The sequence below is a fragment of the Medicago sativa genome, chromosome 1 (assembly GCF_051527215.1).
Source record: "Medicago sativa cultivar Bolivia chromosome 1, Bolivia_mono, whole genome shotgun sequence".
NCBI classification, from domain to species: Eukaryota; Viridiplantae; Streptophyta; class Magnoliopsida; order Fabales; family Fabaceae; genus Medicago; species Medicago sativa.
Genome location: NC_140749.1, coordinates 87,716,271 through 87,836,637, shown reverse-complemented (window position 1 = coordinate 87,836,637; position 120,367 = coordinate 87,716,271). Strand labels below are relative to the sequence as shown.

At 33.9% G+C, this 120,367-nt stretch overlaps 12 protein-coding genes, 2 long non-coding RNA genes and 2 pseudogenes across 29 annotated transcripts; 6 read left to right on the top strand and 10 right to left on the bottom strand.

The window, feature by feature from the left end:
- The first annotated feature begins 7,638 nt into the window (after positions 1 to 7,638).
- On the top strand, positions 7,639 to 17,516 carry LOC146958727 (Sec23/Sec24 protein transport family protein). 5 transcript variants are annotated; one of them, XR_015024714.1, is made up of 5 exons: positions 7,639 to 8,421; positions 9,110 to 10,781; positions 11,889 to 11,974; positions 12,102 to 12,181; positions 13,056 to 13,251. XR_015024714.1 is itself a non-coding variant. In XM_085740265.1 (2 exons), the coding sequence occupies exons 1-2, from the start codon at positions 7,846 to 7,848 to the stop codon at positions 10,769 to 10,771; spliced, it is 2,238 nt and encodes a 745-aa protein (XP_085596391.1). In that variant the 5' UTR covers positions 7,639 to 7,845; the 3' UTR covers positions 10,772 to 11,036. The 5 variants fall into 5 exon arrangements, 1 of the variants encoding a protein (XP_085596391.1); XR_015024712.1 differs by having other exon boundaries at positions 11,859 to 11,974; positions 12,102 to 17,516; XR_015024713.1 differs by lacking the exon at positions 13,056 to 13,251 and having other exon boundaries at positions 11,892 to 11,974; positions 12,102 to 12,492.
- LOC146958728 (cysteine-rich receptor-like protein kinase 8) lies at positions 12,905 to 17,279 on the bottom strand. 2 transcript variants are annotated; one of them, XM_085740264.1, is made up of 8 exons: positions 16,088 to 17,279; positions 15,630 to 15,975; positions 14,843 to 14,983; positions 14,635 to 14,756; positions 14,347 to 14,557; positions 13,922 to 14,156; positions 13,356 to 13,509; positions 12,905 to 13,265 (listed from the first exon to the last, which is right to left on the bottom strand). In XM_085740264.1, the coding sequence occupies exons 1-8, from the start codon at positions 16,151 to 16,153 to the stop codon at positions 12,942 to 12,944; spliced, it is 1,599 nt and encodes a 532-aa protein (XP_085596390.1). In that variant the 5' UTR covers positions 16,154 to 17,279; the 3' UTR covers positions 12,905 to 12,941. The 2 variants fall into 2 exon arrangements, with proteins under 2 accessions (XP_085596390.1, XP_085596389.1); XM_085740263.1 differs by having other exon boundaries at positions 15,630 to 17,279.
- A 4,913-nt stretch (positions 17,517 to 22,429) lies between the features above and the next one.
- On the bottom strand, positions 22,430 to 23,762 carry LOC146958726 (cysteine-rich receptor-like protein kinase 14). 2 transcript variants are annotated; one of them, XM_085740258.1, is made up of 4 exons: positions 23,552 to 23,762; positions 23,180 to 23,414; positions 22,933 to 23,086; positions 22,430 to 22,842 (listed from the first exon to the last, which is right to left on the bottom strand). In XM_085740258.1, exons 2-4 carry the CDS (start codon positions 23,266 to 23,268, stop codon positions 22,513 to 22,515), a joined length of 573 nt encoding a protein of 190 aa, XP_085596384.1. In that variant the 5' UTR covers positions 23,269 to 23,414; positions 23,552 to 23,762; the 3' UTR covers positions 22,430 to 22,512. The 2 variants fall into 2 exon arrangements, with proteins under 2 accessions (XP_085596384.1, XP_085596385.1); XM_085740259.1 differs by having other exon boundaries at positions 22,933 to 23,414; positions 23,552 to 23,686.
- Positions 23,516 to 27,144, bottom strand: LOC146958725 (cysteine-rich receptor-like protein kinase 7). Of its 3 annotated transcripts, XM_085740261.1 has the most exons (4): positions 25,286 to 27,144; positions 24,076 to 24,216; positions 23,840 to 23,961; positions 23,516 to 23,762 (listed from the first exon to the last, which is right to left on the bottom strand). In XM_085740261.1, the coding sequence occupies exons 1-3, from the start codon at positions 26,841 to 26,843 to the stop codon at positions 23,879 to 23,881; spliced, it is 1,782 nt and encodes a 593-aa protein (XP_085596387.1). In that variant the 5' UTR covers positions 26,844 to 27,144; the 3' UTR covers positions 23,516 to 23,762; positions 23,840 to 23,878. The 3 variants fall into 3 exon arrangements, with proteins under 3 accessions (XP_085596387.1, XP_085596386.1, XP_085596388.1); XM_085740260.1 differs by having other exon boundaries at positions 23,516 to 23,961; XM_085740262.1 differs by lacking the exons at positions 23,516 to 23,762; positions 23,840 to 23,961 and having other exon boundaries at positions 24,159 to 24,290.
- A 9,103-nt stretch (positions 27,145 to 36,247) lies between these two features.
- Positions 36,248 to 39,987, bottom strand: LOC146958723 (cysteine-rich receptor-like protein kinase 25). 2 transcript variants are annotated; one of them, XM_085740250.1, is made up of 7 exons: positions 38,811 to 39,987; positions 38,172 to 38,312; positions 37,960 to 38,081; positions 37,668 to 37,878; positions 37,320 to 37,557; positions 37,058 to 37,208; positions 36,248 to 36,977 (listed from the first exon to the last, which is right to left on the bottom strand). In XM_085740250.1, the coding sequence occupies exons 1-7, from the start codon at positions 39,634 to 39,636 to the stop codon at positions 36,663 to 36,665; spliced, it is 2,004 nt and encodes a 667-aa protein (XP_085596376.1). In that variant the 5' UTR covers positions 39,637 to 39,987; the 3' UTR covers positions 36,248 to 36,662. The 2 variants fall into 2 exon arrangements, with proteins under 2 accessions (XP_085596376.1, XP_085596377.1); XM_085740251.1 differs by having other exon boundaries at positions 37,960 to 38,111; positions 38,166 to 38,312; positions 38,811 to 39,668.
- LOC146958724 (uncharacterized) lies at positions 37,972 to 38,406 on the top strand. Its single transcript, XR_015024710.1, has 2 exons — positions 37,972 to 38,104; positions 38,221 to 38,406. It is a non-coding gene; the product is annotated as an uncharacterized LOC146958724 (long non-coding RNA).
- Positions 39,988 to 47,244: 7,257 nt separating the features above from the next.
- On the top strand, positions 47,245 to 50,683 carry LOC146958721 (uncharacterized). 2 transcript variants are annotated; one of them, XR_015024709.1, is made up of 4 exons: positions 47,245 to 47,383; positions 48,423 to 48,514; positions 49,212 to 49,278; positions 49,580 to 50,683. It is a non-coding gene; the product is annotated as an uncharacterized LOC146958721 (long non-coding RNA). The 2 variants fall into 2 exon arrangements; XR_015024708.1 differs by having other exon boundaries at positions 48,423 to 49,278.
- LOC146958722 (cysteine-rich receptor-like protein kinase 25) lies at positions 47,420 to 50,491 on the bottom strand. Its single transcript, XM_085740252.1, has 7 exons — positions 49,633 to 50,491; positions 49,163 to 49,303; positions 48,958 to 49,079; positions 48,666 to 48,876; positions 48,301 to 48,538; positions 48,035 to 48,185; positions 47,420 to 47,953 (listed from the first exon to the last, which is right to left on the bottom strand). Exons 1-7 carry the CDS (start codon positions 50,453 to 50,455, stop codon positions 47,639 to 47,641), a joined length of 2,001 nt encoding a protein of 666 aa, XP_085596378.1. The 5' UTR covers positions 50,456 to 50,491; the 3' UTR covers positions 47,420 to 47,638.
- Positions 50,684 to 52,541: 1,858 nt separating the features above from the next.
- Positions 52,542 to 53,670, bottom strand: LOC146958720 (putative cysteine-rich receptor-like protein kinase 9; annotated as a pseudogene).
- Positions 53,671 to 56,115: 2,445 nt separating this feature from the next.
- LOC146958719 (cysteine-rich receptor-like protein kinase 25) lies at positions 56,116 to 59,756 on the bottom strand. Of its 2 annotated transcripts, XM_085740257.1 has the most exons (7): positions 58,715 to 59,756; positions 58,190 to 58,333; positions 57,981 to 58,102; positions 57,536 to 57,746; positions 57,167 to 57,407; positions 56,880 to 57,030; positions 56,116 to 56,627 (listed from the first exon to the last, which is right to left on the bottom strand). In XM_085740257.1, the coding sequence occupies exons 1-7, from the start codon at positions 59,574 to 59,576 to the stop codon at positions 56,316 to 56,318; spliced, it is 2,043 nt and encodes a 680-aa protein (XP_085596383.1). In that variant the 5' UTR covers positions 59,577 to 59,756; the 3' UTR covers positions 56,116 to 56,315. The 2 variants fall into 2 exon arrangements, with proteins under 2 accessions (XP_085596383.1, XP_085596382.1); XM_085740256.1 differs by having other exon boundaries at positions 57,981 to 58,333.
- A 2,315-nt stretch (positions 59,757 to 62,071) lies between these two features.
- Positions 62,072 to 63,135, bottom strand: LOC146958718 (NDR1/HIN1-like protein 1). Its single transcript, XM_085740254.1, has one exon. The coding sequence runs from the start codon at positions 63,034 to 63,036 to the stop codon at positions 62,341 to 62,343; it is 696 nt and encodes a 231-aa protein (XP_085596380.1). The 5' UTR covers positions 63,037 to 63,135; the 3' UTR covers positions 62,072 to 62,340.
- A 2,279-nt stretch (positions 63,136 to 65,414) lies between these two features.
- Positions 65,415 to 68,287, top strand: LOC146958717 (uncharacterized). The gene is made up of 9 exons (XM_085752493.1): positions 65,415 to 65,639; positions 65,746 to 66,010; positions 66,130 to 66,226; positions 66,323 to 66,450; positions 66,542 to 66,626; positions 67,432 to 67,498; positions 67,650 to 67,826; positions 67,932 to 68,003; positions 68,090 to 68,287. The coding sequence occupies exons 1-9, from the start codon at positions 65,487 to 65,489 to the stop codon at positions 68,285 to 68,287; spliced, it is 1,242 nt and encodes a 413-aa protein (XP_085608619.1). The 5' UTR covers positions 65,415 to 65,486.
- Positions 68,288 to 71,318: 3,031 nt separating this feature from the next.
- LOC146958716 (putative histone-arginine methyltransferase CARM1) lies at positions 71,319 to 75,307 on the top strand. The gene is made up of 6 exons (XM_085740255.1): positions 71,319 to 71,602; positions 73,201 to 73,278; positions 73,691 to 73,794; positions 73,901 to 74,073; positions 74,810 to 74,990; positions 75,074 to 75,307. Exons 2-6 carry the CDS (start codon positions 73,246 to 73,248, stop codon positions 75,135 to 75,137), a joined length of 555 nt encoding a protein of 184 aa, XP_085596381.1. The 5' UTR covers positions 71,319 to 71,602; positions 73,201 to 73,245; the 3' UTR covers positions 75,138 to 75,307.
- Positions 75,308 to 78,206: 2,899 nt separating this feature from the next.
- LOC146958715 (protein FAR-RED IMPAIRED RESPONSE 1 pseudogene) lies at positions 78,207 to 79,997 on the bottom strand (annotated as a pseudogene). Its single transcript, XR_015024706.1, has 2 exons — positions 79,744 to 79,997; positions 78,207 to 79,309 (listed from the first exon to the last, which is right to left on the bottom strand). The product of XR_015024706.1 is annotated as a protein FAR-RED IMPAIRED RESPONSE 1 pseudogene (transcript).
- Positions 79,998 to 87,992: 7,995 nt separating this feature from the next.
- On the top strand, positions 87,993 to 92,278 carry LOC146958714 (uncharacterized). Of its 4 annotated transcripts, none has more exons than XM_085740249.1 (6): positions 87,993 to 88,149; positions 88,261 to 88,399; positions 88,505 to 88,696; positions 90,201 to 90,306; positions 91,376 to 91,583; positions 91,769 to 92,278. In XM_085740249.1, exons 2-6 carry the CDS (start codon positions 88,364 to 88,366, stop codon positions 91,854 to 91,856), a joined length of 630 nt encoding a protein of 209 aa, XP_085596375.1. In that variant the 5' UTR covers positions 87,993 to 88,149; positions 88,261 to 88,363; the 3' UTR covers positions 91,857 to 92,278. The 4 variants fall into 4 exon arrangements, with proteins under 4 accessions (XP_085596375.1, XP_085596373.1, XP_085596374.1 ...); XM_085740247.1 differs by having other exon boundaries at positions 91,364 to 91,583; XM_085740248.1 differs by having other exon boundaries at positions 90,195 to 90,306.
- Positions 92,279 to 105,665: 13,387 nt separating this feature from the next.
- Positions 105,666 to 108,673, bottom strand: LOC146958713 (pyruvate, phosphate dikinase regulatory protein 1, chloroplastic-like). Its single transcript, XM_085740238.1, has 3 exons — positions 108,209 to 108,673; positions 106,047 to 106,680; positions 105,666 to 105,910 (listed from the first exon to the last, which is right to left on the bottom strand). Exons 1-3 carry the CDS (start codon positions 108,620 to 108,622, stop codon positions 105,807 to 105,809), a joined length of 1,152 nt encoding a protein of 383 aa, XP_085596364.1. The 5' UTR covers positions 108,623 to 108,673; the 3' UTR covers positions 105,666 to 105,806.
- Between the last annotated feature and the right edge of the window lie 11,694 nt (positions 108,674 to 120,367).

Here is a 120,367-nt window from a genome sequence, read left to right as displayed (position 1 = left end):
GATTCAAGAGTGTAACTAAGATCCAATTACTACTGTGATGATTTTTTTTTTGAAGGAAATTACTACTGTGATGATATTCCCCTAAAAAGAAGTAAGAAAATTCTTGTTGACACATTAGAGAAGGCTGTGACACACATGTAAAATACGCTTTTGCCCCCTCGGCAGTTAACTGCCGAGGAATTTAAAATCCGGCTGCAGTTAACTGCCGAGGATTTCCTCGGTAGTTAACTGCCGAGGATCTTCTGCTACAAGTCTGGCAGAAGCTCTCTCATCTCCATTATTCATCACATCTTCAAATTTTTTTTCTCAAATCTCTCTCACAAATCTCTCTAAAAAACCCAACCAAATCCAACCAAATTTATTCAACAAAATCACAAGTAAGTAATTATAATGCTATTAACTTAAATTTTAGTTGTTATAAATGTTTTTATTTTTTAGTTTTTGAGTATATTTATTTTATTTTAGTTTTTGAGTAGATTTACATAGTATAATTCATTTTTAGAGTAAAATGTTTGTATGATGTTTGTATGATGTTTATGTTATAGTTTAAAGTTTATTGGTTATATTTTAATTTGGTGTTTTAAATTAATTTTTTATTTTAGTTTTTAATTAGATTTACATGTTATAAATCATTTTTAGATTAGATGTTAGTTGATTAATTTTGTTAAAATGTTTGCATGATGATTATGTTATAATTTAAAAATTTTAGGGTTATTTTTTAATTTGGTGTTTTAGACAATTACATTTTAATTTGGTGTTTTAGATTAGATGTTTGCATGTTTGCTATATTTTACGTTAATTTTTTTTTTTAGACAATTACATTTTAGGGTTATTTTTATGATTTTTAGAGTCTATGTATAATTTGCACATTAAGTGTTTGATGAAATGTTTGAATGAGTTTTTCATTGATTATTTTAAATTTCTATGTGCGTAGATTTGAAACAATGGCCGGATGGATCGACGTTCATGCAACATTCAACGGAGGAGAACCTCAAAGGTTGAAGGTTCGGTGCCTTGATGTAACATTAAGAGATCTCAAGGATCAACTGAATGAATTCAACCAAGGAGTCAACCCAAGAGACACAAGAAGGGTGCAAAATGTTCGGTATAAACGTCCAAAGCTCGACGAGGGGAGCATATCATTCACTTGGGTGGAGTTAAAGAACGACGAAAACGTGACGAGTATGTTTTGGGAGCACACCAAGTTCCAGTGGATCGATATGCGGGTGACGTTGCTGAGATCTGAAGGTGAGAAAAACACAAGAAGGGGGGTTGAATTGTGTTTTGAAAAATTCTTCGTTTCTCCTAAAAACTGAACACACTGATCAGAAGCTAAGTGAGACAGCTTCTGAAGTGATGATCAGAATCTAAATGCAGCGGAATAAAACAGAGAGAGAGAAGAAGAACGACACAAAGCAATTATACTGGTTCCTTCCACAATCCGGAAGTAGTCCAGTCCCCCTTGCACTTCCAAGGAGATTTCACTAAGAGTAATATCTGATTACAATTGCTCAAGCACACAAGCAAGAGACTTCCTTTGCTCAAGCACACAAGCTAGAGACTTCCTTTGCTCAAGAACACAATCAAGAGACTTCCTGCTCAAGCACAACTGCAAGAGACTTCCTAACTAAACAAAATTACACAGAAAATTGTTTAAGGTTGAACACTTGATATACAATCAGAGGTGCTCACAATATAAATCAGATACAGACTCAATGGACTTAAGAATTTCTAAGATATGACTTTGAAACACAGAAATTCTAAGTGAATGCAGAACAATTTCAGCAGAGGTTTGGCACTTGTAAAAAATGTTGTGAGTCTTTCGTTCAGCGTTCTTGCATTACCAAAACTCTAAGTCTTCACTCCTTTATATAGAGGTGTGAAAGAGACGTTGTGAAATTGCCAGCACACCAAAGAGTCGTTGTTGAAGCTTGATCTTTCACCAATGATCTTTTGCCTGATTTGGTTGTTGTCCTATGAAGAACCAATTTGAAATCCATTCCTTATCCAAAGGAACATATATGCAGGCGAGACCGTATTCTGGAGCTGTTTTCTTGTCTTGTAGCGTGGACACAAAACAGAGTAGTGGAGAACGTGGTTGTACAATTCGTACAAAGTACAATGTCAACGCTTTCGTCCAAATTGCAAGCACATGCCTTCAGACACCTTTGAAATGACCGTTGCAATGTTCCACTGATTTTCTGCTGTGTTTTCGAAACCAATAGACAGCTTTTGCAATGTAGATTCTTCAATCTTTGAATGTTCTGCAAATCCAGTTGATCTTCAGCTTCTGGTGAAATGACTTCTGATGAGGCAGCTTCTGATGATGCAGCTTCTGATAATGTGGCTTCTGGACCTCTTGTCTTCAGGAGCACTATTCTTCAGGAGCAGCTTTACTTCAGGAGCGCTATTTCTTCAGGAGCAGCTTGACTTCAGGAGCGCTTTTACTTTCAGGAGCGTATTGCCTTCAGAATCATCTAAGCTTCATTTTCTTATGCTCTTTATTTGCTCATTCAGAACCAATCAATGATGTAACTTTTTTAACTGTGGTCCTGTACACTTGAACAAATATTAGCTAGTCCAATTTACAATTTTTAATACCTTGTTATCATCAAAACTTTTTAAGGTTCATTGTTAAACACATTTTGTTCCAACAAGATCAACTGAAGATATCATCAACAACTTGATTCCGCTAGAAGATCGTCATTAGTTAGGGTAAGGTGCATTCAAACTACAACAATTGTCTTACCTCTGAAATGGGGTGATTCAAACTTGCCAAACGGCTAGGACTCAAGCATTTCGCCTCGCGTTCATGTTTTTCCTTTGAAAAGGTTAAATTCTTGTTAGACTGATTTAGATGATGGTATTAAGTGTCAAGGAATGGACCTCATTTCGTTGGCACTTGAATACCATCATCTAAATCAAATATGACAAAAGTTTATTCTTTTCAAAGGAAAGCATGAACGCGAGGCGAAATGCTTGAGTCCTGTTGTTTGGCAAGTTTGAATTTACCCCATTTCAGAGGTAAGACAGTTGTTGTAGTTGGAATGCACATTCCAACTGCAACAATTGTCTTACACTGGATGGGGCAATTCAAACTTGTTAATCGGCAGGTCTCCAACATTCGATGGGCATCTCGAACGATGGTATTCAAGTGTCAAGGAATGGACCTCATTTCGTTGGCACTTGAATACCATCGTTCGAGATGACCATCGAATGTTGGAGTCCTGCTGCTTAGCAAGTTTGAATTTGCCCCATTCAGTGGTAAGATAATTGTTGCAGTTGGAAGGTACATTCAGGAATGTAATGTAATTGTTTTTTTTTAAATACGTCGTTTATGTAATGTAACGAAACATGTATCGCAATATTTATTCGAACGAATTCATGCTATTGTAATATTTATGTAATGTAACGAAACCTGTATCGCAATATTTTAAATAACATAAAATAATTTTTTTAAAATTTCTAATAATTTTCTACCACAATTCTATTCTAAACAAAATAAAACAAAAAAAAATAAAAAAAAAAACAAACTCGGCAGTTAAGTGCCGAGGAAAACCTCGGCAGTTTAGTACCGAGGAAAACCTCGGCAGTTTACTACCGCCGGTTTCATCATTTCCTCGGCAGTTAACTGCCGAGTCGTCCTGAACCCAGAATTTGCAGAACCTGTTGTAGGCAGAACCTGTTTACAATGTGTTTTTACACATTGTAAACACATTGTTTCGATGCCAAACCATAAAGCTAGTCAAATAAAATTACAAACATAATTGAAATTGAATATATAATACGGAAACGAGCAAGTGTCATAAAAAAATGTCATCGAAACAACGTAAGAAAAAATGTACTGGAAGTACTAACAAAACGGCCAAATGTCATGAAAATACACCAAGTCCTAAAAATAAATCCTAAAAATAAATCCTAAAAATAAGTCCTGAAAATACATGTTGTCCTACTGCTGGTCCTGGTCATGCTGGTGCTGCTGGTGCCTCCTCCTCGGTCTCTGGGCTCTCCTCCTGGTAATGATCGGCGCGATCTGCTGCCTAACATCCTGCAAGGCCGCATACAGCTCCTGAGGGGTCATGCTCGTCACCTCCTGACCCAAAAACTGATCAGCATGGGCAACAACGCCGCTAACCATGTCATAGGTGTCAGGGGAGCTTCTCGCCTCGTACCGCTCCCACTGCTCTGCAACGATCTACTCCTCGTTTGGAGGCCTCGGAACATCTCCCAGGAGAAGTGGCAAAATCTGAGGGTGAGACACAACCGTGTACCATCGTACATAGCCCTCTGCCATACGCCATGGTTGCTCTCCTGCCTGCTCACCCCAATCAGCCGCCTTAAGCGTGCGAGGGCGGAAGTCGATGAAGGCCTGCACAATCTCAGCCGGTGTCAGCTCTGCAACATCCGTCGGAGGTCTAGGGACCGACTGGACGTATCCGTACTGCCTCAATACCCTCTCTGGGAGGTGACGGTACACCCTAATATCGTCGCACATGATCCAGCCAGAATACCAGAATACCTCCTCGAAAGGCTGGTACTCCCTGTGCCCTTCGTATGGCCTCCAGCATACGTCATCAAAAGTAATCCGATCAAGTGCCATCCGATACGTGGCTCCCTCTCCATGACCCTTCTGAAGAGTCCACCTCGCCGCAACCGGTAAATTTTCAATGTAGTCCGGGTTTGGATCAACAGTGTAAAACTTAGGGAAGTGCGACAAAAACCATGCCTGCACAAACCATACAAATCACAGTTATAAATAAATTAAAGTTAACTAAAAAAATAAAATTTCAATTTAACAAAATAATAATAGTAATAATAGTTAAGAAACAAAATAAATATAACAAAATATAACAAAATAGATATAACAAAATATAACAAAATAATAATAGTTAACAAACAAAATAAAATTTAAATTTAATTTTTCTTACAGTGAGCAGTGTCACGCTTCCCCCAAGCTGTCTGTCTCCGGGCAAGCAGGCATGAGCTAACTCATCATAAAGGTATGCAAGTGCCATCCCTCCCCACGAATAAGCACGCATCCCCGCGTAGCCGTCCGCCATAGTCGTCAAATAAATCAACTGGATGCGCTTGTTGCTTCTATCCCCAAACAACAGGCATCCAACCAAGTATAGAAGGTAGCACTTCACACAATAAGTCCTAACCCTCTCCAGCTCCTCCAGCTCCTCTGGATCCTCTGTATCCGCCAACAAGTTAGCTCTACCAAGGTGCGTCGTATAGAAATCCCTCAGCTTTGGATAACTAATGTATCCACCATACTCTGTATTGCAGATTTTCTCTGCCTCCTTCCTCGACGCACCCAAGTGAGTCATCAGTAGTGCCTCTCCCTCATGTCTCAGCATCTTCTTCCGGTGGCCCAACATCCGCCCTTCAATCGGGACATGCATAAGACATGCGACATCATCCAAAGTCACAGTCATCTCCCCCATAGGCATGTGAAAAGTGCTGGTCTCGGGATGCCACCTCTCGCATAGAGTCATCAGCAAAGCGTGAGGCACAGTGGCGTAGCCCAAGTAGACCAAGTCATGTAAGCCACTCGCCCTAAGCGGATCCCAAAACCATCTCTGATTGGGGTTTGGACGTCCGAGACTCAAAATCTTGGGGCCATGATTAATTGGCTTTACAACACGCTTCTTACGGCACTGAAAAAATAGAAAAATAAACATAGTTTAAACAATGTAAACATTTAAAACTTAATAAATGCTAAAATAAAAATAAAGAAAACATATAAAGAAAATCACATATTAATAAAAGTTGATATAATAATTAAAAAAAACATAGTAAGAAAACATATAAAAAAAACATATTAATAAAACATATAAATAAAACATATTAATAATAATTAAACAAACACACACATAATTAAACATATTAAACATATAAAATGGAGAAAACATATTAAGAAAACATATAAAGAAAACATATTAAGAAAACATATTAAATCAAGAAAGAAAAAATAAAGAAAATAATTAAACAAACACACACATAATTAAACATATTAAACATATAAAATGGAGAAAACATATAAAGAAAACATTTTAAGAAAACATATTAAATCAAGAAAGAAAAAATAAAGAAAATAATTAAACAAACACACACATAATTAAACATAAAGAAAGAACATTTAAAAAAACAATACTTACGTCATCTTTATTATACCAAAGCGGCAATGCCACATGATTGACATAAGAGTGAAACAAAGATATGTCCTGCGGTCCTCCAGGAAAGGGAGCGTCCGTAGGCAACACCTCCGGGGCAGCCGCCATAGCAATGTCATCCTCGTCTGGCTCCCCTGGCATATGCGGCTGCTCTGGCATATGCTGCTCGTCGTACCCACCATCAGTCACATCATGGTGATCCTGATAGTTCAGGTACTCCACCTCCTGGGTCGGGTCAACCACCTGCGACTGTTCAGGATGCACCTGAGAAGCCTCAGATGCCTGAGAAGTCCCTGAACCATCCGCCCTCCGACCTCTTCCCCTCTTTGGGATGTGCCCCCTTTGCCTCTCCCTCCGGTGGCTTTGAGTCATCGCACGCCTACCACCAATCATCTTAGATGGATCAATGGGCTCCTGATCGGCCATATCTACACGTCATAAAATCAGTCATACAATCATCATTATGTCCATCATTCATAACCTAAACTAAAATCATCATTACAATCATCATTATGTCCATCATCCATAACCTAAAATCATTCATACACTAAAAAATCAATATACACTTAATATTCATTTCCATAACCTAATATCATTCATATAAACCTAACTAAACCTAAAACCATTCAATATAACCATCATTTCAATATAATCATTATTATCATCATTTCAACATCATTCACATTTCCATAAACATAAACATAACTAAACCTAAAACCATCCAATATAATCATCATTTCAATATAATTTGTGTGCAACATTTCCATCATAACCTAAACATCATTCAATATAATTCTCATAACATAAACTAACTAAATAATCAATAAAATTGTCATTGAGGCATTTTATCAAACACTATGTGTGCAAAGTATAAAACATATTCAAATTGTGTTCATTTGCCACCATTCAAAGCCACATTGTCATTTAAACAGCATAGACAACAACTACATTCGTTTATCAATTCAAAAACTACACATGCAATCATTAAATTGTCAATTTTAAAATCAACCATAACCACATGCAAACTACTCTAATTTTTTTTAAAAATAAACCTAAACAAACTAACATTAACATTGCAATGATTAAGGGTACTTACTTGTGATAATGTGGTGATGATTGGCTTTCAATTCGTGAAAATGTGCTTTGGAGTGAATTTGGATGTGTTTGAAGCAAAAGAATGCAACTGGAACTACTTCTGTTTCGATCTGTTTATGTTCAGAAAACTTCGGCAGTTAACTACCGAGGAATTCCTCGGCAGTTAACTGCAGCCGGATTTTTAATTCCTCGGCAGTTAACTGCCGAGGGGGCAAAAACGTATTTTACATGTGTGTCCCAGCCTTCTCTAATGTGTCAACAACAATTTTCAAGAAGTAATTTGATGAGATGAAAACAAAAAAAATTATAATGACAAAACAGTAATAAACACACCCACAAAACCCAATTAACAGCAACCACCTCAGCCAACGGAAAAGGAAAAGGTTTAAAGCATTGCCGCCGTCGGAGGCTTGCCGTCTAAAGTTATCATCACCATCAGCCACCGCCGAACAACAGCACACTTCTGTTTCCTCCTCTACTCACACCGCCGTCGAGCCACCACCGTCTCGTCCATCACCTGTCCCTCGCCGGTTTCAAGAAACGGATCTCGATTTTCAATCAATTCATCATCACAATGGATTTCGTTGAATTGGAGGCAGTAGAAGGCCTCCGTTGGTCATGGAATTCATGGCCATCAACAACCAAATCAGACCTAACAATCCCTCTAACCATCATGTGCACACCACTCTCTCAACGCGGCACTGACCTACCTCTTCTCCCTTACGATCCTCTCCTCTGCACTCGATGCGGCGCCGTTTTAAACCCTTACGCTCGTCTCGATTATCAATCACGTATCTGGCACTGTCCCTTTTGTTCTCAACGTAACCCTTTCCCTCGCTCCATCGCCGACGCTAATCTTCCCGCTGAACTCTTTCCTACTTACACCACTGTTGAATACTCTTCTTCTTCTTCTTCTTCTTCTTCACTTTTTCATCCTCCTGCTTTTGTTTTTGTAATCGATGTTTCAACTTCTCAAGATGAGCTTTGTTCACTTAAGAATGAGATTTTACTTCTTCTTCATCATTTGCCTGATACTGCTCTTGTTGCTTTGATTACGTTTGATTCCATGGTTTATCTTCATGATATTCAGTTTTCTCACTGTTCCAGGATTGTTCTTTTGCACGGTGAACACCAATTTTCTTCCGATCAGGTACCTCCAATTAATCACCTTTTCATTCATACACTGTTATATTGTATATGATTATGATTATGATTATGCTTTCTCTCTAATTCAGTATTAATCAGTACTTTTATTAGATTCATGCTTAGACAGTTAGTTAGTTAAGTAAGCTGAATTAATGCAAGATGTTCTCTAGGTTTACATTATTACACTTGAGTGCACTGCAGCTTAGTTTTCTTTTTAACTACATTGCTTTCTTTCTAATTTAGTAATACTCAATCAGTACTCTGGTTATTAGCTTCACACTTAGACATTGTTTGGATAAACAACTTCATTAAGCGCTTATCATATTTTTATATGAGCTATAAGCTATTTCTATAACAAAAGATAAAATGAAGTCCGATTATTTTATTTGAGCCATAAGTTGTTTTCATAAGCTATCCTGGAGTGCTTACGGCAACAAGCTGAAAACAACTTATGGAGTCATAATCTGTCTCTATAAGCTCTCCCTACGTCCTTAGACAGGTAGTTAGTTAGGTGGTTGCTAAATTAATGCAAGATATTTGCTAATTTTACATTAAATTTGAGGACACTCCAGCTTAGTTACTTAGTTGAGAAATTGCTTATTAATGCAATCTGTTGATAGTTTTTACATTATACTTGAGTGCACTACACTGCTTTCTGCTGATCATTTGTTTTTTTTTTTTTTGTCTCTCAGATACGGCAGTTCCTAAACATTAGCCGTCCACACCAGCTGCATACTGGACAAACACAGCCTGTTCCAAAACAGGGATTTCTGGTTCCAATTTCAGAATGTGAGTTTAGTATCACAGCTGCAATTGAAGATATTCATTCTACGTATAACTTCAGGTCTGGAAGCCGTCCCCCGAGGTCCACTGGAGCTGCAATTTCAGCTGCCATTGGTCTTTTAGAGTGTTGTTTTGTAAATGCTGGCTCTAGAATCATGGTATTCACTTCTGGGCCTGCTACTCTTGGACCTGGACTCGTTGTGGACTCTGATTTTCAGCAATCCATGAGAACCCACAATGACATTTTCAATGGGCAGGCGAGACATCATTCTAAATGTTGCAGTTTCTATAGGCAGATTGCGAAGAGGCTGTCTGATGCGTCTGTAGTTCTTGATCTGTTTGCTTGCTCCCTTGACCAAGTTGGAGTTGCTGAGCTTCGAGAACCCATTGAGCGCTCGGGTGGATTTGTGGTTCTTGCCGAATCATTTGAATCCGATCAATTTAGGAAATGTATAAGACACTTGTTTAAACATGATGATGATGAGGGATTTTTGAAGATGAATTTTGATGCAACCATTGAAATAGTGACTACTAATGATGTCAAAATTTCTGGAGCTCTTGGACCTTGCATGTCTCTTAGAAAAAAGAACGCTTCAGTGAGTGAGACCGAGGTTGGACAAGGTGGTACCTGCGTGTGGAAGTTGAATACACTCACCGACCGAACTTGCATTGCTTTTTTCTTCCAAGTTAGTGATAAACAGACCATTCAGCCCAGCTCTGCATTTATGGTTCAGTTTATAACACAGTACAGGCAGGGGAACATGGGTCTCAGAAAAAGAGTCACCACTGCTGCACGACGATGGGTTGCAAACCATTCCACAGATATTGCCGCTGGGTTTGATCAAGAAGCAGCAGCTTCGGTTATGGCAAGACTTGCCATTCTCCGAGCAGAGACGTGTCATGCCCGTGATGTTGTTAGATGGCTTGATGACACACTTATCCGTTTTACCTCTAAGTTTGGGGACTATGTGCCAGAAGATCCTTCTTCCTTCCGTTTATCTTCAAATTTTTCCCTTTATCCCCAATTTATGTTCCACCTAAGGAGATCCCAATTTATTGATGTCTCTAACACTACTCCTGATGAAACTGCGTATTTCCGGCTTATGCTGAACCGCGAAGGAGTAGTTGGATCCCTTATAATGATTCAACCTACACTTTTCCAATATTCGTTTGATGGGCCACCCATTCCTGTACTTCTAGATATTCGTTCCATTTGCCCCGATTCTATCTTGCTCTTTGATTCGTTCTTCCTTGTGGTGATCCATTATGGGTCCAAGATTGCTCAGTGGAAGAAGCTTGGTTATGATAAGGACCCAAACCATGAGAATTTTAGAAAGCTGTTGGAAGCTCCAGAACTGGATGCAGAACAGTTGGTGGCTGAACGGGTTCCAGTGCCAAAGGTTATAAGATGTGACCAGCATAGTAGTCAGGCTAGGTTTCTTCTTGCCAAGTTGAATCCATCTGTTACGCAAAATTCAACATACACAGATGGTTCGGATATCATCTTTACGGATGACTTGAGCTTGCAAGTTTTTCTAGATCAATTGCAGATACTGGCAGTGCAAGGCTGATAAGAAATTTGTAAGTAGATTTTAAGGAAGAGGTTACATGATTTCGGCGGATTGTGTTTACTTGTTTTTTACTAGCTATAAAATAGCTGGTTTCTAATGTGTGGTTAGAATATGACTTTGTCCATTAGACTAGTTTTGAAGATGTAGCATCCTGCATAAAGGTTACTATTGTTCAGCTGACTAGAAACTGTATCATCACTTACTTTCTTGTCTATACTGTAAATATCACTTAGTGTTGTCAAATGAAAGATGAGTTTATTTTCTATTTCATTGCTTTTATGTTTTGCGGTAGTATAATATGAGTTTTTTACCGATTTAGGAGTCAAGTGATTGTAGTTTCAATTTATACTTGATATTTCGTTTTTATGATATTTAATGTTCCTATCCTTTTATCGATCTTAATTGTATTTTGATAGGAACATTTTGATAAAACTACTTATTACATGGTTCCTTAGAAACCACAACAAAGAGGTATGAAGTCTAGGAGTGGTGAAGAAAGGTTTTTTAGAAACTACTTATTTCGGATGCATTGGAAGTATAGGAATGACAGTTTCAAACAACAATGTGGTTGAACTTTCATAAATTTTTGAAGAAATAAAATATCCCATCTTGTTTGTTCTACCCAATTAATTGTTTAAGTAGGTGATTTTGGCTTGGGAAGGGACTTCTCGGTGTTTTGAGAAACTGTGCTGGTAATTTTTAGGTGCTGTTTGGTTTTTTTTTTAGTGGGGCGTGGCTGTTTTTTCTGGTGTGTTGCTGGTGCTGCTAGCATTTTGTTTCCAGGGACAGAGGCTCTTCTGTTTTGCCCTCTGTCGCTGCTGGTTTGTAGTGTATTTTCCGGTCTATTTGTTGCTTTTTGGTGTTTGGCTGGTTCATCCTGTGGGTGTATAATTGTATCCTAATTTTACACTCTCTTGTATGACTTGTACATGAAGTGATTGATTATTATTATATTTGGCTGTTTCAAAAAAAAAATAAAAAAAAAGAGGTATGAAGTCTTCTAATTTTGGTTTTTTTATGAGCTTTTTTTTCAGTTTTGGAACATTTTTCCTTTATTTCAAAGGTAAGAACTAACATGACGTTTTAGGGTTGATGCATTATGCTGAATGTGTTGCAGCAGGACAAATGATAGAAATGGTTTTTTGATTGTGTGGCAGCATGTACTGAAGCAACAAATGCAGCAAATTTGCAGGTTTTATTTAGGTTAGTCATTTTCTAATAACTAACAGTAAAGATGTTTGGAATTTTGCAGTTGATGTGACATTTGTGTTGTTTACCTTTTTTCTATGTCCATCATACACTTAATACCTGTTTGTTTTTGATAAAACAGACAAAGAATGAATGAGCCACTGTTGTGGATTGCCAAAGTCAGGATGTCATTTAGTTCCGCAACATTAACCATGCTCACGGGTAAAGTGTAGTGATCTAATTATGATATTCTTGTATATTATATTTATTTTTCATTGCTTATCTGTGTTATGATTTTGTTTAATACTTTTATCTTTTTAATTCTTAATCTATATAGTTTTCAAGGTAAATAATGAGAATTATGTTATTGTGATGAAAATGAATTTTCTATCAGGCCACTACTTAGGCAATAGTTTATAGAGTATAGTCATGACCATAAAGTCAATTGTAATTTTGTGTTGGCGCACTACTAGTACCATGTAATGATGATGACTCCAGTAGCCAAATAGATATTGTTGCTTTCTAGCCTACAATCACAAGTCGTTATATAGTTAGCATATTCATACCTACATATATGTGTATATATGGTTAGCTTGGTTAAACTAGTTTGATCTTATTTTCTAAGTTTCATCAAGGCTTACACTTATTAGATTGCTCAATCTTGTAACTTTTCTTCTACCATTATTGGTTAACATCAGGAGCTCCAAACAACTCAAATAGTTATTAATTTACTTGCCATTCTAATATGGTTTATTTTATTATCCTCATATATTATTAGTGGGTATTTTTCTTTCCTAATTCATTATGAATTCCCTCTAATGATAATCGTTGCAGCCTTAGCAGGCTAGCCGTTATTCATTGGTGTACTCAGGCAAGACCCTGTATATAAAAAACTACTAATTTTGTACCATACTCATTTTTTGTCGAAAGAAAAAAAACTACTAATTAAAAACAAAAGTATATATAATGAAAATGAATTAACCTACTGCCGAGGATAAAATTCACTTATAGACACCTCGTTGACAGAAAATGATACAAAATTATTCACAGAACTTGATTCCTGTGCTGCAATATCTTGATTTGTTCTATCGTGTAGGAAAAATGCTGGTTCTTGTGGGGATGACATTTCTGGTGAATGACTATTAAGATATGAAACAACCGTTGCCATTGTAGGTCTTACATTTGGATTTTCTTGAACACATAACAAACCAATCTGTATGCACTTAATAACTTCAATACGAGAATAATTTTCAATTTTTGGATCCAATATGATTAATGGAGTTTCATTCTTCCATTGTCTCCATACCTGTGAAGTTTATCATATTAGTTAGTCAAATCATCAAGCCTCGCTCAATTTGAATAAACTTCAATTGACTAACTAGGTTATCATACTCACATAACTTGTGAGGCCTTCGGTAACATGATGTGATTCATAAGGATTTATATTTCTTTTTCCAGTAATAATCTCTAAAACAATGACACCAAAACTAAAAACATCCGACTTCTCTGAAAAGTGTCCAAGCATTGCATATTCTGGGGACATGTAACCCCTGTGATAAAAAAAAATACAAATTAGAAAGAAAAACAAAATACAAATTAGAAAGAAAAAAGCACCTCATATTAGAATGGAAATATGTTTTTCAACCCTATAAATATATCAACTTTCATTTTTGGTCTCTAAAAATATCAAAGATTAAACAGTTAATTTATTGAGTTAATAATATTTTAAGGTATCAACAATGTCATGTCATAAATAAAAAGTCACTTGACAGTGACGCTTGCCACGTCGTACAAATGAGATTATAGTTGAAAAACGATGACAAAAATTAGTAACAAATAATATTCGAGGGAAAAAAATTTGATGAAAATTTTTATAGGGTAAAAACAAGAGTTTTTATATTTATAGAAACGAAAAACGTATTTAACCTAAAAAAGTGATGCAAGTAATAATTGAAAACTTACCATGTTCCCGCAATTTTGTTGGTATGTCCACGATCTTGATCTATTTGAACAATTCTAGCCATGCCAAAATCTGATATTTTAGGATTCATATTTTCATCTAGTAGAACATTACTAGGTTTGAGATCCCGATGTATAACTTTGAGACGAGAATATTCATGCAAATAAAGAATTCCTAAAGCCGTTCCTCCTATAATTTTGTAACGTTGATCCCAGCTTAAATTTTGCTGTCTAGTATCTGCACATTTTTTTAATGAATGAGAAACTAACAGAGATATGGTTTGTATTCAACCACTTGAATTAATTTAAGATATATAATGCATCAAGTTAAAAGCATATGCATAACTTCTGAATTTTTTGAACAAGGCATAACTTCTGAATTACTTTGATAATTAACTAATAAAAAAGGTTGAGTTGAAATGTCAAACCAAATAAAAGGTAATCAAGGCTCCCATTTGGCACATATTCATAAATAAGAATCTTCTCTTGCTCTTCTAGGCAAAATCCTATTAATGCCACAAGATTTCTTTGTTGTAACTTGGCTATCAATAAAATTTCATTCTTGAACTCGACTATGCCTTGCTTTGAATTTGATGAAAGCCTCTTAACAGCTATGTGTCGTCCATCAGAAAGAATGCCCTTAGAAAACATAAACCATTATTTTTACAGAGAACTTTATCATCATATAATAAAAAAAAACTGTCATGTTCTCTCACCTTATAAACTTCTCCAAATCCACCTTCGCCAATCTTGTTTTCATCTGAAAAGTTGTTCGTTGCTGTTTTAATTACGGCCGTTTCGAATTGCAAACCCTCCAAAGTGGTACTTTCATAACCAACTAGACAAATATGTTTCAATTGTTCAATCAGTTAGCATGTATGGATTAATTGACTTTTTCCTAAGTGTTTCAATCACAATACGTACAGTTGTTTTTTAGAATTAAGGTCTTATAACTGCTCTTTCTTGCTCTTTTCCTTAGCAAATAGCAGGAAAAAGTTAGAAGCAATGTTGAAACGATGATCGGGACAACAACTATCACGGTTCGCGACCTTCTTTCTTCATTGTCTGCACAAATTATCAACATATGTTTCTCACATACAAATTAATAAATTTAATCCGTAACAAGCATAAAAAAGCCTTACTACAAGAGGTGAATAGATAAATTAAGATGTCAAGTATCTGCCTTACACATTGTGTTGCAAGCATGCATACAATGTTGCTTTAATTGCTTCACGATTCAATAGTTCAACCATAATTGTTTAAGGCAGTCATTTAAAATAAAGAGTAATGAAACAATAAATAATAATAACAAAGTATTACATATTACTCTTTATAACATCATTAAATTTTTTTTTTTTTTTGTGTGTTAACCTTTTGATTCTTCCTAAAAAATGGTCTTGATTAATCTAAAGTTTGGTCGAGTGGTAAGTAAAATATAAGCAAAAATTGTTTCACCGATAATTGAACTCAGGTACTACCCAAACTATTAAATTCAATTTTAGATGAAGTTCATTAACCACTTGATTTTTTTTTTTAAATGGTTACCATTGAATTTTTATTTGGCAAAAAACTACTCCCTCTGTTTATAAGCATCCTTTTGCACTCACAAAAGGAGTGTTTGTGAGTGCTTATAAAAAGGGACACATAGTATTTTGGAAGAGTAATGGATGAATTGAGTCATGCAAGTAGTATTGATTGAATGAAACTTCACCTTTAGTTGTTGGAGGAGGGCTACCTTGCCCAAACGCCTCCGGTTCATCACCATTGCTGTAGAATTGGGACAATCCAAACAACATATAGCAGCTAGGATATAGACTTTTTCCTTCTGGACTTGCCAACCTACTCCAAGGAATTTCGTTTTGGAAAATGTTTTTCAGGCAGGTACTGCAATCTCCATCAGACAAATCTGGCGTACATTGAACAAGAGTGTAAAGGGTTTGATGATCATTCAATTTTACCGATTTTGTTTCATAATTTTTAATAGTACTCTCCTCTGTATGGATATACTCCCCTTCATATAAAGTAGCTGCTAGTTTCCAATTGGTGAAGCTTTGAAGCTGGTTCAGGTTAGAAGCATTAGCCATATTGAATTGGTGAAATTTTGGAGCACTTGTATCAATACCTGAAAGGAGAGAATGATGGGAATAGCGGAGTAAGCATTTATCGTACCAAATTATAGCCTCTTTGGAAGTAGGACACTCTGAGGATATTCTTTTGGTTGCATCTTGGACACATAATTGACAGATGGTAGGGGATAGGGAGATATCACCACGACACATGAAGAGGCCATTAACTGTGTCGACAGTTGTCTTGAAGAAACCGGTTCGGATGGCATTGGAAGACAGTGAAGAGAAGAGTGTTCTCAGATTTGATAGAAAAACATTGTTCATGGTTTCATTGCTTGAACAACTGTTTGAAAGAAAAGCAGGATGTTCTGAGTATTTTGAATTAATTTTATTTGAAGCTGGAACGAGATCTTGTGGTGTTGAAGCATTACTGGGGCGATAGAAAGGGTACACATCATATCTGATGTAACAATTGTCAGTTTCAGAGTTCCCTACCACTGCTTCGTTACTTTTACTGTCCCGAAGAACATCTGTTATGGTAACATTCAGACATTTCCTGCAATCTTGTGGTGACAGGTCTGGTGTGCACTGAGCTTGAAAATAAAGGGTTTGAAATTCAGATATGGTTGCTTCCTTTGTGGCATACTTTTTAACGCCAATTGAAAATTTGGCTGCCTCATCTGCCACACCATTCAGGGTTTTGAAAACTAAACGCTCGAATACTGCCTGGTTGGATACATTAACAGAGGACCATGCGCTCGAACCTGAACTAAAGTGAGTAGGGGAGAAGAAAGATTTGCTGGAATATCGGACCATGCACTCGTCGTACCTAATCGCCACTTCTTTGGACAAGAAACAATCAATGTTAGTGTCCGAGGATAAATTGTAACGGGTCAAGTTTGAGACGCACTGACTACAGAGATGAGCAGGAACATCACCCTTGCACATAAACTGACCATAGACTGTGTTGGAGGAGTTGTTTTTGTCTGTCACTATGGTGTTGTAGAATTCTTTGTTGGCAGTAGCGTTAGAAGATAAATCTGAAAGGAGGGTCCTGAGATTCAACTCGAAGGTGCTATTTAGAGTGGTTTTGTTGATGGTTGAGCAAGACATCGAAGGAGGAGAAGGAATATCATCGTCCTTTGCATCAGTAGTTACAAAATTGATGAAACAAACAAGGATAAAGAGAAAGACGGAATGGAAAGAGGCCATGGAGTGTTTTTTAGTCTTTAACGGCGCTACCATGATGGATGGATGGATGTAGTAATGCTAGTGCTGCTATAAGTTTTGATGTTATCTATTTATCGCAATGGTTTCCATAGTTGTAGTTCGGTCTAAAAGTGTAGGGCACGGCAGCACAAGTCAATGAATCCAAACGTCAATGAAAGTTAGTACATTTTGATAGTAAGTCTCAAAGAAATTAAGGAAACAAGACCTACTTTTCAGTTAATAATATAGATTGTTAAATGTTGAAATTGTCAAACATGGATATTAAAGGATAATTTAAGATTGTATTTGATTAAAAAAAAAGAGCAAGATTGTACCACTGAGAAGAGTTGAGATGCTCTTCCTTTCTTAAAATAAATGGAGGTAATATAGTTTTTGGTGTAAGAATGTTTAATTAATGTCTTTAATTTTAAAAACATATACATTTTTATCATTTATTTAATTCAAAACTATAGTAGTAGACAACTCTGTTATTTATTATATTCCAACATCCGTGAACCAACTCAAATGTGTTTACTTTTCTTTTATACTTTTCTATAAACAACTCTTATATCCTACTATGAGAAATGCTAGCGTCACTCATTTTAACACACTCCTATAACACTCTCCAATTATAATTAGCCACATCATCCATTATTTTTATTTAGTTACCTGTTAACCGGCTGTACAAGTTTAGGAAGTGCAATTTTTATATATTTTTTTTTTAAGAATTCATGTGCAATAATCTAACAAAAACTGCACAAAAACTGCAGTATCTTTGGATCTGTAACACCGTCTCTCTCTATAATCTCTTTCCGATTTTCTAGCACATTGTTATCTTCCATTGTCTCTATCCAAAACACTTGTGGATCTCAACTCTTCCATCTCTATCGTAATCAAAAAATGGAATCCATATTCCAAAAATGGGTTTCAATCATCTCCATCTCAAGCTATATAATTTTTCACGAGATTGAAGAGATGGTGATGGGAGGTTGAAATGCAGACAGGAAAATGAAAAGGTTGAAATGCAGACAGGAAAATGAAAAGTTATTTATTGGTTAGTTAAATTCCAAAATTAAAAATAAATATAATAAAAGGTTGAAACGGTAGCAAGTCATGGAGTTAAAATAAATGGATGATGTGGAGGATTATTATTGGAGTGTGTTAGAAGGTGTGTTAGAGGGTGTGACCCTAGCATTTCTCATCCTACTACATACTCCATATTCTACTGTTTTGTTTTGTTGGATATATAGTACCAAATATATCCAATTATTTAAGACCGCATCATTATATATATATATATATATATATATATATATATATATATATATATATATATATATATATAGAGCATATCACATGAGAATCATAATCTTATGTGAGAATGATGAGAATGCATATCAACCATTAGATTAAAATAGATGGTCTAGATTAAAAGTTTTATTTTAAATGACATATGTGCCTTTCCACATCTCATCCAATCTCTTGAAGTGTTCACCTCCTTTCTCGATGAGTTTCTAATCTCTGATTCTTCTCCAATCTACGGGATGCTCCTTCAATTATCTGACTTACAAAAAACATGATTGAAGTGGTTTCAAATATTAAATTCTCCATCAGACTCCATAGCTAATTGATCCACCATGTAGTTTCTCTATATTCTATAATTTCAAGTCACGGTTCTCTTCTCTCAAATTGCAATCAACACTTTTTTTTTTTTGAATGAAATCAACAAAATTGCTACGTGATTAAGGAAATCAACAAAGATGCCCCTTTTATTTTTTATTTCTTCAACGTTGATGGTGTGAAAGAAATTAAGTTTTTAAATTAATTAAACTCATTGAAATCGCCTTCAACAATAATGGTGTGAAAGAAATTAGCGGTGGCTAGGTGATTGTATTTAACTTAAAGATATTTTCCTTAAAGATTATGGCAAGTGATTTTGAGTTTGTTATGTGAGAATTGTAAGAATAAATTGTAGCCATTAGATTAGAAAGGAATGGCTGAGATTAAAAGTTGAGTTAAATGAGTTGTTGTACCCAATTCCAAATTATCATTCTCTTTCGCGTGTTCTTCTCTCCCCTCAAATTCTTCCCCAAATCACACATCTTCTCTGATTACAACACAAATCAATTCATTCCTCAATTCAACACAACCCAGAAATTGAATTACAACATAAATTTGTTTTCTCAATTATTTATGTGTTTTTTTGTTGGAAAATAACAAATTAATAAATCTGGAAAAAAGCAGCGATAACGGAGGAGGAAAATAAGTGGGGGAGGGAAAAGCGGTGACGTCCTCCTTGGTGGTTCTATTTCACTCCTTTTGCTTAATTTACTTACTGAATTCAAAATTTGCAAAACACTAATGAAAAATCTCAATTCATGAAATTGATTTTAATCCAACACAATGAAAGAGAGGGATATGGTTGATTTCAATTAACTAGAGAAAAGGGGTATAGCTGATTTCAATGAGAGAGAATGAGATGGAATTGGGAGAAGAACCAACACGGTGAGAGAGAAGAGAATTGAAATTGGGGGGGAAGACAAAGAGATGAAAGAACACGTGACCTTTTCTAATTTGGTGCTCTAATCTAAACAATACATTTTAATCTAATGGTTCAGATTCATTCTTACCATTCTCACATAACAAACTCATTCTCACTTGATATGCCCTATATATATATATATATATATATATATATATATATATATATATATATATATATAATGTATCATATGAGAATGATATATTTATATGAGAATAATGAGAATGAATATTAACCTTCAGATTAAAAGGTATGGCTGAGATTAGATTATCATTTAAGTGAGTCATGTGACATTATCATGTGCCATTCTCATTCCAATTCAACTTTCTTCTCTCTCTTAAAACTCTGATGTATGTGCGGCAGTTTCTCTCCCCCAAAGACCATCTCTCTCCGGCGACCACCAACTTCCGGCGATCACCTACCGCCGACGGTCATCTCTCTATCCGCTGCCGACGTTCACTGCTCATCTTCACCAAATCACTCGCATGACACTTTAAATTTCCGCTGTGTATTCGCTTTTTAATCTTGATCTATGAATTATTGTGAAGTTATTAAAACTTGAAGATCCTTTTAAATTTCCGCTGTGTATTCGCTTTTTAATCTTGAAGTTATAAAATGGCGGTGGAAACAAGTGGAGAGAGAGAAAGGAATTCAGACGGTGAAGGGAAAGAAAGTTTAATGGAAATAAATGAGAAAGGAATATTGATTGAGTGTGGAAAGGCACATGTGTTAATTAAAGTAGAACTTTTAATCTGGACCATTTATTTTTGATCTAAAGGTGCACATGTTTTTTTTCTGAATCAACAAATATTATTAAACGCCATCCCCGCAAGACGCAAGGTATGGACGAAAGAAGTTACAAATGATGCCGCATATAGACGGTGCACCATAACCACCTAAAAACACCCTTGTAGATAAACCCACCAAAACACATCACCACCTAATTCAGACTCCAAAAAAACAAGCAATGTAAACACGGTATCCACCACCGCTCATCGTCACTACTCACCCACAAAGATCACCCTCAAAATAAAACTCCAAGACCCCAACACCCAAGTTGAGTCACCTTACGAAGAGCACCTAACCGAAGGATCATGCCGCTATCACAAACCTCGCGACCCCCGAACCACCGAAAGAGCACAACACAAAGCCCCAAAAACCAACTTTAGTCAAGAACTGACTCCCGATCTCGAATCAAAAGTGATCGGCCCACCAGACTATAGAACCAAATTAGTAGGGCACCCCTCGCCCCCGGTACACCAGAGAAAAACCAAAACAAGTCAAACAAAGATTGCAGCTAGACCACGACTCCCGATCTCGAAGCCAAATGAACCGGCCCACCGAAAACCAGCACACAATAAGTAAGAAAAAGTCATGGCAGGCGAAGTTTAAACAACAAACAAATCAAAAGGAAAATGCTCAACATAGCATGACACGAACCCTCCAAATATCGAAAACACCTAAACCACCCAAAAAGCACAAACAAAAGTTAGTGACGACGAACATGGACCCGTGTAAATGTTGCTTCTAAATGAAATCACCCCAACAAGCACACCTTCACCACAATTGAATAACCTCCACAACCCTGCATCACCACCACTTAGCAACACCAAACCCTCGTTAAAGATACCACCACTTAGCAACACCAAACCCTCGTTAAAGCTCCCGTTCACAAAGTGTTTCAACACCAAATCTACGACCACCAATCCAAACCACACCAAGACAACCCCCACGTACACCCACACAAACCGAATCAACACCACATCAACCGAATCACCACCACCCATCATACCGACCACCATCACAAAACAACACCATCAAGCCTCCTCACCTAGAAACAAGCGGCAACATAAACACAACTGTACTGGAATATAATACCCAACAACAAACCCGGGCAGCGACGCCGGTCTGAAGTGGGAACACTACCCAACCCAGATCTTCAAAATGTTGTCGCTGGTAAAAAGGCAGTTCAGAATGATGAGCAAAGAGCAAGCGGCTACTGATGTATGATTGTATTACAATCACATCAGCGTGTTCATTCTCCAATGACCCCAAATCACCACCAAATATTGGGAAGTTTTTAGATTGTTCCCAAATGGATCTGGTGTAAAACCCCAAAACACCACTGTGCACATGTATTCTCATCATTCTCATATAAACATGTCATTCTCATTGTATACAATGAGAATGACATGTTTCTAACATATGGGCGTCCCAATACGAACATCTGTATGTGAAAATAAGAAACTCTGCAGAATTAGGTGTTATTTATTTCTAAATGAGTAGATTCTTTCCTATATACTATGCATCTGGTTTCATATTGTATTTTTGTGGCTATTGCATTTTGATATGGTGTTCATTGATTTTCATTGTCATTATCTTGATATGAAAATGATTAATCTGTATTAGTTTTTCCGGTAATTACCTCTACGACCATTACTTGGAAACTAAAAACATCAGACTTTTCAGAAAATTTTCGTGCATTGTATATTTTAGAGACACATAACAAGTTAACAACTATACAAAAATTACAGATTAGCTAAAACACACCAAGATTCTCTATTGGGGAGAGGGTAGAGAATTCAATTGGCGCTTGTCATGTGGCCTTCCGTTAGACATGTGTCACCACTATAGTTAAAAATTGATGAGTGATATTGGTAACAAAGCATGTTGGGAACAAAAGTTTGAAGGCAATTTTTGCAGGAACTAAAATAAAAAGTTGATATATTCATATTACATTAAAAAAAAACTAACATATTTGATGAAAATGAATTAACCTACCGTCTAGGATAAAATTCACTTATAGACATATCGTTGACAGAAAATGATATAAAATTATTAGCAGAACTTGATTCCATTTGTGCTGTTGCTTCTGGATTCATCCTATCGTGTATGAAAAATGCCGGTTCTTGTGGAGATGACAGTTCTGGTGAATGATTATTAAGATATGAAACAACTGATGCCATTGTAGGTCTAACATTTGGGTTTTCTTGAACACATAACAAACCAATTTGTATGCACTTAATAACTTCAGTATGAGAATAATTTTCTTGCATTTTTGGATCCAATATGATCAATGGAGTTTCATTCTTCCATTGTCTCCATGCCTGTGCAATTTATAAAATTAAATAGTCAAATCATCAGGTTTCTCTCAATTTGAATAATTTTCATTTTCCCAGCTTGGTTAACATACTCACATAAGTTATGAGGCCTTCGATAACATGATGTGATTCATAATGATTTAAATTTCTTTTTCCAGTAATAATCTCTAAAACAATGACACCAAAACTAAAAACATCCGACTTCTCCGAAAATTGTCCAAGCCTTACATACTCCGGGGACATGTAACCCCTATTGTAAAAAATAATAATTGAAATTAGCAACAGAACACCATATGCATTTAATAATGAAAGAAAAAAAATGTAGATAAGAATTAAAACATGCCATGTTCCTGCAATTTTGTTGGTATGTCCACGATCTTGATCTATTTGAACAATTCTAGCCAAGCCAAAATCTGATATTTTAGGATTCATATTTTCATCTAATAGAACATTACTAGGTTTGAGATCACGGTGTATAACTTTGAGGCGAGAATATTCATGCAAATAAAGAATTCCTAGAGCAGTCCCTCTTATAATTTTGTAACGTTCAGCCCAGCTTAACTTCTGTTCTTGAGTATCTACACATTTTTTGAATGAATGAGAAAACTAAAAGGAACATATTTTGTAATATAATGCATAGAGTTGAAATCATGCATAATTTATGAATTACTTTGAATAATTAACTTATAAAAGAGGTTGAGTTGGATAGTCAAACCAAATAAATAGGAATCAAGACTCCCGTTTGGTACATATTCATAGATAAGAATTTTCTCTTGCTCTTCTAGGCAAAAACCTATTAATGCCACAAGATTTCTTTGCTGTAACCTGGCTATCAATAAAATTTCATTCTTGAACTCGACTATGCCTTGGTTGGAATTTGAGGAAAGCCTCTTAACAGCTATGTGCCGTCCATCAGAAAGAATGCCCTTAGAAAACAAATCATCATTTATACAGAGAACTTTATAATCAAATAAAATAAATTAACTTTTTCATGTTTTCTCACCTTGTAAACTTCTCCAAATCCACCTTCACCAATCTTGTTTTAATGTGAAAAGTTGTTTGTTGCTATTTTAATTATGGCCATTTCAAATTGCAAACCCTCCAAAGTGGTACTTTCATGACCAACTAGACAAACATGTTTGAATTATTAAAACAATTAGCAAATCTTCATGGAATTACAAATTCATTTACATATGGATTAATTGACTTTTTTCGAGCTGTAACAATCACAATACATACAATTTTCTTTTAGAATTAAAGCCTTATAACTGTTCTTTCTTGCTCTTTTCGTTAGCAAATAGTAGGAAAAAGTTACGAGCAATGTTGAAAGGATGACCGGAACAACAACTATCACCATTCTTGGCCTTCTTTTTTCTTCCTCTGCACAAATGATCAACACGTGCTTCTTACATTAATAAAAATTGGCAATCCATGACAACCGTAAAAATGCCATACTACAAGAAGAAAATACATAAATTAAGATGTCAAGTAGTTGCCTTACATTGTGTTTGGAACATTCATACACCAATAATAAACAAAGTTGCTTTAATTGGTTCACGATTCTATAGTTCAAGCATAGCTGGTTATTTTTGAAAGATAAAGAGTAATGAAATAATAAATAATCAAGTACTACATATGAGTATTATAACTTATCATTATAATTAATTTTTTTGTATTAACCTTTCAATTCTTTCGAGAAAATGGTCTTGATTTATCAAAGTTCAGTTGAAAGGTACGTAAAGCATGGCCAAGATTGTTTCACCCAAGAATTGAACTCGGGTAGTCTTAGAAATCGTGGTTGGGCCTAACACAACCCCACAAAACCGGCTTGTGAGGTGAGGATTGCCCCCACTTATAAACAAATTGTCAGGCCAACTCCTAACCGATGTGGGACTCTTAACACACCCCCTCACGCTTTGTTTCACCCAAGAATTGAACTCGGGTAGTCTTAGAAATCGTGGTTGGGCCTAACACAACCCCACAAAACCGGCTTGTGAGGTGAGGATTGCCCCCACTTATAAACAAATTGTCAGGCCAACTCCTAACCGATGTGGGACTCTTAACACACCCCCTCACGCTCAGGATTAGACATCTGAAGCGTGAACATAAATGACGGGTGGCCCGATAACGTAAACCTGATAACAGGTGGCCCAAAGAAATCGTGAAGAGGCTCTGATACCATCTTAGAAATCGTGGTTGGGCCTAACACAACCCCACAAAACCGGCTTGTGAGGTGAGGATTGCCCCCACTTATAAACAAATTGTCAGGCCAACTCCTAACCGATGTGGGACTCTTAACAGGTAGTACATTTGATTTTCGATGAAGTTCATAAACCACTTAAATTTTATCACTTAGTTATCATTGAATTTTCATTTGGCTAAAAGATGTTTTGGGAGAGGGATAGATGAATTGAGTCATGCAAGTTATATTAATTGAATGAAACTTCACCGTTAGCTGTTGGAGGAGGATTAACTTGCTCTAACGCCTCTGGTTCATCATTATTGTTGTAGAATTGGGACAATCCAAACATCATATAGCAGCTGGGATATAGAATTTTTCCCTCTGGACTTGCTAAACAACTCCAAGGAATTTCGTTTTGGAAAATGTTTTTCAGGCAGGTGCTGCAGTCTCCATCAGACAAATCTGGTGTGCATTGAACAAGCGTGTAAAGGGTTTGATGATCATTCAATTTTACCGATCTTGTTTCATAATTCTTGATAGTACTCTCCCCTGTCTGGATATACTCCACTTCATGTAAAGTATCTGCTAGTTTCCAAGTGGAAAAGCTTTGCAGCAGGTTCGGGTTAAATGTATTTGCCATATAGAATTGGTGAAATTTTGGACCACTTGTATCGATATCTGAAAGGATAGAATGAAAGGAATAGCGGAGTAAGCATTTATCATACCAAATTATAGCCTCTTTAGAGATAGGGCACTCCGAAGATATTCTTTTGGTTGCATCTTGGACACATTGCTGACAGAGGGTAGGGGAGAGTGAGATGTCACCGCGGCACATGTAGAGGCCATTGACCGTGTCAACAGTCGTCTTAAAGAAACTGGTTCTGATGGCATTTGAAGACAAAGAAGAAAAGAGTGTTCTGAGATTTGATAGAAAATCACTGTTTATGGTTTTATTGCTTACAGTTGAACAGTTGTGGGAAAGATAAGCAGGATGATGTGAGTATTTTGAATCAAGTGTATTGGAAGCTGGAACAAGTTCTGATGGTGTGGGAGCATTACTAGGGCGATAGAAAGGGTACACATCATATCTGATGTAACAGTTTGAAGTTTCAGAGTTCCCTACAATCATTGGCATGTTACAGTCCTGAAACTTTGTTATGGTAAAATTAAGACACTTTCTGCAATCTTGCGGTGACAGGTCTGGTGTGCATTGAGCTTGAAAATAAAGGGTTTGAAAGCCAGATACGATTGCTTCTTTTGTGGCATACTTCTTGACGCCAATCGAAAAATTGGCTGCCTCATCTGCCACGCTGTTTAAGGTTTCGAAAACTAAATGCTCGAATATTTCCTGGCTGAACATGTTGACAGACCAGCAAGAGCTAGAAGGTGAACTTAAGTCAGCAGTGGAGAAGAAAGAGTTGTTGGAATATCGTACCATGCAATCCTCCTTCCAAATCACAGCCTCTTTGGACAAGGAACAATCAGAGTATGAGTCTGAGGATAAGGTGTAACGGGTTGCGTTTGTGACACATTGACTACAAAGTTGAGCAGGGACATCACCCTTGCACATAAACAGACCATAGACTGTATCAGAAGAGTGGTGTTTGCCTGCTACTGTGGTGTTGTAGAATTCTTTGTTGGCAGTAGCATTGGAAGATAAATATGAGAGGAGGGTCCTGAGATTCAATTGGAAGTCGCTATTTGGAGCAGTTTTGTTTATGTTTGAGCAAGACATGGAAATAATATCATCATTCTTTGCTTTAGTTGTTCCAAAATTGATGAAGCAAACAAGGATAAAGAGAAAGACGGTTTGGAAAGTGGTCATGGAGTGTTTGTTAGTCTTTGATGGCACTACTATGATGGATGTATCAATGCTAGTGTGTGCTATAAGTTTCTTATGTTCTCTATCATGTTTTCGTTATTTATTTGAATTTGAAGTGAAAATTCCCAGTTGTAATTCGGTCCAACAGTGTAGGGCATAGCAGGACAAGTCAATGAATCCACATGTCAATGAATAATGCTAGTACATTTTAATATTAATTCTCAAAGAAAAGCAGGAAACAAGAACTGCTTTTCAATTAATAATATAGATTGTTCAACGTTGAAATTGTCAAACATAGATATTAAAAGATAAGGCTTAAATATGGTATTGGTCCCTGCAAAATAGGCCAGTTTTGGTTTTAGTCCCTGCAAATTTTTTTTATAGTTTTTGGTCCCTGCAAAAATAGGCCAGTTTTGGTTTTAGTCCCTGCAAAATTTTTGTTTTTGGAAATAGTCCCTGACCCCAATTATGTAATAAAAAAATTAAAAAAAATATTAAAAAATTCTGGAAAAATGAAAAATTAATAAAAAATTGAAAAAAATATTAAAAAATTCTTGAAAAATGAAAAATTAATAAAAAAATTGAAAAAAATATTAAAAAATTCTGGAAAATTGAAAAATTAATAAAAAAATTGAAAAAGATATTAAAAAATTCTGGAAAATTGAAAAATTAAAAAAATATTAAAAAATTCCGGAAAAATGAAAAATTAATAAAAAATTGAAAAAAATTATTAAAAAATTTTGGAAAATTTAAAAATTAATAAAAATAAAAAAAATAAAGAAAAAATTTGAAAATTCTGGAAAAATTAATAAAAATAAAAATGATTAAAAAATAAAATAATCTAATAAAATGAAAAATAATGATAAATTCTGAAAAAAATAAAAAAGATTAAAAAATTCTGAAAAAATAAAATTTCGAAATTTTTTGAAAAAAATTAAAATTTTGGAAAAATGAAATTTTCGAAATTTTAATTAAAATTTTCGAAGTTTTAATAAAAATTCTGGAAAATTTCATTAGTATATATGTCGAGCTTAAGTTTTTTCAGTGTATTTATTTCCAAAATTTTTTTTGGGAATTTTGTGTATTTATAAACCGAGAATAAGGGAAAAAAATATGTGTATTTATAAACCGAGCTTAGGTTTTTTGTGTATTTTTCGAAATTTCGAAATTTTCATTAGTATTTTTTCTAGGAATTTTTGTGTATTTATAAACCGGGAACTTTTGTGTATTTATAAATCGAGAATAAGGGAAATTTCGAATATATACTAATCAAAATTTCGAAAAATACTAATGAAAATTTGAAAAACTTCATTTGTTTAAAAATGATTACTCTTTTTAATTTTTTTCGAAATTTTCGAAATTTTTTAGATATTATCCAGAATTTTTTCAGAATTTTTATTTTTCATTAAAATTTTATTTAGAATTTTTCCAGAATTTTTGTTAAAATTTAATTTTCCCAGAATTTTAATTTTTTTTAGAAAATTTCAAAATTTTATTTTTTCAGAATTTTTTAATCTTTTTTATTTTTTTTCAGAATTTAGCATTATTTTTCATTTTATTAGATTATATTATTTTTTTAATCGTTTTTTATTTTTATTAATTTTTCCAGAATTTTTAATTTTTTTCCGTATTTTTTTAAATTTTTTTTCATTTTTATTAATTTTTCAATTTTCCAGATTTTTTTTATATTTTTTTCAATTTTTTATTAATTTTTTATTTTTCCAGAATTTTTAAATATTTTTTTCAATTTTTTTATTAATTTTTCATTTTTCCAGAATTTTTTAATTTTTTTATTAATTTTTCATTTTTCCAGAATTTATTTTATATTTTTTTCAATTTTTTATTAATTTTTCATTTTTCCAGAATTTATTTTATTTTTCATTTTTCATTATTTTATTTTATTTTATTTTTCCAGAATTTATTTTTCCAGAATTTATTTCATTTTTTAATTTTTTTATTAATTTTTCATTTTTCCACAATACCAATATATCCTATTTATTTTTAGGCTTAAATATGGTATTGGTCCCTGCAAAATAGGCCAGTTTTGGTTTTAGTCCCTGCAAAATTTTTTTATAGGTTTTGGTCCCTGCAAAAATAGGTCAGTTTTGGTTTTAGTCCCTGCAAAATATTTTTATAGTTTTTGGTCCCTGCAAAAATAGGCCAATTTTGGTTTTAGTCCCTGCAAAAAAATTTTTTATAGTTTTTGATCCCTGCAAAAATTCAGGAAAAATGAAAAATTGAAAAAAATATTAAAAAATTCTGGAAAAATGAAAAATTAATAAAAAAATTAAAAAATTCTGGAAAAATGAAAAATTAATAAAAAAATTGAAAAAAATATTTAAAAATTCTGGAAAAATAAAAAATTAATAAAAAATTGAAAAAAATATAAAAAAAATCTGGAAAATTGAAAAATTAATAAAAATGAAAAAAAATTTAAAAAAATACGGAAAAAAATTAAAAATTCTGGAAAAATTAATAAAAATAAAAAACGATTAAAAAAATAATATAATCTAATAAAATGAAAAATAATGCTAAATTCTGAAAAAAAATAAAAAAGATTAAAAAATTCTGAAAAAATAAAATTTTGAAATTTTCTAAAAAAAATTAAAATTCTGGGAAAATTAAATTTTAACAAAAATTCTGGAAAAATTCTAAATAAAATTTTAATGAAAAATAAAAATTCTGAAAAAATTCTGGATAATATCTAAAAAATTTCGAAAATTTCGAAAAAAATTAAAAAGAGTAATCATTTTTAAACAAATGAAGTTTTTCAAATTTTCATTAGTATTTTTCGAAATTTTGATTAGTATATATTCGAAATTTCCCTTATTCTCGATTTATAAATACACAAAAGTTCCCGGTTTATAAATACACAAAAATTCCTAGAAAAAATACTAATGAAAATTTCGAAATTTCGAAAAATACACAAAAAACCTAAGCTCGGTTTATAAATACACATATTTTTTTCCCTTATTCTCGGTTTATAAATACACAAAATTCCCAAAAAAAATTTTGGAAATAAATACACTGAAAAAACTTAAGCTCGACATATATACTAATGAAATTTTCCAGAATTTTTATTAAAACTTCGAAAATTTTAATTAAAATTTCGAAAATTTCATTTTTCCAAAATTTTAATTTTTTTCAAAAAATTTCGAAATTTTATTTTTTCAGAATTTTTTAATCTTTTTTATTTTTTTCAGAATTTATCATTATTTTTCATTTTATTAGATTATTTTATTTTTTAATCATTTTTATTTTTATTAATTTTTCCAGAATTTTCAAATTTTTTCTTTATTTTTTTTATTTTTATTAATTTTTAAATTTTCCAAAATTTTTTAATAATTTTTTTCAATTTTTTATTAATTTTTCATTTTTCCGGAATTTTTTAATATTTTTTTAATTTTTCAATTTTCCAGAATTTTTTAATATCTTTTTCAATTTTTTTATTAATTTTTCAATTTTCCAGAATTTTTTAATATTTTTTTCAATTTTTTTATTAATTTTTCATTTTTCAAGAATTTTTTAATATTTTTTTCAATTTTTTATTAATTTTTCATTTTTCCAGAATTTTTTAATATTTTTTTTAATTTTTTTATTACATAATTGGGGTCAGGGACTATTTCCAAAAACAAAAATTTTGCAGGGACTAAAACCAAAACTGGCCTATTTTTGCAGGGACCAAAAACTATAAAAAAAATTTGCAGGGACTAAAACCAAAACTGGCCTATTTTGCAGGGACCAATACCATATTTAAGCCTTATTTTTATCTAGCTTCTATGATTCATTCTTCTTTCGTCCTTAAAAAAAAAAATGATTTATTCTTTCGAGCCTTTTATTTGGTCAATAGCAGAAGGAAAAAAAATAATCTATATTATCCAAATGGTTTTGATTTCAACGGGATGGGTGTTTCCTAGAATTTGTGGAGATATTTAACGTATGGGAATGAACTTTCTTGTGTAGGTTTATTCGTCATCAGTGATTAAATTAAATTCGATAAAGGGACGGTAGACTTGGTAATGATATTGATATCCCAGAAGATGAAATGGGAGAAGTGTATAAAAAAAGAAAATTGTTGTTGACACATTGCATAAGGCTGTGTTACACATGTAAAATACGATTATGCCCCCTCGGCAGTTAACAGACGAGGAATTCAAAATCCTGCTGCAGTTAACTGCCGAGGAAATCCTCGACAGTTAACTGCTGAGAATTATGTTTCATCAGATGAAACAGTCACCTGCTCCCCGTACACACTATTTTCATCAACTTCCATACCATTTCATCCAATCCCCCCAAATCCGATAATTTTTTTCAATGAAATCTTGCCCCAAAATCATTCAAGCATCAAGCATAGGAGGTATCAACACACTCTTGACGTAAAAAAACAGGTATTGAGCATTTTAATCGATTTATTTTTTGGTTATTGTATGGGTATCTACGTCAGTTACGTAGAACCCTGTGATGGGAAATCTCGGTAGTATATTGCCGAGGAAATTCTCGATAGCTTAATGCCGAGGAAAACCTCGGTAGTTAACTACCATGGAATACATGTGAAAAAATTTTCACAACCGAAAAATGGCAGCTACTGCCATTTTTCTCAATTTTTTTTCTTTGTTTTTTTTGTTTTTCTTTGTTTTAATTCATTATGGCATGTATGTTTATTCATTACTTAGTGGTTAATTCATATTTTTGTGTTGTTTAATTATAGTAATGGTAGAGAACGCGGAAGATGTTCCGGGAGAGACAAAACGAAATTTTGTCCAAATTTCCGGAGATGTCAAACCGCCTAAGATTGAAGCCAAACCAAACATTGATGGAGCTTCCGTCCATGTTGAAGCTTCTAAATATGTTGGCCCCGGTGTCCTCCCACTTCAAGCCCACGAAGTTGACACGGCTAGGTTTTTCCCGGACGACGTTAAGTGGAAAGATAGAGAATAATTGCTTGAGTGGGTACGTCGTCAAGCAAATAAGGCGGGATTTACAATTGTTACACAAAGATCAAGCTTGATCCATCCAATGTTGCGCCTAGTGTGTGAAAGGAGTGGAGTTCACAAAGTGCCTAAAAAAAACTGAAGCATGCGACAACGGGCTCAAGAAAATGTGGGTGCTTGTTCATAATTAGTGGATATCAAAGTACGCAAACAAAGGAATGGGGATTGAACATTCTTAATGGGGTTCACAACCATGCGATGGAGCCGGCTTTAGAAGGACACATTCTTGCCGGTAGATTAAAGGAGGACGACAAGAAGATTGTACGTGACTTGACCAAGAGCAAGATGCTTCCAAGAAATATTTTGATACACTTGAAGAACAAAAGACCACATTGCATGACAAATGTGAAGCAAGTGTACAATGAACGTCAACAAATATGGAAGGCAAATAGAGGTGACAAGAAGCCGTTGCAATATCTAATCTCGAAGTTGGAGGAGCACAACTATACTTATTACTCAAGAACACAAAGTGAAAGTACTACAATCGAAGATATCTTTTGGGCTCATCCAACATCCGTTAAGTTGTTTAACAATTTTCCAATGGTTTTAGTTATGGACTCCACTTACAAAACCAACATGTACAAGATGCCATTGTTTGAGGTAGTTGGGGTCACTTCGACTGATTTGACATATTCGGTTGGGTTTGGATTCTTGACACATGAGAAAGAGGAAAACTTTGTTTGGGTTTTAAAAATGTTGCGTAAACTTCTTACGTCAAAGATGAATATGCCTAAGGTGATTGTTACCGATATGGATGGGTCTTTGATGAAAGCGGTTGGAATTGTTTTCGCGGAAAGTTATGCAATGAATTGTTACTTTCATGTGCAAGCAAATGTTAAACAAAGGTGTCTTAGATTGTAAATATCCTTTGGGAAAAAGGATGGGAAAGAGGTGAGTAATCGCGATGTTGTCAAGAAGATCATGAGAGCATGGAAGGCTATGGTTGAATCGCCCACTCAAGAGTTATATGCAAATGCATTAGTGGAGTTCCAAGATGCTTGTAGTGATTTCCCACCTTTCCTAAAGTATGCCATGACCACCTTGAATGAAGTGAAGGAGAAAATAGTGAGGGCATGAACAGACCGTGTGTTGCATCTTGGTTGCAGATCCACCAATAGGGTAGAATCGGCTCATTCTTTTGTGAAGAAATATTTGGACAATAGTGTGGGTGATTTGGATACTTGTTGGGAGAAAATACATGACATGTTGTTGCTTCAGTTCACTGCGATACAAACAACCTTTGGTCAGAGCGATACCGTGTTGGAACATATATTCAAAGATGTCACTTTGTACTCCGGCTTAGGTGGTCGTGTGTCTAGATATGCCTTGGACAACATTGCTTTGGAAGAGTCACGTTGTAGGGAAACGTTGTGCATGGACAAGGAAATTTGTGGTTGTGTTCAAAGGTCATATTACGGCCTACCATGTGCATGCGAAATTGCTACTAAACTCCTTGAAGAAAAGCCAATTTTATTGGATGAGATACACCACCATTGGCAAAGGTTACGCATGGGGGAAGAAAGTAATGAAGTTGGTTTTTCTGTCGATGATGAGTTGAAGGGTATTGTAGAACGTCTCAAGAAACTCCCTTTCCAAATGAAGCTTGAAGTCAAAGAGGCTTTGCGGCAGTTGGCATTTCCTGAAACCACCATGATGTCTCCACCACCACGAAAAGTACCAACCAAGGGAGCCAAGAAAAAAGTGGACATTGCGAGGTCCAAAGGAAAAATTACATCGACTAGTCGGATCCCTTCTTCTTGGGGGGTTGTTGATTCCCAAAATCCGGATAGTCAACCGTCACCATCACCAACAACATCATCATATAAAAGGAAAAAAGGTGCTCGTCTTGGTAAAACACCAATTTCCCCACTTCCACCACCTTCTCGGTATCCAAAGCCTAAGGCTATCCCGGTTATGAGGCCTATAGATTATATGCCACGCTTCATGCTTCCATTTATTGAAAAAGTGGTGGATGTTATTGGCGATGGACATTGTGGATTCCGGGCTATAGCCGAGTTCATGGGCTTGACCGAACAAAATCATCTCATGATTCGTACACATCTTATTCAAGAATTGAAAGATCATATAGATGATTATGTTGAAGTATTTGCGGGTGAGGATCGTTATAACTACATTTTAAATGGCTTACATCCTCCCGCAAATACAAAAAGTTGTGCACATCTTGTTGATAAGTGGTTGACTTTTCCGGACATGGGACACATTGTTGCTAATTATTACAAAAGGTGTGTGGTCGTGTTGACAAATCTTGAAGTTGGTAACTCGGAATCTTTTTTCCCACTAAGAGGGCCACCACCGTCGGGTAAGCAAAAAACTCCCATCATGTGCCTTGGAGTAATTCCGAATCATTTTGTGCTTATTTACTTGAAGAATGGTTGTCCACTACCTCCATCATCTACGGAGTGGCACAATCACAAGAAAGAAGATGCGGTGACTTGGGAAAATGAGTATTTGGATCAAGATGAGTTGTTCTGAAAGCTCATGGCTATTAAAAGTGGAAACAAACCGCCGAAACCACAAAAGGAGTCAAACAAAGCGGCGCCTATTTTGTTGGACACTCTCGAAAAACCAAAGCAACAATTTGAAGTTATTGCGGAATATGAGGAAGATTCTATGTCACTTGATCTTCTCCAATCACTTGGCCTTTAACGAGTGATTTTTTGTCGGTGTTAGTCCTTTTTTTTGGTAGAAATTACACCGACGTATATTTTGGGGTTGAAATTGTAACGCCAATTTTTTGTGGCCAATATATAAGTAACATTATGTAATTTATATTGATATATATGATAATATGACATTTATATGGTGAAACTAGTGCAATACTTATTTATATCTTATTAATGTTTACGCATTTGATTTATTCGTTATTACATTCCATTTAATTTTGTTCTAATCTATGATTATTTTCTTAAAGCTATTGTCAAGCGAAACATGTCTGAGGTTGCAAGAATTGAAGGGCGTGTTAGGTACTCCGCGTTTAAAAAGACGGTTAAGGTTATGATAACGCCGACCGACTCGCTTGATGATTTGAAGGCACAACTTAACACTTATTTTGAGCATCTTGGTGAAAATCAATATACACGTCACTTGTTTGGTCAAATGCCATGCATAGACCTAGGAGAAGATAGAGATGAATACGCATGGAAAACGGCAAACTATTTATGCCTTGGCTTATTAAAGACGATCGGAATATGGTGGAAAATAATATATTATATATGTATGTTCGTTCCATATGCAATTGTGATGAATGTAAGTAGGGATTTAATTTAATGATGTAATGAGTTGTAATGTGTTGTTTAATTATGGACACTTTGTAACGTTTTGATGAATTTCAAACTTTTGTGTAGTTTGAACCAAATGTCGGTTTGATTTAATTATGGACAATTGTAAAAGATATTGTATTTTACTTGTTTATAAGTGAGTTTAAATGTTGTATGAATTATATTGCCTTTGGAATTGCTCTGGTTTAATTACAGGTAAAAACTGGCCTAAAAATGGCTTGGTAATGCTTAGCATTTATGCAGAACCAACTGTCTCCATAAATGTTTTCCTCGGCAGTTAACTACCGAGGATTTCCTCGGCAGTTAACTGCAGCCGGTTTTGAATTCCTCGGCAGTTAACTACCGAGGGGGCAAAATCGTATTTTACTAGTGTGACACAGCCTTATCAAATGTGTCAACATCAATTTTCATAAAAAAATCAGATATATAATGAAGAAAATGACATCGAAATAAAAAAAAATTAAATAAATAAGACAAGCCTATTCAACTTACAGAGGACTTTCCTCTCCAAAAAAAGAAAATACTTACGAGTGAATAGGCAAAAACCCACTGAAATTGTAACTTTCGTCAAAAACCCTTTAACATTCAAGAAACTTCAAAAACCCCTCTGAAATTGTCAAGCATTAGTCAATTACCCCCTCCGTTTGTTTTGGCTGTTAAACCATATGACGTGGCAAGTAAATGTAAATGTGGCACCTCCACATTGGCTGAATTTTATGGCATGTCATAAGGGGTAAATGATTTTTTTTTTTTTTTTTTGCTTTCTTCATCTTCTTCCTTTCACTTCTTCATCATCTTCAACATCACTTTCATCAATGTTTATAAAAAATGCATAATTTGTTTTAAGAAACAACAACCTATCAACAACATCATCATCATCTCATTACTTCACCTCCACATATAGATATAGTTCCAAATTTAAGCTATAAATCCCACAGAGTGTCTCATTGTTATATCGTTCGAGGCTTGGGTTTGGTAGAGGATTGGTGAGTTAGGTTCAACTTGCTTTGAATATATAGGAAAATATAAATCACCGAACCTCTGTGTCAAAAAGATAAAGGAAATGTTTTGGCTGTAACAAACTTATGGACAGCAAGGAAAACAATCAACGCCCAAGTCAAACAACATAAAATACTTCATTTTAATTTGTTGAACTAAAACCTGGGTTACCCATCATCCATTATTGAACATCACCAGATTGAAAGAAAACACGATCACAACCATCATGAACATTGATGAAAGTGATGTTGAAGATGATGAAGAAGTGGAAGGAAGAAGATGAAGAAAGCAAAAAAAAATAAAAAATAAAGTCATTTACCCTCCTATGATGTGGCATAAAATTCAGCCAATGTGGAGGTGCCACATGTACATTTACTTGCCACATCATATGGTTTAACAGCCAAAACAAACGGAGGGGGGTAATTGACTAACGTTTGACATATCCAAACACGCATATCACGTTTGTGGTCTATTGTATTTATGTAACAACAAATAATAGCACTGATACAGTGAAGACTGTTTCCACCAATGTCCTAACGAGGAAAGAATTGAGTGACAGTGATTCCGTTGGTTGAATCACCAATATTGTCCAAATCCTTGTTGGAGGTCGCGTTTTCATCATTTCCTCTACGCTTACAATATGGTGGTTCAAGAGGGGATGGCAGGTTGATTGAAGGGCTGTTGAGGTAGAATGCTATTGTTGCCATTGTTGGTCTGTCATCTGGATTTTCTTGAACACATAACAAACCAATGTGGATGTATTTGATGACTTCTTCATGTGAATAAGTTCCTTCTATGCTAGGATCCATTAGGTGAAGTGGTTTTTTCTCTTCCCATTTTGTCCAAGCCTACAATATTTATTTGTTAAATGAAAAAAAATTCATTCTCTGAACTAGAAAAAGAGAAGTCTAAGAAATTTTGTACTCACATATCTCCGGATGTCATCAACACACTCTGATTCAGCAGAACAACCTTTCCTCTTTCCACTAATAATCTCTAGAACCATGATTCCAAAACTATACACATCGGATTTCACAGAAAAGTATCCATGCATTGCATATTCTGGAGATATATATCCACTACATATGAAAAACAAGAAAGTCTGTTTAGTGGACGTCACCGATAATGATTGCTTGGTAAAAAAGACACGTATGAAGGTGCATGAAGTAAAGTAGGAATCATATGCTTACTATGTTCCTACAATCGTGCATGTACTTTCTTCAATTTGATCTATAGATACAATTCTAGCCATGCCAAAATCTGATATTTTTGGGTTCATGTTACTATCTAATAAGACATTGCTAGGTTTCAGATCACGATGGATTATTTTGAGGCGAGAATCTTCATGGAGATAAAGGATTCCACGGGCAATTCCTTTGATGATCTTCTGGCGTTGAGACCAAGGTAATAGCTTTCGCTTATGGGGATCTACAATGTTAGTTTCTTTGGATGGTAAATTATCGAGTTCAAATAAGAATAGATCCATAAAAGTAATTCATTTATCAGGACATCTAGCTTAAAGTTTAGAAATGACATACCAAATAGAAAGTAATCAAGACTCTTATTTGGCACATACTCATAGATAAGTATCTTCTCTTCATCTTCCAAACAAAATCCTAGTAATCTCACTAGATTTCTGTGTTGAAGCTTGGCTATAACTTGAACCTCATTTTTAAACTCTACTGCACCTTGTCCAGAGCTTCTTGTAAGCCTCTTCACAGCAACTTCTTGTCCATCCAAAAGAACTCCCTGAATAACAATAAAACAAGTCGTTATGGAAATAAGTGTAGTGATATTTTTGTTTAATCTAGTCCTAGTTGATTTATTTACCTTGTAGACTTCTCCAAATCCACCTTTGCCTATCCTGTTTTCTGCAGCAAATCTGTTTGTTGCTAATTCAATTTTCGCAAATTCAAATTGTAACGATTCCAAAGTGGTAACATCATTTCCAACTACAACAACACGTTTGAATTCTGTAAGTTATATGGCTAAAAGAAATGCCTCTTTTTATATGTAAATAGCAGTATGTTTTTCCACATTACAGCTTTCTTTGAGAATATCATGCTGATTCTTTGGTACTTTTCTATATAGAAAGCAACAACAACCGAAGACTAACAGCATCAGTGAAACAACAATTGGAACACCAATTTCAAATATAGTTAGTGTCTTCTGTTTTCCTTTTCCTGCATCAATGTCAGTACCTTGTGTTATTTTCAGTTTCCATCAAGAAAAATGATTATGCTGCTAACTAACAAATATTTCTTAAACTGATAAGTATTTTATATTTTTAGAAATAAAACAGCTTTTTTTTTAAAAAGTAAATAAAAAATTTACCCCTTGAGCCCTGTTATGTAAATGAGAAAATAAGAATTTTGTTTTTAGTGTCTTCTTTGGATTAGCTAATAATAATCAAAGTGATCAGAGAGAACTTTTGCTAGATATAATAAAACTTTTGTTGATAAAATATTGATGAACTAATTATATTTTCATTAGAGGGACAGGAAAAGATTATTGGTGATTTCAATTCTTGTTCTTACAGAAGATATATTTTTTGCTAGATATAGTAATCATGGGTTGACAGTAATATATGCTATGATAATAACTTACATTGCTGTCTAATTGTGTCAGAAATGGTAGTAAAATTAAGCAAGTGTAAATGAGAGATAATCAAAAGTGTAAACCTGGTCGAGCTGAAAGACGAGGATTTCTGGGTGGAGGCAGCACCCAAGAATTATTGCCGTCTGCCTTGTGGAATGGATATAATTCAAATCTAACACCACAACTGGGATATAATATTGTGCCTCCAGATTTTCCTCTGCAGCAACTGGTTGGAACTTCAGCTATGGCATCACTAAGACACCAGCCGCAGTTCTCTGCAGATAGGTATGGGAGGCACCAAGCATAGCCATATATTGTTTGGTTTTCTGTGAGGTTCACTGACTTGCCAGCAAATTTTGCAGAAGCATTTCCAGTCTCCCTTCTCAAATCATTTAACATATCCCAAAGAATGTTGTTGAAGCGCCCAACATCGCCCACATAATCCTTTTCGTTCATGAAAGAGATTTCTGGACTTTTCTCCACGGTGGAAAAGAAGCGACGATCAGAATAGCGCACATAGCATGTGCTGTACCAAACAAAGGCTTCTTTTGATGTGGTGCACAGTGATGATATGATTTTGGCTGCTTCTATCACACACAACCGGCAGATTTTGGGGTCAATATCTCTTACGCAAAGGAAGAGACCATAGACAGTGTCCACAGTGTTGTTGCTTGCAACTGTGGCGTTGTAGTATCTGCCATTGTCACTACTATTGGAGGAGAGCCAGTCTAGGAGTGTTTTGATGTTGGAACGGTAAGAGTTATCGGTATTAGAAGTGTTGTTTCGTGTGCAGTTATAGTAAGCATGTGTGCCATTATCAATAGCAGCTTGTATGATGGGAGAAGGAGAGCAATGAACAAAGAGGGAAAAGAAAGTTGCAAGTAAAAACAGCAAATGGAATGAAGCCATTCTTCACAAGGGGAGCTAGGAACTCATATTATAACAAGTATAGTGATGTTGGTGGTGGTTGATATATGTTTCTTTTGTGACCTTTAAAGATTTAGTTTAATGATCCTACGACAAAAAGATTTGGTTAAATGATAATTAATATAATAGTTATGATTATATTAGCCCAACCCACTAAGTTTCTCATTCCCTTGATTCAGTCTTTATCGCAAACTTTTATTTTCTATACATGTTGTTATCTCCACCCAATAATTTTATACTCCGCAGTCCGCACCATCTTCAAAAAGCTTTGTGAAAACATCATGTAACATGACTAACATCCCACTTTATTCACTCACTGCAATTATGAAAGTACAACAACCTTGGCTGCTTTTGCCTGAGGACAAAAATTTCAGGGTCCATATAGAGTATATATTTATATATTTCCCACTCTTAAATGACACATGGGCTTAAATAAGGTTGTTTATTTTAGAAACATTTAATAGTGCTAGGGAATTATGAAATTAAAAACTGTTAAAAAAAAACATTAGCTAAATTCCTTTGACCTATCAATCTGAGCATATAAACTCACTGTAGCATATAAATAAAATTTGAATGAGAACACAGTTATCTGCAGTTGACTTGGAGGATAATTGTCTGCATTTACCTTAGGTGTGTAAGAATTAAAAATTATATCCGCAAAAAAGCTGCTTATGTACACCAGGGGGAAGTTAAAGTGTTATTTACGTTGTTCTATTAAGTGGTTGTTTGATGTTGTGAATAGTTTGGCAAAATTACCGTATGCCGGCATAATTTTGTAAGAGATATACTTTGTAACTTTCACAAAATTATCTTGGCATTATGATTTTATTCACCGTGATACCAAATACACACTAAGTCTATGTTTAATGTCGGTAAATGGTAAAATGGATAAAGTTTGTATCTAAGTCCTATACCAAGTGCATTTATAAGGGTGATTGTTCATCAACTTTCTTATATGCTCAAATCTGTCAAGATACACTAGCTTCTGCAGAATTCCGCATTTTCAAGGAGTTGGATGAGCAATCACCTATCTTAAAAAGGGTATTGAAGGAAATATTCCAATTCCATTTCCATTGCATACAACGTAGTCTTTACTGTTATGATTCGTGTCTTAGATTTTACACAAGAAGAAGCCATTGTTGAGGATAATGGTGTTTCTACAAATTGTGAGTAAAATACACAATAATCAAGCAACTTCTTTTATGAAGCTAAATTTAGTTATTAAACTTACATACGATTCATGTCAATTTTCACACCATTAAGTTTTCATAAAAATTGAGCATTTGCTTTTTTATATAAACCACTCCCTCCATCTCTTGATTATACGCGTCTCATTCCCACTTTACACATTTATTTAAAAACGTTGGTGTTGTAGTTAATGTGTACATTTTTTTTGCATAATTATAATTGAATTATATTTTATATATATGTACTTCTTTCGACCCTAATTATAAGCATTTAATATTTTCACATATATTAAGAAAAGTTTGGTCATTGCATACGAGGGATGTGACATGGACAGAATCATATGCGTTTTGACACTACATTTCGGTGTATTTAATGGCTAAACTTGACGGAAGGACTCATTTGATAGACTTGAAATTAGGGGTGGCAAAATGGATGGATTGGATGGATATGGATTTGGATCCTAATGGATGGATTAAAAAAAGTCCATTAATCCATTACAATCCATTATTTTTTTTCTTAAGAAAAAACCATCCGGTCCATCCATTAAGAAAAAAGTTCATCCAATCCATCCATTATTAGATTTTAGTGGATGGATAATCCATCCGATCCATAAATCAAAGTGTATTATTTTTTCGTTGTTGAAAGTTTATCATTTTTTAAAGTGTATTTTTTTTTTGGAGAGGTGTATTATTTATTGAGGAGTTTTATTAGTGAATTAAATCTAAATCAATTTTATGTAACAAAGCCCAGCAAAGATTTTTTAAGCCAAGAAACATTTTTGTCCTAAGCCCAACTAATTTAATAATTCAGAAATAATAAATTTTATTAATAAAATAATTAAAAATAATGTGGTGGCCAGGGGTGGCAATCGGTGGTCAACCGGCCGCCGTCGGCGTTGACCACGGTGGTCCTCCGGCGACACGCGGCGGCACACGGCGGTTTTCCGGCCAAAATTCAGGCGAACGACAGTGGTCCGGCGAGTCTCACGGTGGTTGACGGCGGAGCTCCGGCGTTGACCGCCGTATATAATAAAATAATATTAAATAATATTTTAATAATATATTAAATTAATAATATTTAATTATTAAAAAATTAATTTTTTCCTTTTTTTTTTGACAGTTTTTTTTCCTTTTTTTTGTCAGCTTTTTTTGTTAAATTATTTTTTATTTTATCAAATATATAATTATTTAAATAAAAAAGATTAATATTATTTGAAGTTGGTTAAAAAAAAATATTATTTGAAGTTATCCATTGGATTTTTTTTATAAAGAGGTGATCCATTGGATTTTGAAAATAAGGTGGATGGATCAAATCCATCCATAGTTTTAAATGGATGGATCCAAACCAATCCATTAACAATTTTTTTTGTTTGGTGGATGGATTGGATGGATTGGATGGATTTTGTGTTGGATGGATATGGATCTCATGGATCATATTGCCACCCCTACTTGAAATAAATTGAGGGTTAATTTTCCTATTTTTAACAATCAATAACAAAATTCATTGATGTTCATAAATTCAAGAACAAATTAACATATTCACTCTTTTGCAGCTCATATAAAATTATCATTGTCTAACTGTGATCCAAACATTTAGGTACGTAAAGGAAAATGTTGTGGTACACTTGTACTATGGAGAAAAGGTAACTCCACTCATCCATTGCTTTTCTACCCATGCTCTGTTTTTGTCCAGCAGAAACTTGACTACGCATGGTTAGCATCTTTTTATTGGTCAAGCAACTCATTCATTTGGTTTCTACTAAAAATTTCTCAACAAATAGCCTTGATGTCAATAAGGACAATCAAAACAATAGAGTTAAAATATACTTCTAGTCCGTATAAAATTATGAACTTTTAAGTTTAGTACTTAAAAAAATATATTTAATCCATCAATAAATAATCAATTTAGAATTATACAAAATTGGTAATGAAAATTGCGAAGCAAAAGTTAACAAGTTAACGACCTTATTCAACTAGAAATAGCAATGCTAAGAAGAAACGGGTCATTACCCAACAGAAGTACACTGACCTGTTCATAACCACGCGTGCCCTCCCTTTAAAATTTGGCTCTAAACTTAGGGATGTCCTATACTTTATCGTCAGACATCATTATGAACGGTGAAAAATATTCTAGCAGTTCTTTATACTTTTTCCTTACCAAAATAAGTAAGTGAGTTATTCTCTCTATTCTTAATTATAAGTTGTTTTGAAAAATAAATATATAAAATTATAAGTCATTTTACAATATCAATAAAATATAAATGTTACTTTTTTTATTATATTCTTAATTATAGTATCTTTTTTTTTTAATTCTTTATTTTATCATTCTCATATCATTTATTAATAACAAATCAATAATTTAGGACGGATGAAGTAAGTAAAAGTGAAAGAAAAAATAATTTTAAGTGTTCTTTTAAATATTGATGCATTCACCATTATCATAAATACAAAATAGAAGATATTAAATAGTGAAAAATGTAATTAATATTGTATTAAAAAATAAAATAAATCATTCAAATTTTAGTTTGTAAACATGTTAAAACAACCAATAAATTTTATTACCTTTTATAGGACAATTTTTCTTTTGTCTATGATATTCTTCTTAATCATTTATTAGCTTAGCAACTCAATAATTTGTACTTATTGCTGCATTAGGGACCACGAGCACAAATATGGGAATCGGATTTTGATCCTGATAAGGTTGACACAGTGCTGTGTTTTGATTTAGCTTTACGTGTTTGTAAGCTTTATTAAACACCAAAACTGTATCGTCTGGTCAGGCTCAGAGCCTAATTCAAAACCAAAAGGACCACGACACGAGCATGAGGGTCGAGAGACAATTTCTCATGGAAAATCAAGGTGGTTTGCACTGGATTTGGGTGCGTTTGTTATACACTTTTCGAATTTTTTCTCTTTATAAAAAAACATCACTTTTATCATTTTAACAAGTTTGTTTAGGATTTTTAAAAACTCGTTTTTAAAAAATACTGTATTTTTTGACTTTAAAAAGAAAAGTCATTAGAAATAGTTTTTTTTTATTCAAAAACAAAAGGCCCATTTGTTTTGGACTTTTTTGAAAAAAATTAACCAAAAAATCTTTTTAGTTATCTATACTATATACAAAAAATACGTATATAAAGCAAATAACATGTTTTGACTTCTTTATGATGATTTTTTCTCTTTCTAAAATCGCTCTCAATTTTCAATACAAATAACACATATAACAAATATATATATATATATATATATATATATATATATATATATATATATATGAATAAATTTAAATATTAAAATAAAAGTGTAACAAACACGGTATGAGCAGCCACGGATCTAGGCATAGTGGATTGGGAGCAACTGCCCCACTACTCGTCCGGTTATATTTGTTAAGTCTTTGATATTTTAATGGTTGTCTCCTCTTAAAATAATAGATTGTCCCAATTAAATAGAAATTTATACCATAAAAAAGAGTTTCGCTCAAGAATTTTATAAAATCAAATGTGTAAATGCATTTGATATGAAATTTTGAATAATTTACACATATTTTTTAAATATAAAGACACGTAAAAAACAATTTTAACTTGTTGATGTTGACGAGTCTTTAATTTTTTTCTAATATATAATAGGATAGTGATTATAATCTCGAGTATTTTGCTCAATGATAATGATTTTTTTTTAAGGATACTCAATGATAATAATGTTATTATTATATCATTTTTGCATTGCTAAAAATTTTCTATAAATATTTATTATATAAAATTTTGCCCCCGCAAGTAGGGATGTCAATGGGTACCCATGGGTACGGATAGTATGATACCCGTGCCCGCCCCGTTAGATAAATATGATACCCGTGCCCACCCCGTACCCTCGTGGGTACCCACTATGCGGGTACCCGTGGGTATTGAGGTATCCATGGGTACCCATGGATTTTTGAATTTATTTTTTTTGTACAAATAAAAACTTTTTTTAATTACGAAAAATCTTCAACTTTTAAACATCCATACATAATCCATTCCAAATTTCATAAATCATACATATCCATAGAAAATTCATGATTTTTACTTAATTCAGGATATGTTTTATGATGTGAATGAAGTGGAAACAATGAACTTAATAAGATGAATTAAAGAAATTAAAATTAAAAATAGATTATTAATGAGGAATCTTAGGTGAGCGGTAAAATTTCCTTCAATAAGGTAACAACTTTAAGTAATAAGATAAGATATATAAGGATATTTTAGTCATTTACTTAATTTATCATCGGGTATGGGTACCCGTGGGTATGGATAGAATCAAATCCGTGTCCGTATCCATATAATAATGGGTAGTCAAATACCCGTTTGTTATACCCGTGGATACCTGTTTAGCTATCCGCCTCGTGCCCGTGACGAATTTTACCCACGGTTACCCGTGGGCTTGGGTATTTTTGCCACCCCTACCCGCAAGTCAAAATTTCTGGATCCTTCACTGGGTATGAGCATATATATGTCCAGTTTTTTCTTCTTTTATCCTTTAAAAAGTGCAACAAACTAGATGAATATATCTATACATAATTTTTCATTATACCAATTATACCATTAAACAATTTTTTCTATAATAAATATTTAAAAAAACAACTTTTTCTATAATAAAGATGGTTGTTGGTGTCATTAAAAAAATAAGAATTTAGATTATATTTTTTTGTTTTATTGTTGGTGTCATTAAAATATATAATCATTTATTCGAAAAAAAATTAAAATATATAATGACGGTTAGTTTGATTTGTTATAATTTTAAAGCAAAAAACATTTATATTTTTACTTTTAATCAAAATCAAAATTTCATAAAAAACATTGTTCATAATTTTTAAAAGTTTTTTTTTTTGACCAAAACAAAGTTAACTATTATCATTAATCAACCAGTGTTCAATACAAGAAGGATAAGAATCAAAGATACGGTGACTAGCCCAAGAACAGGCCGCCCTAGCTAAGCTATGAGCAACCATGTTCGCTTGTCTCCTAACAAACTTCACCTCGAAGTTGAAATGTAAAGATAACTGAAAAATAATACTAGAAACAATAGTATAAAATTTTGAATCACCATGGCCCGGAGACGATAGCGCTTGCACTAGAGTAGCTGAGTCGGACTCGAAGACAACCTGGTCCCATCTGTTCCCAACAGCAAAGTGAATGGCATCGAGTAAGGCTACCGCCTCCCCCTCCAAAACTGTCATATTTGCTCGTTGCTATTTCGTTTGAGCCTGAATGAATTGCCCACGGGAGTCTCTAACACAACACACGAATGATGTAATATGTTGACGGTCATGAAACGCGGCATCCACGTTGCACTTCAACCACGTCTCACGCGGTTTCTCCTAAACTGAGTTGTTAGCTTGCACTCTATTCTGCCCGTGTTGCACAACCGATGGTGAGGGTTGTTTATGAAACGTTAACACAATAAAAAAATAAAAAAAGTAGAAAAATTGGCACGTGAGTACCCGTCTTTTCGCTGGTTTTAATAGTGTTTGTTTCATATTTAAAAAAAATCCATTGTGTTAAAAAAAAAAAAAAATCAAATGAATAGCTATTCCTAATAGTTTTTTTTAGTATATGAGATTTTCAGGGGTCATCTACAAACCAAAAAAGTGTCATGCTCATAAACCTGATCAAACTAAATGAACAAATTATGTATCCCACTAAATCATAAAATCATTAAAAATAAACTATATAAAAAGCCTATAAATTTGATAAGTTTCTAAAATTCTTAAAGGTTAAAGAGTACCCTCTAATAATATCAAGTTGATTTCTTTTGATTATACTCAATTTTACACGATTTTAACTTGATATGAAATCGCTTTGAATTCAATTTCACCCAAACCAATTTAAAACCTAAAAACGTAAAATTTGGTGATTTTACATGTTAAAACGATTTTTTTTGGGAATGAGTGTTAACACGATTTTGACGACCTTGGCTAACTCTCATATTTTACAAGTGGTGTTTGCTCTACCCATTTTGTCCAAGCCTTAAATATAGTTTTTTTTTTTTTGTTGACAAAAAGCCTTAAATATAGTTGTTTATTTGAAAAACATTTATTTTAGTGGTTGAGGTTCGAATCCCGAACTTTACGTATATTATAAACTGAGCTAAGTTCATTTTAAAAACATTTAAAAGAATAGTTGGAGGGAGGGAATAATAATGAAATAAAAGTTGTTAAAAAAACATAACTAAATTCCTTTGACCTATGAATCCAAGCATATAAACTCCGTGCAGCATATAACTAAATTCCTTTGACCTATGGAGGGAGGGAATAATAATGAAATATGCACACAGATAATTGTCTGCATTTTAGGAAGTTAAAAGTGTTCTTTAGGTTGCTCTGTTAAGTGGTTGTTTGATGTTGTGGAGTTTGACAAAATCACCTTAAGCCAGCGTAATTTTGCATAATATACAGTTTGAAACTTTAACTAAATTACGGCGTCACTATGATTTTGTTCAACTCACTGCGATGATAAATCCATCATTCACTTGGGCTTCAGATTGTTCACATTACAAGATGTGCTAAGGTGATTTCTCAATCAATTCTATCACCAATATATATATGATCACAACAATACTCTTGTTTTGTCTTGCTGATCATACTTTACACCCTACAACTGTTTGATAAATTGTCCCTGAAAAATATGCACACAGATTTTGCTTAATGAGTTAATGCCTTTACTTTTTCTATTTCCAAAGTTCTAAAAAATTACCATGGTCAATAAGCACATGTAACAGTAGATAATAGTACCGATACACTGAAAACTGTTTTCACCCATGTCTTATCGAGGGAAGAATTCGGTCATAGTGACTCCGTTGGTGGAATCACTTATATTGTCTAGTGCGATGTTGGGGGGTATAATTTCTTCAGTTCCATTACGTTTAAGATATGGTGGTTCAAGAGGGGATGGCAAGTTGGTTGAAGAACTGTTGAGGTAGAATGCAACTGTAGCCATTGTAGGCCTGTCTTCTGGATTTTCCTGAACACATAACAAACCGTTGTGGATGTATTTGATGACTTCTTCAGTTGAATAAGTTCCTTCTGTATTAGGATCCATTAGTTCAAGTGGTGTTTGCTCTGCCCATTTTGTCCAAGCCTACAATATTCATTTGTTAATTAAGAAAATAATTCTTTCAAAAACTTTATTCAAGAGAAGTCTAAGAAATTTTTTACTCACATATCTCCGGATGTCATCAACACACTCTGATTCAGCTGGACAACCTTTCCTCTTTCCACTAATAATCTCTAGAACCATGATTCCGAAACTATACACATCGGATTTCACTGAAAAGTATCCGTGCATTGCATATTCTGGAGATATATAACCACTACATATAAAAAAAAAACATGAAAGTCTGGTTAGTGTGAGTCAGTGATAATGATTTGTAGGTATAAAATACATGCGGGAAAGTGAATGAAGTAAAGTTTGAATTATAAGCTTACTATGTTCCTACAATTGTGCATGTACTTTCTTCAATTTGATCTATAGATACAATTCTAGCCATTCCAAAATCTGATATTTTTGGATTCATATTACTATCTAACAAGACATTGCTAGGTTTCAGATCACGGTGTATTATTTTGAGGCGAGAATCTTCATGGAGATAAAGAATTCCACGGGCAATTCCTTTGATGATCTTCTGACGTTGAGACCAAGGTAATAGTTTTCTCTTACGGGAATCTACAATATTAGTTTCTTTGGATGATCAATAATCTAGTTCAAATAAGAATGGATCCATGGTAATTCATTTATCAAGACATGCCTCTAGCTTAAAGTTATATAATATACAAGTTTAGAAATGACATACCAAATAAAAAGTAATCAAGACTTTTGTTTGGCACATACTCATAGATAAGTATCTTCTCTTCATCTTCCAAACAAAATCCTAGTAATCTCACTAGATTTCTGTGTTGAAGCTTGGCTATAACTTGAACCTCATTTTTAAACTCTACTGCACCTTGTCTAGAGCTTCTTGTAAGCCTCTTCACAGCAACTTCTTGTCCATCTGGAAGAATTCCCTGAATAACAATAAAGAAGTTGTTATAAAAAATAAGTATAGTGATGTTATTGTTTAATTTAGTCCTAGTTGATATATTTACCTTGTAGACTTCTCCAAATCCACCTTTGCCTATCCTGTTTTCTGCAGCAAATCTGTTTGTTGCTGCTTCAATTTTGGTAAATTCAAATTGCAACGATTCCAAAGTGGTAACATCATTTCCAACTACAAGAACAAGTTTGAATATAAGTTATATGGCTATAGGAAATGCTTCTTTTTATAAATAGTAGTATATTTTTCCACATTACAGCTTTCTTTGAGAATATCATGCCGATTCTTTTGTTCTTTTCTATATAGAAAGCAACAACATCCCAAGACTAAAAGCATCATGGAAACAACAATTGGAACACCGATCTCAAATATAGTTAGTGTCTTCTGTTTTCCCTTTCCTGCATCAATATCAGTACCTTGTGTTATTTTCAGTCTCCATCAAGAAAAATGAGAAGATGTTTATGTAGCAAACCAACAAATATCTCTTTGATAAAATATTCCTGAACTATTTATATTTTCATTAGAGGGTTAGGAATAGATTATTGGTGATTTCAATCCATGTTCACAATGTACTAAGTTATTACAGAAGATATATCTCTTGCTAGATATAGTAGTCATTGGTTGACAGTAATATATGGTATGAGAATAACTTGATTACTGTGTTATTGTTTCAGAAATGGTAGTAGAAATAAGAAAGTGTATAAGAGGGATAATCACAATTTTAAACCTGGTGGGTCTGAAGGGCGAGGACTTGTGAGTGGGGGAAGCACCCAAGAAGTATTGTGTGCCTTGTGGAATGGGTATAATTCGAATTTAACACCACAACTGGGATATAATATGGTGCCTCCAGATTTTCCTCTGCAGCAACTGGTTGGAACCTCTGCTATGGCATCACTAAGACACCAACTGCAGTTCTCTGCAGATAGGTATGGGAGGCACCAAGCATAGCCATATAGTTTTTGGTTTTCTGTGAGGTTCGCTGACTTGTTAGCCAACTTAGCCGATGCATTTGCTGCTTCACTTCTCAAATCGTTCAACATATCCCAGAGAATGTTGTTGAAGAGGCCAACATCACCCACATAATCTTTTTCGTTCATGGAAGAGAGTTCTGGACTTTTCTCCACGGTGGAAAAGAAGTGTCGATCAGAATAGTGCACATAGCATACTTTGTACCAAACTATGGCTGCTTTTGCTGTGGTGCACAGTGATGATATGAGTTTAGCTGCTTCTATCACGCATGACTGGCAGGTTTTAGGGTCAGTGTCTCTAACACAAAGGAAGAGACCGCAGACAGTGTTCACAGTGTTGTTGCTTGCAACTGTGGCGTTGTAGTATCTGGCATTGTTACTACTATTGGAGGAGAGCCAATCTAGGAGTGTTTTGATATTGGAATGGTAAGTGTTATTGGTTACAGAAGTGCTGTTCCTTGTGCAGTTATAGAAAGCATGTGTGCTATTATCAATTGCAGCTTGTAGGATGGGAGAAGGAGAGCAATGAACAATAAGGTAAAAGAAAATTGGAAGTAAAAACAGAAAACGGAAGGAACCCATTCTTGGCAATGGGAACTAGGAACTAAAAAAATATGACAAGTATAGCGATGTTGGTGGTCGCTGATATATGTTTTCTTTTGTCACCTTTAAAGATTTCCTATGACAAAAAGATTTGGTTAAATGATAATTTATGTAATAGTTATGATTATATTAGCCCAACACACTAGGTATTTCTTCATTTTTATTCCCTTGATTCAGTCTTTACAGCAAACTTTCCTTTTTTATTCATGTTGCTATCTCCACCAATAATTTTATACCCTGCACCACCTTCAAAAAGCTTTGTGAAAACATCAAGTAACATCCCACTTCATTACCTCACTGCAATTATAAAAGTACAATCTTGGCTGCTTTTGCTTGAGGACAAAAATTTCGGTGTCCACATTGAATATATATTTATATTTTTTTACACTAAAGTATGAAACACCGTTTGTTTATTTTAGAAGAGAATATATGAATTTATGAGTTTTATGAATTTTGTATGGTTTAATACTTCAATTTCTCAATTTCTGTGAGTTTGATATCAAAATACATTTTGTCCATAATATCCTATGATGATGCATTCGTTGCCATTCAAATTATAGATTTCCGTAAATTCAGTCCACCGTAAACCGCGATACCCACAGCCGAGGTAGATAACTCTCATTGCAAGAAAATCTTTATTTTTATCCAGAAGTATACTTTCACCGTTGGACATCAAAATTGTGTTTTTTTTCCAAAAGCATACTTCTGGATGTTGGAATTTTTTTTCTATGGCATTACTGAGACAACTGCAGTTTTCTGAGGAAAGAAAGATTTAGAAAGGAATATTCCATTACATTCAGCGTTTTGTTAACTATGATGTCTTTACAACTAGGACATGTCTTTGATTTTGCACATGAAGAAGCTGTTGTTTGGGATCAGGGTGTTTCTATACAATTTGTAAAATAGAATACAAATAGATAGATATAAGACATATGATATGAATCAAGCTGCTTCTTTTATGAAGCTTCATTTAGTTACTGACCATGTCAAATTTTCACACTATAAGGTTACATAAAAATTGTGTATTTGTTTTTCTATACTATTTTAAGAATTTAATACAAATCTTCATATTTAACATTAATACAAAAAAAAGACAATCAAAACAATATAGAATCTAGGAAAAACTGCTAATGAAATTTGAAAATACGAACTATCTCCTATGTCATGTGAAGCCAATCTTCTTCTTCTGCGTCTCTCTCTCTCTCTCTCTCTCTCTCTCTCTCTCTCTCTCTCTCTCTCTCTCTCTCTCTCTCTCTCTCTCTCTCTCTCTCTCTCTCTCTCTCTCTCTCTCTCTCTCATGTGAAGCAATCTTTTTTTTTTGTAAGTTTAGTTTTTCTATTCCACAGTGTGCAATTTAGCCCCCCCCCCCGTTGGTAGATAAAAGAAATGACAAATAATCATTAAAACTCACGCATACAATTATGCTTAAAATGATTTTGCATTGTCAGTTTATATGTAGTAATTATCTCTGCTGAAAATAGTACATTTTCATCCAATCTCAAGAGACTCATCAATCATACGCCACACACTTGGTTTTCAGATTGATAAAAAGAAGAAGAAAACTGATCTTAGGGGTCACTATTATGCACCACGAATATTTGTGTATTTGATTAAGGGTGGAAATTTCCTGATTCCCCTATCTTCTTCAAATAAACATCTTTGATGGATTGGAAATATCTTGTTTTATGTTTTTCTTCAATTTTCTATATTCCATTCTATCAAGGAAGTAGTTAGAATGTACAGTCTTGTTGAAGGCTACAAGACAACGTATTCTTTTCCAACTTGATTAATCAGGATTTTTTTCAGAACCAAAATCATGTATCCCCTTCTCTTGGGCCTCCAATTGAAACATAACACCTAGCCATTTTTTCTTTTCTTTTTAAAGCTAAACCCTCTCCAAGTTCTTAAAATATTGATGTACTACTTATATTTTCCTTTGTTGAGTATGGCTGCTATATAGACATAGAAGAGGGACAAGCGGCGGGGTGGTTAATTATTATATAGATATGTCTTGTAACACTGTAAACCCTAATTCACTCAAGTAGTATAAGAAACTATAGCTTCTCTATAATTGAGTTCCATTGTCTGTTATTTGTGTTTTCGTTGATCTTTTGTTACTAGTTGATGTCCTAACATGCTTAGAATGATAGGAAAATATTAGTGATGATTTTAGTTCACGTTCACAACGTACCAAGCTATCACAGAAGATATATAACTCTTGCTAGATATAGTAGTCATGGGTTGACAGTAATATATGGTATGATATTAAGTTAGTATTAACTTGATTGTTGTCTTATTGTGTCAGAAATGTTAGTAAAATTAAGAAAATATATATGAAGGATTTTCAAAAGCTTAAACCTGGTGGAGCTGAAGGACGAGGAATTGTTGGTAGTGGAGGTGGTGTTCCCCAAGCAATATTGTTGTGTGCCTTGTGGAAAGGATTTAAGTCAAATTTAAGACCACAACTGGGATAAAATATTGCTCCTCCAGATTTTCCTCTGCAACAACTAGTTGGAATTTCTGCTATGGCATCGCTAAGACACCAGCTACAGTTTTCTGAAGATAGGTTGGGACGCACCAAACAAAACCATATAGTTTTTGGTTGTCTGTGATATTCACCGACTTATCAGCCAATTTACCAAAAGCATTTGCTGCCTCGTTTCTCAAATCATTCAACATATCCCAGAGAATGTTGTTGAATTGAAGCGTCCAACTTCACCCACATAATCTTTTTCGTTCATGTAATAAAGTTCTGGACTTTTCTCCACAATGGAAAAGATTCGACGATCAGAATAGCGCACAAAGCATGCTGTGTGCCAAACTATGGCTTCTTTTGCTGTGGTGCACAGTGATGATATGAGTTCGGTTGCTTCTTTCACACACAACTGACAGAGTTTGGGGTCAATGTCTCTAATGCAAAGAAAGAGACCGTAAACAGCGTCCATAGTGTTTTGGCTAGAGACTTTGGCATTGTAGTATCTTGCATTGTTACTGCTATTGGAGGAGAGCCAGTCTAGGAGTGTTTTGAGGTTGGAACGGTAAGCATAATCGGAAGCAGAAGTACTGTTCCTTGTGCAGTTATAGTAAGGATGTGTTGCATCATTAGTAGCAGCTTGTATGATGGGAGAAGGAAAGCAGTGAAAAAAGAGGGAAAAGAAAGTTGGAAGTGTAAGCAGCAAATGGAAGGAACCCATACTTCACAGGGGGAACTAGGAGCTCAAATGTTGGTACTGGCTGATATATATGTTTTCTTTTATAAGCTTTATGTAGTTAAATAATTATAGCAGCCCAACCCCCACTAGGTATCTTTAGAGCAAACTTTTATTTTGTACACATGTTGCTATCTCCATTCAATTATTTATACTCCACATCACCTTGAAATAACCATGTGAAAATTATTAAACAATCTTGGCTATACTTTTGGTTGAGGACAAGATTTAGGGTGTCCACATCCTCTTACTATAAATGAAAACTAGTAGAGGATAGTTGTCGGCATTTTATCTTATTTGATGCGAGTGATTTCTAAAAAATGGAATCATATTAGACTTATTGGAAAACCCAAACTAATTACATGGTCTGTATTCTAAACCATCATTCTCTTCTCTAATACATGAGTTAAGTGTAGGAAAATGTTCAAGCCTGAAGGTAAAATTGACTCACTGTGGATACATTGATAGATGCAATTACTTTTAGAGTCTAATCCCTTTCTACCATTGTTCTGTTCCTGGAAAATGACCATTCTAATGGGCTAATCCACTGAAGAACTGTTGAGGAAACAAACAACATTTGCCATTTTGAGTGTGTATCGTTTGGCGTCTTCTTGTACACATAATAACGCAATATGGATGCTCGTTGAGACAAAAATCTTTCCCGAGGATCCAATGGTGTTTAGTTTCTCCATTTTGTCCAAGCCTGCATTAAGTCCACTAGTCAACTCTAGGTGTCTCTATCATCTCCACTCTCGTACCATGTACTCTCTCCCTCCTAATTGTAAGATCATTTACCAAAAAAAAAAAGAATGTTGTCCTAAAATATAGGATCATCTACAAAAAATTTGATGTAATTTATTACCCCTTATTAATATTATCAATGTTTTTTGGAATATAAAAAATTAACATTAAATATATATATATATATATATATATATATATATATATATATATATATATGGTAATAGTCATATAGACAAATTTATTGTTCCAATAACTTTTCTTAATACATGTGATTTTTGTAAAGTGCTTCTATCAAAAGGGATAGTTTATAAATTCATAAGATTTCCCCTGTTATGTAAATGAGTAAATATTCAGGCCCGGCCCTGAGGGGGTGCAAACAGCTCAACAGAGCTGGGCCTCCCTCAGCCATGGGCCTCAATTCTTTTTTTCAATATCCACTAATACTACTGCCCTCCAATCTTTTTTAGTACCCCCAACCATTTTCTGTCCTCTTGTTTTAGCCTTTTAGGCCTATTAGAATTAGGTCCTCTTGCTTTTGGTGTTAGGTGGGGGTTCCTCATGTATACGGTAGTCATTTTCACCTTTGGGTGTACCGCATATATACGACACCTTATAATTATCTTTTAAACAAAAATAAATAGAACATTGCTCTTTCAAAAAAAATACGTTTTGATTTTATCACTGGCCTCTTTTCATTCCCAGAGCCGAGCCTCCGAATTCTTAGGGACGTCCCTGTAAATATTAATTTTTCTTTTAGTTGCATATTTCAATTAGCTTACGGTGTGTTTAGGAAAGCTAATAAACAAAAGAGAAAGGTTAATGAGTGTCTCTGGAGGCACTTTTTAAGAACTCTAAATAGTAAATATTTATGAAAATGTGTGTAATTAATGAATTAGAAATCGAAATATTTGACTTTTGTAAAGAATAATTGTTTATTTTAAAATGCTTAAAGAGTGCTCTGAGTACACTCGTTAACGAAACCCTAAACAAAATGATCTTAAAAAGTTTTGGTTGTAAATCTGACGTTGCTTAAATATTATGCGTAGTAAATGTGCTGATAAATTCTATTTGAAAAGCCACAATTTTATGTGGTTTTACCTAATTGATTCGTGTATGTAATTCCATAGTACATAATTGTTATTGATATTGATGTATTTGCTTAAGGATGGAAATCTTCTGATTCCTCTCCCTTCTCCTAATAAACATCTTTGATGGATTTGGAGGCATCTTGATTTTTGCTTTTCCTCATTTTACTTTACTCCATTTTATTGAAGAAGTATTTACAATGTATATTTTTGCCGAAGGCTATGCAACAAATCCTTTTCAACTTGACTAATCAGGATTCTTTTACAGGACTGAAATCACATATTCCCTTCTCTTGTGCCTCCAAAAGAAACATAACACCTAGCCATTTTTTTTTTCTTTTTAAAGCTAACAATACCATATTTAGTTAATGTGTTAGACATACACTAGCAGTAGGGAAGTCAAACGACACCATATTTAGCGTCTAAATTTTGATGTCCTACGGCCCAACCTCATATAGATAAAAGAAACAAATTTTCCGCTAATAGTCCCATGACAGGTTCAAAGGGTATAAGCCACGAGGATACCTTGAGGTACCTACTAGGGGTTACCGACTCTAATTACAGTGGATTAACAGCAAACAAAATTAATGTCTAAAAACCATTTCTCATAGGAAATGTGGCAATGTCTAAAATTTGTCAACATTTGAAAAGATGAATGAGAAAAATGTTATAGAATACATTAAACTATACACATGTAGAATGGTAACAATCAATTATTAGTAGTCTATTTCTTACATTTCCTTTGAAACTTTTTGGTAACAACCAGCATCAGTGTTTCCTAAAATACATCCCCTTGCAGTACTATCGAGGGTAAATTTCACTCACTGTGAATTCATAGTTTGAAGTGATCATAGAGTCCAATCCCCTTTTGACCATATTGTCCTCCATTGTTCTTTTCATGAAAAATGATTGTTCCGTAAGTAATGGCAATTCCACTGAAGGACTGTTGAGAAAACAAACAACTTTTGCCATTGTGGGTCTATCATTGGGGTCTTCCTGTACACATAATAATGCAATATGGATGCATCGTGTGATATCGTTTTGAGACAAAGATCCTTTCATCTCAGGATCCAATAGTTCCAATGCTGTTTGGTTTATCCATTTTGTCCAAGCCTGCATTAAGTCCTCTAATTAAATCTCATTGTCTCTATCATCTACTATATATACATAATAAAACATGTACTTAACTCATATACACTATCAATCAATCATAACAGTTTGATCATTAGAAGCATTTGACATTTATTATAACCACTTCTTAAGTCACACGCATAATTGATTGTGTACTGACAATGCAAAACTTTTTAGACCGACAATGCATGAAAATTAAACTCAAAATATTTGATAAAGAATCAAAATACTCACATATTTTCGTATATCTTCAAAACAATCTGATTCAGAGGAAAAGCCTTTCCTTTTTCCATTGATAATCTCCAATACCATTACTCCAAAACTAAACACATCAGATTTCACAGAAAATTGGCCATGCATTGCATACTCTGGAGACATGTAACCACTGCATATAGTACCTTTGTTAGCAGTGAAATTTATGTAAGAAAAAAGAATGGGTAATCTCTAAATGAGATACAAACTGAACAATTCAAAGGGAAAATGAAACTGCTAGTAGAGAATAGTAGGAAGATTGAACTTACTATGTCCCAACAATTCTACGCGTATTTTCTTCAATATTATCGGCAGCAACAATTCTTGCCATACCGAAATCAGAGATTTTTGGTTCCATGTTGCCGTCTAACAAAACATTACTAGGTTTTAGATCACGGTGTATAATTTTAAGGCGTGAATCCTCATGGAGATAAAGAATTCCTCGAGCAATTCCTCCAATAATCTTGCGCCTTTCATACCAATTTAATTGTCTTCTCTTTAAAGGATGATCTTGAATAGAAGGGAAAGGAATGAATTTAGCGAGTTTTATATTTCAGGTATGAAAATAATTCATCTTGCAAGAACATATGTCCATTTAAATTAAGAGTTGAACTGTAATAATAGTAAAAAGTACTAACCAAACAAAAAGTAATCAAGACTCTTGTTAGGTACATATTCGTATATGAGTATCTTTTCTTGTCCATGAAGACAAAATCCTTGTAATTTCACTAGATTTTTGTGCTGAAGTTGAGCTATGACAAGAACCTCATTCTTAAATTCTCTTGCACCTTGCTTAGAGCTTCCCAAAAGCCTCTTAACAGCTATCTCATCCCCATTGGTAAGTACACCCTGTAAAGCAAGATGAACCATTTGTTAATTAACTACTCCTTCCGATCCTAAATACAAGCAAAAAGTCAAATATATTTGATTCAAACGTTTTTAAATATACGCAAAAAACGTAAAAATGTGTTTGGTCCAATTTGGGCAAAATACATTTGATTTTTAGCTCATATTTAAAGCCGGAGGGAGTATCATAATAAAGGTGCAGAACGAATGTGTTATGGTACTGATTTTAGATTTTACCTTATAAACTTCTCCAAATCCACCTTTTCCAATCATATTATCTTTATCAAACTTGTTTGTTGCAGATTCAATTTCGCCTAAACCAAACCTCAAGGATTCCAAAATAGCAACATCATCCCCAACTGCACCAGACAAATTTGAGTTTGTCAAACAATGTGGAAAGTAGAATAGCAACACTTTTTTTTTTTTATATTGATTTAAATCATTACAGCTTTCTTTGAGATCAGTCTCCTGATTCTTCCTCTGTTTCCTTCTTATAAAACAGCTGCAACCCAAACATAAAAGCACCACGGTCACAACAATCGGGAAAACCACAACTAGCACTGATATAATTGACTTTTTCCTTTTTCCTCCTGCATGAAAAATTGAACATTATGAGTTCCTCTAATTATAACTTCAGTTCTTTTTTACTAGAAGGTAGAAGTAGTAAATACTCTATCAGTTTCAAAATAATGATTGTTTTAGCCTATAAAAACGTTCTAAAATAAGCATCATTTTGCTTTTTCAATATGGCATTAATTAGTTTTTTTCCTTCAATTCTATGCATAAATTTATATTGTCTGCATTCTTTAATTTATCTATAGTTTTTCTTAGTCCTTGTGAGGACGACAATTATTTTGTAACGAATGTAGTACTAAGAATTATTTCACAACCAATCAAAATCTGAAAGAATAGTGTTCACACAAGAAATTGTTTTTTTATGGTAAAAATGTTGGTCAAGGGTTATGCAAAACCTGGTGATGCCAAGGTGCTAAGAGGAACCGTTACAGTAGGTAGTTGCGGTTGCTGGATCGTTGTCCATGAAGCGAGTGGATAGGAAAATGGATAAAGTTCGAATCTGAGGCCGCAACTAGGAAAGTAAACTCTGCCTCCAATTTTCCCTCTACAACAAGATGTTGAAATTACTGATATGGCATCACCGAGACACCAACTACAGTTGTCTGAAGAAAGATATTGAATGCAATATACCATTGCATACAGCTTTTGGTTATCTGTGATGTTAACTGATTTATAAGCATACTTCATGGATCCATTAGGAACATTTGCTGTTAAATTTCTGATATCATTCATAGTATTCCAAAGTAAGGTGTTGAATACACCAACTTGCGGCCCCTCATAGTCCTGTTCGTTCATGAAGGTGAGTTTAGGATTCTCTTCCACCGTGGAAAAGAAATAACGATTGGAATAACGAACCATGCAATAAGGAGCATATATCGTGGCTTCTTTGGACATTGGACAATGTTCTGCTATCTGTTTGGTTGCATTTGTCACGCAATGTTTACAGTTCGGATCTTCCTCTATGAAGTGGCACATGAAGAGGCCATAGATGGTGTTGTTGGTGTTGGATTCTGTAATGGTAGTGTTGTATACGTGTGTTGTAGGTGTGGCATTTGAGGAAAGCCATGACAGAAGAGTTTTAAGGTTTGTATGGTATATGTTGTTTGGTGAGTAATCATAATTAGTGTTGTTGCTTGAAGTTGAACAGTTATAGTAAGGTGGTAATGGGTAATTTATATATGCAGAAACTGTGGTAATATGATTGAAGAACAATGTGATGATATATATGAGAATTGGGAGTAGCAATGAGGAATGCATGCCTTGGAATGCAATGGTTATGGTCTATGGAATCAGTGATCGAGTTTGTGTTTCTACTTTCTACAAATTAATTGTGAGATAGAATAGAAAACTAGATTGATTAATATATGAATCAAGCTGCTTCTTTAATGAAGCTTCGTTTTGTGATTGATTGAACATACATATGATTTATTTTGTCAAATTTTCACACTGTAAGTTTAAACACAGGAAAAAATGTTGTGTAGTAATGAATGCAATATCTTATTAGTTGCTTTTACACCCATGCTCTCTGTTTATGGCAGAAACATGACTTTGCATCGCTAGGCAGCTTTTTTACTCGTCAAATGCCTCACTATATTCGTGTAAGAAAATTGCTTTTTTGACATTGAATACTTCCTATTAGTTGCTTTTTACTGGCAGAAACATGTCTGTAAAGTTTCGTAGAATTCTGAATAAGTTTCGATTTATTTTAATTTTTCGACCGAAACGCGTAAAATCATAATAAAAACAGCAAAGCCAGAGGCAGTTAACTGCCTCTGGAGGAGCCAGCGGCAGTTAACTGCTGGCGCATATGCAGAGGCAATTAACTACCGCTGGGGTAATTTGGTCATTTGCTTGTGTCAATAGGAAGTATTCAATGCCAAAAAAGCAATTTTCTTCGTGTAATTTATCGTACAAATAGCACCGTTGAGCTTGGGGATGCCCTGAAATTGTTGAGGTGTATTTGAACAACTAAAAATTGACAATACATTTGATACTATTTGATACCGTATAAAAAACCATCACTTATAACTATTGATTAGATTCAAAGAAAAATAAAACAACAAAAAACAAAATGTAATTATATTGTATAGCCGTATACAAATACTATGTTGTTGGATTTACTCCAAAAACAAAAGGAAATGTTGTTGGATAACAAAATAGCTGTTTAAATAACCTTTCCCATAATTGTTTTCCATAATTAATGTAAGGAAAAAAATATTGACTGGAAGCAACGACTTGAAAGTCAATTTAGTAACATTGTTGTGAAGACATGTGACGAAGATACAGCTATCAACCATGTCATTATGAATGTCATTCTTCAAAAATTATCAATGTGATTCAAATGTGAAAATTTGTTGTTCACATAGTAGCTTAATCTTCTAATCGGTCATGATTCAAATGTGAGTATTTACTTTTATGTATGAACTAAATATTAAATATATAAAGAAATGTAAGACCCGTTTTTACGTTAATTACAAATTGAATACTCAATTTCTTATCATTAGAGTTAGAGTCAATTTTGGCAAGGCGAAACCACTGGTTTATAGAATATATAGTTTACAATCTCTTTTGTTTTTGAAGAAACAAAATTAGCTCATCTAAATTAGTACTAGGGAGAATCAAACATGAGATCTTAAAGAGGAGCACATTCTAAAGTCCCAAGCCAACACCACCAGACCAACCCAAATGAGTTTTAGTTTACAATCTCTTGTGTTTTTTCACTATAGGCTTACAAAATGGATTGGAATCTTCGAATTGTCATGTTTAACCTAATTTTTTTAGTTCAACACTTAAGATGGGATAAGAGTGCAGCCGATGGATTGACCTGTCATGTTTTGTAATTTGATTTTTTTTATTCATCAATTTTTAGTGTGATTAATGATATAACATTTATGTTTTTTTTCCTAACTTGTAGACTATTTTATTTCAAAACATACCTAAAAGCGAATATATTTCATACATTTTTTATTGACGGACTAAACCATCAACCCAATGATAGGGCGGGTGAGATTTTCAACTCATTAAATCTCATCTTGCCCTGCCATGCTGTGTTTTAGACATGTTAATGGTGGGGGTAGAGCAAAGCAGGACAGGCGGCTGACCAGTTTTGTCACCTATGATTTTCGTGTATCGTAATTGCTTTATAAACTTCATGTTTGTATTGGTGTCTTCCTCTCATGTCTTTCCAACTTGATAGCGGTTCTCTTTTGCATTCTACATTTGGTCAGTCATCATAAGATCATAGGACCTATCCGTTTGAGTTTGAAAGCTACGAAAACTCGTTGGCATATTCTGGTTGGATGTTTTGTTGTATAATTCAACTACCAAGTAGTTCGAGGTAATGTTAGTTAGTAACTAACTAGTTTGTTGTGAATCAGTTCGCTTACTTGTTATTTAAGTAAGAGATCAAGTCTATAAATACTTATGTAATCATACCATAAAAACTACTCAATTCATAATCAATAACGTGGGGGTTTGTAACGTGGGGGTTTGTGGCCTATTACGAAGCCTATGATATTAGAGGTGCAAAATTTGCAGGAGCTGTTTTTTTGTTTTGTTTTGAAGCCTATGCTGCTAGCTCTCATGCTTTTCATGATATTCTCGTGTATTACCTCTTTTGATGTAAATGAAATGACATAATTTTACTTGGGTAAAAGAAAAGGCTTTAGGGAGGTTAAAGACTTTTTAGTACCATATGGCAGTGAAAGATAGTTATGAATTATGATACCAAAATTACAAATGGTGCCAAGAAATTAAATTCTTACAATCTTTTCCATTTATCACAAACTTAGTAAAGTAAATTCCAATGTGTGAAAATCATGAAAATAATTACATAACAGCGGAAAACAACACAGCTATAAATCTGAACAAGAACAACAATGCATTAGTTGGAAATAAAAAAATAAAGCCGTTACTGATAAAAAGTTGGATGGCAAGGAAAAAAAGGTTAGATAGACAAAGAAAAAGAATATAATTAATTTCAAGCTCTTTTGTGTGTGACATTAGAAACACAACAGTCTCCTTAAGCGAAGTCAACAGTGCACCTCTTGTCTTTGTAAATAGATAAGAGGGTGCCATTAGATCCCACACCCGCATCACAGGTTGCGTGCATCCTGTGGCGCTGGCTTTCCCATGAGGATATCTTAAATTTAATCACAGTAGTCAATTCCAAAATAAACATCACCGTACCATCAGCCCCATCGTTCTGGATTTCTGTCCAACCTTGACTATTAACGGTCAACGTGGCACCATTGAAAACTCCGTTCACTTTTGTAGTGTTTTTTGGCCCTTGATAAGATGGAAAAGGTATCTGCATCGACCCGATAACATTATTTCTGTAATAAAGTGACCCTTCCATAGCTTCGTAGTAAACCCCGATATTCTGGTTGGAATTTCGGGCGTCTACTTTGAAGGTTATTTGGGCATTTCCGAACCCAGTTTGTTGTGCTAGACCCGTTAAAGTGAAGTCACGCATAAAAAACCTAGGCCGATGTGGACGTAGACTTAGCCAGACGATGAAGGTGATGAGCCCAATGATTGCAAGGAGGCTCAAGAAAACGGTGCATACCATTTTGGTAGCACGGGTTGTGAGGCTATCTTGAACCCGTTGGAGGTAGTATTTGGTGGAATGATGGCGCTTTATGGGCTTCGGGGTTGGGTGTGGTCCCGGGTGTGAACCTGGGACATGGTGAACGGGTATGTGATCGTTTCCGTACATTTTTTGTTTTGTTTTTGTGGGTGATATTGGGAGATGAAAAAATGATGGAGTTTGAGAAATGAGCTATGTTTGTGGTTGTGGTTTTGTAGTTAAGTTGAATAGAGGAAATAAAATATATATGAAGGAAATGAACTTTGAACTTTGAGTATGTGCATGGAAGAAGGAAAGAATAAGCTTTATGTGTTGCAGTAGCATGGTATTTGTCTCCTTTGCTAAGAAAAAACACATTCTTTTACTCTGTCATGCCTTTTCCGTCACGTTTGAATCTTTGAGGAAGTATAACTCATACTTCAATCGTTTGCTGTTAACATTTCTTCAAAAAAAAAAAAAAAATCGTTTGCTGTTAACATTGAACAGGATTAACCATAATCAGTAAGGAGGCAACTTCCAGTTTTTCTTTTTATGGATGATTATTGTATATGGAAAAAAGGAATTTTATCGTGAGAATTTCTATAGTGCATGTTCAAATCAATATGTTTAGGTATATGAGTTATTATTTAATAAAAAATATTTAATATCATTTGAAAAATTGTAATAACCAAATATTATTTGAGAAAAAAATATAGAAAAAGGAAAAAAAAAAAATCTAACAACTACTACTTTCATTTTTGTCATTCAAAAAAATTAAGAAAAAAAATATTAGCATAATGTTTATAGACAATGAAAGTACTTTTTAAATATTTTTCTTCAAGTACAAGGGTTTACAAATAGTTATTTGGTTCACAAATTGATCATTAATCTTACTTACTAAAACTTAACCCCTAAAGCTAACCCTAACCCTAATATTTTCCCCCCATTTTTCCCTCCACTTTTCTAAGTCATTGGATCTTGCACATTTAGACGCCATTCAATTTTAGCCATTGATCATATTTCATATTTATCTCTTCTATTTTCCAAAACAACTATTTAATATTCATCTCTTCTATTTTCCGAAACAACTATTTCATATTTATCTCTTCTATTTTCCGAAACAACTATTTCATATTTATCTCTACTTCCAAAACAAATTGGCCCTACAACTATTTCATATTTATCTATAGCCCTATTTTTCCGAAACAACTATTTCATATTTATCTCTTCTGTTTTCCGAAACAACTATTTCATATTTATCTATAGCCCTATTTTTCCGAAACTAGGGATGGCAAAGCGGGCCGGCCCGCCCCATTTAGGCCCGTCCCGTCTAAGCCCGCTAAAAACGAGACGAGACGAGCCGAGTCAAATTTTGTGACCGAGTCCAAAATCTCACCCCGCCCCGTTTAGTGGCGGGCTTGCGAGTTGGCGGGCCGGCCCGCCAAACAAAAACTTTTTATTTTTATTTTTTTTACAACTTAATTGTTAAAAAAAAAAACTATGTTGCTATTATCATAAAAAAATATAAAAGAATAGGTAGCAAGTAAATTTGTGAAAAACAAGATAATTATCGAATTGTCGAATTCAACATCATAACTAATAGCAAAATAAGGTAAATGCGCAACATAAAACAATTAATAAAATAAATCCAACAACCAAATTATAAAATAAGTTTCAAAATAAATAAACTCAACGACCAAGATAAATCCAAAAGCATAAAATAAGTCTCAAAATATATCTAACAACCAAAATAAATCCAAAAACATAAAATAAGACTCAAAATAACAAATTGAAACACGAGTTAAGCGGGCCTCCCCGCCACGCCCCATGCCCGTCCCATTTCCAACGAGTTAAGCGGGCCGGGCCGCCCCGCCCCGTGCCCGCCCCGTATTTTAACGAGACGAGACGAGCCGAGCCAACTATAGAAAGCGAGTTCAAAACTTCGACTCAGCCCGCCAAAAATAGCGGGCCAAACGGGCCGGGCCGGCGGGTCAGACCCGTTTTGCCACCCCTATCCGAAACAACTATATCATATTTATCTCTTCTGTTTTCCGAAACAACTATTTCGTATTTATCTCTACTTCCGTAACAAATTGACCCTATTATCTCTTCTGTCTTACGCAAAAACTCCTTCATATTAATTTGTGTCATGTGTTTCATCCTTATCAATGTGTCAATCTTTAGTTAACAGAATGTCCTATTTTTCCATGCTTATCAGTATGTCAATCTTTAGTAAACAAAATCGCATATTTTTTATGCAGAGAAGTCAACACAATGTGCATAACAAATTATGTTATTTCCTAAAAATAGCGAGTATTTCAATCTTTCATGCTTATCAAGATGTCAATCCTTAGTAAACATAGTATGTCAATATTAATTTCAGGCTGATTCATATTAATCCTTATCCTAAAATGTTGGTCATTTCCTAATTTTGTTCCACTATTTTGTGCTTAACGTGATAAGTAATACTCTTTATTGCTTAACCATCATATCCTACTCACACGTATTGCACCATTTTCTATAAATACATCATAACCTATTAGCCAGACCTTCTCAATCTAAGCAAGCATTCTCTTTCTTGGAAAGGAAAAAACCGGCCAATGATGTCTGCCAAATACACTCCAATCTCAGCTGTTTCTGGAGGAAGAAAGAACCTCAAAATGTGTGTGCGAGTTGCTCATATTTGGTTGATTCGAGAGAAGAAGGTCCCCACTAGCATCATTTTCATGAACATGTTACTGGTCGATGAAAAGGTTTTTACATGTTTGCACTCTTAGCTTTAAAATTAAACTAATGTCATCGTTGTTTTTTAGTTATGTAATTTAACCAACTGTTTACTGATGTTGTTGTCGTCAATAGGGTGGACGTATTCACGCCACAGCTAGAAAAGATTTGGTGGCAAAGTTCAGGTCCATGGTTGAAGAAGGGGGTACATATCAGCTTGAAAATGCAATTGTAGGTTTTAATGAAGGTCCTTATAAGGTAACTTCACACAAACATAAGCTTAGTATGATGCACAATTCAACTTTTACCAAAGTACACTCGCCTGCTATCCCTATGAACGTTTTTGAGTTCAAGCCGTTCAATGAAATTCTCTCTTCAACTGTCGAGGAAGTGTCTACGGGTAAGACTTCAAAGACTTCAATTCTGAATGTGCGTTGTACATTATTACTACCTATAAGCATTCCTTTAGGAATTTCATACATTTGTTATTTGTTTTTGCTTTTGTATACGTAATTTCAGATGTTATTGGTCATGTAATTGAAAGAGGTGATATAAGGGAAACTGAAAAGGATGGAAGGAAAAGCAGGGTTATTGATCTCACTTTAGAGGATCTTGAGTAAGCTTTGTCTGTTTCTTTGTAGCTGGTTCATGTAATATAATTTTCATATACCTTATGTTCCTGAATTGATATTTTGGTAATATTTTATTACAGAAACAACCACTTGCATTGCTCTCTTTGGGGTGAACATGCTGACAAAATTGTGACCTTTTTTGGCAACCATGACAACCACACACCTACTATATTGATATTGCAGTTCTGCAAGACATGCATGTATTTAGGTATGTCATGTTTTAAGTTTGTGCTTTCTGCTGATATCAAGAATGAAATGTGAAATTATGTTCACTTGCTGTCGAATTTTTGAAAAATTAGGTGCTATGGGAGTTGCTAATGTGTTTAACGGGACTAAGCTGATACTTAATGGCGATTTGCCTGAAGTCGCTGCGTACATGACAGGGTAACCATTTACATTTTTATATGTTATAGAATAAAGGCAAGTTTTTTTGGTCGTAATTAAGTTGTTTGGAGGTCCTACCATCGTTTATGGGTCGCTTATTTGGCATACGACCTTAAAGATATCCACTAACAATAGTTTTCTGATGGCATGTTAGAATTTGTAATAAGTAAGAAAGTTTGAGAAGATGTGCACACAGAAAAGGGCAGCACAATATTAATAGTAACACTGTCAAATATTATTGTCCAATTATTATCAATAGGTTACATGAGTTATATGTTGTCGTCCCTTACCTTGCTACTTGAGTCTCGCTACTCTTCTATTGACATTGGTGCCCTTTTATTAGAATGAAAAATGCATCAATACAGTTAACCCGAAGTGTCAGCCAGATTTCAACGAACAGCTCCGCGTCTTTATCAGATGACTTACTCAACACCAACCGAATGACAATTGAAAGCATGATTGAGTCAACTGAGGTGGCTATCTGTTTAATGAAATTTTTAGATGTATTTTTGGATTCATCTTTGTAATTTTTGTTCAATATTTTTATGCAAAAAGCTACGAAATATTTACAGATATGTCAAGGTTCGGTGCTTGCCACTATATGTGAGATCGAAACTGGGGTTGATTGGTACTTTTGATCATGCACCCAGTGTGCTTCATTGGCCACCGTTGACAATGGAGTGCTCCGTTGTCGCAAGTGTAAAACTTGCAAGGGTGTAGTCCCAAGGTAAACAAATTTTATCCGAATATAATTTTTGTTTTTATCATGCGTGGAATTATATTGATATAGTTGATTATTTGATAGGTTCAAGTTGCATGTCATCGTGATGGACGACACAGGGTCCACTACTTTTGTTCTTTTTGATCGCCAGGTGACCCAGTTTATTGGGCATAATGTGTAAGACTTGATCAATGAACGTGATGAGGTAGTCGTGTATTATATAATTGTATAAATGTGTGGTCTATATATGAGGTATATCTACCGACGAAAATTTGTGCTAACATTTTATTATTTTTGAGCAGGGAGCAGTAGGCAATGATTATCCTGCTGATTTTAATGTGCTGATTGACAAGCAAATTCTTTTCAAGGTTGAGGTTGGTGAAGGAAATGTTGTAAAGAAGTATCGAAATTATGTCGTAAAGAAGGCATCTGATGATGTTGGTGTCAATGAGCAGTTTATGTTTAAGTATAATTTGAAGGTAGAACATAACTGATATTACGGTTTTATAATTGTTATAGAATAATGCACATAAAGGAAGAATCGTGTTGCTAATTGCTTCCCTTTATTGATGTATACGTGATAGAAACCCGACGATGGATCTGTTGTTGAGCTTAGTGTGGATGGTGCTGCGCCAAACAATTCAAATGTTCAGATGGTAATTATTACATTAATCTTTCATGAGTCCGTAAAGGTTTAATCCGTAACACAATTGATCAAATTGTTTGTCGCCAATGTCTGCAGGATGTACCAGAGGTTGAGGAGTCATGCAGCAATACATGTGTGATTGACACACCAACCACCAAAACAGGTGCTAAGAGGTCCTCTAATAGCATTGACTCTGTGGCTGTTGATGATGATGAAGCTGGCCAGACGTCGGTCACAAAACCTACCAGAGTTGTTCGTGTCAAAATTGAGCACAAGGACGACAAAGATGTTTAGCTTGCTCGAATGCTGGAGCCGTTTGCTTTGTTATCGAATTCCTTCAATCTGCATAAATCAGACATTAAATAATATGTGTTTTTTCCTTTTGTTTTTTACAGTTTGGTTTTTAATTTTCTTCAAGTTGCTATGTCTGCTATATTTACTTAGCTAAGGAAACTTTTTCCAGTCCACCTAAATAAATTTATTCATTGGCATAAATATTATTTCAAAAATTTATTATCATTGTCTTTTATTAGAGCTTCGACCTCTAAATGTACGAAATTTATTTTTAGATCTACCTCCGGAAGGTGATAATATTTTTCTGAATGTTAGATAGTCATTCACCAAGTTGGTATGCTGGATGAAGAAAACTCAATACTGATTTGGCTTGAGTAACTAGATCCCGCACATTCACATGTTAAATTAAAAGTACAGATTGACAAAACCAAGTTAGTATGCTTGCCTTTGCTTAGTATGTGTTTAAGCGAAGGAACATTTTATAATGTTTTAAACAAGTATGTAAAAAATTATTAAAAAATTTAAAATTTTAAGCTTAATTAAACAAATTTTAATTTAATAGGGACTAAAACTACGTGCTGAAACTTTTTATAGGAACCAAAATGTATCAAAAAAATTTATGAGGACTAAAAACGAAATTTGATATATTTATAGGGACTAAAAACTTAATTAATTCTTCGTTTTATTATGTATCAAATTATTCCGGCCCGTGAGACCCGTGCGATGCACGGGTCGGCGTTCTAGTTTATTACTTAAGAAAGCAATTGTATCAAAACCCTTTAATTTGTCAATGTATGGTACAAACTCATCTTTATTAGTATATATTTTTCACCCACCCTTTCTAATATATTTTTCTATCTCTTCTTTCTTTTTTATTTATAAGAAATCAACTGATAAGGATCCAAAGGTTATATCCTTTTAGATATTAAAGGGTTTTTGAAACAAGCCCTGAATCCAGAAAGAGATAGGTTTGTATGTATGTTTCATCTTTAGCCAAGCTTAAAAGTGACAGAAAGGATTATGATCTTGCAGTTAACTTATAATTACATAGTGAATGGGTTGTTATTCCGCCGGGAATAAGTTATAAAGGTTTCGTATAGTGTTGCATAAAGCATATATACGGATTCTAGTTGAGAAGGTCAAGGCATCTACATATTACTACTCCTTAAAAAAAGGCATCTACATATCTGGGGGGCTCGTGTATATCCCTATATATTCTGTATAAATTATTATTGGTTGTCATATGCATATATTTTCTTCACTTTTTTTTTTATTACTGTCTTCGTCCGAAATTATATGATTTTTTTATCATTTCAAAGAAATTAAGAAGTGCAGTTAATATTGTATGGAAATGATATATTATGTGTTTTAAAAAATATATATTATGAATTGTTTTGCAAAATTGTCCTTGATAAATGGTATCAAAAAGATAAATTAATGAATTGAAATAAGTAAAAGTAATAAATAGTTAAGAGTGCAATAAAAAAAATAACTTTAATACTTCATTGGTATTGTAAAATGACTTAGCTTATAATTTAGGACGGATGGTGTAGATAATAACAAACATATATTTTAATTTTAACTTCTTTTAAAAAAACAAAAATATTTTAAGAAAAAAAATAACATAACTTTTTTTAAGGAATATTTTTTTTTGAAGCAATAATTTATTTTTATTTTGTTATTGGTCTAATGGTCAACACATATTCAAATAAACGCACATGAAGATTAAGGAATATATTGACCTGGGTTCAAATCCAAAATTCCACATGAAATATTTTTATGGAACAAATTTCTTCACAATGAGAGTGTATAATTTATAATCCAGAAGAAAAAATATCTTCAGATTTTATAATCTGAATGCCCTATATACATGCTTTAAAGTAAAGTGTATAGGGGGTGTTCAGATTATCAAATACAGAGTACCATTTTTCCAGATTATAGAATAAGAATTGGTGAACCCGTTTAGGTTGACCTAGTGGCGTTGACTTGGAATCGTGAAGTGTCTTTCTCTCAAGGTCTCATGTTCAATTATTCTTAGTGTTAATTTTGGTGGAACTAAGTCCATACAGAGCTATGTTCTGGCTTTAGATGTGGCCCCCCGCAAGTGGACAATGGGATTGTACCTCTTTAATTAATTGGTCTTTGGATCAGATACTAAACAGAAATAGTTAAAAGCATTTTTTTCACAAAAAATGTAGAGAAAAATCTCATTTCATATTTATGATTCGAAAATCTGAGGACATTTTTGAAGAGTGTGTGAGAAAAATGTAGGGTGGAAAAAGAAATTCTTTAGACTAAATTATGTGTTGTTTTGGTTGAGACCTAAACCAAGTGTTTGTACTGTGTTGCTTGCTGAATCCTGCTCTTTACCCAAATCGTTTCGCTCATTCCCAAAGTAAAATACCAAACTACCCCTACGCATATTAAGTTACGCTAGTGCAAATACTAACGCAAGTTAACATGCGTTACGTAGGTTAACATGCGTTAGTATTATTTGTTGAAAACACTACGCACTACAAGAATTCCCCAATCTACTAACCAATACAAAATTGCATTACTGAGGGATTTAGGCCCTCAGTAATTACTGGAGGAATAAACCTTCAGTAACATCCAAAAAACCCTCAATAAAGTTACTGACGGAAAAATCCCACAATAATTCAGTGAGTTAGATTACCGACGGATAAATCCGTCATTATTTTCAATAAAGAACCTACGAATTATTACTGAGGGATATAATCCGCCAATAATGTAAACACATATGTCTTTGCTTTACTGAGGGAGATAATCCGTCAATAATGGTATAACGGAATTATATAATCCGCCAGTAATTCAAAAGATCCGCCAGTAATGTTGTTATTTACGAATCCGTCAGTAGCGCATACAGTCCGCCAGTAATTAAAGCAACAATCCGCCAGTATTGAAACCAAATCCGCCAGTAATGGTCGGTTGCTATTAATAATCAAATTCGTCAGTATTGAAACCAAATCCGCTAGTAATTATAAAGTAATATTGAAAAAAAGAAGGAAGGGAGGCGTTTTTTTTTAGAAGGGGGATAATTTTCATCTTCTCTTCTCTCTCGGGTTCAACCACCGAACCCACACCCTCCATTAACCAACTTCCAGAAAAGCTTCCTTCCATGAATCAAGCCATGCATGTGTAGTAATTCGTTTCTTTTCATCTCTTTTGGTTGATAGAAGATGGAAATTCCAGCACAAGAGGAACAAAAGCAAAAGGGAAAATCAATTGAAGAAAAATTGGAGTTTTAGGAAGCTTTCACCATCCACTACAATCTTGTTGTTTCTTTCCTCTAATAAGGTGAATTTCTCAACTTAAGCTTCAATTTTAGAAATGGGAAACTAAGATTCTTTCTTAGGTTTAGAGAAATTGACATGCAAGAGAATATAGCTTAAAACCCTAATAGGTCCCTGTTAGTGGTTTAGTGTTCTTGTTGCTAATATTTGGCGTTGAAATTGAGATTGTAAGTAGATTAAGTTGTTTTGCTGCTGCCATGATTTTGTTTGTTTTGTTTCATTAATATTATAAATTGTTAAAAAGAATAGGTTTAATCTTAGAGTTTGGATTTAATGTGCATGGTGATTAGAATTGCGTTTAGAAGTGCAGCTAGAAGTGCGTAAAAATACTCCCTATAATTACTAAATCATCTGTACTATAATAATATATAGATTGTTGATTTTTTTCCTTCTAATTTTGATTTGATAATAGTTACATGTTTAAAAGATTATTCAGTCTTTGCTATTTTTTAATTGATTTGATAATTTTTGTTCCTATAGATTGTCAATACTTCAAATCATTTTTTATGTCCAATACACAATGTTGAGTGTTGACAAGAGTTTGTTGATTTGAGAGTCATTGTATAAACCATGTGTGTTTTTGGAGGTGGGTTTTGAGTAGGATGTCGGTGCCGAGTTGTCTATTTTACGAATGGTGTTGGAATCCTTTTGAGTGCCTTGATAGAAAATTGTTGACGCGGTAAAGACTTGGCAGCAGTGGAGTGTTGTTAGCTTCTGTTTATGCGGTCTAGGCAGTGGTGGAATGGCTTTGTTCGACCTGACCAGTTAGTTTTATTGTTGGGTGTTGTTTTTTGGGCTGATGGGTCTACATTTGTGGTTTTTGGGAAGGCCTGAGGTCCTGCTGTGTGTGTGTGCTTGCTGTCCCCAGCTGTTTTTGCTGGTTGCAGCTAGTGCAGCAACACCAGTTCATTTATTTTGGTAGGGCTGTTCTGTTTAGTTTCTGTTGTTTGTGGGAGTGAGGCATGTCTATGCGTGTTAGTTTGCTATATGTATATTCTGGCCTCATTGCTTGTGGCAGAGACTTTGGTGAGGTTTTTAATTGGGGTGTTACGCATATTGGCGGCACTTTGTATTTTTTCCTTTCGCCGCGAGCTTTAGTGCTTCTTGCACTTCTTGCAGAGACTTTAGTGATATATAGCTTTTGGAGTGAGATAATTGACCTTTTTGAAACTAATTGTCTTGAATTTGATGCTATATGTATGTCTGCGTAATGTAATGTGGTTAGAATTTAGAAGCATTAATGTTTTTTGAGTTTGATCAAAATTTTCCCAATTTAAGAGTAGATTTTGGATAAGTTTAAGCATTGTTACAAACCTTATCTTACAATCAGAGATTTAAGCTTTGTCACCCTGTGATATAATGTTGCTAGTTTAATTAAAGAAGTTTGAAGTAGTGCCACATTGTGTTCACTTACATAGCTCTCAATCTGATGGAAATGTTATATAATGGAAAGATTACATAGAGATGTCACATAGGCAGAACTCTTACGGTTTTAACATAATTAAAAATTGATAATGTTTTATGTTGCAGCCAAATTGAACTTTAGTTACTAAAATTTTGTAACTAACGTTTTTTTTTTCTTCATGTTTTTTACTCATAAAGCCTGTGGTGGATGCTTTTGATCCAAGATTGCTAATAGCTCCCCCAATGTTCCATGTACTAGACTTCGGTAAAATGAAGGTAAGAATCAGCTTATCTTTTTCCTAAGAGTGTTTTATTCCTGTATTTTACGTAGGTCATTTTGGCAGTTAACAATGAAGTTTTTGCAAAATGAGAATAATAAATTCCATCATTAGATTTATTTTAATACAATTAACTTATTGTATTTTTTTTTTTTGTGGCTTTGTCTTCTGATGATCATTGTATTTTTTTGGACTGGATGATGATCATTATTGAGTTGTTCTTTGGAAGAAGAAATTTCTTTAAAACTATATTAAAAAGCCATCTTTTATTTCTGGCTGGATATCATTACTTTGTACAAATGGTCTATTGTTGGTTGTTGACTTGATTGTATTTATTCCTTATGCTATTCTTTCAATGCTTGAAGTGAAGTTGCCAATGAATTTTGACCAGATCACTCTTTGTTCTATAGGAAGAAGAATTGTATGAAATTGACATTCCTCTGAGATTCGTTGCCTCTGTGGGCACCAGAGTACATGGGTTAGCATGTTGGTTTGATGTATTATTCAATGGAAGGTAAACATTCCTCTTCATTAGTAATAAAGTCTAACAAGTTTTTATTCAACTAGGTTTTGTTATTGTTGCTATCTGTTGATTTGTTTCAATTATTACAAATTTACAGTACTGTGCAAAGGTGGCTTACCACTGCTCCTGGTTCACCCACAACCCATTGGTACCAGTTACGCTGTGTTCTCTCTCAGCCAATTTATGTCATGGCAGAGCAGGAAATTACCGGCAGGCTTCATTTGATTGCCCACAATGCACAGAGTTATACAATATATTTAACATTGTCTGGTTGGTATTTGTATCATTTCTTTTTCTTTTATTGCTATACTAGCATGAGGTGCATCATGTCGTTAACTAGAAAAATTTAAATTTGCATTAGCTAAAATGTGGGGTCCTGGTGCTGAACAAGGAGGGATTCTTCAAACATCTTCTTGTAAGCTTGATCTGAAAGAAACCTACTATAGAATGTCTAGGGTAAGATTGTTACATAGAATTGCCACATAAACATAAAGACATAGAAGAAGTCATGTTTAGTTTATATATAGAAGATAGATGGTAGATAGATCAATATAGATATAGATTTGGTCATCAACCTATACATAAGCTAAGTATAATTGTATAAATGCTGTAAGGTCAAAAGTCATATGCGTAGAAACATATCTGATTGTATAATCCAGATTTAAGCTTTGTTACAAACAATATATGGCTGTTAGAAAACTGGATAAAAATACTCGCAATTATGATGTATCTAATGTATTATTTTTTTTGTGCATACTGAATATTGTACACTGATGTATGTTTTTCTGCACGGCTGACCTGCATATTTTGGTGTTAGGGAGTGTTTGAATTTCTGTTTTGGCAGTGTTTATGATTGTTATGGATGATTGTTTCTTTTCAAGGTGTTTCGTCTTTAGCGTTGCCCTTGTATTTCTTTTCTTTGCGAGAGTTGGTAGTTCTTATAACTTCCTATGCTAATAAAAATTTGATGATCCAAAGATTAATATAGATGTTGAGTGTTTTGAAGGAGGGTCGACTTGTTGGGGACTGGTGGCTCGCAACTATGAAGGCATTGTTAGTGCAACAGTCACTTTGAGAGAAAATATAAAGACATCACCACTAATGGCAGAAGCAATGGGATTGAGATGGTGCCTAAAGTGGATCAAAGAGATGGTGCCTATTTGTGCACCTTCAGAAAAAGCTAAATAGTAAGTTCTTGTAATTTATAATCGAGTCAATTTTTTTTTGCCTCTAATCTGTATCATCGACGCTTAATTTTATTTGTGAGCAGCATTCTGTTCTCTGTTGCTGTTCCTTTGGTTCCTTATTCCGGTTTGTGGAAGAGGAGGAAATAGGAGCGAAGATCACCGAGAGGGAGATCAAGATCAAATTTGTCCGAATATTATGATAATTAGTTTTTTTCTTAGTTTTCTAGATTGTAGGAATATTATTAAAATATTTATGATTTTGTATGAAAATTATTTATGTATTGTACAAATATTATAATGATATGTGGTTTAATTAATTTTTCGTATTAAATAAAAAAAATTATTTCTTTAATTTATTTGTGTTTATTTAATTTTATTTCTCTAATTAAAATCGAAAAGTGGGGGAAGGGATCAAAAAAAAAAAAAGGTGAAGTACATTACTGGTGGACATTTCCGTCAGTAATGCAAATTCGATTAACATTACTGGGGGGATAAATCCGCCAGTAATATTATGACAAATCTGAATCTACATTACTGAGGGATTATTCCGTCAGTAATTACTGGCTGAATAATCCGTCAGTAATTACTGACGGAATAATCCCTCAGTAATGCTTTGTCAGGACTACATCCTCATTACTGAGGGAAAAATCCGCCAGTAACATTTCTGACGCTCATATTACTGAGGGACTCGAATCCGCCAGTAATGCGTATTACTGAGGGATTTTTTGCATTACTGGGGGATTATTTCCACCAGTAATAACCAAAATTCTTGTAGCGGCATGTTAACATGCGTTGGTGTTATTTGTAAAAAAAAATAACGCATGTTAACAAGCGTTAGTGTAATGGAGTGCGTGAGTTAACTCACGTTTCCATTTGCACTGGCGTGAGTTAACTCACGTTCATAGCAGAAGCAGAAACTGCATGCATGCATGCAGTAACAGAACAAACTTTTGATAAGTCTAGAAAGACCTGTAATCACGCCACATTCATAACTTAACCAAATTACGCCAGTTTAAGAAGTTTATCGGATAATACGACATAATTGATCAAAATTAATTAAAAACATTGTTTTTCTCACAATCACATAATCACACATAAACGATCCAAACGGTCCAAATTTTACAAATACGCCGGTAATGACCCGTAATAATTTAAACACACTTAATGACACGTAAACGATCCAAAATAATTCTTTTCATATATTTATATAATATTAGTTACATATTGGCCATAAATATCAAAATTACACAATAGGCCACCAAAAAATATGTCGGGGTGTAATACCACCAAAAAATAGGACGAACACCCACCGACCCAAAAGTGTCATAACCTATCTAACTAAACTAGTGATAGTGCATAATCTCCATCTTCATCCATGACTTCGTTCTCTTGCTTTGGTTTTTCCGGGGTGTCCAAAGTAATAGGATTGTGATCATTTGTTGGTTTCTTTGGCGGCTTGGGCTCCTTAGACATGAGCTCATCGAAGGCGGCGTTTCTATCCAAAAACTGAAAAAGCCATTGCTCCGCATCACCAATCTTGTGAGTCATCCCACTCCTTAGGAGGAGGTGGTAGCGGACAATTTTCTTTCAACTTCACATGAAGAAAGTGGTCCGGAATCAAGCAAAGGCACATTATGTTGACTTGTGCGGCAAGCAAAGCATGTAAAAAAAAGTGGCGCAAAATTTCAAAATATGGGCAACAGACTGGGCAACACACTAGCGTGAGTTAACTTGCGCTAGTGTTATCTTCCTACGCAAGTTAACTTACGCACACCTCACAACTAGCGTGAGTTAACTCACGCTCAGCCCTAGCACCTACTGACAAAAATGACGTGACAGGCAGAAAAACCAGGAAAATAGGATGAGTTTTGGGGATACATTACCTGTTCTTTGATGCTTGATGAGCGTAGAAACTTGCTTCCTGACGAGTTGCAATGATTTGAAGTTGAGATTATGACCCAAAAATTCGCACTTTTTGGGTTTTTGGAGGTGGATGGAAAGAAAAAATGGTGTTTTGGGCTTGCATGCTGGGTTTTGAACTAAAAACGGCACTTAGCGTGACTTAACTCACGCTACGTGACTTAAGTCACGCTACGCAAGTTAACTTGCGTAACGCATGTTAACATGCGTAGGGGTAGTTTGGTATTTTACTTTGGGAATGAGTGAAACGATTTGGGTAAAGAGCAGGATTCTTGCTTGCTATATTGATGTTAAAAAAAATTAAGGTGGGCCATTATGCATCACATTTTTTAAGATAAGATAGAATTGAAATACAATAAAAAAGTAAAACAATTTATGCTATTTTTCCATTGTATGTACGTTTTTGTGATACTAACTACGACGAATTAACTAAATAAAAATGGATATGACTCGGTATGTAAGGTATGTGAACCGTATACGGGTACGAGTTCGTATCTGATACAGGCACTTCAACACTTTTGGAGTACCCATATTTAAGAGTTCCCGCCCCATGTTGCTCAAAACTGAGAAGAAAAAAATCGCTGGAATGTAGTTTCTTATAAGGTTTTATAGTAAAATGTAGAACATCCAAATATAGTCCCTCTGTGAGTGCAAGTCTTTTGGAGCAATACAGAGGTGCATGGCCTCACTCGTATTTTTTTTTTAGAAGTAACATATAATGCAGATTGCACGTAATAAGAATATGAGTTACAATTTTGTGAGTTTAGTTCAATTAGTAGAAACATTGTATAATGAGAAATGATAGGGTCGCACCCACTAACACTCTCTTTTAACACACCAAATAAGAATTGGACATGTGTCACACTTTTTTATTTCAATTAACTTGTAACCTGTTAAACCTGTTTCCAAACATTTTAATTTTTTTTTAATAATATAATTTAAAAGAAGAAAAAGAAGAGAGAGAGAAGAGGTAGTGAGATGCAGCCTTCTTCAATTTCCACGATGGGTTCTTTCTCTCCACGACCACGACGGTGTTCTTTCTCTCAATGACGGTGTTCGCCGGTAGTGAGATACACAGTCTTCAATTTTCACGACGGTGTTCTTTCTCTCCACGACGTTTGCCGCTCTCTTCACGACGACGTTCTTTCTCTCCACGACGGTGTTCGCCGCTCTCTTCGCCGTCAGCTTCAATCACGACGACGTTCTTTTTTGGCGTTTGAGTTGTGGTTGTCCAGAAAATATTTTTTTTTGTTAAATTGAAAAAGAAAGCTTAAATTTAAATTCTCCTGCACGTTCTCAGCTCTGGTTGAACCGAAATGAAGAAGAAATGGCATCAGGAATTGTTATTGTGTTTAAGGGTCTTTCTTTTTCCTGTTTTGGTTGTCCCCGTATTGCCTTAGCGCTGGGAGTTTGTAATTGTGGTGTTTTTGCAGCACCAATGATATAATTGATGTTGAGTTAAATAATAAAAGAACGATTTTGTTTGTTGATGGTTTGGTTGTCCTGTTAAAGAGATGCATACCACCATACATGATACTCACTATCATACATAATACTGGTTGTCCTGTGATATATGTTGTATCGAATGAAATCACATCTCCAAATTCTTGATAATCATCTCTAACTTTTGCATCCTCCCAAAATACGTTTCTTACACGATCTTCATCATCCAAATCAATTGCATAAAAAAATCTAGGATTTTCTTCTTGCATAAGCATAAAACACTCCAACATTGCTGTTGCATCTCCCGACTCTAATGCCAAACGACGACTTTTATCTAAATGATTTCTAATGTCTTTCTCCAAGCAGCCAATGTTTTCATACCCTCCATGTTGTTTGGCCATTGTGGCAAAAATTTTGGTTGTTTTCACCCCAACATGTTGTAAAGTTTCAATACAGTTCTTTTGAGACTTATTGATTCTTCTATGGCAAGGAAAATAATGTGCATATGTTGGAAAAACCTCATGATTGTGATCTTTAATGAAGCTATGAACAATCCATTTTCCATCACAATTTATTTTGACGCGTAAGCTGGCCCCACAATCCACCTTCAAACAAGGATGTGGGTTATGTGCGGTGGATGCTCTCTTATTTCCATATCTTGCAAGCATAAGTCACATCAATAAATTCCGTAGAAACCTTTGAACGCTTACTAGTTTTGATGGAAATTCCAAACCCAACAGATTTAGCATAAAGAGAGTAGAATGAGTATGCCTTTTCTTGTGACTCAAATTCCATTCCAATATAAGGTTCCTGACTATCATTAGCTCCTGAATCACCAACACATGAATCATTATTGGTAGTCTCGTTAACAACTTGCTCTCCATTCCCATCAAAAACTTGATCTCCATTACCATCGGCTGCTTCCATTAATGTCTAGTATATGATGACAGAGATAACTGCAAGAATAAACACAGACAAACCATCGTACAAAAATGAAAACCATTATAGTAATCAATCAGAATTCATAATCTCGTTAACTACACTTAAAAAACCATTTCAGAATCCTTTCGAATATGCATCTATCAACAAGAATCCAAAAATAAAGGTTCCTGAGATTAAATGAACGATTTTAATCACATAGATTAAATCAAAACATAAGAAAGGATAATCACGTATATGGTGCCAAAGACAAAAAAACAAAAAATAAACCATCTCCAACAACACTATCTTTCAAAACAGAAATTAAATGAATGATTTAATCACTTCGATTAAAGTGTGAAAATACAAGAAAGGATAATCACGTACATGGCTATTGAAGATTTGCATGGCAATAGAGAAATAAACTAACAAGTAAAGAGCGAAAATAAGTGAGAACAGGAACTGTACATACCTTTAGAGAAGATAAGTTTAGTCAATTTTGTGAAATCAACCAGTTTCTTTTTACAGAGCTTTTTATAGAGGAGAACATGAAGGGAACGTGTTTTGGGGGAGATTGAGCAAATGAGATGAAAAGTTAAAACCTAATTTAATAATTAAAAATAAAATAAATGATTTTTAACACTAAATGGTTTAACATGTTACAAGTTAATTGAAATAAAAAAGTGTGACACATGTCCAATTCTTATTTGGTGTGTTAAAAGAGAGTGTTAGTGGGTGTGACCCTAGCATTTCTCTTGTATAATATACTCCCTCTGTTTCAAAATACATGTCCAAGTCAACCATTTCACATATGCCAATGCACAATTTTGACCGTTAATATCTTTAATTATCTAAAGTAAAAAATTATAAAAATTTAATATTTTGAAAATATTTGTCGAGACAAATCAAACAACATCTTACATGCTAATATTTGTATTTATACATTAGTTAAAAAGTATGGTCAAAGTAAGTCAAGTGAATAGTGCACATTGCAAAAATTGAACATGTATTTTGAAACGGAGGGAGTATATATGAGTCAGGTTCGAACTTCGAACACTCCGCTTATTTACTTTCAAAATGTGAATTTTTAGCCACTATAACAACTTGACATAAAATAATAAGTCCACACGTTTAAAAACTATAATTCATCATATGGACTCACTATAAAGTGGTCCATTTAGCCTTGGAATATTCTACACGCCACTTTAATTGCACAATTTAGGAGAGAAAAATTGACTAAACAATTAAGAAAATTTAGAAAGCTACCTTTTCTTTTTCTTGGCCAACACAATTAGCACTTATCTGTGTTGATCCTTCCCATTGGCATTTAGTACTCTACTAATACTACCGTATATATGTAGACATTTGTTGGTGGGGTGGTGAGTATGTCAATTATATTAGTGAAATTAAAATAAGCAATGGACGATGGTATCATTGCCCCCACTAAACTTATTCTCTTCCAAGTTTTATGTATGTAATCCTAGTTAATTGTAGTTTGTACATGATCGCAAACCAAGGAAATTTTATACAATTTATTTAAGCATATATCCTCTCCTTTAACTTTTATTTTTAAGCAATTTTTCTCTTTTAATTTGGTTCTTAAATATTGAAAATGATCCGTTAATTTTATTCAAAAAAAAACTTTTTACATACCAAAATTTCTCTCTTAATTGTATATTTTTTATTGGGTCGTCATTTTTATCTGAAAAAAGGAAAAATGGGATTTGTTAATTACAGTTTATATATTATTTTTTCCTTTAAAAAAATAATGCTAGTTTTTTTCTTAAGCAGGCAAATGGGAATATGAATGTGACCACATACATGAATAACTTTTTAGCTGGGACTTGAACCGACCAAATTGTAGAGCAATATCGTTTATAGTATAACCGACCTTATCGTTCACGAAATAACATAAGGGAAATGCTATTTCAGCAACCACAAAATGAAAATTCTATTGCTACGGGAGCTCACATGTTGGAAAGCTAAATGCAAAATAATAAAATGTAAATAAGGATTATTGTGTGGATATAAAGTGGAAAACAAGCACTAAGACTAGTGCATAATTACTAATTAATTATAAACCATTTTCATAGAACACAACCATAGAAGTGTCCTTTCGGTACCAATTGGGTGTTGAGTCTAACGTAATGAATTAGTAGGTGGTAAATGATGTCCACGGTTGGTGATGTTCATAATTAGTATCTGATTATTTGATATCCAAATGAAAAAACAAAAAAAAAATCTAGTTTTTATCTTTATTTTGTTTAATTAGTCTAGTAATTAAAATTATATCTTTAAAATTAATAAGTGTAAGTTTGGTTTTGGGTTGACGAGAATTGATTTGAAAGAATACATTCTGATTAAAAGTGAGTTTGAAATGAAATGGTTTTTATTTGGATACATTCATGTGAAAATGAGTTAAACTATAAATGTGGATAAAAACTAATTCTAGAATAAAAAACTACAAATCATAGTGAATCGATTTTTAAAACAAAATAAATTCTACTTAAAAGTAAACAAACATGTCATAATCAATACACATCCAGAATTGATTTTGACTCTCTATAAGTGAAACCAAACATACAAATACTAAATGAGAATCCGGGAATTTAAACATCAACTCCTACATATATGATACAATATCTCTATTAATCGAGTGAACTTTAATTAAAACATAGAATTTATATGCTCTAAAAAAACATAATTTATCTGGTTGGACACAACCCACCGCCATACACTTTGGCTTTGTTTGGTAGTTTGGAGGGGAAGGGAGGGGATGGCTTTGGGGGGTTGGAAATATATAGAAAAATGGACAAAAAATTCACATTTTTTGAAAGAACAGTTTTTCAGAGAATGATAAACTAATACTTATGATTAATATACTTCTCATTTTAAGAATATAATAACAACATAGATTGGATTTGAAAAATTCATATAAACCCTCCATAACCCCCCAAAACCCTCCTCCAATACAATTTTTGAGTTCTCCCAAATGAGGGGGATTTTTTATTATGAGTAAAAAATTAACCTCCAAAGCCCTCTCCTCCCAATGTCTTCTATTTCTTCCACTTGCTCCTTCCTTTTTTCCAAAACCCTCCCCTCCCCTCCAAACTCCCAAACAAAGCCTTTATGTAGTGATTTTTTCCGTTGCTACCTTAAAAATCGACTTGGCTCAATTACGGACACAGAAAACTAGAAGTGTATATTTTTCATCACATGTGCGTGTGCCATTACAGAATCTCCTCTTCACCACCACCGTTACCATTCGAAGCTGTGTCATGTCTTTCTGTAACGATCATTGCATATTGAAATATATAAACCAAATATCTCTATTATTGGACATATTTGGACGTAGTTTTCAATTCTCTACTTTGTGGTGTAGCATGTATATCGATATACTTTTTTTTTTGGACGCACGCATCATTTACTTAACTTATTAAAAAAAGTAATTTGAAGCTATTAATACTCAATTTTTATTAATTTATATCGAATGAGAACGACCATATACATTTTTTTAACAAACTAAAATAGAATATATTACCAACAAAAGAAAGTTTTATCTAACATAAGATGTGTCAAAGTAAAACACAAGAGTTTAACACATTGTTACAAAACTAATAAGGAAAACGGACAAAAGGGAGCTAGTACCCAACGCCCAAGCAAGTAAAGGGACCAAACCACCAGTTTTGATACTCAAAAGCAAAAGAAACATTTTTGCATTTAGCCACCTGTAGGAAAGATGCTTAACTTTGTCTAAAATCTAGTTAATTAAGTCTTCCTTGTTATTAAAAAGTCTACTATTTATCTCTTTTCAAATTGCACAAACAATTGTGAACCAAATTAGCTGCATAAACGCCTGCTGATTGACCAAAATGAACGAAATGGTCTAAAACTTGAAGAGGATCCACGTAAGAAAAACCCAATCTGTTAACGAACAAGTTGGCAAATAATGCCGAAAAAATTACAACAAAAAAAGAGATGATATGCTGATTCAGTAGCACCACAACCAGTCACACAAAGGTGTGAATCATGATGAATGATGACTCTGCTGAATAAGGTATCCTTACTGGGAAGTCAATTGCGGAGAAGACGCCAATCAAATAAAGACACCTTCAGAGGATCCACCTTATGTCAAAGTAAATTCAAAAGAATATAACGATCATGAGATTCAAAATTTGCCAAAAACTAATATATGTGCCGCTAACTTAATAACATGTTATTAGATCCAACCTCCATGTCCATTGATTCAGGATGTCAACCTACAAAGTAACATTGAGAAGTAATCATCTACACTCTCCTACCAACTCTTCCTCCCAAGCAAACAACCTCCTCTGCCACTCCCATGCCTCACCCCCCTTACCCCACCCTAAAGAAAACATATTAGCAAACAACCTCCTTTGCCACTCCCAAGCGAACAACCTCCTCCACCACTCCCACGCCTCACCCCCCTTACCCCACCCTAAAGAAAGCATATTAGCTACCGTCATCCGAGGATCAACAACCAAATCAAACAAACCGCCAAAACTTGTACCTAAAAGAAATTCCACCTAATCACATGTCCGTCCAAAAAATGTATTGACTCCATCACTTATCTCCCATAGAACATTATCATCGAACCAACTTTTGACCCCCAAACCAACACAGCCTCTAACCCTCACCAACTCCTTCCACCACACAAAACCATCATTATCCCCTTCCTTCAACGTCCCTCCCTCCTCACCATAATTTTTCTCAAAAAAAAAACCTCATGTGAACAACCATATATTTATAAATTAAAGTCAAACATATATATATATATATATATATATATATATATATATATATATATATATATATATATATATCGGTGTGTGTAGATTAAAAGTGGTGTCTATACATATGTGGATATGCTTTTTAGTTTTTTGAGTTGAGATCCTACAATAATTTTTTAAAGATGTGTTTGAATGAAATTTTTTGAGTGAATGAGAGAAATTACTTTTCCTTTTTAAATTACAACCAGTATAAATATTTTTTAAAATTAAGTAAGTGTAATTGAAATACTATATAATCAATTATTATGTTGTTAGTCAATTTTAAAAAATTATCAAATATATTTTAAAATATATACTCAACCCTCCAAAATTCTCTCATCCAAAACCCTTCAAATATCCCCTCCCAAAGAGACCATAAAAGAATTTCTATAGTTTTGTGTTTATAAAGCTATATAAATTTCCCTAAGAAAAACCTATATAAATTAATGTTTAATCCATATGTCATATTAGAAATGTGTGACTTTACACATAAAAGTACTATAGTTTGAGAAAGGAGGATCTACTGTTTTTAACATAATGGCCTATACTTTCTGGCAAAAAGGGCAAGCACACATATGAATACGATGAAGCCAGTCATATATGTGTTCGATCGAGTTCAAGATAGAAAATAGCCAATGTGTGCACTAGCTAGGCTAGCATTGAGTCATCAGTCAATGACATCCAACGCACTAACTCATTTTTTATTTTTTTTTGTACAACGCACTACTCATATATAACAGCACGTGCCTTACTATTAAATCAGATTCTTTCTTTCTTTTTTTTTTTTTGGTGAAATCAACACAGATTCTGCTCTTTCAATGTAAGCACTTACTATATGAATCTTAAGTACAGATAAATTTATCAAAAAAAAAAAAAAAAAAACAAGAAGAAGTACAGATAGAAAGCGGAGATAAATAAATAAGCAAACTTATGGGAATATTAATAAACAATTTTTTTTATGTCTTAGACTAATCAGTGCAATTCTTGAATCATCAAGGGTGTGATGATATTCTTTCAAAAAAAAAAAAAGGGTGTGATGATATGATGATATATTAATTAATTATATGATTAATCATTTATTTTTTGGCTTTCGAACCAGTTTCCGACCCACTTTGGCTTACGAACCAGTTTCCGACCCACTAAAGATGGACGACTAATCCAGCTCGTGCTTAGAGACATGCACATTGGTCAAGTGTTGTTTCCCCTGGGAATCGAACCCGGTATTCTCCGGATACATCCTTGGAAGGAGTTCCTTGCCATTGGAGCCCAAGCAACTTAGTTTATAATTAATCATTTATTATGAACTATCATTACGTTCTTTCAGAAAGAAAAACAAAACAAAAAAGAACTATCATTACGTTCAACAATAGTAGTGATTTTGATTTTAGTCTTTGTAAGTTTTTTTTTTAAAAAAAAAATTAGTCCATGTAAATTCAAAATGTTTACTTCATACGCAGTTTTATTATAATTCCATAACATAACATGACGAATCAATATTCAAATCTTAATTTTGAGAGTCAATGTTTAAATTCTGAGAGAGATGTTTAAAGTTATTTGAATACGATCAACTCCAGTGAAAATATCTAAGAGGAAAGATATCTAAAAATTTAGATTAAATATCGTGATCAGAATTCGAACTCCAACAACTTGGTTTATATGTGTGAGTTTCAATCGTCATTTATCATTTTATCCGAGCAAAAATGGAACTACACACATAATTCAGATTGATTTGGATTCATTATAATCCCATTCTCTCAGTACCTACATTAATCAAAAACATGATTTTGTATAAGGATAAAAAAAAGGAACTAAAGCAATAATTCATACCATCTAATTTTGTGTCAAAAAAATAATCATACCATCTAATTATTTGACATTCAATCAATCCGAATTAGTGAATCCTTCGGTCGGGCGGACCCATATGACCAGATAAACCCCCGTGATTGCAAATATGCTTATCTGCTACACGTCATAGCAAAGAACTCAACAAAGTAGAATAGGAGATATATATAAACTAGCATTATACTAATAATTTAGACAAAATAATAATAATTGTGCTCATAAGATTAAGTGACAACAAATTCTCTAACATGTTTTTTAATTGAAATTTATAATATTTTATTAATTTATATGGGATCTCATGTTTATGACTTACTAATTTTTTTGGGTCAAAAATAATTTTATTAACGAAATTCTGACAATAAATAAATCGAAGTAAATACGAAAAAGTAAAAATAAATCAAAGTTCAAGACTACATAAATATATGATGAAGTCTCTTCAAACCACATGCAATGCAGATTATTAAGAATATACTTAGCTAAATAATGGACAATTTGATTAGCTCACCCAAAACATTTAAAAATGTAAATACGAACCTCTCAAAAAAAAAGGTAAATACGAAAGCAAACGTCAAAATTAATATAATTACCAATAATAGAATCAACAGCGTGGGTGGAAGATTTCTTATGAACGTCCACTACCAATATCTCATTTCATGTATCTGATTCTACTATAACATTCACGAAATGCATATCTTATGCAAATTTTCAAACCCTTATTCACTGGTAAAGTTTATGCGACCTATAAGCACATATGATCACATGGAGTGAAATTTTTTTATCGAGGTGCTTCAGTCCATAGATTTTTCTCAAAAATTATTGAGCTTCAATTTTAATTGTATTTCCAAGATGCCTTTCTCTGTTCCTCCTAATGGAAGTCCTTATCAGAAGGTTTGTCCTTGTGTGTTCTTCGTCACAGGAACCACTTGGAGAGTAAGATATGGTCGTCTAATTCGTGTATGAGAGGGTAATTGGCTTCCTTCTCAAAACGTTCAACATGTTTAGTCTTATAAATCTCCTAAATCAATATTATGTTTGTCTCGGATCTCATACACGATATTTGATGTTGGAATGCTCCTTTAATTAATGAAGTTTTTCTCCTATTTCAAGTTGAGCAAACTCTTCAGTTACAACTTTTTTCCTCTCAGTTACAGGATGTGTGAGTAAGGTTCTACACGGCCATCTATTTTTTCTATGAATACTTCATATCACTTTTTAAAGGCAAAGGTATGATTGTCTTCCATAATTCAACACATGATATTAATTAACAAGTATGAAAAAATTTGCAAGAAATAAAAATATTTTGAAGTCGCTAAGTGCTAGTGTTAGTGCGTTGTTATTGAAGATGCTAAGACGGAAAATAAAAATTGTTCAAAAGACATAAAGATATATTGTTAACCTCAAGAGTGTTAGTGCGTTATTATTGAAGACTGTACAGGGAAGTTCAAATTTTCGTACAAATGATGTTCACTAGACACCTTACCTTAGTGTTGATAATAATTTGTTAGTCGACAGGGATTTGGTTAAAAAGTGTGTGGTGCACTCTTCTATAGTAAATAAAGTAAATTAGTATTTTGGTCTTTGAAATTATAATATCGATAAATTCAAATCTTTAACTTGTGAAATAATGCATTGACAGTGTAAAATGGTTTTACACCGTCATCGAATAGAAACTCATCATCATCTTATCATGTTCGCCTATTTTGTATCAAGTCTTCAATTATACCATTTTTTATATTAATTCCTAAAAAGTCTACAAATATTTACTTGAGATAATTTGATTGGATACATGAAATTTTCCATTGGTGCATAAAATTTAGTCTCAAAATATAAAATAGGATGACAAGAGAGATAAAGTGGAATTGTGGAACCATGTCCACTTTTGCAATTAATTAAATTCTAAACCCATTCCCACCTCCTAATCCTAACCCTCTGTTGATGAATATTTGTTTTTACAAGAAACCCCACATGATCAATTTGATCATATCATTGCTCTCATTATTTTCTACCTTCCAATAAAAACCATCCACCTCTAATCAGACAAAAAACGTTGTAGTTATAAGTCACTTTGTTTCTTCTTTCTTCCACTTCCACTTCCATTCCATCATCATTATTTTCATCACAAGAAACTACCACCAACTTCTTTTACCCGTTCTTTCCTCTGTCTTTTGCAAACTTTGCAGATTTTCAAGAATTCTGCAAACCCAAAACACTCCTTAAAGACGAAATTTCTGTGTTATGTTTCACGGGTACTTTTTCTTTTGGTTTTTGTTGGTCTTATGTTTTGTTGTTTTTCTCATGTAAATTTGAGTCTTTTCATGAATCATGTTTCTTCATATGAATTTTCAATTTTCATTCAGGTACTCTTGACTTGACCCATTCAATACGCAACTTTTGACGCAGAAACTTGAAAATAAACACTACACCACACTTTTTTCTCTTATATATCACTTTATTTCCTCTATGAAAGTGATGGAACTTGCTCAAATTCCTGAGTTGGTAAGAATCTTAATTTCTTTTATAATAACTGTTCCATTGAATTTGAATTCTGGGTCTTCAATATTCTTTGATAAATCATACTAATAATCTTTGTGTTTTTGATAGGATTTGGTTTCTTCTTCTTACGAGGCTTTGGAATCAGAACAGATGAAGAAAGGTTCACAGAGAATCTTGGTCTCTGATCACATAAACGCATATCAATATTCTTCTGAGAAAGTAGATAGCTTTGTGATTGATATGGACTCTTTCTCTTCTACCATCAACAAAGACATCATCAATGCTAATTCAAGAACCACGGTAAGAACTTTTATTCTTTTTAATTATTAATTAATATATTTTGCTTTGCGATGATTTGTTCATTTTTATATTATTTGGCCCATCTCACGAACAAAACAGAGTCTGTGTCATGCTCTGTTTTTGAGTTATTTTATTACGTAAACTTTTTTTTTGAAGAAAATTATGTAAACTTAAACTTATAATTCTTTCATATATTTTATCTTTTGATTGCGATGAGACATTGATAAAGTAACTTAATTAATCACGATTTTTAAGTAGTAACTTAATTAATCACGATTTTTAAGTGTATTTTAAGTGTATAGTGTATTTTAAGTGTATAAATAAATATATTTTTTTTTTGTGGTGACCGGGGTTTGAACCCCGGACCTTTGCATATATTATGCATTGTTCAAACCAACTGAGCTAAGCTCACAAGAAGTGTATAAATAAATATAAATTGTGGTTAGTGAATATTATGTATATTGAACTCCTAAATATAATCTATATTTTAACATAATATGGACAATTAATGAATATATTTATATATTTAAACACTTAAAAATCATGATAAGTGACATTAAAAATTGTTGTTAATTAATTGACCAAAAAAATTTGTTGTTAATTTGGTTTTGTGAATGACTAAGAATTGCAAGACAATGTTTTTTTTTTTTTGAAAGAATTGCAAGACAATGTTATACTAAATATAATTAATACCTATTGAAATTATATTAATATTATATTATAATTTATTTTCAAAATTTGATATCGATACCAAAATAACACAACTCTTATTATTATTAGAATTTAATAGTTATCTAATAAGAACCTATAGTATTTGACACGCAAGTCCACTTTATAACTGTGATTTTAGAATTCTTTCTTTCTTTAAAAAAAACAAACTGTGATTTTAGAATAACTTTAAAATGTTGATTCTCTTTTGTACCAAAAAATGTTGGACTCTCTTATGAGTAAAACTAGTTTACACTATGACCACTTTTTTGGTATGACCACCTTTTTTTAGTAAACTATGACATATATAAACAAAACTCATACACTAAATATCGAAAAAGGAAGAATTGTGGCTTTAAACTCGCACTCAAACATATTAAATGTCTATGCTAATGTCATCTGAGTTGGGATTACCATATTACACAGTGTCCACTTTTCTTTTATTATATATATAAATGAAAATTTAATTAAACGGATAATAAGGTAGACATTATAAACTTTTGTTAAACCTTTGCGGCCATTAGAATCGAATGTCTTTCTCAAGCAATATTTTTCTCGCACGCCTTTTCCTTTAACCCTTTAATTATATTTTTTGAATTGATCAAGCGTTGAAGATTAGAGAAAGCCAATTAATTAACTTTGTGTGTGACTTACTCAACTCCCACCATGTTGCATTCTTAAGTTGTTCTTTATTTCGGTTATTGCACTTGATATTTTATTTATTTATTTAAGGAATGCATTTAATAATTTCTTTCACTTGATTTATTTATTTATTTTAAACGATTTATAGTTGCAGCGGAGTCTATCTAGGAAAGGATCCCAGCGTGGGGGTGATAGAAATGTGAGTGGCAATGTCACACTTCAAGACAAGGATATTGTCCCTACTACATGTTCTCCGAAAGGTACCATTTCCCTTCCAAAGTGTTACCGACCTCGTTCATTGTTTTCTTCTAACTTCAAAATTGTTTCTTTTCATTTATTGGGACTTGGATCATCATTGTTTCTTGTTTTTGATGTGACACATGGTAATTTCTAGAAAAATATTGTGTACAATAGATACAAAAAATACATGAAAGAATCCAAATATATTTTGTTGTGTTTTATATTATCTTATGAATCTGGACCGATTGATTTGCCAACTCAGGATTTGTTTTCATGTTACATCTTTGAGTTGAAAAAGTTTTATATAATTGTCAAACTTGTGTGTTTGTTTTCATATACTGTTTGACCGTTATGGCACATTGGTGAACACTAGTACTCCCTCCGTCCCAGAATAACTGACCCATTTTCTAAAAAAAAGTGTCCTAAAATAACTGACTCATTTCAATTTTCAATACAACTTTCATCATTCCCAATACAATATAACACTAAATAATACTACTTTTATCATTCCCAATACAATATATTCCACTTTCCCCTTCATTTATACACTTTTCTTAATCTGTGTGAAAAATCAAAGTAGGTCAATTATACCGGGACGGAGGGAGTAACTAAATTCAGATGGTAAAATAATTCATCGCCAACCTGTACTTGTGTCCACCATATGGCTCATATCTATATTATAATACATAACATACCAATATTAAGACTATAGTTTAGGAGTGTCATTTTAATCATCCCAGACCCAACAAAGATAAAGAGGTTTAAGAATAACATCAAACATGATTACACATGGATTTAGTGAAATTTGTTTGTCCTGGTCCCTGGTGGTTGAAGATTAGTTAAGGTGAAAAATCAGGAAACCTACTACGTAAAATTGTCAAACTTAGTTAGCATATACAAGTCTAAAAGTTCTACAAGATTATATAAGCTTATCATATGCAATTAATATGTTTTTGGTACACCATACTTTGGGGCCACATGTACTGTCCATTATCAGAAATTTGGACATTACTATTGTGAACTTGTAATGTTATGAAAATACTTTGTATATTGAATATGGGTTTCAATGAACTGTAGCTTCTCTGTTAGGATCGTGCAAGTCAACGGTGGTACCGCTGGGGTCCACACAGAATTCAACAAATCCACAACAAGTACATCATCAAATTACAGTCACAACAGCTAGTAACATGTGTAACACCAACACAGAAAACAAAAGTATAACACGGAGAAGTAGTTTTGGACGATCTTCTTCATGGCTTCTTGACCCTAAAAAAGTTCTTCTTGTGTTTGCCACATTGTAAGACTCAAATCTTATATAACTCAGCTATTTTATGCGTTTAAGTGTATATTTAGATTAAATGCGAGTTTGGCAAAGTACAAACTCACGGTAGTTCATCTTGATTTTGACAATCTTACCGTCAACCAAAACATGCACCGGTTTGTACTAGTTAGTCCTTGATACAATTTTATTTTTTGGAACAGGTCAAGTGTAGGAACATTGTTACTAATATTCTTGACTCTTAGTATCAGCAAGCATAATGGAGTTGAACATGGAAGTGATTTGCAATAGTTACTACCGACTTATACCGCATAAGATGAGATTTTGGCATGTGACAGAAAGTGTGAAGAGGAGAAAATTATATAAGGTTCAAATGCTAACTAGAATTTCCACCAACTTTATGTCAGAATCAGTTACCATTTCTGGAGATACAAGAGGCAAATACATTGGTGATTTTATGCACCGTGATAGAGGGGGGAGGAATATTTCTTTGGTGTGTTATATTAGGACATAGATAGTGGAGTTGGAGGATGAGAATGTTACTTTTTACTTTTTCTCTCCGTAGGATTTATATACCTCACTTGTATCATTATATTCTGGTTTGCTCTTACATGTAATCCTACTAGCATTTGAACCTTTTTTTTTCCATTTTTGTATATTTTAAAGTGAAGATAATAAAGAAAAGGAGAGGAGAAAGGAAAACAGTTGTGCAATCAGCAATGCCATGACTATGAGAGCTACCTACAAGCTACAAAACGAAAGTGCAACGTTGTGAGCAGTAAGCACTAAAAGACATGCACGCTGAATGAAATTTTTGGTCTTTATCAATAAAGCTGCAACCCACTAGTTTATTTTTCAGGGACAAATGATGTTGATATATTTTGAAACTTTTCCGAATCAATTAGGTGTGTGCATCATTTAGTTTAATTTGGTAAATTTATGTGGTGTACTTTAGTCTAAATAACTAAAAGCATGTGAACATAGGTGGCATTTAACATGGGAAAGTCTAAAATCTTCCCACCATGGGAAAGTTTATCTTTGCCATTAGATTAAATAGGAGGTGGCATTTAGTATGGGAAAGGGAAAGAGTTTCCCACCATAGGAAAATGTGTTTTTAACCATTTGATCAAATGAAGACCACAATCTTATCATACTCTGTCAACACTAGATCTAACCATCAACTTTACAACTCATCTCCCTCTTCACCAAACCACCACCAGCAAACTCTAAAATGTACACTGTTCATAGTATTATCCTAATCTTAGCATGAGCTGATCGATAAAAAATCAACCACCACGAAACCACCACAATGAATTCTGGAATCATATATAAAAATATGAAAAATTTCAATTTGGAGTTGATTTTCCGGTGACTGATTAACACAAAGACTGTTTACCATCAATGGCCGGTATTTCCGTTTTCCGGCGACCTTTCTCCGGCGGTGTTGTTCTGTCCCTTGCAACTAAGGACCAATCGATTTTCTTGTAGATGGTCTTCGACCCACAACTAACCGTGGAGGTGACCATAGGAGTGGCCATTGACCGCGATTGTCAGAAAAATTTCTCGTTGGGATCTCGCCGGCGGCGCATTTGGAATTCACCATTTTCTGACCCACTTTAATCTTCTTTTTCTGTTTTTGTTTTGTAATTTTAATCAATAGTTTTAATATTAACATGAGTTATTCACTTGTTTTGGGTAATATTTGGAGTACATAGCAACAAGAAGTGGAATATTGTAAAGATATGATAATAGTATCAAATTTGTTTCTGGGTTGTTTAATACAGTTTTAGTGAAAATGGGTGAAAGAGAGACATGAGAAGATGGATTGTAGAAGAAAAGTGGTTGGATATGATACTGAGTGTCTACGATAAAAATGTTGATCAAAGGGTTTAGATACACTTTCCTATGGTGGGAAACTCTTTCCCTTTCCCATGCTAAATGCCACCTAAATAGGAACATAGATTTTATGATGGTTTGTCCACACTATATCATCCACCACCATTCTCTTCTACACTCACCACAACCACCGTATTCCTTCATCTCTCCATCTTGGTCTTCATTTTCAATTCATAGAACAGCAAAATCACAACATGGATTTGGGCAAAATTGTTTATCCAACAACTGAAACAACTTCATATTCTCCCTTTAATCATTTCTCTCCCATTCATCTAAAACTCTGATTTAGAATTTGAGATCTCAAACTATTACCTTAATTTTGGTAATAATAGATCTAGTATGCCTAATCAATTTCATTTTATCAACAAAAACGTCCTATTAATCAAAATAATAGAATACTTGTGAGATATAATAAGTAGGAATTTATGAAACCCATATAAATGGAGAAACTATCATGCTACAAAAACAAACATAAACAGAGGTCAGGATTGGGTTCTTTAATTAGATTGAAGCTAGAATATTGTTTTTAATTGTGGGTTCCATAAACACCATGGTTTTTCAATTGCAACACATGGAGATTGTTTCTGAATTGTTCTTTAATTTTCATTTTTTTGTTTTCTTTATATTTTTGAAGATTTTTTAAAAACAACTTGATGAAGATGGAAATGTGTTGTAGTTTCATGGAGGTTGAAGATAGTAAGTTGAAGAGAATGAGGTTTAAAGTAATAGATGGTGGTGGGTGAACTGCAGATTTACAACATTATGTGAATATGGGGAAAAATACAGGAAAGAATAAAATGAAGAACGAAGGAGAGAACGGTGGTGTGGAAGTGTGTAAAAAAATTTAGTGTGGAGAGAGTACTATAAGAATGTGGTCTTGATTTGATCTAAAGGTCAAAATAAACTTTCCCATGGTGGGAAAATTTTAGGCTTTCCCATGTTAAATGTCACCGTGAACATAAGTCCTTTTCCTAGACAAAGAACCTTTTATCTTAAGATTGATATGTTTGCCGCTAACAGTAGTTTAATAATTTGTATGCCAATTTAGGAACGTAAGCATATTAATCATTTCCTCAACCATGGATATATCAAATCCTTGGATGAGGAGAAAATACTTGTTCTAAGGTTAAAGTAAAGTTTTCAATCCATACATCGCAGTTAGGTGAACAAGAACAAAATATTAGCAACTCAAATTACAAAATTCATGGCTGTGATTAAATTTGTCAATGGAAAGGAAGGATAGAATTAAGGAAAGAAACTCACTGCCCATGTTTTCGTGCCTGCCTACAGGCATGTTTGGTACGCAGGTAATCTTACATAAATATGTTCGGCTTAATTACGGTTTTGATGTCCTTATTTTGACTCGTTCACGAAATCGGTTTCCTCATTTTAAAATTACTCAGTTTTAGTTCTTCTATCATATTTTTGTACTTCAAATAATGAATTGACAAATTTTAAATAATGTGCCATGCGACCTAATGATGTGGAGTGATCAGCACTCTTGAAATTATAAGAAAACTCATTAAAAATTGTAGTTTCAGCTTCAAATTCACCATTTTTTTAAGTATAAAAATCTTCTTTCAAAAAAAAAAAAGTATAAAAATCTGATCAAAGGACCAAAACTAGGTGGTTTTAAAATCCGAAAACCAAATATGTGAAGGAGTAAAAATATGATGAACAAAACTATAATTAAGTCAATATATTAAATGCCTATACAGGTTGCTTGTAATTCAAGATATTCAAATTTGTAGCATTACAATGCCATGTATTGATTTTCAACAAGTGAATGCAAGCACGGTGCATGAATATTAAATCCCACCGGATAATTTGGTAACAAAATAGATATTGTGCATGTTAATAAACGATGCTGCCATAACAATTAAGTATTACCGGATCCAAAGACAATTAGGCAAGCAATAAAAAAGGCTCCCTAGGACCATTTTTCTATATCTGACTTTTAAAACCAAACTAAGGAGAAATACTTCACCAATTTGGCAAAAACAGAGCTTCCTTTCCCTTGAAGGAAAAGAAACTAAATTCTACTTATTCATTGTATTATACTCCACTCTATTTTTTGTTGAATCTTTTGTCGAGGGACCACTGCAAAAACTTGAATAGGAATAAGATGAAGTTGATCATGACTGTGTTTGGAAAAATCGTTCTAAAACATGTGTGAACGCACTAAATTTTAGGTTTGATTCGCCCCTATCAGTTTATGTCAACCGCGTGCAAATCTCCTTCAAGATACTTTGGAATCCTTAAAATAAATTGCAAATGAAATCAAGTGTGTATCGATCGATGATTACAAATAAAAGTTTTCTCATTTACTCTCGTGCATTAGAAAAAAGAAGAAATGATTCAGTATTGTTTTGGCCTCAATTTTGACACAAAAAAATATGATTGTGTCTGCTTTTCTGCCTCCATAATGTCTAATTATAGAGATATTTATGTCTTTTGTTGAAGAGATACAACTCTTTGGTACATGCATCACATAATTCTCTTGACATACTTTGAACTGCAAGTACATACATGTGTACCATTCGTGCTACTTTTGCAAATTGGTTGTACAAGTTTCTATGTAATTCGTGAAAACCGACGAACCGAGACAAGTGGGCTAGATTAAACAAAGAGAAAGAAGAGGTTGAGTAGAAGGAAAATCTATAGGTTGGGATGTAAATATTTAGTAATTACTAATAAATTTTAAGTTTTGTTTAAAAATTCTAGTTAAAAGAACCTTTTTATTAAGAATTTATTGATAAGTTAATTAGGTACTATTATTATTACGAACTGACGCGTACCGAAACTATATACACACATAGGTACGATTTTATTACTTACTGCGAACCTGTATCTCATACCAACGTGAATTGCAAATCATATGACTATGTTCTAGGGTGTGAGTTTGTGGACTAGACCAATTGGATTTGCAACCAGAATGTCTTGCATGAGCCCCGTACCACATGTTCAGATGGGGGCTAACATTGGGTTTCTCTGTAACCGACTTTGACCTAGTGGCATTGGGTGTTTGGACATAATTGTGAAACAATTAGGGCTGGGCATGGTTCGGTTATCCATATTAACCGAACCGAATTGGTGAAATGGTTCGGAATAACCGAACCGAACCGTTTAAGTTTTGGAAGTAACTGAACCGAACCAAAGTTATGGTTCGGTTAACCGTTTGCTTGCCTATTAACCGAACCGAACCAAACCATTAAGCATATCTATTTAAAACCAACTTATTTTAAAATCAACTTATTCAAAACAGCTTATTTATGCAAAACAGCTTATTAGGATATCATTTTTCAAAATAACTTATTCTAAACAACTTATTTATGTAAAACAGCTTATTAGAATCTCTTTTTAAGAAACAACTTATTCAAAACAACTTATTTATACGAAACAGCTTATTAGGATCTCTTTTTAAAAACAACTTATTCAAAACAGCTTATTTATACAAAACGGCTTATCAAGATTTCTTTTTCAAAACTACTTATTCAAAACAACTTATTTATGCAAAACAACTTATTTGGATCTATTTTGTCAAAATAACTTATTCAAAACAGCTTATTTATGCAAAACAGCTTATTAGGATCTCTTTTTTCAAAATAACTTATTCAAAACAGCTTATTTATGGAAAACAGCTTATTAGGATCTATTTTTTCAAAATAACTTATTCAAAACAGCTTATTTATGCAAAACAGCTTATTAGGATCTATTTTTTCAAAATAACTTATTCAAAACAGCTTAATTATGCAAAACAACTTATTAGGATCTCTTTTTTCAAAATAACTTATTCAAAACAGCTTATTTATGCAAAACAGCTTATTAGGATCTATTTTTTCAGAATAACTTATTCAAAACAGCTTATTTATGCAAAATAGCTTATTAGGATCTATTTCTTCAAAATAACTTATTCAAAACAACTTATTTATGCAAAAAAATTATTAAGATCTCTTTTTTTATATTCGAAACAACTTATTTATGCAAAACAGCTTATTAGGATCTCATTTTTCAAAATAACTTATTTGAAACAGCTTATTTATGCAAAACAGCTTATTAAGATATCTTTTTTTCAAAATAACTTATTCAAAACAGCTTATTTATGCAAAACAGCTTTTTAGGATCATTTTTTCGAAATAACTTATTCAAAACAGCTTATTTATGCAAAAAATTATTAAGATCTCTTTTTTTATATTCGAAACAACTTATTTATGCAAAACAACTTATTAGGATCTCATTTTTCAAAATTACTTATTTGCATAAATAAGCTGTTTTGAATAAGTTATTTTGAAAAAATAGATCCTAATAAGCTGTTTTGCATAAATAAGTTGTTTTGAATAGGTTATTTTGAAAAAAGAGATCCTAATAAGCTGTTTTGCATAAATAAGCTCTTTTGAATTAGTTATTTTGCATAAATAAGTTGTTTTGAATAAGTAGTTTTGGAAAAAGAGATTTTGATAAGTCGTTTTGTATAAATAAGTTGTTTTGAATAAGTTATTTTGAAAAAAGAGATCCTAATAAGCTGTTTTGCATAAATAAGCTCATTTGAATAAGTTATTTTGCATAAATAAGTTGTTTTGAATAAGTAGTTTTGGAAAAAGAGATTTTGATAAGTCGTTTTGTATAAATAAGCTGTTTTGAATAAGTTATTTTGAAAAAAGAGATCCTAATAAGTTGTTTTACATAAATAAGCGATTTTGAATAAGTTATTTTGAAAAAAGAGATCCTAATAAGCTGTTTTGCATAAATAAGCTGTTTTGAATAAGTAGTTTTGAAAAAAGAGATCTTGATAAGCCGTTTTGTATAAATAAGCTGTTTTGAATAAGTTATTTTGAAAAAAGAGATCCTTATAAGCTGTTTTACATAAATAAGCTATTTTGAATAAGTTATTTTGAAAAAAGAGATCCTAATAAGCTGTTTTGCACAAATAAGCTGTTTTGAATAAGTAGTTTTGAAAAAAGTGATCTTGATAAGCCGTTTTGTATAAATAAGCTGTTTTGAATAAGTTTTTTCTAAAATGAGATCCTAATAAGTTGTTTCGTATAAATAAGTTGTTTTGAATAAGTTATTTTGAAAAATAAGATCCTAATAAGCTGTTTTGCATAAATAAGCTGTTTTGAATAAGTAGTTTTGAAAAAAGAGATCTTGATAAGCCGTTTTGTATAAATAAGTTGTTTTGAATAAGTTGTTTTTTAAAATGAGATCCTAATAAGTTGTTTCGTATAAATAAGTTGTTTTGAATAAGTTATTTTGAAAAATGAGATCCTAATAAGCTGTTTTGCATAAATAAGCTGTTTTGAATAAGTTGATTTTAAAATAAGTTGTTTTGCATAAAATAAGTTATTTTAAAATAAGTTGTTTTTTTTTAGGGTTAATTATGTTTTTAGTCCCTATAAAATAGCGACCTTGTAAGTTTAGTCCCTACTTAATTTTAATAGCATTTTTAGTCCCTAATTTTGTTTTTCTGCACTGAGTATTAGTCTCTACTCAATTCAAATTTGTTTAATTTATGCTTAAACTCTTAAATTTTTGAACAATTTTTTGCAGACATGTTTAGAACATTACTAAAAGTTCGTCCGCAAAAAATTATCGCAAAATTTGATTTCTACATCCAGATTTTATTACTTTTTATCTTTAACTTTTGTCGTTTTAAAAAATTCATATTTAATTCATTTCATGTCAGAAAATTCTAAATTTTAATAAACGAACCTTTCATAGTGTTCTAATCTTGTCTCAAAAAAATCGTTCAAAAATTTAAGAGTTTAAGGATAATTAATCAAACTTTGTTTTAGCAGGGACTAAAATTATAAGTAAATTTTTTTTTATAGGGACTAAAAATGCTATTAAAATTAAGTAGGGACTAAACTTACAAGGTCGCTATTTTATAGGGACTAGAAACATAATTAACCCTTTTTTTTAAAATAAGTTGGTTTTAAATAGATATGCTTAATGGTTCGGTTCGGTTCGGTTTGGATAATTGTGGTTATTAATGGTTCGGTTCGGTTAATTAACTGTTATCAAAATAATGGTTCAGTTCATAAATTTGTGAAATGGTTCAGTTAATTTTGATATGGTTCGGTTCGGTTCGGTTAACCGTTAATTTTGCCCAGCCTTAGAAACAATAATTCGTGTGCCTTCTACTTGAGGCACACGTTGCTTGAGTTATGAGTTTTTAGGGAGGCGTATAATCTTGGTTCTTGGTAGAGCTCCTCGAAGATATGATTTTTCATACCTTAATGATCAAGTAAAGGCTAAAGTAGCAAGAGATTCTTAAGACTTCTACTTCTATTCCTGAGACTTGCTTGCAAGAGATTCCGAAGATTCAATTGGACTTTGAGAACCACCGCGAATTCGCCGGTTGGTTAGGTTTTTCGCTGTAAGTGGCTTCACTTCCTTTGTCTAAATCAAATATCAATTAAAATAAACTTGAAAATATGAAACAGTCTCTTGAAGGCATAAGGTTGTGTGGTTTCGACGAAAATCATGTGGTAAGATTTAGCATTTCTGTTAAAAATAACCGTAAAATATTAGATTCTTGTCAGAAACTAGTGCAAAACTAGTTTACACCTTATATAGAGTGTATGCCAATTTTCTCTTCTTAAAAATGAAAATTAATAAAACAGAAAACATAGACATTGTCAACTTTTGTTAAACCTTTGTGGCCATTGGAATCGAATGTCTTTCTCACAAAGCATTGTTTTTCTCCCACACCTTTTCCTTTAACCCTTTAATTATATTTTTTTAATTGATCAAGCGTTGAAGATTAGAGGAAGCAAGTTAATTAACTTTGTGTGTGACATACTCAACTCCCACCATGTTGCATTCTTACTTAAGTTTGTTTTTTGACAGGTGCAGTGCATTCTTAAGCTGTTATTTTGTTCACCACACTTAATAATTTTATATTTGTTGTTGAGCAAGTGCATTTAATAATTTCTTTCACGTGATTTACTTTAAACGACATATAGTTGCAGAGGAGCCTTTCTAAGACAGGAACACAGTGTTGGGGTGATAGGAATGTGAGTGGCAATGTCACACTTCAAGACAAGGATGCTGTCCTTACTAGTTGCTCTTCGGAAGGTAGCATTGCAATTCCAAAGTGCTACCGACTAGTTCATTGTTTTCTTCTAACTTAAACTTTGTTTTTGTTTTTCATTTATTAGAATTTGGATCATCTTCGTTTGAATTTTTTTGATCACATGGCCATTCAAAGAAAAATTTGTGCATAAGAACAAAAATATGCATGAAAGAATCCAAATATATTTTTGTTTTTATCTTATAGATCTGGACCAATCTACTCGCCTACTTGTGATTTTGTTTTCATGCATGTCTTCTTCAGTTGAAAAACGTTTTATGTAATTATCAACTTTAGGTGTGTTTGTTTTCATTGGTGAACACTGGTGTCTAAATTCAAATGGTAAAATCATTCATAACAACCAACATGTACTTGTGTCATGCCAAAGTGGGTGTCCCCTGACTATGAGTATTGGTAATTTAGTAGTATAGTTGTCAGTATCCTATTTGCGAGGTAACCCAAACACGTATAAAAAAATGTCTCATAGTCAATATGAGATTTAATATCATTGCGGAACCAAATGGCCTAAGTCGTGGAAATACTTTAAGGTGTCTACTAGGGGATAAAGATTCTAATTACAGCGGGTTAAAATAAAATGTCGGCCGGATTATCATCTCAGACCCAATAATTGTGAGAGTTGTTGAAGATCAGTTAAAATTAAAAAAATAGGAAACATACTATGTAAAATTGTCAACCATAGCTCTGTGAAATGCTAGGTTTCTGGGTCAATCATACACAAGGCTGAAGTTAAGATATATAATATTATCATATGTAATTAATATGTCGTTGGTACACTATACTTGGGGGCCACATGTACTGTCTATTATCAGAAATCTGGACATTATTGTTGTGAACTTGTAATGTACATGCTTCTATTGATTATGAGTTTCAACTGTAGCTGCTCTATTTAGGATCTTGTAATTCAACGGTGGTAGCGGTAGGGTCCACACAGAATTCAACAAACCCACAGCTAGTACATCACATGTGTAACAGCACAAATGAAAACAAATGTATAAGGTGGAGAAGTAGTTTTGGACGTTCTTCTTCCTGACTACTTGACCCTAAAAAAGTTCTTGTCATTGCCACAATGCAAGATTCTCAACTCTTATATATAGTTGCAGAGGAGCCTTTCTAGGAAAGGAACAGTGTTGGGGTGATAGGGATGTGAGTGGCAATGTCACACTTCAAGACAAGGATATTGTCCTTACTACGTGCTCTCCGAACGGTACCATTGCCATTCCAAAGTTTTACCGACTTGTTCATTGTTTTCTTCTAACTTAAACTTTGTTTTATTTCATTTATTAGGATTTGGATCATCTTCGTTTGAATTTTTTGGATGTCACATGGCCATTTAAAGAAAAATTTGTGCATAAGAACAAAAATATGCATGAAAGAATCTAAATATATTTTTGTTTTTATCTTATAGATCTGGACCAATCTACTCGCCTAGTTGGGATTTTGTTTTCATGCATGTCTTCTTCAGTGGAAAAAAGTTTTATGTAATTATCAACTTTAGGTGTGTTTGTTTTCATTGGTGTCTAAATTCAAATGGTAAAATCATTCGTAACCAACATGTACTTATGTCATGCCAAGGTGGGTGTCCCCTGATTGATTCCTAGGTTGTCTTATGATGTATATTATGAGTATTAGTAATGAACATTGCTATTGCTCACGAGAAAACATGTCCCCAAAGGAATCACGACAAAGCTTTAGCCATGTAAAGTTGTTCCTGCCGGAAAACAAGGGAGGGCATTGCATGGCATTAAGAAAATATCTTAAGTGTTAAATAACCATTCGTGAATTGTTCGCTACTATGTTATCTCTCGTGATAACTAGCATTCTCCATTAGTAATTTAGTACTATAGTTGTTAGCATCCTATTTGTGAGGCAACCCAACGACAGTATAAAAAAAATGTCTCGTTGTCAATATGTGATTTAGTCTCATAGCGGATCCAAATGAATTAAGTCGTGAAGATACTCTAGGGTGCCTATTAGGGGCAAATACTTTAATTACGGTGGGTTAGAAGGGGAAAAAAAACGTCATCAGTATGATAATCTCATACCCAATTGGATTGCACGGGGATTTTGTAAACTGGAAATTGTGAGCGTGGTTGAAGATCAGTTAAGGTGAAAAAGAAAAAAAAAAAAAAGGAAACCTACTATGTAAAATTGTCAACCTTAGCTCTCTGAAATAATAGGTTTTTGGGTCAATCATATACAAGGCTAAAGTGAAGATATATAAGATTATCATATGTCCTTTCAAACAAAAATCATATGTAATTAATATGTTGCTGGTCCACTATACTTGGGGGCCACATGTACTGTCAATTATCAGAAATTTGGACCTTATTATTATTTTTTTGAGAGAAGAAATTTGGACCTTATTGTTGTGAACTACTAGTAATGTAATGTAAATACTTCTATTGATTGATAATGAGTTTCAAACTGTTGTTGCTGCTCTGTTAGGAATGGTCCACACAGAATTCAACAAACCCACAGCAAGTACATCATCAAATTACTATCACAACAGCTAGTAACATGTGTAACACCACCACAGAAAACAAATGTATATCGTGGAGAAGTAGTTTTAGACCTTCTTTCTCCTAGCTACTTGACTCTAAAAAAGTTCTCATTTTTGCCACAATGTAAGATTCTCAATTCTTAGTATCAGCAAGCATAATGGAGTTGAACATGGGAGTGATTTGCAGTAGTTACATAAGTTGCAAATGGTAACTAGAGTTTCCACTATCTTTATGTCAGAATCAGCTACCTCTTTTGGAGATACAAGAGGCAAATACATCGATATATTATGCACTGTGATAGGGGGGGAAGGAATATTTCTTTTATAACAGCTGATAATGATAAAAATCACATGAATGAGGGAGCTCTTTTAGTTTGTTTAGTGTCTTATTTCAGGGCATAGTGGAATTGGAGAATGAGAAAGTTACTTTTTGCTTTTTCTCTCCTAAAGATTTATATACCTCACCTATCATTATGTTCTGTTTTGCTCTTACATGCAATCCCTAATAGGAATTGAACTTTTTTCCATTTTTGTAAATTTAAAGGGAAGATGAGGAAAAGGAGAGCAATAGTGCAATGCCATGAGAGCTAACCTACAGGCTACAAAACAAAAGTGCAATGCTGTGGGCAGTGGGCTCTAAAAGACATACACACGGAATGAAATATTTGGTCTTTATCACTATCATTAAAGATGCAACCCACTAGTTGTTTTTCCGGTACAAATAATAAATGATGTTGATATATTGGGAAAAGTTTCAGAATAAACTAGGTGTGTCATGTGTGAATCATTTAGTTTAATTTGGCAAAGTTCATATGTTGTGTACAACTAGAAGCATGTGAACATTAGATCCTTTTCAACAAAGAATCTTTATCTTAAGATTGATGTTTGCCACTGATAGAAGTTAAATAGTCATCCCAGTTTGCATTAATCTTGCCCTCGGCCATGAGCAAACTTCAAATCCTGGGTGTGTTTGGTTTGGAAGAGAAATTGTGAAGAGAGAAGTTGGTAAGAGAAAGTATGAGAAGAGAGAAAAAGATGAGAAATAGAGTAGATTTGATGTATTGTTTGGAATAAGAGAAAGATGAAAAAAATAGAGAAGAGAGAAATGTTAATTATTTATGATAGTACCAAAATACCCCTTGATATTTTAAAATCACAAATAGCAATTAGAAAAAGCACAGAAAATCCATTGCCCACCATCAGGCTTACAATTGTAATTATTTTTTTTATTTCTAAAAGCAATCCAACCCATAGCTATCATTTTCACAGCTTTCAAGTGATTTACTTACCATCCCATTTGATGTACTCCTTCTTCATTCATTCCCCTACGTCTTTTTTTTTTCTTTTTCGAATTCATATGTTCTCTGTTGTCTTATTTAAGATTCTGATAACAGAAATTAAACTCCTAATTATCCATTCCCCTTCTCACCTCAAGATATATTACATTAATTAATAAATAAATAAAAAATGAATGATACCCATTTCTTCACATAGGCCTACACTTCCTCAACTTACTCTTTGATGCATAATCACTGTGTTCATGTTGGATTGTCTTCTTTATTTGCAGTTTGTAATTGTGTTTTTGCCTCATCTTTGTTGATCAAGAAAATAAGGGCAAAAAAGGAACAACAATGAAAAACACAGTTTCTCTAGACTTTCTTCGCAGTTTTGTGGAGAAGAGAAAAAGCGCGGGACCCACACCAAATTGGTCTCTCTTCCCAATTTCTGCGGTCTCCCAAACAGGAGAAGTGCAGCATCTCCTTCCTTTTTCTCTCTTCAATACTTCTCTCGCCTCTATTTCTTGCTAACCAAACACAGTGTAAACGAGGAGAAAATAGTTGTTCTATGGTTACAGTAAAAAAATTAGTCCATACATCCCAGTTAGGCCAACAAGAACAGAATATTAGCAACTCAGACTACAACATTAATGAATGAAACTCGCCGTTCGCGTGCCCGTGTTCTTGTGCCTGCCTATAGGCATGTTTGATACACCAGTAATCATACATAAATACGTTAAATGCCTATATAGGCTGCTTGGAAATTGGAATTTAAGATTTTCAACATTTTTAGCAAGCTATGTATTATTTTTCAACAAGTTAATGCAAACACAGTTCATGAATATTAAATCCCACCGGATAGTTTGGCAAGAAAATAGACATCTAACATATCAATAATTAATAACGCCAGCATAACAATTAAGTATTACAGGAACCATAAGACAATTAGAGCCAATTAGGCAAGCAATAAAAAAAGGCTTCTAGCCCCCAGTTTTCTATATTTGACTTTGAAAACCAAACCATGGAGAAATACTTCACCAATTTGGCAGGAACATAGCTTCCTTTCCGTTGAAGGAAAGAAAACTGCATTTCTACTTATTTGTATTCCTCTGTATTTTTCACAAAAGAGAAGTCACCAGCACCCACCAACTTTACTGATGGAAGTTTTACAATTATAGGTAAGTCCATCCGAGAAAATCAGCTTTTCTACAGCTGAGTCTAGTAAGTTACTGTTCAAGATTAACTAGCATTTTATTTTATTTCTTAGAATCGTATTATACAAGTTTCAAAATTTATAGCAATGGTCCATATATAAGGTAGAATGATATATATGACACAAAAAAGGCATACCTGTTGGCTAAAATATACAACTGTGTATGATAACGATTTACGAGTAGTCAGCAAATTCTGCATTGCAATAGTATACAACTTTGATGCTTTACAATATGGAGTTCAACGAAAGAAAATCGACATCCCTAATAGCGTTTTGAGATGCTAGACATTGTGTACTTATGCTTGCGGTCATGGAACAGCCTCAATACAACTGCTGCAGTTTCTTCTATCGCTTTAGCAGTCACATCTGTATATATTAGTGAAAAAATTTAGAACCCATCAGCATCAGTTTGAATGAAATATTTAGCAACACCCTTTGAACTAATCAAAATCACAGTTTGAATAATAGAAATTTGAAATCGAGTAGAATTTAGTTTAGTTACCAATAACGGGCCAGACAGGGTTCTGAGCAAAGAGCCTTCCTGCAAATTCAAGTTCCTCTCGAATATAATCCATCTCCGAATAATTAGTCCGTGATTCTGAACTAAATCCCAAAGTTTTAGCCCTTGTTTTTCTAATGTCCTGTAAAACACCATGATTTATAGTCAAGCCAAAAACCTTCTTTGGATCAACCTGAGAGAGAGTCCTAGGCATTTCCACACCCATCACAATCGGTACGTTGGCGACCTTATACCCTTTCTGAGCAAGATAAATAGACAAAGGTGTCTTCCCGGTTCGGGAAACCCCGGTAAGAACAATATCAGCCTTGGCAAGATTCTGTGGAGATGCCCCATCGTCCTGCTTGATAGTGAATTCAATAGCTTCAATCCTACGAAAGTAATCATCGGAGAGTGGAACGCCCGAAGCACCACGAGGAAGGCCAGAAGGAGACACACCCAAATGAGAAGCAATGGCCTCTGTAATGGGTCCTAGTACATTAGTAGAAGGCACACCCCATAATTTGCAGGCCTTCTCAGCTGCTGAAGAAAATGAAGAATCGGCTAAAGTATACACAACCAATGCATCTTCCTTCACTGCTTGCTTTATTATCTCCAATAACCTCTCTACATCATCAATCTAGTCAACAACAACAAAAATATAAACAAATAATCAAAAGCAAAAATTGTGTTGATTAAAATTAGTGTTTTAAATAGTATGATATGTGCTATTATCGAGTGGATAAGAAAATTGTTCCATGCAATTGTAAATATTAGTCAAAATAGTCTCTAAATTTTACGAACTAGTAAAAAAAAAAATTGAACTTACGGATGAGCAAATACATCCCTCACATTGTAAAATGTGGGTCAAAATAGTTCTATATTAATATGTTTGTCTCTGGCATTGTAAAATGACAGTCAAAATAATCTCTTTATTAGTCGGCCTTTGAATCGGATACCGAGTTTTCAACAAAAAAAAAAAAAATAGTCTCTTTATTACTACCTTTGTCCCTGGCATTGTAAATGTCAATAAACATAATCTCTCTATTGCTAACTTCATCTCTATATGTAAGACACCTTCGTAAAAAAAAAAAATTGTCCCTTTTTATAAGACAATTTTCAAAATACAAAATACATTAATGATCTTTTCATTTTTTTTTTTTGAAGGAATCTTTTCATAAAAATACCCTTAATTAAATGGAGAAAATTAAAAGGCTAACCATTTATTTCTCTTAATAATTGAAGAACATTTTTTTTTTTGACAGAAAATTGAAGAACATTTTAGAAAGTGAATGTATATTGGGGTAATAGTCACTTTGGTCCCTGAATGTGTAATGATTAGTCATTTTAGTCCTTCATTGTATCAAAATTTCAAAATAGTCCTTGATTGTGCATTATGTTAGTCAAAATAGTCCTTGACACTAAAATAACCTTTCAATGCTCACAATAACTCTTTTCATATAAGGACTAAAATGACAATAAACATGTACTTATAAGGACTAATATGACAATAAGTAAGTATATTGAAGAACTAATCTGACAATATTAATTAAACATTTTAACATCAAGGACTATTTTGACTAACAAAATGCATAATCAGGGACTGTTTTGAAGTTTTGATACATTGAAGGACTATTTTGACTATTCATTACAATTTCAGGAACCAAAGTGACTATTATCCCGTGTATATTGCTAGCAAATTTAATGTAAAAATATTTTTTCTTAATTCTTATGCATTGGCCGCAGGATTTTACAAATAGGGACGGAGATAATAACTTTTAGTATTAAGAACTATGGCCTGACACATTATCGGAATATGTAATTTCTACACGACGATCATACCATCCCATCCGGGACTAATTTGACTATGAAATTTAGTTCTCTCTTAAACTAATTTAGTAACTAGTCCATGCACAATTGTAATTACTCACAAACTGCATGGGCTCATCCCTAAAATGTGCGGTTAATCTACCACGGCATAGCCTCTAACGATAAAAGTTAATAGATTGGACCATTTTAACTGACCTATGGGTCAATATATGCAAAAAATGAAGATTATTTCAACAAATATTACAATTTGGAGGACTAATTTGTATATTGACAATTACAGCATAGTATGGGTGGGTATAAAGCAAAGTGGATAAAGAATGAAGGGTTAGAAAAGTTACCCCAGAAAACATATGAGTACAAACAGGGCAACCACGATCAACCAAGCAATAATCAAACTGACCCAAAGCAGCATTAACACAGTGTTCAGCGGTCCAACCTGTTCCATCAGAGACAATATAAATTGACTTAGCCTTGAACTCTGAACCGTCTTCACTGACCGTGTCATCCAGGTCGACCGCGAAAGGAACCGGAGGTGGAGAATTGTTGGATTCTATGGTCTGGGTTCGAGGACTAGACCGGTCCAATTTTCGACCGGCACGTATTGCACGAGCCCTGGACCACCGGTTCAGCTGGGGACTCACCTTGGGTTTTCCTGTAACTGACTTCGATCCTGTGTCGTTGTTGTTGCTGCGGTTGCATGCTTTGATTTGTAGAAGTGGATGTGTGTTTGGACATAATCGTGAAATTGGCATAGCTTAGCTAACACTTACAAGCAACTGTACTTTCAGATTATCAATTTCTTTAACACTTTTTTCCTAACTAGTAGTTGTTTTGAAGTTATTTCTACTTTTTTGGCTTAAATAAGAAAAACGTCTTGTAAGTTCGCGTGTTTTTGGTTTTAGTCCCTGTAAGTTTTTTTGTTGCGAAACAACCCTTGTATTTTCATAACTTTTTGAAATTCGTCCCTGCCGTCACCATCCGTTAAAAAAACGCACATGTGGCTAACAGAGGCTGACGTGGCGACCTGTGACGTGGCGAAATTGGTTTATGTGTCCATCCATGTGGCCAGTCACCAAGTTTCAGGGACCAAATCCAAAAACGAAAATTACGAGAGGGACCAAATCCAAAAACGAAAATTACGAGAGGGACTAAATCCAAAAAAAGACGGTAATCACGAAAAATTCAAATTAAAAACTCATTTCTCTTCCATCTTCTTCCTCATTCCTCACTTCCAGCTTCTTCTTTATCTTTCTACTTCTTCATCTTCCTCGTTTTTGTAATCACACGCCTAAGAATGTCTTCATCATCCATTGCTAACTCTTCTATATTTGATTTTCTAGAAATTAAATGCATATATAGTTTTGGCTTATTACATCATTTGATCCCTTATTTAATTTCTTGTTTTCATTTTGGTCCCACAATTAATAAAAATGGCGTTTTAGTCCCTCACATTTTCCTCCGTTTACCAAATAAATCCTTGACCGTCAAGTTTAACCTCAAATGTCTATGGTAAACCCACCATAAGAGTGGTCCACCATAGACTTCATTAATTTTTTAAATTTTAACCGTTTGATCTTTTAAAAAAAAAAGCTACCATTAGATTATGAATGACTATTTTATCTTACAATGATCCAACAACAACAACCATTGGATTAAAAAAAAGACTACCGTTGGATTAAAAAACCAAAAAAAAAAAAAAAACTCCTTCTTCTTCTCAGGCGTCCTTCTTCTCTCTTAAAACCACCGCCGCCGCTGACCCATTCTCGGCGTCGTTCTGTCCACCAAGTGCACTGATCGGAAAAAGTAAGACCATTTTCCTTATCATCTCGACTAGGGCTTTCCATTGGTCCAACTAATTTCACGAAAGGAACCACTTTTTTGTCGACCCTTTTCTTCCTCCACCGCGGGTAGGGGTTTTTTCCGGCCATATTTGGACAAATGGTTCAATCCCTAACTCACACTCCTGCTGCGAAATTCGGATACAAACATTGTCCCCCTTGATGGAGCGTGGTGGAAGTTGATTGAGGTGGACATCACCAGTATATGCCATATTTTAAGAAGATGAAGAACCTACATCAATTCCCTTTTTCACCTCATCATCATCGCCTACCTCTTTACCATGTGGTGTTCCTTTTCTCTTCTATTTTTTTGGGCTTTTCTTCATCGTATATTGGATTAAGAATATGGATTTTTTTTTCTTGGTTTTAATTCCTGGAATTGGGAACAATGATGGATTAGGATTGGTTTGGATTGGATTTATGTTCAGGTGTTTGATTAGAGTTTGAATGTTTAAATTTATGCTTAATTGATTATGGTTTTTTTTTCTGGATTTTTTTTAAAGAATGTTGGTGAAGAAGGAGGAAGATAAAGAAGAAGCTGGAAGTGAGGAATGAGGAAGAAGATGGAAGAGAAATTGGTTTTTAATTTGAATTTTTCGTGATTACCATCTTTTTTGGATTTAGTCCCTCTCGTAATTTTCGTTTTTGAATTTGGTCCCTCTCGTAATTTTCGTTTTTGGATTTGGTCCCTGAAACTTGGTGACTGGCCACATGGATGGACACATCAACCAATTTCGCCACGTCACAGGTCGCCACGTCAGCCTCCGTTAGCCACATGTGCGTTTTTTTAACGGATGGTGACGGCAGGGACGAATTTCAAAAAGTTATGAAAATACAAGGGTTGTTTCGCAACAAAAAAACTTACAGGGACTAAAACCAAAAACACGCGAACTTACAGGGACGTTTTTCTTATTTAAGCCTACTTTTTTTGACCCCAAAAGTTATTTCTACTTAAAAAGAGAAAATCAGTAAATTTTATTATTTTTAATAGTATTTCTTACTTCAAGAATAAAATTATTTATTTCTCTCTTATGGTATTATTTTTTTGAAGAAGCTAAATTAACCCACTTAAATTGACACCGGTGAGAATCGAATCTAAGACCTCGAGGAGGAGCACACTCCCAGGTCCCAAGTCAATACCACTAGGCCAACCCAAGTGGGTTTCTCTTATGGTATTATTAATTCTTAGAATTTTTGATTAGGTTTGACCCCACAAAAATGGTACTCCCTCCGGTCCTATTTATAAGAGAAAGTTGACTTTTTTAGATACATTGAATAATGTATGTGTCATACCCCAATTTTTGACCTAAGATATGTTGAAACAGAATCCTTTTTATTATTTTAAGGATTACAAACATATTTATTTAAATTCATCTTGTTATCTACTAATGATTTTTTGTGAGAAATTGTTTCATAAGAATAACCTCAAGAATGCTCTCAACACCTATGCTTCTTCACAAGCCATTTACGTACAAAAGCACAAGCATGGACTTTTTTCATGAGGATCAAGAGTTTAATGTGATATTGTCTCACCAAATTAAGGAAGATCCTATGATTTGATTTGGAAATGGGCTTTAAAAAGGTTTTTAAGCCATTAAGAGAAAAGAACCAATTCTTAAAGCACTTTTTGTGACATAAGCAAAATAACATTACATGACATCATTGAAGTTATATCAAATGAGTTGGCTCACAACTTGCAACAGCTTGCAAGAAATAAAAAACGTGTGCCTTTTCCTCATGTGCAAGCATTAAACTCTCTCAAGATCAATCCTCATGAACAAAGCAACATGTATGCGGCAAGCCAAGGTCTTGAAGCGCCAAAATACATTTCAAATTAAAGCAAGCAGCTGGAATTTTATGTGGACAGCAAGCATCTCAAGTCTCTATAAATAGAGGAAGGCTTACAAGTCCAAAACCAAGAGGAACTTACACAACAAAGCAATTATCTCTCAAGTGCAAATATCATTCACTTACAAAGTTCTTCACAAACAAACAAGCTCTTGCCCTCTCATTTTATCTTGGATCATAATTCTTTGAGTTTGTTTTGTAATCATAGTCTCAAACAAGTGTTGAGCATATCTTGATCCAAAAGAAAATCCCACATAAACCACCACATAAAACCACAAAAAAAAAAATCACACAATCATCAACACAAAACCACCATAAATCAACACAAAAAAACACCATCACTACCAAAAACAAAACAACCCTCATCTTTTTGTCTTTCTTTTATTCTCCCTATAAAAGGTATATCATCTTCTTCTTTTTTTCCTCTCTTTTCTTCTCCTTTTATTTTTTTTTTCATTTATTTTACACTAAATACACACATCTTAATCCAGAGTGCTCTGGTCCTAATTAACTGTTAATATTATATTTTTTTTTGTTCATATTATATTATTCTCCAGAACAATCTGGTCCTTGTTAATTAAATTAATCCAGAGTGCTCTGGTCCTAATTAACTGTTAAAATTATATTTTCGGTTAATATTATATTATTCTCCAGAACAATCTGGTCCTTGTTAATTAAATTAATCCAGAGTGCTCTGGTCCTAAATCAACTGTTAATATTATATTTCTGCTTATATAATCGTTCTCCAGAGTATTCTGGTCCGTGTTAAAATAACCTTATATTTCAGCTTAACATTATTTTTTCTCATTCTGCTTATATAATTTTCATTTATCATTCCAAAATAACAAAAACACGCAAACATATCAAAAATCACAAAAAATATTTTTATAAACAAACCTTGATCTCAAATCAAGCGATCGTCATTTTATTTTATTTTCTTAAATCAAACATCAATCAATGTAATGCTACTTTGAGTCATTTTGCTTTCAATATAAAAAACACAAACAAATTTCAATTTGCTATTTGGCTTTTCATTTTAAAACCTTTTCAAAAACATTAAAAAACACAAAAACAAATCAAACGTCAATTTCGACCCCGAACTACGAGGTTTTGATCCCTCACGGGTACGTAGGCAAAGGACATGCGTCCTTCCAAATCGATAAAAATGTAGATAAATTAGGCCTCTATTTTCTTTTATCATTTCACATTCCATTTTTTAAAGCAAGCAAGTTTATAGCACAAAAGTTAAATAAAATCCAGAGGTTCTCGTAGAGTACTACGAATATTTAGGGTGCTTAACACCTTCCCTAAATATAACCAACCCCCGAACCCTTAATCCCTAAAAAATGTGGTATTTGAACCTTTTTCCACTTTCTTTTGAAAAGAATTAAAAGTTCAGTTGTGAAAACAATTTAGAGAGTCAAAGGCTAATGAAATGGCCTGACCGTCCGAAAAATGACGCGACAGAAATGTTGAAACTCAGATACAGACTAAATATTTAGGGAAGGTTATATTTAGGGAAGGTGTTAAGCACCCTAAATATTCGTAGTACTCTACGAGAACCTCTTGATTATATTTAACTTTTGTGCTATAAACTTGCTTGCTTAAAAAATGGAATTTGTAATGATAAAAGAAAAGTAGAGACCTAGTTTATCTACGTTTTATTGATTTGGAAGGACGCATGTCCCTTGCCTACGTACCCGTGAGGGATCAAAACCTCGTAGTTCGGGGTAGAAATTGACGTTTGATTGCTTGAGTGTTTTTTAATAGTTTTTGAAAAAGATTTTAAAATGAAAAGCCAAAATGGCAAATGAATATTTGTTTGTGTTTTTTATATTAAAGAAAAATGACTCAAAGTAGAATTAAGATTGATTTGAAATTTGATTTAAGAAAATAAAATAAAATGACGATCGCTTGATTTGAGATCAAGGTTTGCCTATAAAAAATATTTTTTGCGAATTTGATTATTTGCGTGTTTTTGTTATTTTGGAATGATAAATGAAAATTATATAAGCAGAATGAGAAAAAATAATGTTAAGCTGAAATATAAGGTTATTTTAACACGGACCAGAATGCTCAGGAGAACGATTATATAAGCAGAAATATAATATTAATAGTTGATTTAGGACCAGAGCACACTGGATTAATTTAATTAAACAAGGACCAGATTGTTCTGGAGAATAATATAAATTAAACAAAAATATAATATTAACAGTTAATTAGGACCAGAGCACTCTGGATCGGGGTGTGTATTTAGTGTAAAATAAATGAAAAAAAAAAGATAAAAGGAGAAGAAAAAGAGGGAGGGAAAAAAAAAGGGAAGATGATATACCTTTTATAGGGAGAATAAGAGAGAGACAAAAAGATGAGGGTTGTTTTGTTTTAGGTAGTGATGGTGTTTTTTTTGTGTTGATTTATGGTGGTTTTGTGTTGATGATTGTGTGATTTTTTTTGTTTTTTATGTGGTGGTTTATGTGGGATTTTCTTTTGGATCAAGATATGCTCAACACTTGTTTGAGACTATGATTACAAAACAAACTCAAAGAATTATGATCCAAGATAAAATGAAAGGGCAAGAGCTTGTTTGTTTGTGAAGAACTTTGTAAGTGAATGATATTTGCACTTGAGAGATAATTGCTTTGTTGTGTAAGTTCCTCCTTTTTTGGACTTGTAAGCCTTCCTCTATTTATAGAGACTTGAGATGCTTGCTGTCCACATAAAATTCCAGCTGCTTGCTTTAATTTGAAATGTATTTTGGCGCTTCAAGACCTTGGCTTGCCGCATATATGTTGCTTTGTTCATGAGGATTGATCTTGAGAGAGTTTAATGCTTGCACATGAGGAAAAGGCACACGTTTTATTTCTTGCAAGCTGTTGCAAGTTGTGAGCCAACTCATTTGATATAACTTCAATGATGTCATGTAATGTTATTTTGCTTATGTCACAAAAAGTGCTTTAAGAATTGGTTCTTTTCTCTTAATGGCTTAAAAACCTTTTTAAAGCCCATTTCCAAATCAAATCATAGGATCTTCCTTAATTTGGTGAGACAATATCACATTAAACTCTTGATCCTCATGAAAAAAGTCCATGCTTGTGCTTTTGTACGTAAATGGCTTGTGAAGAAGCAAAGGTGTTGAGAGCATTCTTGAGGTTATTCTTATGAAACAATTTCTCACAAAAATCATTAGTAGATAACAAGATGAATTTAAATAAATATGTTTGTAATCCTTAAAATAATAAAAAGGATTATGTTTCAACATATCTTAGGTCAAAAATTGGGGTATGACAGATGCCCCTATTTAAGTTTTCTTCGTCCGGAGATTCGAAGATGGAATCTTTGATTTGACGGGCCGAAGAGACTTAAATACAAAAGTGCACCAATTTTGATCTGAGATGTTATGAATGCTCGTGATGCAATTTATGAATGCTGGACGACAAAGATAATTTGAATGAGACGAGAAACAACAACGGGATGCCCAAATTCGTTGAAGAAAGGGATCCGACCCCGTTTGGGGAATGTAGTTTCACCGGGGAAGAAGATTGTATATTATGATAGTTTTCATGGGGACAAAATTTTGATTAGTGACACCTACTTGTATAACTAAGCTGGGGATGACACTAGTGATATTAAAATGTGATCTCAAACTGTTCATTGCTTGGAACTGGCTGTTTGAAATGTGATGAAAGTAAAACTGAGCGGTCCGTTGGTGGACTTGGTGACTTGAAACAAGAAAAAAAAAGGAAACTCAAGCGTCCGTTGGTGAACTTGGTGACTTGAAACAAGATAAAAAGGTAAACCCAAGCGTCCGTTGGTGAACTTTGTGACTTGAAACAAAATAAAAAGTGTAAACTCAAGCGTTCGTTGGTGAACTTTGTGACTTGAAACAAAATAAAAAGTGTAAACTCAAGCGTTCGTTGGTGAACTTGGTGACTTGAAACAAAATAAAAGGGTAAACTCAAGCGTTCGTTGGTGAACTTGGTGACTTGAAACAAAATAAAAAGTGTAAACTCAAGCGTTCGTTGGTGAACTTGGTGACTTGAAACAAAATAAAAGGGTAAACTCAAGCGTTCGTTGGTGAACTTGGTGACTTGAAACAAAATAAAAGGGTAAACTCAAGCGTTCGTTGGTGAACTTGGTGACTTGAAACAAAATAAAAAGTGTAAACTCAAGCGTTCGTTGGTGAACTTTGTGACTTGAAATGAGATAAAAAGGTAATCAAGTGGTTCGTTGGTGAACTTGAAGCTTGACGTGATTGATATGTGAAGTGTTAATCTTTGTTTATTACCATGAGGTGATTTATCTGTGTGTACCGTTCGAGCCTTCCAGCGTTCAAATAAACGGCTATATTCCCCCTTTTAACGGTCATGAATAGTGAAAAGTAAACCCCTTTTTCTTTTCCCCTAACGGCTACATTCCTCCCTCCTTCTATAAATACTTCACATTCATCTCTTATTTTTTCCACAACCTCCATCCCCATTCTTTCTTAAAATGGCTATATTCCTTCTCATTGTCATCACTCTTCTTGCATTCGTTCTTCTACTCATCGACATCTTCCATTATGAAGAAATAGATGAAGAAATGGCGTTTCTAAGAGAGATTGAAGTCGCAATAGCGGTATTGCTTGGTTTACCGTTACTGATCCTGGCTTGGACTATGGAGATTTGTTCTCGTAGAAATCGCGGTTAGAATAATAATCTCTGCTATGAATTTTTTTTTTTTTTTTTTTTTTGGTATGGCTGCTGGAATTTGCGAGAATCCACCCGGCTTGGTAAGAGTTCGCCGGAATCCAACGGGCTCATAATGGGTGACATCACTGGAACAGACACACTGGGGATGACACTTTTGATGGTAATAAGGTAAATGCGAGATGTTCGTTTATAGAAACTTGCGGCTTGACACCATGATAAGTAAAGATCGGACTGAGGAGACACGACCGAAATGAGATTCTAGGTGACTGATGTAGTTATGTATGAATGATGTTGTATGCGTGTTATGTATGCATGAATAAATGAAATGTGAAAATATTAATGTATGAATATATGATTGTATGAATGTATGAGTGTACGAATGTATGCATGTATGAACGTAACTTGTATGACCCATTCATTGTACGAACTTGATGAGACGGGACATGACCGGTAAAGTGGGAGGTGGACCCACATTTGCAGTACTACACACTCAAAAAGATTTCCTTGAAGATGATTTTATTGTGAGCAAATAGAGCCGTTGACGGTGTAAAATCAGGCATAAGGTAGCAACCAATGCCTCCTGGGGGTAAAGCTCATTGTTGACGAGAAGTCTGGAAGAATCGTCATTTGTAAACCAGCGCAGGGTGTTCCTTCATTGGCATGCTTCAGCAGTCATGTTTTTCTTTGAAAATCCCTAACTTTTGCCTGGATCGCCCTTTCGGGTTTTCAGTCCACCGGGAGTATATTCTTTTTTATGCCCCTAATTTTTGCCTGGACTAACCTTTCGGGTTTTCAGTCCACCAGGACGCTCTCTATTGCCTAAGCCGCCTTTTCAGGTTTTCAACTTAGCGAGCTTTGATTTTTTTTTTGTATTATATTTTTTTTGTATTTTTGGACTGTGACAACATCTTTCCCAATGTAGAAGTTCTCTCCACAATGCTTAGCCCTGTTTCTCTTTCGGAATGTAACCGTTCTCGAGCTGGATGCTGATGTACGCTTCCCTTACTCACGAGTTCAAAGAGAGTGTGTTTGTTGTTCACACTTTTCAAAAGATGTTAATTTTTTTTTTTTTTTTTTGCTTCAAGTATTGCCATAAAAAATAGAAGAAATTTTTGCAAATAGAATAAATGAGAGTTCCAAATAAATGGGCACATGCTCAAATTTGATGAATTGAGTGGTGGCCTACCAATGGCGTGGCTCCACGGATCTTTGAAAATTTTGGAAAATGGTAAATATAGGGGAAGTTACATTGAACACAATAACCGTTATGCTCCCTAACAACTTTGAATTGCCCCTGTTTCGAGTCTTTGAATGCCCCTGTTTCGAGTCTTCGGTCTGCAGATGCTTTGAATCAAAGATCTTTTGATAGCTGGATGCCCCAAGTGGACTGTGCTGACTGATGCAGTTACTTGTCATGATCCTTAACTTTTGCATAGATCGCCCTTTCGAGTTTCGACCTATCAGGATTATCATTTTTGTTCATGTCTCTAATTTTGCCTGGACCGCCCTTTCGGGTTTTCAGTCCACCGAGACGCTCATTTTTGCCTAAATCGCCTTTTCAGGTTTGCGATTTATCGAGTTTTTTTTTTTGTATTTTTTGACAAAAAATTTCTTGACTGCATCAGCGTTCGCAGGACGTGCAAGCTTGTCAACATCCGTAGTCACAAGAGTCATTGCACACGGGCCTTCATAGTTTAGGCGGCCACTTGCCCCTGGAGTCTGTTTGGAAAGGTAGTGTCTCTTTGAGCACAAAGTCTCTTCCTTGAATTTCATGGGGACGAACCTTCTTGTTGGAAGTTTGTTTCAACCTCTTTTGATATAGTTGTATAAGGTCGCCATGCATTTTAAGTTCAATCAAGTTTGGACTTTGGCTGAACTCCTATCGTAGGGACTTCGACCTCCACGGGAAGCACGACCTCCATGTTGTATATTGAGGGAAGGAGGGGGGGTTGCCCCTGTTGAAGTGTGTACTGAAGCATGATACTCATGTAAAGTAAAGGTAACATCTCACATCAGTCTTTGTAAGTGAATGCCACCTTTCTGGGCAATCTTCTTTTTTTGTTTGTAGTTTTGACGGCTAAGATGCCCCAGTATGCGAGAGATCTCATTGCGAGTCTCTTCATTTTCCTCTTCTTCATCTTCAGACACAGAGAACTCAAAGTTGGAAGAGAGTACATGGTTATTGTATTCAACGGGTTATTTGATGCATGATTTGATTATTGATTTTGACAAGTATAAGTTATGATTATGCAGATATTTAAGAATGATTAAAAAAAAATTGGTTTTTTGTATTACTATTTTTCCAGAAAAAAACACAAAATAAAAGCAAAGTCGGGATCGAAGCGACTTTTTATTAATGATGGAAAATACATGAAGCAAAAGCTCTACACAAGCTCGCTTTCGTCTTGGGCGGGACGAAAAGATTTTTTTTTTTTTTGAAAAAAAACATAAAGCAACAAACAAACATATTATTTTGAACAAATGAGTAGTAGAAATAAACATCAGCAAAGACCCAATTGCAGCTAAACATTCCATGTACCACCCGAAGCTTATGGACCTCTTGCTGAAGTTGATCCATCTTTTGTGTTTGTACGAGTGTTTGCATATGCGAGCCGAACTTGGATAAAGACATCGGACCACTTTACTGATGGATTGACCGTTTGTAGATAGTGACACAATATGAGACACGGACTAGAAACTATGAATGCACATGATGTATGAAATGCTTATGCAAAAAATGTACAATTTTTTTGTTATCGAAGGATTAGTCAAGGTGAATTGTAAACATCACAGATGAACATGGTTCCATTTGAAAATTTGTAAAGATATTGCAATCGGTTCTATTTTCAAAAGGTAAGAACGAAACCAAGGATGAAGTTCTTAACAAAAGCCAAAAGCTTAATTAAGTTTTTTAAAGTTTGTATTTCTTGGTGTTCCTCTTTTCAAGGTGGAATATCTCTGATGTTTACAAAAACTTATCTAAGTCCTTCGATGTTTTGATGAGAAAAGTTTTTATGAATGAATGCATGTATGCATGATTATGCAACAAGAACAGTGAAAACATGGTGAGGTTTAAGTCCATATGTTGGAGCCAAGGATAACAACGCCATTTGGTAAGGACTATGGTTTAATTTGCACTTGTAACAAGGGTTCTACCAAGTTCCCAAATTGCAACCCTCTTGTGAATATATTGGTGTATAGGAATGCTCCTAGTCCAATAACATCCATAAGGTAGTCTAGTTTGAGTGTAGTATCGCGTATCAACTAAAGACAAGAACGCTCTTGGTTTAGGCACCGCACTACGTCCTAAAAAGGCCAAGATGGGTTAAGGGTTACTAAGGTCCACGGCTTCGACGGACACTCACATTGAAAGTAATAACGTCAACAAGAATGCTCATGTTAACAAGACTATTACCTTCCGTGAGGCCTCCACCGAGTAGGGTTATCACTTGTAAACATGGTCCAAGAATGCTCTTGGTATGTCACTATGATTTTACCCCATCCTATCTTATATTTCCCTCAAGTCCGGGTATAGGACTTACTTTCTCACCACTCACGTTTAAGAAATGATAAAGAAGAAAAGAGAACAAATATACACGTAATTTTCCATAAAAATTTTAGCAAGTTTATTGCACAAATTTTAAATAATGCCAAGTTAGGCTTAACCCTCTTACTCAAAATCCCCAGTGAAGTCGCCATTTCTGTCGCGTCATTTTTCGGACGGTCAAAGACCCGTTTTTGATTTCACGACTGAACTTTTAATTCTTTTCAAAAAGAAAGTGGAAAAAGGTTCAAATACCACATTTTTTAGGGATTAAGGGTTCGGGGGTTGGTTATATTTAGGGAAGGTGTTAAGCACCCTAAATATTCGTAGTACTCTACGAGAACCTCTTGATTATATTTAACTTTTGTGCTATAAACTTGCTTGCTTAAAAAATGGAATTTGTAATGATAAAAGAAAAGTAGAGACCTAGTTTATCTACGTTTTATTGATTTGGAAGGACGCATGTCCCTTGCCTACGTACCCGTGAGGGATCAAAACCTCGTAGTTCGGGGTAGAAATTGACGTTTGATTGGTTGAGTGTTTTTTAATAGTTTTTGAAAAAGGTTTTAAAATGAAAAG

Coding starts and splice junctions, on each gene's coding strand:
- LOC146958718 (XM_085740254.1), bottom strand. CDS start 63,036: ATGTACGGAAACGATCACATACCCGTTCACCATGTCCCAGGTTCACAC.
- LOC146958728 (XM_085740263.1), bottom strand. CDS start 17,229: ATGGTAGCGCCGTTAAAGACTAAAAAACACTCCATGGCCTCTTTCCAT. Junction 14,157..14,346: donor CCTTGATTACCTTTTATTTG/GTTTGACATTTC, acceptor AAAAATGTGCAG/ATACTAGACAGCAAAATTTA. Junction 13,266..13,355: donor CCGAAGGCCTCACAAGTTAT/GTGAGTATGATA, acceptor TAAACTTCACAG/GTATGGAGACAATGGAAGAA.
- LOC146958723 (XM_085740251.1), bottom strand. CDS start 39,636: ATGGCTTCATTCCATTTGCTGTTTTTACTTGCAACTTTCTTTTCCCTC. Junction 38,112..38,165: donor TCTCAAAGAAAGCTGTAATG/TGGAAAAACATA, acceptor TTTTAGCCATAT/AACTTACAGAATTCAAACGT. Junction 36,978..37,057: donor TTGATGACATCCGGAGATAT/GTGAGTACAAAA, acceptor TAAATATTGTAG/GCTTGGACAAAATGGGAAGA.
- LOC146958713 (XM_085740238.1), bottom strand. CDS start 108,622: ATGCCAATTTCACGATTATGTCCAAACACACATCCACTTCTACAAATC. Junction 106,681..108,208: donor GTACTCATATGTTTTCTGGG/GTAACTTTTCTA, acceptor GTTGTTGACTAG/ATTGATGATGTAGAGAGGTT. Junction 105,911..106,046: donor CCCTGTCTGGCCCGTTATTG/GTAACTAAACTA, acceptor TAATATATACAG/ATGTGACTGCTAAAGCGATA.
- LOC146958717 (XM_085752493.1), top strand. CDS start 65,487: ATGATGTCTGCCAAATACACTCCAATCTCAGCTGTTTCTGGAGGAAGA. Junction 65,640..65,745: donor TGTTACTGGTCGATGAAAAG/GTTTTTACATGT, acceptor TGTCGTCAATAG/GGTGGACGTATTCACGCCAC. Junction 67,499..67,649: donor TTGTTCTTTTTGATCGCCAG/GTGACCCAGTTT, acceptor ATTTTTGAGCAG/GGAGCAGTAGGCAATGATTA.
- LOC146958726 (XM_085740259.1), bottom strand. CDS start 23,268: ATGAATCCTAAAATATCAGATTTTGGCTTGGCTAGAATTGTTCAAATA. Junction 22,843..22,932: donor TCGAAGGCCTCATAACTTAT/GTGAGTATGTTA, acceptor TAAATTGCACAG/GCATGGAGACAATGGAAGAA.
- LOC146958719 (XM_085740256.1), bottom strand. CDS start 59,576: ATGCATTCCTCATTGCTACTCCCAATTCTCATATATATCATCACATTG. Junction 58,334..58,714: donor TAGCACCTTGGCATCACCAG/GTTTTGCATAAC, acceptor TTTTTCATGCAG/GAGGAAAAAGGAAAAAGTCA. Junction 57,408..57,535: donor TCTTGATTACTTTTTGTTTG/GTTAGTACTTTT, acceptor CTTCTATTCAAG/ATCATCCTTTAAAGAGAAGA.
- LOC146958727 (XM_085740265.1), top strand. CDS start 7,846: ATGGATTTCGTTGAATTGGAGGCAGTAGAAGGCCTCCGTTGGTCATGG. Junction 8,422..9,109: donor ACCAATTTTCTTCCGATCAG/GTACCTCCAATT, acceptor TTTGTCTCTCAG/ATACGGCAGTTCCTAAACAT.
- LOC146958722 (XM_085740252.1), bottom strand. CDS start 50,455: ATGGGTTCCTTCCGTTTTCTGTTTTTACTTCCAATTTTCTTTTACCTT. Junction 49,304..49,632: donor TCGCCCTTCAGACCCACCAG/GTTTAAAATTGT, acceptor ATATTGATGCAG/GAAAGGGAAAACAGAAGACA. Junction 49,080..49,162: donor TGATATTCTCAAAGAAAGCT/GTAATGTGGAAA, acceptor TTGTTCTTGTAG/TTGGAAATGATGTTACCACT.
- LOC146958725 (XM_085740260.1), bottom strand. CDS start 26,843: ATGACCACTTTCCAAACCGTCTTTCTCTTTATCCTTGTTTGCTTCATC. Junction 24,217..25,285: donor TCCTCCTCCAACAGCTAACG/GTGAAGTTTCAT, acceptor TCATTTGTGCAG/AGGAAGAAAAAAGAAGGCCA. Junction 23,962..24,075: donor TTTAATTCTAAAAGAAAATT/GTATGTATTGTG, acceptor ATGTTTGTCTAG/TTGGTCATGAAAGTACCACT.
- LOC146958714 (XM_085740246.1), top strand. CDS start 88,364: ATGAAAGTGATGGAACTTGCTCAAATTCCTGAGTTG. Junction 90,307..91,363: donor TACTACATGTTCTCCGAAAG/GTACCATTTCCC, acceptor AATGAACTGTAG/CTTCTCTGTTAGGATCGTGC. Junction 91,584..91,768: donor CTTCTTGTGTTTGCCACATT/GTAAGACTCAAA, acceptor TTTTTGGAACAG/GTCAAGTGTAGGAACATTGT.
- LOC146958716 (XM_085740255.1), top strand. CDS start 73,246: ATGTTCCATGTACTAGACTTCGGTAAAATGAAG. Junction 73,795..73,900: donor GATGTATTATTCAATGGAAG/GTAAACATTCCT, acceptor ACAAATTTACAG/TACTGTGCAAAGGTGGCTTA. Junction 74,991..75,073: donor CCTTCAGAAAAAGCTAAATA/GTAAGTTCTTGT, acceptor ATTTGTGAGCAG/CATTCTGTTCTCTGTTGCTG.